Source organism: Gorilla gorilla, chromosome 3, assembly GCF_029281585.2.
Source record: "Gorilla gorilla gorilla isolate KB3781 chromosome 3, NHGRI_mGorGor1-v2.1_pri, whole genome shotgun sequence".
Lineage (NCBI taxonomy): Eukaryota > Metazoa > Chordata > Mammalia > Primates > Hominidae > Gorilla > Gorilla gorilla.
The window spans coordinates 189,005,680-189,128,586 of record NC_073227.2 but is presented as its reverse complement, the minus strand read 5'-3'; the positions used below and the strand labels follow the sequence as shown (position 1 = coordinate 189,128,586).

Below are 122,907 nucleotides of genomic sequence, written 5' to 3'. Positions count from 1 at the left end.
CACCCATCCTGCCTCTGGTTTCAGTCCTGGCTTCAGTTTAGGTTATTCCCCAAATCTGATCTCAGTGAGTATTTTTTCTTTGTCACTCCTAACTTTCTGAACCTTGAGAGACAGAAGAGACCATGCTCTACTGATGGCACAAAAAAAGCATATCATAACTTCCAAAAGTCGTTGAGGCTGCTGTTAAAAGGTGAAGATAAAAACAGAGAGAAATGGCTTTTCTCACATAGCTTGGGCAAGTAGTTGGTTAAGTGCTGTCACAAAAAAAGAATAGCTGGAAGTCAAACACACACACGTGCACACACACACACACACACTATATATATAGATATATATATATATATATCTATATATATATTTTTTTTTTTTTTTTTTTTTTTTGAGACGGAGTCTTGCTCTGTCTCCCAGGCTGGAGTGCAGTGGCGTGATCTAGGCTCCGCCTCTCCAGTTCACACCATTCTCCTGCCTCAGCCTCCCAAGTAGCTGGGACTATAGGCGCCCACCACCGTGCCCGGCTAATTTTTTGTATTTTTAGTAGAGACAGGGTTTCACCGTGGTCTCAATCTCCTGACCTTGTGATCCACCCGCCTCAGCCTCCCAAAGTGTTGGGATTACAGGCGTGAGCCACCACACCTGGCCACACACAGTATTTTTACACCCAAATCTCTTATACGTCTAATCCAGGCAAGCATATATCTGGCTGCATTTTACTGGTTTATATCTTTTTTTTTTTTTTGAGACAGAGTCTTGCTGTGTCGCCCAGGCTGGAGTGCAGTGGTGCGATCTCGGCTCACCACAACCTCTATCTCCTGTGTTCAAGCGATTCTTCTGCCTCAGCCACCTGAGTAGCTGGGATTACAGGCACCTGCCACTACGCCCAGCTAATTTTAATATTTTTAGTAGAGACAGGGTTTCACCATGTTGGTCAGGCTGGTCTCGAACTCCTGACCTAGTGATCTGCCTGCCTTGGCCTCCCAAAGTGCTGAGATTATAGGCATGAGCCACCATGCCCGGCTGCATTTTGCTGGTTTACATCTTTACTTATTTTTAAAGCCTGCTGTAGATGATCACTCTAGCTTTATTGTAATTGTATAGGAGTCTCAAAAATTCCCCAAACTAGGATGGTCACACTGCATTTTCCTTGATTTCTTTCAAATCATGATAAAGACGGCCTTGAGCAGACTCTCTTGTTGTAGGTTGTTGATGGTTCACATTTAAATAAAATCTATTCAAATGCAATTTTTCTATTATTCCATCATGCACAATTTAATTGCTGATTAGATAGTAGGCAAATTCAGGATAGTAGGCAAATTCAGTATCATATACTTTCATTCATAGTTTTCTTTGGCTTAGAATAATTTCAAAGATAGAAGAGAAAATATGATTGTATAGTTTTGTTAATAGTGCCACGAACAGTACAAATTTGTGAGAAAATCTCTATTTGGAAGTGTCTAGAAAGAGGAGTGCACAGTACTCCAAGTCCTCTTCATTTTAGTAGTCCTCAGCATCACCAGCACAGATGGCAAGCAGTGCTTTCTTATAATGCCCTGAAGCAAAATTCTGAAAAGAAAAATATAATATATTTGAAATAAAATATCATAATAGTTCTAAAAAGGAAGCATAATTCCTCTGGACTGCACTATGAAAGAGCCATGGACCATTAGCCTTTCTAAACTTATTTACTTTTCTCATCTAAAGATTTAACATGCCCTAAGTACTATTCCCACTGAAAGTTGTTGAAGAATAATGCTCTGGTTACAGTCAGTAGTATGTGGTTTATATAAAGTTGGTTGAACCTGAATGTGTATTTATAAGAACAATAACTTGCCTTAGAATTAAATATTCTCCTCAACTTTAGGAAGACGTACCCTAATGTTATTATTATTATTGTTATAAATGAATGTAGAATGTGGAGAACAAATTAATATGTCTCAAAAGATTTAAAAATATTTATAATTATTAATGTAGTAATTCTACCTCAAGAAATATATATTAAGAAAGTTATTATCATTGATAAGCACAAAGTTTTGTGCTAAAAATATATACACCATAATATTATGTATAATAGTGAAAAACTGAGAAGCAATGTATAATAATGTGAGGTAGTTTGTGTACTTTATAGCTTATACAGCAGAATACCATGATTCAATAAAAATACTCTTTTACATAGCAAAACATATTATTATTTATATAGTTTTAGAAAATGACTGAAAGTACCTGTCTTAGTGTGTTCAGGCAGCTGTGACAAAAGTACTATAAACTGGGTGACATATAAACAATAGGAATTTATTTCTAACAGCTCTAGAGGCTGGCAAGGCCAAGATCAAGCAGATGTGGTGCCTGCTGAGTGCCTGTCTCTCGTAGACAGCCTTCTTCTCATTCTAAGCTCACATGGCAGAAGGGACAAAGGTGTTCTCTTTGGCCTATTTTATAAGGACATTAATCCCATTCATGGGCTCCACCTTCATGACCTAATCACCTCACAAAGACCCCACCTCCTAGTATCATCACTTTGGGGTTAGAATTTCAGCAGATACATTTTTAGGAGACACAAACATGCACACCATAGCAGAATAAAAGTTTATTAATGATTTTCTGTAGAAAATTAGGGAGGTTTTAATTTTCTTGTAATGGTCTTCTATAATTTCTATATTTTCCAAAATCAATGATAGTAATAAATAAATATTATAAAATGTTTCTTTGTTAAGTATCAACTTTCATATTAAGGTGCTTTGGCACAAAGTCATGTAATGATAATTCAGTACTTTAAATGTACATAGCAAAGTTGCATTAATTACATTTTCATATTAGCAGACTTTGAGGCGGTTGTGATTAATTATAATAAGTGCCTAAGAACTAATTTATTCATTTAGAAAATGAATTATGCCGTGCATTTCTCATCACTAAAAGAGTTTAGAGTTTTGAAAGTAGCTGTAGGAGAGTTTTATCAAAAATGAAGGAATAAGATTTCTCTTAACTGCTCCATCAACTCTTCCTCTTAGAAACCATTTCAGCTCTCCAGAGGCCTACAAAGTATTCTGTATTATGTGATCTCTTGGGCTTTAGATTGCTTCTAGATTACTCTTTCAATAAACTAAAACAGTGCTTCTTGGAATTACAAATTTCAGATGAAAACAACGTGAACAAGGTAATAGCTCTTAGCTCTGCACAAAATATAAGTTCAGTTCTATTCTTATGTCCCTGTGCTTGGCTTGGTTTAATGCTCTGCTCTCACCATCCTGAAATTCTTGAAACTTTTTTGGACAAGGTGCCAAGCATTTTTATTTTCCACTAGGCTCTCAGTTAGTAAATGGTCCTGTATATTCTGAGGATTCTTTGTTAGGTTTTATCAAAATGCATGAAGTTTAAAAGTATCAGAATGAAAAAACTGGCTTGTTCAGTACTGAATCATTGCTCCTTTGCCCTTCAAGGGCTAAAGGGATAAGGATATGTAGAGTTGTATATAGCTAGGAACATTAAGTCCCTCCGAATTAGCAGTTTATGATATTTGACTGACTGCCCTGCCTTCTATGACAATATGAGAGGACAGCTCAACTGATTTAAGAAACCTCTTCAAAGGTAATGCAGCCTTTTGCAATATATATTTTTCCTGAGCCTGATCATACTTCAGAATTTAGCTCTTTAAGCACAATTATAGAGAATGAATATTTTGCATGACTGCATCAATGCTTCTGGGTAAAACACATCAAAGAGGAATAAGTTCTGTCGCTGAGGTAAAGGGTTCTCTTTTTTTTTTTCTTTTTCTTTTTTTGAGATGGAGTCTCACGCTGTTGTCCAGGCTGGAGTGCAGTGGCGCAATCTCAGCTCACTGCAAGCTCCACCTCCCGGGTTCAAGCGATTCTCCTGCCTCAGCCTCCCGGGTAGCTGGGACTACAGGCGTGTGCCACCACACCCGGCTAATTTTTTGTTTTTTTAGTAGAGACGGGGTTTCACCGTGTTAGCCAGGATGGTCTGGATCTCCTGACCTCGTGATCTGCCTGCCTCAGCCTCCCAAAGTGCTGGGATTACAGGCATTAGCCACCATGCCCAGCTGAGGTAAAGGGTTTTCTAAGTTAGCACCTGCCAATGTTCTAAAGACTGTGTAGAGGAAAAAACTAGGTTATCCCTGTCTGAATAGTTAACTTTTTAGAGTCTGCCATGAAGTTATTTGAATGAGAGCTTTTATCTCAGTTTCAAAAAGGAGAAAATGTGGGTCCAAATAAATCATGTGTCAGAAACTTACTCTGATATCATGAAATAGGGATTTTCCATATCGCTCTTTGTATCGTTTCCTTATGGTCAGCAGGTCCATTTCACTTCTGGCAATGAGAATCCTGATTACAGTTTTATTATGGAAACCAAAGTCCTAAAAGATACAGAAAAGTGGGAGAAATGAGAAGACAGCGTCCTAAAAGTCAGTCTGTCCCAAGTGGACACACCCCTTTTCTGTAGTCATTTTCTCTTCTTCCTGAGTTCTTCCAGCACTGGCATCACTGGCCACACAGGCTGTGGCTCAGATCCTGAGTCATTTCTGTCACTTCTCCCTCTCCCTTACCGCATGCTGACAGTGAATATTCTCTTCTATTTTCTGAATGCCTTGTGCTCTCTATTCCAGTGCCACGACCTTGACTCTGACCCTTATCATTTCACCCTGATTCTGCAATAGTTGCTCCCCCTTTCTAGCCTTGTTAACCTTCACGCTGTCCCACTTACACTGCATTATAAACTGCACATCTGATCCTGTGGTCCTTCCTGGTAAGAATTCTTCCTTGGAGGGGAAGACATTCTCAGCTCTGTCAGAGGGACATTGATTTGTCTAAGACAGCAGTAACATTTTAATTTTATTTTCTTGTTATCATTGAGAAATTATAAAAAATTAGAATTCTAGGTGATTCAAATATTTGCCGATTTAAATTCAAATGCAGAAAAATACAAAATCAATGTCTGTATGCTAGCCCCAGAAATACTGCACCCTAACAAATCAGTTTCAAATTGTCTTTCCAAACGGAGTAGTCGTGACATCTAGTGGCCAGAAAACAGAATCTGACTTTTGAAGACAATGTTTTGAATGTATATTACTAATAAACTTTTCATAATTTGAGGTGGCTAAAATGAATGATCTAACAAATATTCAAATTTAAAATGTAGATCGTTCACTTTAGAGTGCACTGGAGGAGAACACAGAATATATCTTTGGTTCAGGGGCGATTAAAGCAGCTTTTTGACAAACATTTGGCATTTGAGGTCTTCAAGTATCAAAAATTACATTACTTGAATATACAATCCTTCTCTGTACCTACAAACCATTTGTGAATACGCATATTTTCCTTTTGCCTTATAACACATACACAGCAAAAATACAGTTTTCATGTACTATTAGAATAAGTAGCCTTGAATTTGTGCATAATTGGAATCAAGGTAATTGTGGTTATTTTCCCATAGTCATTCACAAGTGAAGCTTCATACTGTTGTTGTAGTGGTTGGTTCTTTGAGAAAGAAACAATTGAAATCATCCTATAGCATTTCCAAATACACTATTTCAAATAAATGTTTAACCAAATCAACTGTTTCTCCTAGAAAACAGACTCCATCTCAAAAAAAAAAAAAAAAATGAATGCTCCAAAGTATGTGTGACTGAATAACACACTGAAGTATGAAAAACATTCCCATTTAATTACAAAAATAGATTTAGAGTTTATGGTTTTCTAGTTATCACTTTAAATACTTTTTGAAAATAGCACAATGTTTAAAAATATCCATTGACATAATTTCGTGTATTGAAACTTCACAAACGTGGCAATTGCTTGCTGAGAGTTTGTAATATTTTGACATTTTCTGCTTAATGCCATGTGTTTTGCACTTGCATAAGTCTGATGTGGGGGTCTTTGGAAACATACAAAAACATTTGAATTTACCAGTTTCTGCAGATATTAAATAATCTCTAAAGTGCACAGGGAGTTACACCCCAAATATGGTTCCCTAAATTTGATACAGAAAGCAGAACATTATTTTTATCTGATATGTCTTATTTTTGGTGTCTAAACCAGTTTTTTTCACTTGGGTGTATTTTCTTTGTACATACAAGTTCAAAAATGGTAATGAACATTTAAATGATGGAAGTAAAATTAATCCTTTGAGAAAAAAGACAGAATTTCTGGAGAAATTTTAAAAATATATGAGTCTTACTTACATGAATTGCACTATATAATCTATAAGCAAAATAGGCTGGTTTGTCTCGAACACAGAGAACTAGGAGAAATCAGAGAGAGAAGGAGAAACATTGAGAGTGAAAACATATATTTTCGTCAGAATTTGAGAAACAATAACACTTTTCCTGTTACAATTCTTACATTGTATTGTAAGGTCAACACTTAGAATAATGGTAACTCTATAAGCCACAGGAAAAAAATATAAAGCAACAACATTATAATGAGTCATGCAGATTTTCACTTGGTCTATTTCTATCTGTTGGAATTCTTGTTAGTTCCTTCATGTAGCCTAATGAAGAAAACTTTATCATCTTCTTTTTTTTTTTTTTTTGAGACGGAGTCTCGCTCTGTCGCCCAGGCTGGAGTTCAGTGGCGCAATCTCGGCTCACTGCAAGCTCCGCCTCCCGGGTTCAAGTCATTCTCCTGCCTCAGCCTCCCGAGTAGCTGGGACTGCAGGCGCCCACCACCACGCCCGGCTAATTTTTTGTATTTTTAGTAGAGGCGGGGTTTCACGGTGTTAGCCAGGATGGTCTCGATCTCCTGACCTCATGATCCGCCCGCCTCTGCCTCCCAAAGTGAAAACTTTATCATCTTTATCTGAAAATTAAATTAATAGAGCTTCAAAGAGACCTAGGTTATTAACACTATTATAGATTATTATTATTGTAGGATTCAATTTGATATAGCTCCCATGTAATCTGTTCATCTATTTGAATGCTACTTTTAGTAACTTACAGATTTGTGAGTAGACCTGAAATCTCTTAAGGGGAAACTATGGACCACAACTGGTCTAGACCAGTTCATGAAGTTATCTAATAAAAACTGCTAAGGTGGTAGGACAGCCTAGAGCCTGGTCAACAGCTACCTTGCTGGAAGTCAGTTGATGATCATAAACATTCAGTAGTGTTTATTTGAAGAGGTTAACAAATTAATACATGAATAGGTAATGTATGAGAGGCTATAATTTCTAGCCAGAATGAAATAATCATAACAGTATTTCCGTGGTAGTTTAAGTAATTATTTTAGATTGTGAGATTATACCCTCATCTTTTCTTTCATTTTTAATACACGAAACCTTCATAATCACTCTTGAGTCACTATTCCTTAAAAGCTCCTTGAAGTCAGCGAACTTTTGCTGTTTTTGTTGTTTCATTGTTCTATCTGCAGTGCCTAAGTCAGTGTCTAGAACAGTAAGTGCTCAATAAATGTCTGCTGAGTGAATAAATCAGTTGAAATGTTTTCTGCCATTTCTAATGTCCACCACTTCCTCTCTTATGCCCACTGCTTTGTGGCAGGGGTCTATAGTGGAAAGAAAGCTATCTTGAGATTCGTATATTATGAATTTTAGTCATAACTTTGTTGCTAATCAGCTGATAGGCTTGGAGGCAGTTACTTAGTTTCCTTAGGCATTGTTTATAAAATGAAGGATTTTGATGTAATATATGGTTATTAAATTTTGTAGAGAATTTTCTGGAATAAATGTAACATTTTCAGGAAAAATACACAGTTATTAATAGTCATCTATTGTATACTATTTTAGGGGTTTCATCAAACTGTTTTCATGGAAGCCTAGCTTGAGACTTCTTTACTAGATAAGCTACAAAAATTCTTTTATCTGTCAGCTCTCACGCCCATGTATGCCTCTGCCATTCAAGGATGGAAAATCACAATATTCATTTATTCAACTAGTATCTAAGTGATTACTTGACTATGCCTTCGATGGAGATATTTCATAATGACCCCCTTTGGTCGTCCCTGAAATGTGTGCTGTCAACTCACCAGCACAGTACAAGACAAAGGTAGTTCTATTGCACAGGTAGTTCTATTGCAGTTTTTCTGGATAACTCGCCCCGTTTTGTCCTCTATGGAGGGATATCATTTCTTACTTAGGAAGGAGCAAGAGGTGTGCCACTATCACAATAGCCTGAGGAAAATCACTACTTGGTAAATCTCTTTTATGGTAGGATTTACTCCTAAACCAAAATTTATTAGTAATGGTCACTAAAATATCCTTTTCCTCCTAAAGAGAAGAAAACCATACTGTTAAGTATTTATCGGCTCTTGGAGAAGGGAATGGAAGTCAGTAAAGATAAAATGGATTGAACAGTGTGAGAAGCCAATTCAAAGAGAAAATATCTGAGAATGATGTGTTTTCTGGTATGAAAGTTGAACTAGCTGTTAGGGAAGGGTATCAGTTCGTTAAAGTTATCAGGTTGCCAGTTTAGTGCATTTTATCAGTAGCTGATGTACTCTTCCCCTATGGAGTTTATGTCCTTTTAAATAATAAAATTCAAGGGAAAATGACTCGATCAAGAGCTTACTCATGCATCTTTAGTTCAGTCAGAGCCACTCAGCATTTATAGAGAAATAAAATGTCTGCTGTGCTTCAAATAATTTATTACTTACCAATTGCAACCAGCAGCTCCTGAAAGTATCCATCATAACATTCATTAATGGCATCTACCATATCTTGCCCAGAAATATTTTGAAATTCCTGGAAAACTTTAACAAATTGATGTAATTCAAAGGAGATTTTGAAAATATTATAAATTTATAATACAAATATTAGATTGTTACACATAGTAAAAATCCATATTTTCCATAAAATAATTAAAAGTACTACTGCTATCAATTCTGTTTGCTATAAGTACCATTGAAACAAATACAAATACTCTTAGTAGAGTCAGCATAAATCTTGAACTTCAAAGACCTGTTATTATTCTCTTCTCCTGGGGAACAAATGCCACCTCCAGTGGGACCCACTAACTCACTGCTGATTTAAATTGAGAGGAAGCACACAACAAGCCATTATTTATGGACCAGTTATTTAGGACATATATAATAGGCTTATGTCAGCAGCAAACTTCCTACTAGAGCTTAAATATGAGAGTTAAGTGTAAAAGTCCTCTCTGTGATGATTAAAATAGCAGTCAAAGTATCTATAAAGAATATTCTGAGAAATATGAAATCAACTTTTTGGGTGTAGACTAGGGTTTACTAATTTAGAATTGTGTTAAATTAAGATTCTTTATTTCATGAACTTAGTTATCTGACTACCCCAGGCAACTTTAGTTCTCATCCATTCTTACTGAAAATTAGAAGCAAGAAGATGTCTTTTCATTATTATTATTATGATTATCATTAAGACAGGTAATGTCTCTTATTGACTTGTAAAGTCTAGATGTGGGATTGGGGTAGGGTAGGCCATCTGTTGAAAATTTTCAGCCATTTGCGTACTTTATATAGAAAAAAACAAATTTTTTTTTTAATAAAAGAAAAAGACACTGTAGTTTAGGGAATGTCAAACAAAGGGCAAACTAACATGAGTGCACGCTCTAAGACCAATAAGATTCCGTCGATATTGCAGAAGTCATGACATCAATACTAATGGCCTTGATGCAGTATTGACTGGTTAAACTATATTTACTATACATTTTGCAAGACAACATATAATATACCTAATAGGAAACAGCTAATATATTTGAATAAGTACTCCATCACATACAGAGATTATTTTTAAAATGCTTCAGTTTTTGAAAGTTATTGGAAAAAATATTAAGGAAATATTTATTCCTTAGTAATGTCATTAAATAAGGCACATCTTATAAACAAAATTCAAAATAAGTACCTTTGATATAACTGACTTTCCGCTATTTCCTTGTAATATTTCATTTTTGTTTCTAGTTAACCACCTTCTTTTTGTTATATAATTGGTCAAGTAGCTGGAACGAAACCCAGTTAATAATTACCCAGCCACAGCTGCTGGTAGCTCTTGTTGCACAGGATCATTTGCAGCATGGTTTTGTGCTCCCCCGTCTTCTGCTGACAGGCTTCCCATAGGACCTGGAACATTAGCCAGCAGAGAAGTAGCATCAGAACTACTCCAGCCCATTTTAACCAAGGTTCTTTGCAGTCAGTCTGAGAACTGGTTCTAGTTACCATTGCATCCTGAGCAGCCATCGCAGGGTCTGTATATCCTTCCTCTCTGGTCCCCTGTAAAGTAAGCACAGGTTTTCCATGTAAATGTTCTTAGTCAGCAACTCATATTGGATTAGTGAGACTGAAATCCTTGAACCACCAAACATTCTGATTGTTCCTAAGGAACTTCTTTTATTATCTGGAGTAAGTGTTCATTTCCTGATTTCATGAATACTTTAGAAGATAGTGTATAAGGTTTTGTCTTAAAATGTGCATTATTTTATTTTACCTTTTCTTTGCAGCACTGGTAATGTTTGAAAGACATTTAGGCATTTTTCAGTTTTCCAAGTCTCTGTGCAGTATCTTCTCCCTTATCAAACTGAGTATCCACTGCCTGACCATGGCAGTAGGTGTTAGAAATGAGTGTTAACATTGTTAGAGCAAAAATGCAGAGAAAGTCCATCTCTGACTTGCACAATAGGATTTATACAACAACAAAATAGTAATGAAGTTCAGACTTTGTGCAGTGAGAATATTTTGTAAATCTGTTTAACTCTCACTCCATTATCATTTAGAGAACAGACATTGTCCAGTTGATCATTTCAAACAGGAGGGAAGGGGTGCTAACCATTGCAGGGTCCATTGATTCCTGAGGGTTATGAGGGCCAGTGGGGAGAAGGAGGTAGGGAGGCATGTTATCAGTCTAATTAACCGTTTCTTTTGGGTCAAGATATAGAGGGGAGGCTTTCTCCTTACTCCAACTATGTTAAGAGAACACTGAAAGTACAGTAGCTTCTGCTTCTACCATTTTTCTTTTTTTGAGACAGGGCCTTGCTCCATTCCACAGGTTAGAATGCAGTGGCATGATCATAGTTCACTGTAACCTTGACCTCCTGACTCAAGCAATCCTCCTGCCTCAGACTCCCGAGTAGCTTGGACTGCAGGCGTGTGCCACTATGCGTGGCTAATTTTTTTTTTTTTTTCTCAGAACGAGGATCTCGCCATGTTGACAAGGCTGGTCTTGAACTCCTGGCCTCAAGTGATTCTTCCATCTCAGCCTCTCAAAATGTTGGGGTTACAGGCATGAGCCACTGTGCCTAGTCCTGTCATCTTTTAGGATACTGGGAATAGCCACAGTGCAGTGAATCCAGTGAGACAGCAAGATTGGGCACAGGGAGGTCTTGAACACAACTTCCTTGAATAAACCTCAGTCCCTAAATAGTATGAATGGGATCCCAAATTTCTTACCGGTTCCTGATGGAGGAACTTGCAATCTAGCTGAGAACCTGTGGGGAAGCTTGCCAGATTGAGTCGTTTATGACCATGGCAGGGACAGTGTTCCAGCAGCCAAGGGCTACAGGATAGACCACATTGATTTGAACTATGTGGGAGACACAGCTAGACCTTTGGGGGAGTCTTCAGCTCCCGTGAGAGTAAAGGTGAGGCTAAATCATCATGAAAGGCTTCTCTGACCAAACTGATCAGTTTGGCTCTGACCTAAGTAAGACAGAGAAAAGATCATAAATTAAATCAGTGGCTTATCTTGGCAGCTAACACTGATAAATGCCCATATGCTGGTCATCGACACCTCATATATTCAATGTCCAGAATTGCCAAGAATTGCTATTCCATAGTCAAGATCAGCCAAAATGCAGGCAATATCTTGATCTAAGGACACAGTGGTGACCTTCCTGTTGCCAAGATAGTTCATTAACCACACACACACATCTCTCTACCAATTGCCTTCTTGGAAAGAAAGGAGGAGGATGGCCAGAAATCTGAGAGTCAAATACTTAACCCAATAAAAGTATGAATGACATTGAACGTGCACCCACATTCACTATTCAAAGTATCACATAGATGAAATTTGCCATTTTAGATTAAATATTAGGGCTGTTTTTCTTGATAACAAAAAGCTAGAGGCATATGAGAAAGTGCAATTTATTCACAAAGAAATAAGTAAGATACCATTTTTGCATAAATCTGTAGCCCTGGAACATTTAATGTTTAATCATAACTCAAAAAGTTGTATGTCCCCTAAAGGTGAACAACTGATGGGAAATAGGCATGAGTTTGTCAGTCACATTTCTTCTTGCTCAATTTCCTTTGCTTAAAATACCAAGAGACTAAGACTGCACATATGCAATTCTTATTTTGAAATCTGTGTATTAAAATAAAGGAGTGAATAATGTTATTGAGTGGTAGGACTATGGGTGTTATTTTCAAATCACGGAAATGTTGAGGTGCAGGTACCTTAGGAGTCCCACCTCGTATTTTGGAGATAAAAATTAGAGATATTAAGTGAATTGCCCAAGGTCTGATTGTTAGAGAAGAATGTGTATGAAATATCAGTGGCATTTCTGACTCTGAGGTCTGGTTACCATACTCTTCCCTTAGCCTAAATAACTTATTTTTACACAATATGTTCTGGCTCCCTTTCAAATTCTCTCTTATGATTTTAATTAATACCAAGCAACAAATAATTGGAAGCAATTAATATGCTATATCTTCTGTGACTATATGCCATTTATTTAATAACATACATCTGTGGTAATTCTTAGTCTTCATCTTATTGAATCCATCAGTAGGATTTGGTATAATTGACACTCTCTTCTTCTTGCTATACTTTCATCACTTGCCTTCCAGGATCCTGCAATCTATTTCATTTTATTGGTTACTCCTCAGTCTTGTGAACTGGTTTCTCTTCTTTTCAATCTCTTAATTTTGGAAGGTCCAAGTAGTCAGTCTTTGATCATCTTTTTGTCTGTATTTACATTTCTTCTCTTGATAATGTTATCTACTCATGTGGCTTTAAATTCCATCTATATTGTAATGATACCCATTTGTCTTACCCATTTATTTATTTACATCTCTAGCAAAGATCTGTCATCTGAACTTCAGATATGTATATTCCAATTGCCAATTCAGCATCTCCATTTGATTTTCTAATATACATATCAGGTTTAGCATGTTGAAAATTCAATGCCTCGACTCCCTCCACCTCAAACTCTTTCTATAGTCTCAGTCTTCCACACTGCGCTTCATCCTTTCTGTTGCTCAGACTAAGAAACTGAGAGTCACATTTGATTCCGTTTTCTTCGGCCTTTTCATAGCCCACATCCAATTCCTCAGGAAATAATATAGATACTGCCTTCAAAATGACACAGGATTTTTTTTCTGTGTGTTTTGCCAGTTGGAGACCTCTGTGGCTGGCAATGCTCCTGCCTGGGCCTTGTTCGCCCCGGGCTTGTGGCAGGAGGTACCCTGCCCATTCAGCCTGTTGGGCTGCATTTGCCTTGCCACCTGGCCTGGATCCTGTGGCCACTGTGACTGTGCACTCAGCCCGCAGAGTGAGGGGATGTGTGAGTGAGAGAGCATGGGGTCCAGCTGGCTGTTCCAATTGCTGGCATAGGTGTGGGCTCCATGTGGGGTTTGTGGCTGGACCAGGCATGTCACAAGTGACTCCAATGTCCAGACGAAGGGGACATGGTGGTGCCTAAAAACTTGGAGACTCCAGGTGAATAGGGGTGTGTTAACAGCTCTTTTAGTTCCACCATCGACAGCCTGACTAAAGGGCGCATGTGGAACCAAGCAGCTACTTTTCCTGTTGCTTGGTGAGTGGGAAGGGAGTGCTACAGGGCTACAGCTCTATTCACACTCACTGTTTGGCAGGTCCCAAGTTTTTGTCCCACATCCAAGGAGAATGAGGTTACACTGACAGTCAGTGGGTGAGCAAGGTGAAGAGTTTTATTGAGTGAAGAAACAGCTCTCAGCAAAGAGGGAGACCCAAGTTGGGCAGCCCCCTTATCCAAAGTCAGGTAGTCCCTCCCCGACCACCCGAAGGTGGGCAATCCCCTGCTCTGACTGAGTCCAGCGTTTTTATGGGCTCAGAATGGGGGCGTATGTGCTGATTGGTTTGTTAGTACACAAAAAGGCACCACTCAAAGATGGGCGCAACAGTGTAAAAAAACACTTAGGGAAGGGTAGGAATATGTAAAATAGGTGAAGGCTGGGGATCAACCAGAGGAAAGCACCTCACATGGGAAGAGGGGTTCCCAATCCGGTCTGTGGATTTATCTGAGACTCGTAGATGGGTTTTCAGCTTTAAACTGTCTTTGTTGTGAAGGTTGGGTTTTACCATCCCTATCTGCCTAAAGATTTGTCTGTCTCCTGCTGCTATCTAAAATACATCCAGAAACTGGGCACTTACCACCACTGCCAATGCTCTCCTATGGGTCCAAGGTAATATTACAGCTAGCTTTACTGCTGAAGCAGCCTCCTTACAGGCTTCTGTTTCTACCTTTGTCTCCCTGTAGTCTTTTCTCAATATAGCAGCTATTGTGAATGTTTTAAAGCATAAAACCACGTTCCTTCACTAAAGACCCAGCAATGACTTACCTCTCATCCATTTCACTCAAAGGAAAAGCCAAAGTCCTTAAAATGGCTTCAGGATTTGACATAATCTTACCACGTGCTACTTCTCTGAATTCATTTACTATTATAGTACATTTCCTTTGCTTGCTCAGAGGCTACCAACTGGCCTTGTGTCTATCCCTCATACCCATTAGCTTTTTTTACCTTACATTTTTCTCTAGCTATACTCTTTACTTGGAACATCCTATCACATTGATTTATTTGTTAACTCATTCTTTTATCCATATTTTTGCTCAAATCTCATCTTCTCAATGAGGCCTACTCTGACCAATCTATATAATATGGCAGGAGGGGCACAGTGGCTCATGCCTGTAATCCCAACACTTTGGGAGGCTGAGGCAGGTGGACCTCCTCAGGTCAGGAGTTCAAGACAAGCCTGGCCGATATGGTGAAGCCCCGTCTCTACTAAAAATACAAAAATTAGCCAGGCGTGGTGGCAGGCACCTGTAATCCTAGCTACTTGGGAGGCTGAGGCAGGAGAATCACTTGAACCCAGGAGGTGGAGGTTGCAGTGAGCCGAGATTGTGCCATTGCACTCCAGCCTGGGTGACAAGAGCAAAACTCTGTCTCAAAAAAAAAAAAAAAAAAATGGCAACATACCCATTATGCTCAGCCCTACAATACTTCTCCCTGTTACTCTGTTCTGCCATATCTTTCATCAACCTTCTAATATTTTATATAATCCACCTATTTATTAAATTTATGTTTAATTGTCCATATTCTCTTGCTAGAATGTAAACATCTTAAGGGCTGGAATCTTTATCTCTTCTGCACACCAATAATTCCCAATTATCTAAAATCATGCTTGGCACATGGTAGGCATTCAAGAAATGTTAATTGGAAAAGTAAAGAAATAACTTTAGATAGCAGACTTCAAAGATGCATCAGTGGATGTGGGAAGATTTTCTGGATTATTGATATTTTCTTAGTCATCTTCAGCCTTTATAGCTAAGTAAGCTCCTGCCTTTGCAAAGTTTGTGAGAGATATTTAAGAATTTTCTGCAACTTTGCATATCTGAAATATTGTTTGGAAAGATAATTGTTTTGGACATTTAACCTGAAATGGTGCCCATCTCTTTATTTTCCTATGCAGCTAATTACCAAGAGCACTTTAAGCACACTGGTGGATTTAAACAATGTGAATAAGTAAGATTGTGATTTGGCTTTGACAAAGGCAGAGTCAAGCTGGCTTTGTCATGTAAAGGGCCTGAGACGGCCACATGGTATGTTTAATTGATGTAAGTACCAGAAAATGGCATAAATGAGTACAGAATTTAGTTTAAGGGCATGATAAACATGGGAAGGAAAGAAATGAAAAGAACTAAGATGTGGGTGAAAATATTTGGAGGCGATGAATTGATTACAGATGATTATTGAAAGCTGTTGGCCATAACACTCCCAGAGGCCTCATTGTACGGGTTCCAGAAACTGTCATAAGAGAATTCTGAAAGCCAAGGTAAGGAGCAAGTATCCATTGGGTAGTTTCCATTCTTTCTCTTCCTGAAAACGTTTATCATCTCCAGTGTGATTTGCACATATTGATTAATTAATCTCTAAGTGACTAATTTTTCATTATTTGACAGATAATTAGATCTTTCATAAATCTGTGTAATAAAAGCATGCAGGAAGCATTGTGAGCCAGTTTAATAATTGGCATTAGTTTTCAAGAAGAATGTGTTCCAGCTCAGTTGTTTCCTTATTAGAAATCATCCTGTCAGGAAACACTTTACAGATAAAGTAAATGATCTTCTCTTCTGGAAAATATGACAATGATTTTTAACACTTGCCATTTCACAAGAACCTAAGGCTCCTATGCTCCAATTACCCCAGTCTCTATTAATTCAAAAAAAATGGGTGTGTCTGAATTTTAGTGATGTTAAAAATATGAAAACCATGGGTCATCTTTCCTTTGATTCTAAAAGTGAAGGTACATAGGGAGGTAGAGGACCTGATTATAACAACCAAAGAATTGGAGAATATTTGTTTTGGAAAGGAACTGACAGAAGGATGAGCTCATATCCTTTAATTTACAGAGTAAAAACCTGAATCTCATAAAGGCTAAATGATAAGTCCAAAGATACAAAACTGATGGGAGAGATTTGATTACACTATGGTGCCCCACAGTTATCCACTAGGAACTCACCAGCTCCAAATTTCACCTCCCTTTAGGAAGAAAACTCCATTTCTTTTTGTAAAATGTCTTGACAGATTCTCTCTGAAATGGTGTACACCACGGACAATGATCAAGAGAAGTGATGGACTTTTACAATCCCATTATTCACTTTATATCTTTTCCAATTTTCTGAATTTACTGATCCAAATCCTAAGTCAGTGGTTCCAAACTGAGAAGCCATTAATGTAGAAGTGAGAAGCCAATAGAAAATCTTTGAACTATTTAACAATCTAAGAGAACTCATACATTTTACTAACAGTATAAATTATCATGGAACTTCTGATTTTCAAAGAGACTATTATTAAAGGAGATTATATTAAGTTTTTAATAGTTTGTTACCTCCATTTTCTATTATGAGTTAAATAATCTTTATGAAATATGTATTATTGTATTTTTGTGTATTTTATATTTTAAGGAAAATGTACTGTGAAACTTTGTAAGTATATAATGTTAAAGTAAACTTTATTAATTTTCCTTGGCTTCTTATAAAATGTAAGCCTTGATTCACCCACACTTTTTGGTATTCTATGTTGAAAGGAAAATTTTACTATACTTAAATGCTGTTCCAAGGTTAAATACTCATACATATATTTAATGTTCCAATTCTAGAAATCAAACTTAAGAAGTAACACTTTTGGTGGAACCACAAACGGAAAACAGTCTTGGGTCCTGAATCAGGGTTTGGAGAAGACCTTTATGCCTATTAGGAGCCAAAAGCCTAAAACTCTAAACTTAAAACACAAGCAATAGAATGTTGATTCTGTCCTGTCTGCAGTATACAGGATTAGCTTTTTCTGTTAAGATAAAACTAGGAAATAAAGTTGTGTGTGGAAGCAATAAAAATCTGAGCTATTCCTACATGTAATTCTAGAAATTTATAGGTGCTACATTTTTTTGAAAATTTTAATGAAATATATAAGAAGGAAAATCAAATTAAAAATTCAAGTTGATGTTATCTTTAAAAAAAAGTAATAGTTCATCCTGTACATTCATAATCTAAATTAGGTAAAAACCAGTGATAAAATATTGTGTGTTATTTTAAAATATATGTATATCTACACAAACGATATTATATATACAAATACTCATACTCATGTACACACCCTATCATTAATAAAGCATCATTGTTTAATTTTAGGAAAAAAAATAACTACAATTGGGAATAAAATTGATTGCCCTATTACATCCAAAAAGTCACCATTCATTGATTATTTTTTCGCTTGTGATTTATTTTCCCTCATGTTTCATTTTCGGAACTTGTGTTTTCCCTTGAAATACAAGAATGCTTACTTTATAAAAATACACTGTGATCCTAATTCTTAGATGTCAGTTATTTTAGGTGGTTTATAGCTCAACCTTTAAAGAGGTGCAGAAATGCTAAGAGGATTTGAGTTTTGATCGTTGACATTTTACCAAATAGAAGTAGAACTGGAGTGGAACCAAATGGGGTTGGCGATAGGAGCAGTACAATTCAACAGCAGAGGTATAGTGCATCTAGGCCTGACTTCATGTCAGCCCTTTCATTAAGTAGACCTGTAATGTCAGGCACACCACTTAACCTCTCTAAGCTTAAGTCTCCTCATCTCTACGCAGAGGGGATATTGCCAGTTGGGTTTCCTGGGAAGATGACTTTGAGACGGAGATCAGCATCCAGCCTGTTAATTATGGAATGTTCTTGGAATCAACACCTATGGGAGGGAGGGAACAGAAGCAGGATTTGGCTGTGATGCAGTCCTAATGGAATTAAATAAAGTCCTTAGGAAAATAATTTTCTTCCTACTAAAGCAATAAAAACTTGTTTGATATTAGGATTTATAATGGCTTATAATGGAACTGTTGGCTTCACTCTGTTAGGGGCAATACCTGTGCCAAGAAGAATCTCTGAGTGGAAACTGTTGCTTTAATTTATATTACTGTAGCAACATTATTGTAAAATTACCTTTTAAATTGAGAAAAAATTTTAATTAAAATTAATCTTATAAAATGTAAAGTTAGAAAATATTCAATTGGCATCTTGTCAATCGAGATTATTTTAAAATAGTAATTATTATTGAAAATGTATTTTTCTGCAAATGACTTCAACTTCTGTTACAAATTAAAATGAGCTTATACCTACATTTTACCAGACGCTTCAGTTTGTACTATGAAAAACCAAATTATCTTTTCTCCACTGACATGGATAATCCTACAGATGAAAATCCTCAGAATAGGATGATTTACTGAGAGTGGTGACATGGGAGTTTTATGAACTATGTAGCCAAACCACAGAAATCCAAATTAAACTAAACCAAACCAAAACCAAACACAACAAAACAAATTCTTTGTTTATATATGCTTCCCTTTTAGAAATTCTATTTGGGCCTAATATAGTCATCATCATAAGTTTTCTATTTATTGACAAACATGTCTTTAGCATCTTCTGTTACCCATTTGTATTTCTTGGTTGCAATGTTCAATTCTTTTTCACAGCTTTGAAATACACTGATTGGCCAGGCGCGGTGGCTCACGCCTGTAATCCCAGCACTTTGGGAGGCCGAGGCGGGCGGATCAAGAGGTCAAGAGATTGAGACCATCCTGGCCAACATGGTGAAACCACGTCTCTACTAAAAATAAAAAATATTAGCTGGGCTTGGTGGCGCATGCCTGTAATCCCAGCTACTCAGGAGGCTGAGGTAGGAGAATCACTTGAACCAGGGAGGCGGAGGTTGCAGTGAGCCAAGATTGCACCATTGCACTCCAGCCTGGGCGACAAGAGTGAAACTCCATTAAAAAAAAAAAAAGAAGAAGAAGAAGAAATACACTAAATACAGATTTAAAACTTGTTTCAACTTCCTTGAAGACAAATAACTTCACTACCTTTGATATTAAGTAGGCCTCCTTGAGTGAGGGTTTAGCCAATGATATCTGAGCAGAAATGGATATGCATTCCAACAAGGCTCATGAACACTTCCATGAAGAAACTTCTATTCTCTTTCTGCTTCCCTGGGTTGAAGACAGACATGATAAACTTAAAAGCCAGTTGTAATGGCGGAAGGAGACTAAGTCTCTGGATCACTTCTTGGAAGGGAAATGCACTCTGATCGGTAGCACCTGTTCTGGTCTTCCTGTGAGCTTGAGAAACGGCATTTACTTTATGCTTTTAGTCATCTATTACAAGAAAGAGATAAGCTCAGTAAATAACTTGCTAGTTTGCAAGCAGACATACAAGGGAGAAGAGAGAAAGTTTAGAAATTTGGTGCCTTGAAGAGTTAGAAAGAGAAACCACTTACTGATTCCAAGCAATGTAAGCTGAGACTTGAAGAGGCTTTGAAAAGTAAGGGTTTTTTATGACTCAGCCCTCTAGTAATACCCGGCCAGTTTTACCTTCTAAGAGATCCTTCAAGGAAATGTTTTTGAGTCGTGAAAATAAAAAAGGCATAAATGAGGGAGCAAGGATGCAAAGAAAGTCATACTGGAGAAATATATCTAGGAAAGAACTTTGCATGCCGTTAAGTGGTAAATGGACCTAACCAAAAGCAAGTAGATCACAACTCTTCTAAGTTTTTAAGAGATCCTCATTTTCAAAGACATTACAAACTCAGATTAAAGAAATATTGATAACGTATGCTATAAGCAAAATATGAGGACTCTAAATTTGCCAAAGTTGAGCTGCTATGAAAGTGGTACAAGGATATAGAGAGGCTTCTCAACTTATGATGGGGTTACGTCCTGATAAATCCATTGTAAATTGAAATATCCCAAGTCAAAAATGCATTTAACACACCGAACCTATTGAACACGTACCTTAAATGTGCTCAGAACACTTGCAGTAGCCTACAGTTGGGCAAAATTATCTAACACAAAGCCTATTTTACAATAAAGTGTGTTACATAACTCACATAATTTATGGAATATCAACTATTATGTGAAAATTGCAGCAGTTTTGCACCATCATAAAGTAGAAAGGTACCATGAAGTAGATAAGTCAGACCATAACAATTCAGGGACTGAGGACTGTCTGTTCTCCATAGCACCTCTTCAGATAAAGCCAAGCAGGATAAAGGACAGGGGAGGACTTCTCAGAGTTTATCCACAGTAGCCACAGAAACGTTTAGATTAAAAACAAATCCAAGAACTCATGGAAGCAATTGGGACTGAAGGGGTTCAGAGAAAAGGATGAAAGAATAGACAATTATCTACCTTGCATTTTTATCTGGTGATTCTAACTCCTCACCTAAGAGTGTGGGGCTCTGGGTTCCTGAGGGCCTTAGGCAGGATTCTCACTCTAGTCCCCTCCACCTGGACTATAGATCCTTCTCTCTCCTAGGTCCTACTCTTCCAGCTTTGTTCCCACTAAAAAGGCTTTCATGTATTCTTTTTTTAAAAGGCATTGAAATCTTTTCTAATGTCATGTTCCCATGTACAAAATTCTATCAACTTCTTGGTTTTAGTGAAATTCTTTGGTGACTACTAATTCTTTGCTAACTACTATGCCTTTGATGTGTAAAGGAAAGGTTTGGGGGTTTAGAAACTCTTGCTACATTTCAAACACACACACACACACACACACACACACACACACACACGAAACACAAAACCAAACCAAACCAAAATTCTGGCTTTTAAGACATGTTTCTCAGCTGTGGCCTTTGAGATTCTCTTTTAGAAATTAAGAGCTGAACGCTGACCCTCTTTCTCTTTGCATTCCTGAGTGCCTTTGCTAAATAGGATAACAGGCACATTGGAGAATATGTATAAAACAGGAGATAATTATATCTTTAGAAATATTATTTGTATTACAATGCTAATATGTGGAATATTTTCAAGAAATATTCATTAAATGGAAATACTTACATATCATTTAGTCAGTACAGAAACATAAATGATAAAATCTATTTTTAACTTGAAGTAGTGTTCCTTTTTGGTAATATATAACACCACAGAATTTTTATAGGCTGCATCAAAGATCATATGCTGGCATTTAGAGTCTCTAGCATTCAATCAAATTCTGGATTTCTACTTATTAGCTCTTTAGACAATCATAGAGCTAGAACTTTATACTTTGTGATTCTCTATTCTTTTCTGAAGTACTTATGAGAATATTTGTATTATAGTGTTTTGTTGTTATTAAATGAGAAAATTGTTTCTCTCCTCACACAGTACTAGGCACATTGTAGGTGCTCAGAAATGTTAGTGTGCACTAAGCCCATGTAGCAGTTTTAAAAATGAAATTATTTCTAAGGCTGGGCATGGTGGCTCACGCCTGTAATTCTAGCACCTTGGGAGGCTGAGGCAGGTGGATCACCTGAAGTCAGGAGTTTGAGACCAGCCTTGCCAACATGGTGAAACCCCATCTCTACTAAAAATACAAAAATTAGCTGGATGTGGTGGCACATGCCTGGAGTCCCAGCTACATGGGAGGCTGAGGCAGGAAAATCACTTGAACCCAGGAGGAGGAGGTTGCAGTGAGCTGAGATCACGCCACTGCACTCCAGCCTGGGTGATAGAGCAAGACTGTCTCAAAAAAAAAAAAGAAAGAAAGAAAGAAATTATTTCTAATTAGAATTATTAATTTTAACTGTAATATTTTTAATCTTTTAATTTTCTCAGAATATAAAATTAATTATACATACATGTATATTTATAATCTCTTTAGAATAGATTTTTAATTTTTTGAAAATAGAGTTGAGGCATTATCCATATTTGTCTTTAACAACTTAAATTTCTAGTTGAGTATTTTGAACATGACTTCGGTAAATGTTACTACCCAGAATTTACTATTGAACTGTAATATACTGGAGTTTTCTGTTCTATTTTTTTTTTTGGCAATGACATATACTTATTTGCTTATATAGTGCAAAGTAATGTAAATTTTGGAATGCCATACCTGGACCAAGTTCATGAGAGTATCTCTGAAGTGTCCCGAGGTCTCTGAATAAATGTCCTCTTGGAGGTTATTGCTGTATTCTGTATAAGAAAACATGTTAAAGGTATGATTTATTATAGAACTATGTATCAGTGTGTTTTGAATAAGTTAATGTTATTTCCCAGTTGTGAGTACAAAGTCCAGGAAATGTAGTCCACCTGTTGACATTTCTTTGTCAATAAACTGTCTGCCAAAGAATTCTGTCACCTAATGGTAACATAAGCACAGGACTATTTTTTAAAAATCTTTAGTCCAAAATTGAAAAACAGGATTGAGAGTCATTTCACATTCTCTGATTCTCAAAATTCAGAATTATGCATTCTATTTCCATAGAATGCTGCCCAGCCCAATACTTTTTCTAAGTGCTTCATCTCATTTTAACATTTTAGTGAAAGTTCTGACTTCATTCCCTTCAGAAAAGTCTTGTTTTTGTTTGAATGCAATAGAGATGACTGTCCGCAACATTTTCTTGACACACAATGTCATATAGTACATAACGCAATAGAACTTAAGGCATTATACCTTTTTGAAAGTGAAAATAGTTACCCTTTCTACTTTTGAAATGTATAAAAATATGATTTTGCGGTAGATTATGGGAATGTGAAATTTATGTAAAGCGAAGCAGATATATTTGTAGAATTTACTGAGCCATTATTGTACCTTATTTTTTCTATATGCTGGGTCTTTCCTGGGTAAGAGGTGAAATGCCCCCTGAATTAAAGTGTGGGATACTTTCCTGTCTTAATGAAAACATTCACCTCATAGAGACTTGTAATTATTTTCCTGGAAAATTTGCTTAACTTGATTGTCTAGCGAATGGTTTCATTTTTAGTGCACTAATAATCAGTTTTACCTAATGAGTTAATTGGTCCTCAGTGACTCCTATGTTAAATGTAAGAATGTCTTAGATAATTCTTCAAAATACATAAACTGGAATATTTAATGTGTTATAAAGTTCTTATATGTGTAAAATATATTCACATATGTATATTTCCTTACGCAAGCAGTAGGCTTCTCGCATCTGGAAAATTTCTCCATTTGTTCTTGAAGCTAGTATTTCAATGAGGCAATTCTCATCAGTGCCTACTCCCTAGAGAAAGGAAAAAAGAGATAAATGTAAGGATATTCTTATTGGAAGTAATAGTGTACCTTTTGTACAAGAAAGGGATACAGCATTTCCAGTGTTTTGAGAGGTGGCAGGGAAAGGAAGTGTGTTTAGGATGAAGGCAGACAGAATCTTAGTTTCAGCTTTGCCATTTACTACCTATTTGACCCTGAAGAATTAATATTATCTGAAGGAAACTCTGTTTCTTCATTTAGAATAAAACAGTATGAGCATTTCTAAACAATGTGGAGAAAGACATGTTCAAGCAATGCTCATGGCATTGAGCATTTCCATTTGCTGTTGGAATGATATTTGATATTCCATTTGCTGCTGGAATATTAATTCTTTAGCAAGCTGACATTAGAATACAGGTTTTCTAATTTGCCGAGAATATTTTAGGGACCTGTGCCTGCCTCTCTAGATGTGGAATTTTGTAAAATTTGCATAAATATTTGGATGGATGCTTTCTGTGGTCTCTTGCAGACACATGGATATATTGGTCTGTGAAAGAGATCTTAAAGACAATACACCTTTTTTAGGAAAGCCTCAGAAATCCTTAGCATTCTATGAATTATTGATAAAATACACTTGTTTAATCAAAACAGGAACATATAAACATATAACTTTATTTTTTAAATAATTTTTAGACATAATTTTGCAAGAGGTAGGAATTGACATGTAACATGTGTTAAAAGCGATTAGTTAAAATTCATATAATTTTTGTACAATGCCTATTTGGATCAGTAAATGTGATGGCCAAAATCCATGTCCTTTAATTTTTTCCTGTTGCCTCTTTTCTGTCACACATTGTTCACAGATTGTGGTAATCTGGTCATTGGCAAGCATCGTACTGGAATGATTTCAACAGTTCTGCAGGTGTTTAATATCTGCATTTGGAAAGAAGTAAAGCCAAGGCCCTCTTTGTTCCCTGTACCTAGCCAACAAAATCTGTAACAAATCCACAGTCAACTTATTTCATGGAAATGACTTTCCTGTAAGAAACACTGATTCTAATTCTTCCAAATTAAGATTTTTATACATTTGAGCCAAAAAAAAAATGTTTCTGTAAAGAATGAACTTCAGGTCATAAAAAGAAAATATAAAGACATCATCTATATATTGTCCCTGATTCAATATCTTCTTTTGACTTAATCAAATTTTTACAAATAATGTAACAAGATTCACATCATTTTTAATACATTATACTCAATATAGGAATACATGCTCAGGGACAAATCTGAATAGCCCTGGAGGCTTGTTCACTTTTCCTTGTTGTAGGTCAGCACTGGGGCTGGCTCAGTAAGTTTGTGACTTTGTACAACAAAAGAACAGGCTGATCCCAGCCACTCAGCCCAGGAGCCTCCACCTTCCTAACAAGGCCACTGCCCTTGACCACAACATTTCCATTGTTACATCATTGTTTAGATATTCCCTCCCCTCTCCTTGATCATATAAGTATGTAGGAGCATCACAGGGCAGTTTCCCCTCTATTGAAATACTGGCCTGTACTTGTTACAGGCATATTTTTGGATCAGATCACTACCTTCATGGCATGCCAGAGCTCGTGAGCATCATACAGTGGTGGTGGGTACATGAGGCCAACCATCACATCTTTGAAGTGATCTGAAAGCTGCTCCCTCAGATCCCCAATCAGGTCCTGTGGAGGAAAAAGTACATATATTTATTATATGTTACCAAATTTGCAAGAGAAATGAGATAATTGCAGAAAGTCTTTTAATATTTTCTTTTCCATGTCATTTAATAATAACAGCATAACAAGTCTGATTCACATGTATATGTATGCATTACATGAGATGATGAACTTGAAAATTGTTGATTTGATCTCACCCCTGCATGACATAGCATATGCACATTGTAGTCATTTGAACATAGAATGATTTTCTTTTTCTGACCCTAAACTCCAACTCCTCTTTTGATCTCATTATGAAAATATGTAAAAGTTAAACTTAAAAACATTTAATTGGGGGTCTTTAGTTTTCTTGTGGAATTACTGAAACATTAATCCTTAAAGAAAATATGCACTTTATTTTATTTTATCATTGCAACAGTCTCTTTTAGCAGAAGTCCCTGGTTATACTATTGCCAAACAGCTTATGTAAATTAATTAAGTAGTCTTAGAACTTTCTTCAGATAACAAGCAATATTATTTTAAATATTGAAAGTCAAACACTTAAAGAGAAATACATGCATACTAAATGTGCTATGAAAACAGACATAAAAATATTTTGCATTTTATTTTACAAATGTAAAGTGGAATTAAAAATATATATATGCTCTTCCTATACAACAACAAACAGGCAAGCCAAGAGCCAAATCATGAATGACCTCCAATTCACAATCGCTATAAAAGGAATAAAATACCTAGGGATACAGCTAACAAGGGAATTGAAGGACCTCTTCAAGGAGAGCTACAAACCACTGCTCAAAGAAATCAGAGATGACACAAATACATGGAAGAACATTCCATGTTCATGGATAGGGAGAATCAATATCATGAAAATGGCCATATTGTTCAAAGTAATTTATAGATTCAATGCTATCCCCATTAAACTCCCATTAATATTCTTCACAGAATTAGAAAAAAAACTATTTTAAAATTCATATGGAACCAAAAAAAGAGCCTGAATAGCCAAGTCAATCCTAAGCAAAAAGAACAAAGCTGGACACATCACACTACCCAACTGCAAACTATAATACAAGGCTACAGTAATCAAAACAGCATGGTACTGGTACAAGAACAGACACACAGACCAATGGAACAGAATAGAAAACTCAGAAATAAGACCACATAGCTACAACCATCTGATCTTTGACAAACCTGACAAAAATAAGCAATGGGGAAAAGATTCTCTATTTAATAAATGGTGCTGGGAGAAGTGTCTAGTTATATGCAGAAAACTGAAACTGTATACCTTCCTTATGCCATATACAAAAATTAACTCAAGATGAATTAAAGACTTAAATGTAAAACCCAAAACTATAAAAAACCTAGAAGAAAATCTAGGCAATACCATTGAGGACATAGGCACAGGCAAATATTTCATGATGAAAACTCCAAAAGCAATTGCAACAAAAGCAAAAATTGACAAATGGAATCTAATTAAACTAAAGAGCCTCTGCACAGCAAAAGAAACTATCATCAGAGTGAACAGACAGCCTATAGAATGGGAGAAAGTTTTTGCAATCTATCCATGGGACAAAGGTCTAATAACTAGAGTGAGTCTATGAAGAACTTAAGCAAATTTACAGGAAACAAACAACCCCATTAAAAAGTGGGAAAAAGATATGAACAGACACTTCTCAAAAGAAGACAGACATGCAGCCAACAAACACATGGAAAGAAGCTTAACATCACTGATTATTAGAGAAATACAAATCAAAACCACAGTGAGATATCGTTTCACCCCAGTCAGAAGGGTGATTACTAAAAAGTCAAGAAACAACAGATGTTGGTGAGGTTGTGGACAAAAAGGAACATTTTTACACTCTGGGAGTGTAAATCAGTTCAACCGTTGTGGAAGACAGTGTGGTGATTCCTCAAAGACCTAGAGGCAGAAATACTATTTGACCCAGCAATCTCATTACTGGCTATATGCCCAAAGGAATAAAAACCATTATATTAATATTATAAAGATACATGCATGTGTATGTTCATCGCAGCACTATTCACAATAGCAAAGATATATAATCAGCCTAAATGCCCAATGATAGACTGGATAAAGAAAATGTGGTACATATATGCCATGGAATACTATGCAGCTATTAAAAAGGGATGAGATTATGTCCTTTTCAGGGACATGGATAGTTGGAAGCCATTATCCTCTGCAAAGTAACACAAGAACAGAAAATCAAACACTGTATGTTTCACTTACAAGTAGGAGCTGAATGATGAGAACACATGGACACATGGAGGAGAACAACACACACTGGGGCCTGTTGGGGGCGGGGGTAAGCAGGGAGGGAGAACATCAGGAAGAATAGCTAATGGATAATGGGCTTAATATCTAGGTTATAGGTTGATAGGTGCAACAAACCACCATGGCACATGTTTACCTATGAAATAAACCTGCATATCCTGCACACGTATCCCTGAACTTAAAATAACATTTGAGGGAAAAAATATATATATGCTCAATTTATTTTCTGTAGGGTTACCAAGAAATCTGTACGGTGTTTAAAATAATCTCTCACTAAACTGTAAAGCATATTCAGTTTTACTTAAAAACGTGCAATACTTTGGTTCTGAGGTGGTTCAATACTGGAATTCAAGTAAAAGATTCCACATTGAAATAACTACAAAATAGTCCTAATTTTCATTTTATTTGGCATAATCCAACACCACATTTCATACACTGTGGATTTTCTTTTTTAGTAGATAAAAGCATTATAACAAGAGAGAAAATACAAAATACCAATATTGGAAGTGTAAGAGTTATGTGTATGTATACTATAGACACTAAGGGGTAAAAAGAGACTATTATAAACAAATTTCTGCCACTATATTTTAAAACTTAGTTGAAATGGACAAATTCCATGACAAATACAAATTACCAAAATAGGCTCAAGCATAAATAGAAAATTTAGATTGCCCAATGTTAATTAAAGAAATTGAATTTGTAGTTAATGCTCCCGCCTATCTCTAGACCCAGGTGGAATCACTAATGTAATCTATCAAGCCCTTATGGAAGGGGTAAAGTAAATCCTATACAAAATATTGAAGAAATTAGTGGATGATAGAAGATTTCTCAATTTACCTTATCTGGCCAGTATTGCTGTAATACAAAAATTAAAATAAAAACTTCATAAGAAAATTGCACACTGATATCCCTTATAAACCTAGACACAAACATGTGTATTCAAATATTTATAAAGCACATCTAGTAACACATAAAAAGAATGACACCTAACGAGCAAGTAGGGTTTATCCCAGGAATGCAAGGTTGGTTTGCATTTGAAAATTAATCAATGTAAATTTCCATTTTAGCAGTATAAGGAGAAAAGCTATATGATGATATCAATAGAAGTAGCGTGTTAGTCCACTTTGTGTTGCCATAAAGAAAAACCTGTGGCTGGGTAATTTACAAAGAGGTTTAATTGTCTCATGGTTCTGCAAGCTGTACAAGAAGCATGGCACCAGTATCTGCTTCTCATGAGGCTTCAAGAAGCTTACAATCATGGCAGAAGGCAAAGGGGGAGCAAGAGCTGGAGGGAGGAGCTGCCAGGCTCTTTAAGGGGAACTTATTACTCATGGAAAGAGCTCTTCCTGAGGAATCCGCTCCCATGACCCAAACACCTATCTTCAGGCCCACCTCCAGCACTGGAGATCACATTTCAACATGACATTTGGAGAGGACACATATCTAAACCAAATAATGTAGCAAAAGCATTTGAGAATATTTAGCACATAAGCATAATAAAAAAATTCTTAGCAAAGAAAGAAGGAATCTTTCTCAAACTGATAGAGGGCATTTACAAAATTTCTACAGGGAAGAGGATACCAGTGAAAAACTAAATGCTTATCCTCTAAGATTGAGAACAAGGCAAGGATGTCTGCTCTTACTGATATATTCTATTTCAATTTGTACTAGAGCTATATACTTAAAAAGAAAAGCCAAAACTAAATCTTCTAGAAGAAAGTACGGGAACAAATCTTTGCCACTTGGTGCAGACAAAAAATTCTTACATGATACATCAAAGAATAAACAATATATGAAAAAATGATGAATTTAACTTCTTTGAAATAAAAACCTTAAATTTTTGAAAGGAACTTTTAAGAAAGTAAAAGAGAACCACAGTTGTCACTTCACATATTTGACAAAAGAATTGTGCCCAGAAGATACAAGAATCTCTTAAAACCCAGTAAGACATTCTGATGAAAACATGGACAAGAACTTTCAACTAGAACTTCACCAAATAAAACTTACAAACTGGGAATAAGCCTGTGGAATGTTTAAATGTTTTCATGCTTAAAACATTAGTGATTACACTAATGGAAATTAAAACCATCATGAGATACCACCACATATTCTCTAGAGCAGCTAAAATTAAAAGACTGATAATACCAGGTGTTGGTGAGGATGTGGATCATTTGGAAATGTCATCACTGATCAGAATGTAATATATTGCAACCACGTTAGCAAACTCTTTTGTAGTTTCTCATGAGTTTAAACATATATTTAAAAACAATCCATCAAATGCATTCTTATTAACCAACAAAAATGAACATTTATAAACCCAAAGAACAGGAATATTTATAGCACATTTATTCATAATAATCCCAAATTGAAAATGAATGTCCATCAACAGGTGAATGAATAAACAAATATTGGTATATATATATGTGTTAGAAAAATAGCAATAAAAGAATACACATAGCTTCACAAGTGAACCTTAAAAACATTATTCTGAGAAAATGAATCTAGACATAAAAGAGCACATATGACATGATTACATTTATATTAAATTCTAGAAATAGCAAAAATTCATCTATAACGACAAGTAGAAAGCAGATCAGTGGTTTCTTTCAGCAGAAGGATGTCAGGAGATGGGCTGCAAAGGAGCAGACACAAAGTCTGGAGGTATTAGAAATGCTCTATACTGGCCGGGTGTGGTGGCTTACGCCTGTAATCCCAAGACTTTGGGAGGCTGAGACAGGTAGAGTCAGGTCGGGAGTTCAACACCAGCCTGGCCAAGATGCTGAAACCCTGTCTCTACTAAAAATATAAAAATTAGCCAGGGGTGGTGGCAGGCGCCTGTAATCCCAGCTACTCGGGAGGCTGAGTCAGGAGGATCACTTGAACCTGGGTGGCAGAGGTTGCAGTGAGCCGAGATCATCCCACTGCACTCCAGCCTGGGAGACAGAGCAAGACTCTGTCTCAAAAAAGAAAAAAATATATATAAAGAAATGATCTATACCTTGATTGTGTTGTGTTCAAACTGTATTAACAAAAATAAAGTTTATTTTATAGAAATTGTACTCAATATTGTGAATTTTTAATTTTAAAATGTTATTTTGGCATCTATAATGTATTTTCAAAATCTTCAATTTATTCACTTCTTTCAAATTTATATGCCATACCACTAGATCACTGGTTTCAAGTTATTTATCAGGTAATTTAGTAGTTTTAGCATTTTTTCCACACTAGTGTACCTTAGAAAAAATATGAACTTCATCATTAATATTGGTGCCCTAGAGGAATGATTTTTTAATAAGCCTGAGGATAGAGGTGACATGAGAATCCTAGGTAAGAGGGAGAGTTTGTAAAATTATTCAAAACTAATAGAGTCTCCTATTTGGAGGCCAGGTGTTTGTCCCTTTACTCCAGCCAAACATCACCAAGATGGATAAAAACAAGAAATAGGGGCTGAGCACGGTTGCTCGTGCCTGTAACCCCAGCACTTTGGGAGGCCGAGGCAGGAGGATCAGGAGGTCAGGAGATCGAGACCATACTGGCTAACACAGTGAAACCCCGTCTCTACTAAAAATACAAAAAATTAGCCGGGCATGGTGGCGGGTGCCTGTAGTCCCAGCTACTTGGGAGGCTGAAGCAGGAGAATGGCGTGAACCTGGGAGGCAGAGCTTGCAGTGAGCTGAGATCCCGCCATTGCATTCCAGCCTGGATGACAGAGTGGAGACTCTGTCTCAAAAAAACAAAACAAAACAAAAAACGAGAAATATGCACTTAAAAAGCAATGTGGTCACCTACTATATATATAAAATTATATATTATATATATCATATATATTATATAGAATATATATTATATATTCTATATAATATATATGATATAATATATATACAATATATAATATATAATATAATATAATGTATACTATATTATACTATATACTATATTAGTATATAGTATACCATACTATATACTATATTAGTATATAGTATACCATACTATATACTATACTATATACTATATTAGTATATAGTATACCATACTATATACTATACTATATACTATATTAGTATATAGTATACTATACTATATACTATATTAGTATATAGTATACCATACTATATACTATACTATATACTATATTAGTATATAGTATACCATACTATATACTATACTATATACTAATATAGGTATATAGTATACTATACACTAATATTAGTATATAGTATACTCTATATTAGTATATAGTATATAGTATACTATATACTATGTATACTATATAGAGTATACTATATACTATGTATACTATATATAGTATATAGTATACATAGTATATAGTATACTATATACTATGTAGTATACTATACTGTATATAGTATAGTATACTATATACTATCTCAAATACTATATATAGTATATAGTATTATATAGTATAGTATACTATATACTATATACTATATATAGTATCGTATATAGTATACTATATATAGTATCGTATATAGTATACTATACTATATAATACTATATACTATATATAGTATTTGAGATATACTATACTATATATAATATTATATATTATATAATTATATATAATTATATATAATATAATATATAATATAATAGTATATTATACTATATATAGTATCGTATATAGTATATAGTATACTATAGTATACCATATTAGTATATAGTATACTATAGTATACTACATACTATATACTATATTATATAATATAATATAATAAAATATATATAATATAATATATAATACAATATATAATATATAATATAATATATTATATTATATTATGTGATATAATATATTATATGATATATTATATATCATATAATATATAATATGATATAGTATATAGTATATATACTATATGATATAGTATATAGTATATATAATTTCCACAAGAAATACTATATATAGTATATATACTATATAATATATTATATAGTATGTTATATATAATTATATATATTTTACAATTATGATTTATAATTATATATTTTACAATTATGATTTATAATTATATATTTTACAATTATGATTTATAATTATATATTTTACAATTATGATTTATAATTATACATTTTACAATTATGATTTATAATTATACATTTTACAATTATGATTTATAATTATACATTTTACAATTATGATTTATAATTATATATTTTACAATTATGATTTATAATTATATATTTTACAATTATGATTTATAATTATATATTTATAATTATGATTTATAATTATATATTTATAATTATGATTTATAATTATATATTTATAATTATGATTTATAATTATATATTTATAATTATGATTTATAATTATATATTTATAATTATGATTTATAATTATGATTTATAATTATATATTTATAATTATGATTTATAATTATATATTTATAATTATGATTTATAATTATAATTTATTACATATAATTATATATTTTATTATATATTATATACAGAATATATATTATATATTACATATATATTTATAATATATTATATATATATTTATAATATATAATTGTGTATAATATAACATATAATTATATAATTATATATAATTATATATAATATAACGTATAATTATATAATTATATATAATATAACATATAATTATATAATTATATATAATTATATATAATATAACATATAATTATATAATTATATATAATTATATATAATTATATATAATATAACATATAATTATATAATTATATATAATTATATATAGTATTATATGTAATGATATTATATGTATAATATATAATATACTATATAATACATATAATATAATATATAATACATAATATAATATACAATATATAATACATTATATAATATATAATACATTATATAATATATAATATATATAATGTAATATATATAATATAATATATATATATTACTAAGGGCCAACATGAGAGGCAATATAAGGGCAAGGCTTTGAAACTTACAGAATTGTACGAATGTATAAATTAGAGATATTCATAAAATGAAGGTTCGTGGAAAGCATAGTTGTGAGGTGAGCTTTGAAAGATGAAGTGGGATTTGATCAGGCAAAGGCTTAGGAGATACCAAGAATAAATAATGTTTCAGGACAGAGAAGGTACTGTTCTGGGTAGAGTAAAACGTGCCTGTGAAGTATACAGCTAGCCTTCAATAAATGTTGGGTTGATTTGAAATCTGAATATTTCAAAAGAGACTTTGGATGTCCTTGTAGTGCAAAGGGTATACCAAGAGGCCCTAATAATGGAAAGTTGAGTAGGCCAGGCAGAAGAATGTGATGATTATCATAACAACTAGCATTTACTGAATACTTAATATTTGTCAGATGGTATTCTGAATATTAGAATAACTGTAATAATTTATTACAACGACCCTGTGAGTTAGGAACTGTGTTCATTCCACTATGTAGGTAAGAAAATCAGGCACGCAAAGGTGACATAGCTAGCACCATAGGAAGCCACTAATTATATGCAACCAAAGTGATGAACATAGCAAATAGGTGGTACCTGTGGCACATTTTAGTCATTTTAAAATAAATCTTGTGGCAATGCGTTGAAGGTTTGAATGCAAATGGATCAATTCAATATACTTTTATCTCTACAGGAAAGTGGCACTTGACAGTTGATAGAAAGGTAGAAAAATTAAAATGATCATCTCTTCCATGAGCCTTCCTCTATCCCTAAGTGAAATTGATTACTTCCTGGCCACCACTGCTTTGTCTTTGCATTTATTATATTTCAGTGACCACATTATATGATAAATATATGTGCATATTTCCCCCAAAAGTCTATCAGGCCATGGACTTTCTCACAAATTCTTCAAAATTCAGCATCTAGCTCTAGCAAAGTACTGAGTGCACAAAATATGTGGAGTACAGCTTATAAATAATACATACATGAATGTATAAGCAAATGAAAGAATAATGGATGAGTGTGGATAAAGAAAAACTTGGTAAAGGGTAAAAAAGGCAATGTTCAAGCTGAAGACTATGCAAACATTGCAAAAGTTTGTTATTTAACCTTTAGTCACATTTATTTGATCACTACTCCCACCCTACACATGTATCACAACATATTTCTTTCCTTTACATATTATATTTTTATGCTAATGCTGAATTGTAGACTGAGATTAGTAGTGCCAGTAGATGGCGCTTGTATCTTTGTTTTTAACTCAGAGGCACGCGCGCGCGTGTGTGCGTGTGTGTGTGTATACATAGCTATAGTTACAGTGAACTAATTTTGTAAAAAAAAAAAGAAATAATATAATTTTAAGAAAATAAACAATATCAGATATCATCTAATGTTCGAATGTACAGGTTCTGGAGGTAGGGTTTTTAGGCTTGAATCCTCACAGTGCAAAATACCAGCTATGAGATTCCAGATATGTTCCTTAACTTCTTTGTGTCTGTTTCGCAATCCATAAAGTGAAAATAATCACAGCATCTGCCTCGCAGAGTTGATATAAATGTTAAAAGATTTAACTCAGGTAAAATTCTGAAAATATTTTATGGCATATTATAGGCATTCAATATATGTCTTTCCAACCCCACAAAACCTTAAGTAACTTATTGCAAATAAAACATGATTAGTTAGGTTGTTTCCTTCTCTACCGTCCCCCATCTTTGTCTCTCTTCACCTCACAGTTTTCCCGTATTTTTTGCAACCTTTACTATATCCCAAGCTTGTCCAACCTGTCTTATTTTGTTGTTGTTATTTTTTTTTTTTTTTTTTTTTTTTTTGCTTTAGGCTTTTAGCAGCTTGAAGCCATGGTTTTTAGTTTCTCTCTCTAGTGATAAGCAGAAAAGAGGGATGGGGAAGGCCCTTTCTTGGCCCAACCAGAAACAGAAACTAAGAACCCATGACTGTATTTTCTCCTTGGTTACCCCTGCTATATCCGATTGTCAATGGATTCTATTGTCTCCAACTTACAAATCTATCTAGAAACTGATGAACTGTTACTACTTTTACTGCTACGATCTTTACCCAGGCCACCATCATCACTCTCCTTTGTTAATATAATAGCCTCTGGCTGGGCACAGTGGTGCATGCCTGTGTTTTGGGAGGCTGAGGCCGCCAGATTGCTTGAGTCCCGGAGTTCAAGACCAGACAGGGCAGGATGGCGAAGCCCCGTCTCCACAAAAAAATGCCAAAAACTCGCTGAGTGTGGTGGCATGCACCTGTAGTCCTAGCTACTTGGAGGCTGAGGTGGGAGGATTACCTGAGCCCGCGAGGGTGAGGCTGCAGTGAGCTGTGATTGTCCCGTGGCACTCTAGCCTAGTGACTAACTGTGAGACCTTGTCTCAAAAACAATAGATATATTGCTTATATATATAATATAGATATTATTTATATATTAAATATTAAATAAGCCCTATGAGTTATATTTTATTTACATAAAATATATTTTATATAAATAGAATTGCTGGGAGGCGATACATATATATATATATATGTAATTTACTTATTTATTATGTATATATAATAGCCTCCAAGCGAGTTTCCCTTCTGTCCTTGTACTTTGCAATCTCCTTCAACAAACTTGAGAGTGTGATCCTGGGAAAATAAAAATCAAATTAGTTACTCCTCTGCTCAAAATGTTTTCTCTCAAGCCACACTCCAAAATAAACTATACCATTATTTTATACAATTGATCTTAGAAGAAAATGAACACTCAGTGTTTTATTCCCATGTAAATGACAAAGTCCTTACATGGTCAACAAGATACATAATATCTTCTTGGTAACTTCTCTGACTTCATCACCTACAATTCTCCTTGCTCCTGCTTTCTCTTGCTCTGGCTACAGTGGGCTTCTTCCCAAACCTGGAATAGCAGATCTGCGGGAGTCAGGGCCTTTACTTTTGCCCTTCACTGTGCCCTTAATGTTCTTCCCCTAGGTATTCACAGGGCCCACCCCCTCTGCCTTCTTAGTGAAGCCTGCCCTGTTTATCCTGTTTAAAATTACACCCCATCTCCCAACACTTCCTGTATTTCTTACCTGGCTTCTGCTTTTTTTCCAAAGCATTTATTGCCTTCTATGCATGATCTCTCCCACCCAGGTGGAATAGGTAGAATGTAAGCTCCATCATGCAGAGCTGTTGGTCTGTTTTCTTCACAGCTATTTCACCAGCCCATAGAACTGTGCCTGTTACATAGTCGTCACTTACAATATAGGTACAAAATGAATGAGTGAATGAAAGAGTGAATGAGGACTACTTGTAGTTCAACAATTATTTGTTTGGAGTCATTCTTGGCAATTTGAACATAAATAAGTGAAGGTCCTTATCATCAAGCAGTTTTCTTCAGTGGAGAGAAATACAGGAATTACAATTAAATTACAATACAAAATTTGGTAAGTGCTATAGTAATGGGAATAGCATGCTATTATCAGGACACTGGAAGGAGGTGTTACTTTCAGTTGGGAAGATAAATATTGAATAATATGTTTAAATAACTAAACATTACAAGTTCAAAGTGGAGCCTTCAAATAGGTTCTCTAATTAGAGTATTAAATTCTCACTAGGACTTATATATATATACACCACTTTTCAAATGCAACCTTTGCAGTGTGACTTTCCCCAGCTGGACTGCCTCTGCTTTCCTGTATTCCGAAGACTTGCCCTAAAGCAGACTCTGCTGGAATCACAGCTTGGCCTTACATTAAGCTAATGAGTACTTGCTTTGCAAATTGAGCTGTTCTGTGTTGCCAATGAAACTGCAGACTACCCCTGCTGCAGCTATTCTAACCACTCCATTTAAATTAAAAATAAAATGGCATTTTCTTATTTCTTATTCGTCTTACCTTTATCTTATTATGGATAAACAGGGGCAAGAAATAGAAGTAAGACTAACATCTTTCTTGTCTGAATATGCTCAGGGGAATAGTTTCATATGCTTTTCACTTACATGGCTTTTTCTATTATTATTTAAAATGTTATTTGCTGTTTAAATATCAATGATGCATACTGTATAAAGTGAAATTTAGAATTTGTCTTAATTCTATCTCCCTCCCCCAGTGGTCACTATGTAAATACTTGCATCATTTTTATATTATATTGAAAAATTAAAATGAAATCCTAAGTCCCTCAACTGACTGGATGAACCCCTTCCTGGCCAAGGGGGCCCCAGAGCAATCTTGAAAACTGAGTTCCTAGCCATGATGGTATGGAATTTAGAATACACCTTATGGTACCCCCTCCCTAGCTCACTGCCTTTCCTTCCTAAGAGTTAACCAGAAACCAGCACTTTGGAAAGACTTACTCCACCCCTGATATCAACCAACCCTCTTACACTGCCTCTCCTTTTTGTGGTTTAGACAAAACAACCAGCCAGCATTCTTTCCTGGCTAGAGACCACTGACCACTGAGTGGTTCTGGCCAGTCTACGGAGGATGTGCAGTGAGGGTTTTCTGTCACCTTTCAGTGTCAGAGGGCTGAAAATTCCACCCTCGCAACATGCTAACACCACCATGTTTTGAACATGCGTCCTGTGGAGAGGTATGAAGCTTAACTGCGCATGTGCGTGTTTCTCCTTTCATAAATATTCATGACTCCTATGGCTTATTGAATATGTATATTCAGCCACCCTGCTCTGCATAAATTTCTGTCTTATTCTTCTGGCTATCAAAGTGTCTGTTTCCAGTTTTCGGCAGGAGACCATGCTTCCCAGCCTGTCAGAATGGCCACCCTGCAGGCTGCAACCTTTTATAAAACATAAAGCTTTCTTTTCCAAATTTATGAACCTTGTCATTCTTCAGTTGACAGTATTATAAAAATGTTTGTGCAAGTTGCTTCGACACTTTGCAGTGGTAAGAGAATATTCTTTCGAATAGCTTCATTTTACAGATATTTTCGCAGTTTACATAATTATTTAATTTTCAATGAAATTTGGGGGTTTTTTGTTTGATAATAATGATAGTACTTTGGTCTTCTAGACACACATAGTATATTAAAGCTAAACTCTCCCCTTTCAAATACCTGATAAGAAGTAACAGAAATACTTTTAACAGTATACATGATTTCAGAAGAAAAACTGCTTGATGTAAAAATCAGGAAAAAATGAAAACCAGAAGATAAGCAAGTGAGCTGACCTTGGAGACGAACCTGCAGGTGACTGGGGAAAGTAGAGGCTGGTTTTGAGAGCTATTTGGTTTAGGCTTTAGCGCCTAATTTAGGGCACTGTGTGAGGAGAAGAGAACATTTACTGGGCAATGTAACACAGGGAATCAAGTCTGAAACCTCACATATGAGGTTGCTATCCGCAAAGGGTTGTATCCTCAGTAGCAGCGTGAACTAGAAGAAAAATATTATTCAGCATTGAAAGATTGGCAGAAAGCTCACGCTCACCACTCATTGCCTAGGCTTTGAGTAGGAGAACATTTTCCCTGATAATCTGAAACAATAGACCTGTGCTTTCCTGGGGCTTGAAGTTCAAATTTATTTAACTCATATGAACTGAGACCTCCATGAAGAGAAATCATCATGAAAGCTGATCTCAAACGAGTGATTCTCATGGAACAGAAGAAGCAAATGCAAAACCAATCTTCAGAAATTCTCTGACACTCCAGAACAGAAAAAGATTCTCCCTAAAGAAACAAAAAACAAGACCCATCTCCTAGGTGATATAGTGGACTCTGCAACAATCAGAATTGAAACCCCATGAATTTGAGATCATTAATAACAATCTGAGGGAATACTATGAAAAAAGTTAACAGACTTTTTAAAGAAAGCAAATAAAATTCTAGAAATTAAAAACTAAAAAGAGTAGCTAATAAAAAACTGAAAATGAAATCAGCACATTGGGAAAATACATTTTAAAGTGACAAAAATATTCTACATATGTAGACAAGAAATATATGGTATTTATATGGTGACATAAAGTTAACAGACTTGAAAGAGTAAATGAGAAGGACAGACTTTGGTCTAAAAGGATTTACAGTAGGAGAGAATGTGGACAATGCTGGAGAGACACTATTTCCAGTCTTCCAGAATACGTGAATCCTCAGCTATTTAGACAAAAATATACAAGCCTGCTGACTACCACAGTGAAACTATAGAATACCAAAAATAAAGAAAACTATCTTAAAAGCATCCAGAGAATAACAGAGAATCTATAGAAAAAAGGATCAAAACAAACAAAATAATACCTCTTGATGTCAGAAGAGTTTTCTCAGAAGTGTCGATAAGGGCCAGAAAAAACAAAAAACAAAAAACAAAACTGAAGTTATATTTGCAAAGATGTAGGGGAAAATAACTAGAATTCCACCCAGAATTCTATAGCTATCTAAACTAATATCTAACAATGAGGAAATAATAAAAATATTCTCAGGGAAAGACTGAAATAATTAACATTTATTTGTTATTTCCAGAAAAAAAGGAACTGCTAATGAATGTCCTTTTGAAAAAAAATCACATTGAAATCAGAAACATAGAATTGGGTATTAGAAGAAAAATGTACAAATAAATTAAGAATCACAAATAAAACTAAAGAAACACTAACTTATACAATGGCATAATAATGACTAATTTGGGGGAGTATAAAACAAGGTGGAATAAAAATATTGGTCAATAATAATATGTGCCTAGAAAATTTCCCCAGCTTTTATGTCAATTACAGGAAAAAACTTGAGGTAAGAGATGTTATTGTGAACATAGGTTAGCAAGTAAGATAGAGTCCATTTCAAAGACTGACTCATTATAAAAAATTGTCGTGGCCAGGCACGGTGGCTCATGCCTGTAATCCCAGCACTTTGGGAGGCCAAGGCAGGTGGATCACAATGTCAGGAATTCAAGACCAGCCTGGCCAAGATGGTGAAACCCTGTCTCTACTAAAAATACAAAAATTAGCTGGGCGTGGTGGTGGGCACCTGTAATCCCAGCTACTCAGGAGGCTGAGGCAGAGAATTGCTTGAACCCAGGAGACAGAGGATGCAGTGAGCTGAGATCATGCCACTGCACTCCACGCAACCCAGCAAGATTCCGTCTCAAAAAAAAAAAAAATTGTCACATATGGGTCAAACCCAATTCACTCAAAGGACTCAAACCCCTTGGCTGTGACAGAAATAACTGTGGTTCTGACCTCTGACTCAAGGGCCCAGAAAGCTGAAACACATGGGGTCAGTAATGATGAAGTTGCACCTGATGGAGGACTTTGTGTAGGCCAAAACCATTGGAAATTCATTTGATTGAGGTGTGCACAGCCACTGTACAGGATATCAACGTGTCATGCTGACTAATGCAGAGCCTCTGTCTCCCTCATGTCCCCTGAACTTTTCCTTCCCTCTACCCCAACTTCTACTGCTTTCAGGAAAAAAGTGAGTGAGGGTGGGACACAGATCTTCCTATTCCCATTGTGGACTAGGGCCATGCACATTTGCCTTTGTGGAGCAGGAGGACTCAAGGATATGTGAATCTGTTGGATGCAGGTGTCCATGTCACCATCAGTGAAAGTAAACCCGAATTCAAAGGATGGGTTTGAACAAGGTTTGAAATGAAGAAGGAAAGTCAAAAAACCTTATGATTGGTGACCTTTAGACTAGTATAACTTCCACTGTTGAATGTAGTTGGTATTCATGTTTATTTGTTTCTTCTGTGAATGCTCCTATATACTGGAGGGGATGCTTTCCACAGGAAAACAGCATATGTAAGAAGTGCTACTACCTATGAAGCCCCATAAGCCTAATGATCACTTTCAGGCATAAGTTTCTATGATAGATGGTTTGCTGATTGGAGCCTCTGGCAAGGGAAAGCAGCTTCTCAAAGGTGCCTCTTGATGTTTTAAACTTGCTGCCTTCCTGATACAATTCCAGGTATATCCCCTTTGAAAAGCAGCTACTGGCCTGCTATTGGACTCTTGTATAAACTGAATGCCTGATCCATGGAGGCCTTGTGACCCTGATGCCTGATATTCCCGTATTAGGGTAGATCAACTGGGACTCAATGAATGGCAAGGTGGAAGAAACCAGCCAGTCTCACCTGTCAAATAGAAGTGGTACATCGAAGAATCCAGTAGGCCTGGACCCTGCAGTGTCTTGCATTTACATGAAAAAAGTGGTAGCTATTCCATTGGGGGAAACTTTTGGGGAAATCAGCAAGCTGCTGATTCAATGGGGACCTCAATCTGTTGCCCTAAATGCCATGGCCTGGTTCACTGGTGATTCAGATAAGCTGAAACCAGATAGTGTCCACTGGGATGCTGTGGCTACTCAACTCAGAAACACCTGTGCAGAACAAAAAAAGAATGATTATTGCCCCATGGGCAGAAATCAAGGCTATTATAGTTCTGAACAGTGTTCCCTTTGATAAACTCAATGTTTTTATTCACTCTTGGGCTGTTAGCCTTCTCTTTGGGTTAACTCTTGGAAAAACACAAACTGCATATTAAACAGAAGTTTCCTTCTGTAGTCTGTGGGGGAAAAAATGCAGGTGCTGATAACTTTTGTGTCCTTCTTGCAGCTGTCCACAGTAAGGGCTGATTCTCTGATGAGACCAACTGGAATCCAGTTGCTGATCCAGCCTGCGTTGCTCAGATCACACAATTGCTACCTGTATTCATCATCAGACTGGACATCACAACACATATATCCTCAAAAGCTGGGCATATAGTAAAGCATTCTATGTTTCTGATGCCAAGATTACCACCGCTTGCCAATCTTGTCACTTTTGTCAAAGGTTGACTTGTGTTTTTCCTGGCAAAGGAAATCACAATTCATAGTATATTGCCCCTATAGTTCTGGCAGATGGATTGCATCAGACTTTGATTACCTCATAGACTTCTGTAGGTCCTCACAAATGATAACACTTTTTCAAGTTACAATATTGCTGTTTCAGGTCAATCAGCTGACTTCCGCCACATCACTGTGGCCCATGAAAATAATCTGTGCCATGTTTTTGGCTTTCTAGACTACTTGAAATCTGACCATCATGCAGTTTTATTTAAAATGCCACTCAAGGCCGGGCATGGTGGCTCATGCCTGCAATCCCAGCACTTTGAGAGGCCAAGGCAGGTGGATCATCTGAGGTCAGGAGTTCACGACCAGCCTGGCCAACATGGTGAAACCCTGTCCCTACTAAGAATACAAAAATTAGCTGGGCGTGGTGGCATGCACCTGTAATCCCAGCTACTCAGGAGGCTGCTTGAACCTGGGAGGTAGAGTTTGCAGTAAGCCAAGATCATGCCACTGCACTCCAGCCTGGGTGACACAGCAAGACTCTGTCTCAAAGAAAAAAAAAGCCACTCAACAATAGACTAAGAGTCAAGGTATTTGATGATCTCCACCATCCCTAGGCTTCTGGTATTGCTGCAAATTGATCAGCTCAGTAAGACTTCTGACTCTATCTTCTTGACCTTCATCTGGCCTACTTATCTTAGTAGGGAAGTTTGGTCCCTGAATTCAGCGGTTCCTGGAAAATATTAACCTCCTTTCAATTTCTTGGAAAATGACCATGATGGAGGAAGAGGGTCATATAAACCTATTTGTAAAATTTGGGATTTCACTCTGACCTTTTCTAAGCATGATGCTTCTTTCTTTCTCTTAATACTGAAAGGATAATTTAGTGGGTAGGGTGTTAGCAAAACTTTGCAAAACTTACAACCGAGGCAATTCCAGTGAAAGAGAGCTGGCTAACTGACTCCATCTTGCTTCTAACCTCCAAGATGTACTTGTTCATTCCTGGTCATAGGCCGAACTAACTTTGGGAGGAACTTAGGTTATAATTTAACTTTGAAACAAAGATGGTAACAGCCCTTTTCTAAAACAAATCTCCTTGGCTGCCTTTGCAAGACCAACAAATTAGCTACAAGATTAGAAATTATGGGTTAGCAGTCTTGCAGCTGGAGGCTGTGACATTCTGAACCTCCCTAAATTGTTCCTCAGGAAAACATCAGTGTTATACACTTGATCTTATCCAAAAGGCCGGGAAGCAATACTACATCAGTATTATAAAACCTAGGGTCAGTGCCTGAGATATTTTGCAGACCCTGTGCTCAGTGGATTAGCTGGCAACACCCAGGTTGATAAGCTGGCTCATCTGGTCTTGCGGCCCCCACCCAGCAACTGACTCAGTGGAGGAGGACAGCTTTGACTCCCTATGATTTCATTTCTGTACCAGCCAATCAGCACTCCACACTTTCTGACCCCCTACCCACTAAATTATCCTTAAAAATCCCAATCCCCAAGTTTTTAGAGAGACTGATTTGAGTGATAATAGAACTCCTGTCTCCTGTACAGCTGGCTCTGTGTGAATTAAACTCTATATTCCCCTGTCTTGATAAACCAGCTCTGTCTTGTCACTGGGCAAGGAGAAACCACTGGGCGATTACAATACCAACCTCAGGGTGTCCTAGTTGGTCTATTCTCTGGGTAGCAGCCTAATCAAAAGTGGACATAGGAATTCAAACTCAATTCTGGTTCAGTCACTTGGATTCTCTCTGGAATCTCATCATCCCAGATCATAAGGTTAAGGATCATTGTTGTGGGTACACTATGTGTGGTACACTATGTGTGGGACATAATAGCTTTCTGGAAATTGTACACGAATGGCTTTGTCCCTTTTGCACCTGACCATTCCATATTAAAGTTCTAGGTATCAGTTGGAAATGATAGAAAAAAACTGAAGTTATACCTACTGGAATGGAACAGGTCAATTTTCTAGTGGTAAGTAAGAACAACTGGGCGCAGTGGCTCATGCCTGTAATCCCAGCACTTTGGGAGGCCAAGGTAGGTGGATCACCTGAGGTCAGGAGTGTGAGACCAGCCTGGCCAACATGGCAAATCCCTATCTCTACTAAAAATACAAAAATTAGCTGGGCGTGGTTGCACGGTCCTGTAATCTCAGCTACTTGGGAGGCTGATGCAGGAGAATTGCTTGAACCTGGGAGGTGGAGGTTTTAGTGAGCTGAGATCACGGCAGTGCACTCCAGCCTGGGTGACAGAGCGAGACTTTGTCTCAAAGAAAGAAAAGGAAAAAAAAAAAAAAGAACAACAATCTTGGCACCTGGAGAGAGAACACTTAATTACACCATTTTGGCCTTAGAAGGCATTCAGGATTGCCTTAACTCACTGGCCAAGACTGTTAGATGATAGGCTTGCCCTGGACTTCCTCCTGTGGGTCAGGTGAGGGGTATCTGGAGCTCTAGCACAGGGCTTGGGGTGAGTGACAGCTTTAGATTAGGCCCTCTTGAGTATTTGACACTTAAGCAAAACCTTGAAAGATGTGAGGGATTTGGCAGTATAGATGTCTGCCCTTGTAAGCCTGAGTGTTTGCTCCATTGAGAACAGTGGGCATTACTGAGAAGCTGTGGAAGAGATAATTTAATAGTCAGATGACCTTGGTTGAAGTTTTACTTTTGGGCAAGTCAGCCCCGGCACTAAATTGCTTAACCAACAATGTGGGTTAAATGAATGACAGAAACCAGCATATTTTAGACCAGATAGTCCCTGTGTTAGATGAAAAATGAGAAAATGAATTGCATCAATGCTGAATTTGAACTTCTTCAAGAATCATTTTCTGTTTATTCTCCCCGTTCACAAGGGCATTTCATTATTCCCTTCGTGTCACTGCATTGTTTTTAACTAGCACTTGCTTTGGTGGGAAAGATCAGAAGTGGCCTCATGAATTACTTTGATAAATATGTCAATCAGCGGAATTCCAAGTGGATTTTCAGTTGAGTCTAGGGATTAGTTTCTGCAATAGGTAAGGCAAAGCTGATGAAATTCAGCCACTCTGCACGAATGTAAAATGTCAAGTAAGAAGTGTTCATGGAGCCTGCTGAGAATTGTACTTCACTCAGCAGCTAAGAAAATGATTCTGTCAACTCTTGATTATTCTTGTTAATGAAAATTTAAAATATCATTGATTAACATAGGGGCTAATGTATACATTCTTACCACAGAAAGGGAAAAGTAGCAGGAGATACACCTTGGCCAGGTGGAAGAAGTAGTCCTAAATGTGAGCGGTGGTAGATGTCAAGAAGACCTTACTGATGGTCAGAGAAATTAACCTGGTAGCAGCCAGGGCAAGGAATGAGAGAAAAGAAATCTAGGCAATTGGTGTAGATTCATTTTAACTACAGAGTGGATAATGAAAGGATGCTTTTCCTTTTCTTTAAAAAAAAGTAAATAGGCAGAATATAATGCCTTAGATTCACTGATTCGGTAAATGAAATGCCTCTTCTATGCCAGACCTGGGCTGGGCTCTGGAGGGATAGCAGCAAATATTACAATCCCTGCTTTTCCAGGAGATTACAGTGTTGTTGGCAAGATGTAAAAGTGAACCAGCACAACCCAGTAGCATTATGCACAAGGATCTCTTGGAACCAAGCAGGAAACACAGAGTAGAGGGTGAGCATGACAGGCTGGGAAGGTTTACAGGAGCAGTCAAAGCCTGCCTGTGTCTTATTGGAGGAGTTGTAGTTAGATGCACCTTTACAATGTCATTCAATAAACATTAATTAAGCAATCTTGGTATGCTAGACAGACATTTATGGTAAGCTCTAGGATGAACAAGAATCATCCCAGCTTTCAAAGCTTTAGACTGTGGTAGAGTGAAACAGATACAAACAAGCTCTCAGATGTGTCATTAGTTACTGTGAGGAAGTTACAAAAAGGATGTATTAGCAGCCCAAGTCTGCTCCACTCGATCTGGTGGGGGGCTGTGAGGTCTTGTGTCCAGTACCTGGAAGGATGATAGGTGTCCAGCCTGTGGTACTGAAATCAGGTTATTGAAGATAGATAAAACAACATGACTGGAGGTGAGGGGCAGGCATGGTTAATTTGAAGAACTGTAAGTATATAGCAGTTCTATTTGGCTGCAGGTGAAAAGTGTGTTAGGGAAGGGGAGAGGGATGAAGACGGGGAGCAGGAACAAAGCAAGCAAGGCTTTGTGTGCCCTGGGAAGGCATTAGGTTTATTCCATGTGTAGGAATATGTGTAGGCAGATGGCTAGACATGAGCAGGTTACTCAAGGGCAGCCCTTGAGAAAGGAAAAGCTTGGGAAGTCTTAGGCCCAAGGGACCACCCACCATTTACATATTAATAGAATCCCTAATGCTGTAGCCAGTGGACAATTGGTCAACTGTGAGCAGAAAGAAAGGAAAAGGGCAAAGGAGAAATTCCTGAGAGATATATAGGCACAAGTACCAATTTGACTGCTGTACAACCTTACTGGGGTGGTAATGAGCAGTGCAGCCATTAGATAGAATTCGTAGCCAACCCCTGGCCCACGCATGCGCACTGACTAATAGTAAGGGAGGGCCCCACAAACCTGGGGTGGAAACTAGGCAGGGAAAAGGCAAGGGCTTACGGCAGAAGCAGAAAAACTAGATAATGAAAAAAGGCAGAGACTTGACACAGAGCAGGGAACGTGAAGAAAAATCCAATGTTATAAAAACCCAACACAGGACTCTCTGTTGGCCCATTCTCTTTCAGCAGCCTGCTCTGCCTCATCTTTCAGAATGTCCTGTCCCTTTAAATAAACTCTCTGCTCCCTCTTTCCCTTCAAGTAAAGATTTCTGCTGTCTTTGAATTGTCACTTGGCCATTATCCTACTCCCAAGATGATCAAGGACCGAGGATTCCCCATACTTTTTAGTAGCCCATGGAAACACGGATGTTTGTAGGGAGAAACAAGATAAACACTCAAGGATTAAAGTGGCAAAGTGATGTGTGAAAATTTAGATTTTGAGTCATTCTGGCTACAGTTTGGGGATAGACTGGAGTGGGAAGGGACTAGGGGTAGACAGGACCATTTAGGAGTTTCAGCATTAGTCTGGGCACAAAATGATGACGATCTAAATCAAGACTGTGTAAGTGAGTTTAAAGAGAGAAATGTGTGAAGAGAAATAATTGACAGAACTTGCTAACTGATTATAAATGACAAGGGTATTTCAGAGGAAAGAGGCAAACATGACTTCCAGTTTTCCAGGCAGTGCAATTTAGTGTATCAGCCAAGGTTTTCCAGGAGGTATGAATTATTCAGCAAAACTGAGGGTTTCACAAACTCTGAGACTTTATATGTACAGTGAAAAGTTCTTCAGTGGAGTATAAATTCTTTAGTAGATTTTAAATTCCTTGAGTGTATCTACTTCATTTTAAAATTGTTTTAATCTGCTTTAGCATAGTTTTGTAGAGCTTGATAAAGTAATGTTTTCAGTCTAAATTTAACCTGATTTGTAAAAAGCAAAAATGTATGTAAACCTTTGGGTTAAAAAAAAGTTACTTAAAAATGGCATTTCTTGTCTGGGCACAGTGGCTCACGCCTGTAATCCCAACACTTTGGGAGGCCGAGGTGGGCAGATCACCTGAGGTCAGGAGGTCGAGACCAGCCTGGCTAACATGGTGAAACCCCATTTCTACTAAAACTACAAAAAATTAGTTGGGCGTGTGATGCAGGCCTGTAATCCCAACATTTTGGGAGGCCGAGGTGGGCAGATCACCTGAGGTCAGGAGGTCGAGACCAGCCTGGCTAACATGGTGAAACCCCATTTCTACTAAAAATACAAAAAATTAGCTGGGCGTGTGATGCACGCCTGTAATCACAGCTACTCAGGAGGCTGAGGCAGGGGCATCGCTTGAACCCAGGAGGCAGAGGTTGCAGTGAGCTGAGATCACGCCATTGCACTCCAGCTTGGACAACAGGAGCGAAACTCCATCTCAAAAAAAAAAAAAAAAGGCATTTCTTATATCACTATGCATATTAAAACAATGTTAGATTACCAATGATACAACTTTTATAGTTTTTATATTCTCTTTCAAAAGAAAACTAGTACTGGTGTAGGTGGAACATAGGCTGAGGTAACAGTTTATGTGGAAAAGAAGATATCACTGGTCTTCTACTTTGGCTTACTTCAACTAAGGTCACTACTGATAGTAGCTTTTGGATTATTAATTCAATCTAAAGCTGAGGGATATCTTTTATTTCATCTACTATAGTTATTCAAAGACTGGGGTTTAGAGATGGAGTAAATTTACATGGATTAACTCTACAGAGAAAGTTTTATGATAATGTTTCATCGATAAAGCTCAGCTGATGAAGTAATTGTTGTTTCAGGCACTTTTGGCCTGAAGAGTTTTTGTTCTGAATTTGTGGTTTAAATGCATAGCAAAAGCAAGGAATCTTTAATGGTACTTGCTTTGAAATTACAGTGTGATTACTTTAAAACACTATGGATAGTTTTATTGCCTTAAACTATTTTTAAACTGCCATTCTTTTTTAATGGTCTCTATAGCTGCATGCTGGTGAAAGGAAAAGCTAGTAGAGAATTCACTTTGGTTGAGAGCTGGGTGAGGACCTGCAAGGAACTGTAGGAAAAGCTGTTATGTTTTGACCTGGTGATCATTAATTTTTTATATGCCTTCCCTAAAGCTCTCCACAGGGGTGTTTCCAGCACAACACTTTAAGCCTAATTGGACCCACTGGCAATGTAAGTTCATCAAAACTTTTCATTTGGGGACACTGAATGATTTTGGGGAAAGAACTTGTGGTCACTCGTCACTGTGAGTGTGAACATTATCTCACATGTATATTTGTTTCATAATATAGATTTTATTCCTTGAAACATGTAAGAGGAATATGAACTGTTTCTGACATATAATGATGTCTGAGATATTTGCAATCTGTGAGATTGAAAAAAAAAATACCTATTATCCGTGAGTATGGTTAGTTCTCAAGAGATTGCCCTAGAAATAGGTCAAGATAAAGTGGCCTTACCCGGCCATACATGCTCTGGTATGCCTCTGCAATCATCATCCTTTGTGCATTGCAGCGCTGAGTCAGAATGTTGATCAGCATGTCTTTGTCACAGTCTGGAAAAGAATAATATTTGAAGATTAGTAAAGTTGCTACTTTGTAGTTGGGAAGAATCCTTTATCTAACGATCATAACCAGTATGCACGCATTATCCCTGATGGTATTTTACAGCAGGGAACAATTTTAACTAAAATTGGAAATCATGTAATGATGCTTGATGAAGCCTGGATCCTTCCTATCTCCTAATTTAGTGCCATTACTATAAACTAGGCATTGAAGGAACATTCCTCAAAATAATAAAAGCCATATATGACAAACTCACAACCAACATCATACTGAACAGGGAAAACTTTCCCCCTGAGAACAGAAACAATACAAAGATATTTCCTTTCTCCACTCCTATTCAACATAGTACTAGGAGCCCTAGCTAGAGCAATCAGGCAAGAGAAAAAAATAAAAAGCACCCAAATTGGAAAAGAGGAAGCCAAACTATCTCAGTTTGCTGATGATATGATCTTACCATCTTATAGAAAACTACAAAGACTCCTCTAAAAGACTCCTAGATTTGATAAATGACTTCAGTAAAGTTTCAGGATACAAAATCAATGTATGAAAATCAGCAGCATTTCTATACACCAACAACAATCAAGCTGAGAACCAAATCAAGAACTCAATTCCATTTATAATAGTTACAAAAAATAAATAAAATATCTAGGAATACATTTAACCAACGAAGTGAAAGATCTCTATAAGGGTAACTACAAAACACTTGAAAGAAATCATAGATAGCACAAACAAATGGAAAATTATTTCATGCTCATGAATTGGAAGAATAAATATCACTAAAATTATCATACTATCCAAAGCAATTTACAGGTTCAATGCAATCACTATCAGCTTATCAGTGTCATTTTTCCCAGAATTATGACAAACAATCCTAAAGTTCATATGGAGCCAAAAAAGGGCTATTGTGTAATAGCCAACACAATCTTACACAAAGAGAACAAAGCCACAGTCATCACATTACCTATTTCACACTATACTACAAGGCTATAGTAATCAAAACAGCATGGTACTGCAATAAGAACAAGAGAAAACAAATAACTCCATTAAAAAGTGGGCAAAGGATATGAACAGACTTTTTTTTTTCCAAAAGAAGACATACAAGCAGCCACCAAACATATGAAAAATGCTTAACATCATGAATCAGCAGATAAATGCAAGTTAAAACCACAATGAGATACCATCTTACGTCAGTCAGAATGACTATTATTAAAAAGTTAATGGCCAGGCACGATGGCTCATGCCTGTAATCCGAGCACTTTGGGGGGTCGAGGTGGGTGGATCATGAGGTCAGGAGATCGAGACCATCCTGGCTAACATGGTGAAACCCCATCTCTACTAAAAGTACAAAAAATTAGCTGGGTGTGGTGGCGGGCACCTGTAGTCCCAGCTACTCAGTAGGCTGAGGCAGGAGAATTGCTTGAACCTGGGAGGTGGAAGTTGCAGTGTGCCGAGATCACGCCACTGCACTCCAGCCTGGGCAACAGAGTAAGACTCCATCTCAAGAAAAAAAAAAAAAAAGTTAAAATAACAGATGTTGGAGAGGATGTGCAAAACAAGGAATGCTTAAAGACTGTTGGTGGAAATGTAAATTAGTATGATCTTTGTGGGAAACAGTATGAAGACTTCTCAAAGAACTAAAAATAGAACTACCATTTGACTCAGAAATTTCACTACTGTGTGTACATACTCTAAGGGAAAGTAATCATTATATAAAAAAGATATTTGCATCTATATGTTTATTGCATTACCATTTATAATAGCCAAGATATGTAATCAACCTAAGTGTCTATCAACAGATGATTGGATAAAGAAAATGTGGCATATAAACACCGTGGAACCATGGAATACTACTCAGCTATAAAAAAGAATGAAATCTTGTCTTTTGCAGCAACATAGATGGAATCAGAGGCCATTATCCTAAGTGAAATAACTCAGAAAATGTCAAGTACCATATGTTCTCACTGATGGGTGGGAGCTACACGAAGGGTACACATGGACATATTGAGTAGGATAATAGATATTAGAGACTCCAAACAGTGAGAGGGTGGAAGAGGGGCAAGGGTTAAAAAATTACCTATTGGGTATGATGTTCACTATTCAGGTGATGGGTATACTAAAAGCACAGACTCCACCAGTATGCAGTATATGCATGCAACAAATCTGCACTCGTACCCCTTAAATTTGTAAAAAAATATTGAAAGGAAAATAAAAATCCAATCAAAAGTACAGGGGAGTGAAGAAAATATAATGTCTCTTCAATCAGCTCTTACTCCACTAAAAAATGGCTCCTTGACCTTTAAGCTGATTAGTGTTTAAATGGGAGCAACATCTGATATTTGGATTTAGGTCACTGCCTGGCTACCCTGCACAACTTTGGGACACTGCTCTCTGCATCCCAGCTGCTCTAGCTCCAGCCTTGGCTAAAAGGACCCCAGATATATCCCAGGCTGCTGCTCCAGAGGGTGAAAGCTGAAAATTGCCAAGGCTTCCACATGGTGTTGTCTGTGAGTGCATGGACAGCAAGAGTTGAGGTTTTGGAGCCTATGCCTAGATTTTAAAGGATGTATGGAAACACATGGATGTCCAAGCAGACGTCAGCTGCAGAAGCAGAGCCTTCATGGGGAACCTCTACTAAGGCAGTGTGGAGGAAAAATGTGGGGTTGGAGCCCCCACACTGGGACACAGCCTAGTGGAGCTTTGAGAAGGGGGCCACCATCCTTCAGATCCTAGAATGGTAGATGCACTGACATCTTGCACCATGCACCTGGAAAAGCACAGGGAGTCAACACCAGCCCTTGAGAGTAGCCGTGGGGACTGAGCTCTGCAGAGCCATGGGGGCGGAGCTTCCTGAGGCCTTGGGAGCCCACCTCTTGCATCAGTGTGGCCTGGATATGAGACATGGAGTCGAAGGATATTATTTGGGAACTTTAAGATTCAATGACTGCCCTGTTAAGTTTTAGGCTTGCACAGGGCCTCTAGTCCCTTTGTTTTGGCTGATTTTTCCCCTTTGGAAAGAGAGTATTTAGCCAATACCTGTGCCCCAATTGTACATTGGAAGTAACTAACTTGTTTTTGATTTTACAGGCTCATAGGCAGAAAGGACTTGCCTTGTCTCACATGAGACTTTGGACTGTGGACTCTTGAGTTAATGCTGAAATGAGTTAAGGCTTAGGAGACTGTTGAGAATGAGTAATTATATTTTGCAATGTGAGAAGAACATGAGATTTGTGGGGGGACAGGGACAGAATCATATGGTTTGGATTTGTGTCTCTTTGCAAAGCTCATGTAGAATTCTAGTCCCCAGTGTTGGAGGAGGGGCCTGGTGGGAGGTGCCTGGATCATGGGGGCAGATTTCCCCCTTGCTGGTCTTCTGATAGTGAGTGAGTTCTCATGAGATCTGGTTGTTTAAAAGTGTGTTGCAACTCCTTTTCCTCTCTTCCTTCTTGTAGGAAGGCCATGTCGGATGTGCCTGCTTCCCCTTTGCCTTCTGCCATGATTGTAAGTTTCCTGAGGTCTCCCCAGCCATGCTTCCTGTACAGCCTGCAAAGCCATGAGCCAATTAAATGTCTTTTCTTTATAAATTATGTAGTCTCAGGTAGTTCTTTATAGTAGTGTGAGAATTGACTAATATTGTGTCTTTTTTGTTGAATAGAGAGATACGGCTTATAATGAACATATATTAAGGAGGGAGGAGTAATAGAGAAGGAAATCATGAAAGTACAAGGCATCCGTGTGCTTCTGAGGGATAGCGTGAACCTGTCATGCTTTTCATGGAACACCTACCACCCTGTCTATCTCCTCCCTAATATAGACTGTTTCTGATCTGTGTATCCTTCACTTCCTCATGTACCAACACACCAAGCTAATAGATCGGTTTAGTGCACAACTAGTTTAGATGAATTTTGTAGTCATAGTAGAGTCAGCAATATGACATTAACCTTTCCCTTAGCTTGACTAAAATTTAGATAAGTTTCTTCCCAACTACAGGCTCCTAACCTCCCTTTTATTAGAGCATGTATTTTAGAAAACATGCAATTTTAAATTATTTCTCTGCCTCTTAGAGATGTAAGTCTCCTCCCAGCCTCTTGCAGTTTGACAACCCAAAATTGTCTTTCTCAGGGATGTGGGAGCCACCCTTTTGAAATGTCATCATTGGGAAGATAGAAACTGTATTTCCTATTTCCCATGGTCTGTGTGAGGACAGGAACCTGACTTTGTTAAGTGCCAATTAGCAATCACAGATAGCCTAATCACATTGACCAATGCCCTCCCTGCCCAACATCCTTTAGTTCTTTCCTACTATCTCACCATACTGCTTAAAAACTCTCTTGCCTTTGTTTCATAGGATTTGAGTTCACTCTCTCTCCCTTCTTGCAATAGTCTTGATCCCTACTGCAGAATCTTCCTTGCTGTTTAATTCTATCTGGTATAATTTTTCTTCAACAAGGGAAGATATATAATGGAGATAACGAGAAAAATGAATTGAAAAGCTAGAATGTTAAGCAAATCATCTTTTTTGAAATTAAGTCCCTCCTGGATGGGCTTAGGATCACAGGAAGGCTATGAATAAGGTGCTGAAATATCCAGCGAATGAGAACAAGTGTTAAGAATTAACATAGATGACTGTATCACTGAAAAGCAGGGGGAGCATCAGGGTATTTTATGCACAAATGGTCTGAAAGCTGTAACAGGGAGGGAGGAAGGCCTAGAATTGGCTTCAAAGATAGAAATTAACAGCTACTGAGAGAAAAGGCAGACTCCACTGAAAAGGCATAGAGAAAGGTGATGTCTGGCTCAAGCCTAGTTAAGACCCTGAACTAAAAGGCAAAAACAAAAAACAAAACAAAACAAAACCTGTAGAGGAATCTGTTAATGGCATGATGGACATTCTAAAGTGAACATATATTTAATAATAAATAGAAGATTTTAAAATTACTTTCTTTGTCTTATTCTTACTATTATCACATTTATGAAATTATTATAGTCTTACTTTCTGTTCTTGTTCTGTTGAGATTATCCACAATCTAGCGCTCTGAATTGCTCTATTAAGTTTTCATAGCAATTCTTGTTTATTTATTCTTCCAGAGATATTTTATATGAATCTCAATAATTGTATTACAATTTTTAAATTAAAATAACTGTAAATTTAGGAATCAATTTTGTAAGTGTTGTCTTTCTGTCACTTACATGATATTTCTGCCAACCTATTATTTAAGGTTTTTTCTTCTCTAAAAGACTTAGTAAAGATTTGTGGAGCTTTTTGCTAATGACAAGAAGGTTTATTTTGCTAAAATATATTTGCACTTCTATTGATATTCCCAGTTATGTTATTTTTGTTTTATTTCCTAACACATAATTGCTTAATTGAAGAAGTGATATTGATTTTTGTGTTTACTTTGTATACTGAAAAGTTACTGAACTCTCTTATAATATTAAGTAACTTTTTATTAAACTTGAATTTCTAGATATATAACCTCTTCTTCATATAATCACAACTTTGATTTCTTCTTTGTAATCATTATATGTTTTTTTCTTTCTTCTCCTAGTGCTTTAGGTCAGGGATTTCTAAATAACATATCTTTTTCTGATTTTAATGGAAAATTTGGGCATAATGAACCATCATAATTTTATCAAATTTTATTTTGTACAAATGACTCTTGTTGTATGTGGTATTTATATTCTACAAATTTGCCATGAACACGCCATGAACACTGAATTAGTAAATACTGAACTATTGTTCCAGGGAAAATGCAGGGTTAGGTTTCTGTAACCCTGTGGTTACAATATTTTTTGTCAACTGAAATGTCATTTGCATTATGTTTGTTTGCCAATGTCCTTATGAAACAAGCCAGTCTTGTTAGCATTGAAAACTATGCTTCCACATAGCCTTCTCCCGTATAAACATTTAAAAGATATTTTTAAAGCTCTTCTATAGCCTCCTGATCTACAGAACTTTTCTAACCTGCCACCCAACACTGCTTTCAAAAGAAAACTGACCACTTTGATTATTTTTTAAAATTATTAATTTTGTTATCAGTTATCGTCTCATGAACCCACAAATTTAGCCATTTTTCATCTTTTCCATACTTCATAACATAGAATAGATGTTACTTCAGCATTTTCCAAACAGCATCGTGCAGAGATCGATACATTTTCTATTCTTTTTTATGGATGTATTATTTTATTAATTCATTAACATTAAACTCATGGCCAACAGTACTATAATTCTTGAATTTAGTTTATGTAACACACATATTTTTTTCTTGAATACTTCTTTTTGTGCATAGGAACACACTAGGCGGTACTTCAGCACTATGCTTGGGGCCATTTTAAACAGCACAATCACCAAGCAAAGCATAAAAATGCAAAATTGTGTCACTACACAGATTGCATAAAGGACTTATTTACAGCATGAAAGCTAAAAGAAGACGGCAGAGGTCACCTTGTTTGATTTCAACCAGCAATATGCATTCTAGTGACTAAAATTTTTCACCTCTCTGCACGTCTGCAAATGACCACGAAATATCTGTGCATATTGATTTGGGGGTTATAAAACAATTTTAGTGAGTAGATAAATTTGTAAATATAGCATTTGTGAATAATGAGAATTGACCGTATGGTCAAATAGGTAAAAGTGGCCTCCTAGGCAAGAAAATAATTATTACTAAAATTTAAAATTATTCCTTAATTTTTTATTTTTAATTTTTGTGGTTACATAATAGGTATATATATTTCTGGGGTACACAACATGTTTTGATATAGGCATGCAATATGAAATAAGCACATCATGAAGAATAGGTTATCCATCCCCTTAAGCATTTATCCTTTGAGTTGCAAACAATCCAATTACACAGTTTTAGATATTTTAAAATACACAGTTATTATTGCCTATAGTCACCCTGTTGTGCTATCAAATAGTATGTTTTATTCATCCTTTCCAACTATTTTTTGTACCCATGAACCATCCTTGAGTCCCCAGCAGCCCTCCACTACCCTTTACAACCTCTGGTAATCATCCTTCTACTTTTTTATGTCCATGTGTTAAATTGTTTTGATTTTTAGATCTCATAAATAAGTGAGAACATGCAATGTTTGTCTTTCTGTGCCTGGCTTATTTCACTTAACATATGATCTCCACTTTCATCCATGTTGTTGCAAATGACAGGATCTCATTCTTTTTTATGGTTGAATTGTACTCTGTTGAGTATTTGTATTATATTTTCCTTATCCATTCATCTGTTGATGCACAGGTTGCTTCCAAATCTTAGCTATTGTAAATAGTGCTGGAACAAACACAGGAATGCAGAGCTGTCTTCGATATATTGATTTCCTTTCTTTTAGGTATATACCCAGCAGTGGATTTTCTGGATCACATGGTATAACTCACTTTTTAATTTTTTTGAGGAACCTTTAAACTGTTCCACATAGTGGTGGTACTAGTGTACATTCCCAGAAACAATGTACAAGGGTACTCTTTTCTCCACATTCTTGCCAACATTTGTTATTGCCTGTCTTTTGGATAAAACTCATTTTAACTGAGGTGAGTAAAATTATTTCTTAATAGCACTAAGTGGTCTACAAGAAATGAACATTAAAGACACAGAGAGATTAAAAGTAAAGAATGAAGAATTATATACCATGCAAATGCAATCAAAAGAAAGTTGGAGTAGCTATGTTAATTTTAGACAAAGAATACTCCAAAGCAAAGAAAATTAACAGGAATAAAAGGGTTATTACAAAATGTTAAAGGGGTTAGTTCTCCAAGAAGATAATAACAAACCTTAATATGTATGTGCCAAACAACAGAGTGCCAAAAGAGATGAGGAAAAAAATAATAGAATTGCAAAGAGAAATAGAAGAATCCACTGTTACAACTGGGCAATTTAACATCTCTAGAGTAATTTGTCAATTACTCTCTAAGTAATTTAAAAATCCAGCAGACAGAAAACCAGTGAGGGTATCATTGAAATGAACAGCACCATCAGTCAACGGGATTTAATTAACATCTATAGAACGCTTATTGCCACAGAAGCAGAATACACATTCTTCTCAAGCTACATGGAGCATTAACCAAAATAGACCACACTCTGGACCACAAAACACATCTTAACAATTTTAAATAATAAAAAAACCATACAAAATATGCTCTGAGGCCACAGTGAAATTAAACTAGAAATCAGTAACAGAAAGATGGCTGGAAAAATCCCCAAATACACACAGATTAAACAGCACACTTCTAAATACACATGGGACTAAGAAGAAGTGACAAGAGAATTTTAAAAAATTTCAAACAAATTGAAAGTAAAAATACGACTCAAAATTTATGAGACGCAGCAAAAGCAATGCTTAGAGAAAAGTGTATAACATTGCATATAGAGAAACAAAAAGAAATCTGAAATCAAGAATCTAAGCTTGAATCTTAGGAAACTGGAAAAAGAAGAGCAAGTTAAACCTAACATAAATAGAAGAAAAGAAAGATTAGAGCAATAATGAATGAATTTGAAATTGGAAAATCAAGAGAAAACATCCATGGCACCAGAAGCTGGGTTTTTTTGGGGGGAAGCATCAATAAAATTTATAGGTCTTACCTAGGTTAAGGAAAGAGAGAGAAAGCAAGAGAGGGAGAGAGAGACAGAGACAGAGAGAGAGAGAGAAAAAAAAAACTTACGAATATCAGAAACGAAACAGGAGCCATTACTACCAATCTCAATGGACATTGAAATCATAATAAAATATTATTAATAACTCTAAGACCACAAATTTGATAGTCTAGATGAAATGGATCAATTTCTTCAAAGACACAACCTACCCAAACTCATAGACAATCTGCATGGGCCCATATCTGTCAAAAACTTAAGTCGGTGGTAATTAATAACCCACAAAATAGAAAGCACTAGGTCCATATGGCTTCACTTATGAATTCTACCAAACTTTTAAGAAAGAAATATCGATTTTCTACAATCTCCTTCAGAAATTAGAAGCATAGAGAATGCTTCATAACTCTTTCTACTAGGTCGGCCTTACCCTAATACCAAAACCAGAGAAAAGCACAACGAGAAAAGAAAATTACTGACCAGCATTTCTCATGAGCATAGATAGATGCAAAAATCCTCAAAAAGTTTGAAAGTCAGATATAATAATGCATACAAAGCATTATATTTCATGATTAAGTGGGATTTATTCCAGATATGCAAGGCAGTTTCACCATTTAAAAATCAGTTAATGTCATCCATTGCATCAACAGGAAAGAGGAGAAAAATCATGTGATTATATCAACAGATGAAGAAAAATCACTTGACAAAATCCAATACCTATTCAAGATAAAAACTGTTAGCAAACTAAGAATAGAGGGGAACTTCCTTAACTTCATAATGAACATTTTCAAAAATCCTATAGCTAGCATCATACTTAATGATCAGAAAGATCAGGAACAAGCTGAGATTGTCCACTCTGAATAGCACTGAGCATTTCAAAAAAGATTAATTTTGACTTGTGTTCTCCTTTGTCAAGATTTAGGAATGTAGGTTAAAAATGACTTTGGTTGTTCAGGATCTCACAGGGCTGACCTAGCAATTACACATGTTAATATATACAAAATAAAAATGGTTATAAGAATGCATGGGCAGGAAAGTATCTTCAAGTGGTGATAAATTGGCAAGTAGACTGCACTGTTAGGGAATGTTAACTAATAAGTGTTTCTTTTTATAGATGATGAGTAAATTTTTATACAACTTAAAGCAATTTCTATCAAAGCTACTCACTTTCATTTATTTCAGAATATGTTTTTGCTTTCAGATTTTTCTAAATAAAACACAGTAGCTAAGAAAAACATTAGTTATTGTCTTTTTCAAAAACACTTCGCCAGAGTCATGGGGATGGATAGAACTTTAAAGCAATTTGAGCTGTGTTCATGCTCTGGCATGCTACAGTGGACACGGTGCAATCAAAGCCCAAAACCTCCTGATGCACTTCAGCCTAATACACTGACAAGCAAAAAATTATGATGGTCAAAATGAATCCTTATTCTGACCCTAAAATTGCAATGACAGGAACATTGAAACTGGAGCAAAGAAAAACTTTTTGGTGAACAGATTGCTGTGACCCATAGTTTTAAAGCAAAAATTGCACTCCTCAATAAAAAGTTAATTCATAACTTTGTGTTAACTTGTCTTTTTATTGTTCTAGTGATGACTGATATTTTAAAAGGCATGAAAGCATTGCAAACTCCTAAAGTCAGCTTTAGTGAGCATATTTTAAGTCCTCTATTGTTTTCCTATGGGATACTGCTAGTGAATAAAACACACAGATGTACATTCATGCATACACACACACAGTCAAGCTCCTGTAAAGGCGACCTTGTCTTTAAAGTTAAGAGCTTGCTTTCTTATGAAAGGTTTTGCACGCCTTATGCAAAGATTTCTTTTATGTTGTCTATGTTTGTCTTTGTGCTCATCAAGAGTCTTCTTAAAACAGGTTTTATTGTAGGAAACTATATGAAAGTTTAATACCTCCATATGATATCTTAAAAATTATATATATATATATTTTTTTTTTGTAAAAGAATCCCAAAATTTTCCTCCCTTCTTCTCTCTCTATATACTTTTTCTAAACTTTAGTCTCATTCATTACGAATCACCTCTATGTCAAACTCCAAGCTCTGCGAGTTCACAGTCCAGTCAGTAGGTGAGACAAACATAAGCACGGTGCAAATGAGATTAGGGGAGTGAGAAGTAGGAAGTAAGGTGCCTGGGGGGTTGGCATAGCTGATTGAGCTTGCAGTGCCCAAAGAAGGATTCAAAGAGGAAGGCTCATCTGAACAGATTCTTGAAGAAGAGAATTTAGATGAAAAGTAGACAAGAGAAGAAAATAACATTCCAGGCAGAGAAGTGATTGGGCCAATTTACAGAGATGTGAAAAGCAGAGTCATTTGGGGGAATAGCAAAAAGTTTGATTTGACTGGAAGTGGAAATAGCAAATAGCAAATGAAACAAGCTAGAAAACAGAAGCAAAGGTTAAAAAGAATGCTCTATCCTGGATTAAGGTGTTTTAGTGGAGATTTCATTTAGTAGTTAGTGATGAGGCACTTACGGATTTAAGGCAAACATTTTAAGATTAGGCTAGCAATTTCTAAAGGCAAATTTGTTCATCATTTTTGTCTTTTTATATTATTTTTCTTCTCATTCTACTTCTTCGCTCAGTTTTTTTTTGTCTAATCTGTATCTGTGTTTTGTAAGACATCAACTATTTTATACCCACAGTATAGTCTTAAAACAAGGTAAAGCAAAAAATAATCACAACAAAAGATGGTAGAAATAATCAGACTTACCAAATCCTTGGAGTGCTCCTCCTAGCATTTGGGCATCCATTATGGGATTGAAATTGGGAGCTGGGAAGATGGTTCCTTGCACCTGGTGGGAAAATCAATGAGAAAGTGATTGTAATAATTCATGTTAATGTTTCAACATTGTGGCCGGGCACAGTGGCTCATGCCTGTAATCCCTGCACTTTGGGAGGCAGAGGTGGGTGGATCACCTGAGGTCAGGAGTTCAAGACCAACCTGGCCAACATGATGAAACCCCGTCTCTACTAAAAATACAAAAAATTAACTGGGTGTTGTGGCGCCTGTAATCCCAGCTACTCAGGAGGCAAAAAAAAAAAAAAAGTTTCAACATTGTTTTCCAGACAAATGAAAATGAAAGTATATTCTGTGTGTTTAAATTACTACAAAACATACACACAAGGCCTGTTAAACAAATGCCTTACTTGTGTGTCAGTTGCAGAGAGAAAATTTGGTTGATTTCATTTTATCTGTTGGTCTCTACTTGTTTGCATCTATTATTCAAATAAGAGACTATGATACCAAAACCAATAGTAAAAAAATGGGAGAATCAAATTAATAATATATATCTTCTTGACAAACAGTAAGTTTTTTTTTAAGGAATGGAGATTATTTTATAGAAACTGAAAAAGGGTACCATATTGGTGGGATTCGTTTCATTCGTATGAATTAGAAATGGTACCTGCTACTACAGCTTTTTTCTGTATAAGGGACCCTAAAATCATATTAGAAAAACATAAAAATAATTGAATTTGGATTATGAGCTTCATAAAAATCCAGGTGATATAGATAACGCAGAGATTATCTAACCAAAGCTCATGGCTGCAGAGGTAAACATAAAAACTTGACTGACATTCTATCTAAATTCTCTCTCTTGACAATTATAAAATGGTAGAACATTTAAAGCAGGCTTGTGATCCACATGGTGCATTATTTTAGACTGAACCCGTCAGGACTAGGCACCATATAATCACACTCAGCACAATAGAGCTGTCAATCAAACTTTATTAAGAAGGGCAGCTCTCCCTGTTTGTTGTCAGTATGCCCAGACACATTGGGGAATTCATGCCTTCCCACAGCAGATGAGTCTTCTAGGCCCTGACATGAACTCAGACATTCCTATTAATTAAGTTAATTAATTAATGAGAACAGGACTGGACCATAATTTCTAGCTAAATGAATACACATATACTGATATCAAAATATTTGTAAAAGGAATTTGAAGGACTAAGAACTCAAAACTAAGAATTGAATTCAGTTTGGATTCTACCTCACTGATTAATAAATATGAAGTTGTCTATTTGAAGTAGACCAAAAAACATGATGATTGTGATATGTCTATATTTTTATTCTTAGAAGTACAACTAAATTAGTGGAATTCTTATTCTGTGAATTATGCAGATTCTTTCAATCATTATACTTATTGTATTTAATGTTTTGCATCAGGAAAACAAAACAGAAATAAATATATCAGACAGACTCACAAGAATTACCTTGGAGAAGAAGGTGTGGGGGAAAGAGCTGGTCCTAGATAAGAGGGTGTAAATTTCCCCCAACCACATCTATGAATGAATAAGCGATCTGGGAAGTGGGACTGCAGTGTTTCCACAGCTGATTGTATATGAGATGCAAAAGATAGAGTTGGAGGTGGTAGCCACAAGGTTACTAAGTAAGAGAGTGATACAATTTGATTTGAGTTCCAGTGGTAACACTTTATAACAATGTAAAGAATGAAACAAAAAGAAGCAATACAAGTTGCAAGAGTGGGTAATTTAGAATGCCAGTTGAGCTATAATGTAAACCTGAACTGAGGCAAACAGCATGTTTTCAATAAATACAGATTTCTTGGTTAACTAAATGTAATTTAATCTACTAATTTTTTTTGAGACACATTTTAACTTAACCTAATAATGGCAGTTTACCCTGAAAAGTTACCTTGAACAGTCAGAGACTGTTTTAGGAGTTTTCCAGAATTTATACCTTTCGAACAACGCCCTTTTCATATGCATGATTTTTTTTTATTCTGGCCTTACAGTAAATTGGAAATTTTGAAAAAATGTACATTTTTCAATGTGAAAGTGAGAAATAATGTGTATCTGTATGTATTAAGATTTTTTCATTTCTTTGAAAGTGGCCAGATTTAGAAATAGTATAACTTGTCTAAGCCAAAATAAATTGTAATACCTGTCATTTCTATTTAAATTCTTACCACAAGGTAATCAAAATATAATCTTTGCTTCTAGTTACATAAGAATTTAGGTTTTGAAAAAGGAATAAAGAATACGCTCCTTTTATAAGACAGAATAAACAGCCACATAAACTTACTATACTGAAGAGCATGAGTAATTGTATGTTTAAAATTTAGTTCTAGAAACTATCTCCCCACCTCTGCGAATAGATATCCTTAAATGACAGAAAAATTTCAAATTTATTAATGCCTGAGACTGAGTACAGACTGAAAGAAAACACTTGTTTTGCACGTGAAGTTGAAAAAATTATTTTTACTATCTCATATCAATAGGTACATCAATATATGGATCATATTTCACTTATTCATAGCCAATTAGGTGGCCAGGATTCATAAAACCACATCCCTCCAGATCCAACATCCCTAGGCTTCCCACATTTGAGTACTTTTTCTCATGTGGCTTTTGAGTCACATGCACCTTGACAATCTGAGTGCCTCAAGACTTTTTGAGTTTGAAATGTCAGCTAGGCAGGGTGACAGTTTGACTAAGAAGACACCTGCTGGAGTGTGGGTTTCAGTGGATAATTCAGTATGTTTGAAGTAGCTTAGTTTTAGTGCAGTTGATACTACATCTCTAGTTAATTAAAGACTTTAAGAGTCCTAAGAGGAAATTGTACAGAAATCTTAGGATTTCCGTTCATGAGGCATTTACCCAGAACATGGCATTGACTTAACTTTGGAGCATTGCTCCTTGGATTTTACTTTGGACAGAACTAAATGCTCTAAATTCTCCTAAAGGTCTTCAGGCATTTCTCACCCTCTGCCTCATGTCTCCCAAGAGTTCTTCCAAAGTGGTTTCAATGGCTTTAAACACAGCCAACATTAAAGGGTGGATTATTGAGCACATTGTCTTCCTTACCCTTCCGCAGCTAACGAGCCCTTCAGTCCCATTCCCTCGTTCCTAGCCTCACAATAGTTTTCATGTAATTTGCCTTCTTTTAATTTCTGTTGTTACTACTTAATACAGACCTTTGCCAATTTTTCTTTGAGTTATATCTGATAAGCTGCCAAGTAGATCCTATTTGTCTACCAAAATGATCCTTCTAAAAGATCAAATATTATTTGCCCTTCCATGCTTAAAATCCTTAATGCCCAAAACAATGCTTCTCAATATTTGTTTTGTACACATGATACATGCTTTTCAGAAGAAAGAAACATCCTTGGGAGCATCTAGGCTTATGAACATGGCCCAGTATGCTAGCTTTAATTACATCCCATTCTTGCCCACTCAAGAAAGTATATTGCAATCCAACTGAGTGAGAGTATCATATAGGCAATGCAGGAATCACATAAGATAGAAAAAGTCAAACTTTGGTTCTTCAATATTAAACATTTTCAATGCATGCTGTAACGTATTCCTGTGACTCAGAATAGATGACTCAAGGGATTCAACTCAAATATTTTAACAGAGTATACAATATTCTTCATGACCTGATTCCTTACTCCCTGGATAGTTTCATATTTTATTTTCTCTCTCCTGAGCCTCTCTATTCCTACACCGTGACTCACAGTCACACACTCCAGCTAAAAGGAACTTCTGTGTCATTGTTCATTTTGTTCCATCTGTTTGAATATTTCCTCCTCAACTCCCATCTCTTGACTTCACCTTATGATCACGGCGACCATCTATACAAGATGTTATCTTTCAAGCTTTAGCTCCAGAGTCATCTTTTACATGGAGCCATTCATGATGCCTCTAGTAGGACTGTCCACTCCCAACATGGTGCCCTCTATTTTATCCTGGGCACGGAACTGTAGCACATGCTACTACAGCATCAATTGCACATCAGCAGAAAATTTCCATTTCTAATTCTACTGGCTTTCTGAGAATAATGGGTCCTATTAACAGGGCTTCCTCAGTTTTCTTGAGAGTAAACCTGAATGGGAGTGGCTGTGCAAATATGGAAATAGAACTGTTCTTGCAAGTAAAGGAAGAAGGATTTGGATCTCCAGGAAATAATTTGGGAAGATACCTAACAAGGAACAAGAATGGAAAATGAGGCAAAATTCCTCTCTGTGACCTCCCCTTACTAGTCACAATTTTTCATTAACATATGTTAAAAGGTTGTTATAAGTGATTTTTTTTTATAGAAGTTGGGGAAAAGAATGAGTTATTTGGGTTTGTCTGGGTGGAAAAAAAATAACATGCTGACAATGGCTCTCTTCAGTTTAAGTTTTAGTTAGTCAAACTTTAGTTCGGCACCTGTGAATCCTGTTCCCAACTAGACATCTACATTTGGGGGTCTCTGTTAGTCTTGGCATCACTCAATTGTAATGAGAATCTTGCTAAGTCAGTTTAAAGAAAATGTCCTAAATGTGATATCTGATGAACCTCAATGTCTGATCAAATTCCTCATCCCCCAAGTGATGGGTGGTCACTCCAGCCTGCCTTCAGCAAGATTCCTGTTAGGTATATTAAACCAGAATCAACCCTCTACTCTTGATGCTTAATCTCAGTAATTTTTCATTCCAGACTGCCTCCCTTGAATATAAATCCCCACTTATCCATGATATATTTGGAACTGAGCTCAGTTCTATTCAATACTGAAATCTCTTTTCCCCTATTGCAATAGTTTTTAAATAAAGTCTGGTTTTTTTTTTTTTTTTCCATTTTAACTGCTACTCAGCTCTGATTTCTTCAACAACGCACAGCTATAGAGCTCACACGGGGAAAGAATCAAGGCAGCATAACATGCTAGGAGTTTGAAGAAATCTGGGAAGGCTTTGGACTCCACATTGCATGCTCAGGGTATCTGAGGCAATCTTATGTGTAGACCCCAACAAAAACCTACGTGGTTTCCTGCTTCTTCTAGGCTATAAGCTCTCAAAACCATAGATTTTGTGCAGTGTAATTTTATTAATAGTACTGTATTCGATTTGAAATAATTTCTGACTTCGACTTTTCAAAGTTTTCAATAGACTGGCAGAATTTTGATTACACAAATTCCTTCACAAAATTAACTTGAAATGACGCTAAATATGTGATACGATTTGAATATGTGTCCCCTCCAAATCTGTTGAAATGTGGTCTCCAGTGTTGGAGATGGGGCCTAATGGGAGGCGTTGGGGTCATAGGGGTGGATACCTCATGGCTTGATGCTGTCCTCATAATAATGAGTGAGTTCTCACGAGATTTAGTCGTTTAAAAGTGTGTGACACACTGCCCGCCAGTCATCTCTCTTGCTCCTGTTTTCGCCATGTGACAGGCAACCTCCTGCTTCACCTTCTGCTGTGAATAAATGCTTCCTGAGGCTTCCCCAAAAGCCAAGAGATGCCAGCACCATGCTTGTACAGCCTGCAGAACTGTGAGCCAATTAAACCTCTTTTGCTTATAAATTACTCAGTCTCAGGTATTTCTTTAAAGCAATGTAAGAACGGCCTAATACAATATGATATATTGAATTCAGTTCTAGGTATTCTCTCTCAGTAGTTGTAATTCACGCAAGTGGAATTTAGTTCTATAGTACAGAGTATTATATTGGGTTTAAAATGTATGTGCAAGTTTCAACGTAAATTACTTTGTAGACAATCCACGAAGAGGTAACTATTTTCTAACCACCTGATCTCAGTCGGAAACTTCCTCTCCATCCTCTTATTACCCTTATATTTCTAATGAGATTAGGAGGTTTAGAAACAATGTCAAGACACCACTGATCTGAAGAGACTTCAACGGATATGCATTTGAGAGAGTGAGTCTCATTCACGGAAGGTCAAAATGGAGGAGTAAAAAGCTGAAAAACTGGCCGGGGGCGGTGGCTCACGCCAGTAATCCCAGCACTTTGGGAGGCGAGGTGGGTGGATCACAAGGTCAGGAGTTCACGAAATGCCTGGCCAAGATGGTGAAACCCCATCCCTACGAAAAATACCAAAAGTAGCCGGGCGTGGTGGCGGGCGCCTGTAATCCCAGCTACTCGGGAGGCTGAGGCAGAGAATTGCTTGAACCCAGGAGGTGGAGGTTGCCGTGAGTGGAGATTGCACCACTGCACTCCCGCCTGGGCGACAGAGTGAGACTCCGTCTCAAAAAGACAAAAACAAAACAAAAAACAAAACAAACAACAAAACAAAACAAACAAAAAAGCTGAAAAACTAAAGGGAATGTTTCCCTGTGAAAAGAACATGTTCAATGAAAAAAATTGAGAGTATGTGGGAAATAAATATTTTTGGCGTATACTATAACATATGAAAACACGATTTTTAATATTCTAAAACAATGAAACTTGGAACTTTGTTGAATAAGCACCAAATGTTCTCAATTTTTAGGTCTAAGCATTTAATTATTTGATAATGTGTTTTTAATCAAATTTTTGAGATTAACTTTGATATTATTAAACGATAATTAAACTATTCACTTTAAAAGTTATGTGCATTTTGATTAAAATTGTAGCCTACACTTCTTGTAATTTTATAGAATTTAACTTTCCTAGATTCAAATAACTAAATGTCATGTTACTTTTTGAAGGAAGTTAAAATAAACGGCTAACATGTGTAATATAATTTTACTATTGTAAATTAAATGCATATACACAATGGATTCAAGGAAGAAGATGATACATTGTATCATAAAAGTCTAACAAAATTCCATGGAATTTGAAGGAAAATGACTAATCTTCAAGTGAAAAATAGAAAACAGTTAATGCCTTGTTAGAATGTGTGTGTGTGTTTTTTTTGGTGTGTGTAAAAGATATATGTTTACTCAAAGAATGTAAACAATGAAGAAAACTACAGATAATTTTTAGAAACCCTCAGTCTCACTACTCAGAATTAAAAATTATAAACATCAAATGAAAACATGATTAGGAGAATAAATATTTTTAAAAGATAGAATTTCTTTTTAAAAACTTTTATATTAAAGAAACAGAAATACATTGAATGAAGTGCCAAAAACTTAAGCAGACGGCTAAATGAATTTTTCCTTATGGGCCAAAGTAGCTGTGTCCTAGATCTGGATATAGAGCAAGAAATACCTTTTACTAAATGCAATTTGGGATAAATACTACTACTTAGATTAAATGAAAAAAAAATTAATGAAGTGATATTGAAAAAATGTACTGATTTTTAACAAATCGACTTTAAGCACTGTAAGTATTGACATTTTAAAGTGTCACTTTCAGGTTAAGAGAAGAAATAAAAACATGAATATTAAGTCATTATATCTTATAAACAATTTTTCAATTTTAGATGGATTCAAATACAAACATTATGTAAAAGATGAGGATATTGAACCTCATTGAACCCACATTGCTTCCTAATTTCCCTCTTCTCCCTGTCAACATCGTTAGGTATTTTATTAACATTACGATGTCATCAAAATTTATTACATGTACATTCTGTACCATTACCATAATGACCACAATTGTCCAACAATATTCCAATAAATGTATAGAAATATATTAATAAAGTTAAGTCTTATAACCAGTTATTTACCCAGGCTTTTTTGTTCCTGAAGTGTTAATATTTTCTTAAATGAATTTTGCCAACAAGTATTTTTCCCCCAAGATGTGCTTATGAGTGATGTTTTACTTGAGGTGAAAATTTTACACTGGACTAGATTGCAACAGGTGGAAAAACATTGCTTGGAAATTTTATATTTCTTGGAAACCAGCTTTAAATAAAAATTATTTAACAAGTTTTCACATCTGGTACTATTTCTAGGTTCGAGGCTTCCTATTTGACTTTTTTCCTATGAGTTTCACATTTATGAAATTCATAATGTATTTCAATGTTCCAGTAACCCATCTCCATTGTCACCAAACTTATAAATAATCTTTCATGAGTTGCTGTAAATAGCTGCCATTTACAGAGTGCCAAGTATTGCAAAACTGTATTTCTCGGTATTGTATTCCATCCTTAAAGCTACCCTATGCTATTACAGCTATATTATTCCCCATTTAGTAAATGAAAAAAGCGAGACACAGCAAAGGTAAGGAACTTACTGTGGCAATACAGCTACTTAGTGGCAAAGAAGAAGCTTGAATCCAAATTTATCTGGTACTGAGCCAAAAAACTTAAATTCTTTCCCTAATTTCTTGTACCAGTTAATTTGGTATGTATATACTTATTTTCCAGCACTATCTTACCACTGAAATAATTTGTTTGGGGGACACAACCAAATTTCATGCACCCCATAATTAGAAATCATGCTTTGTGTAGTACTTTCTATTTCTCAAAGTTCAAGGCCTAGCACTTTGGCTGGGCTTGTAACTAATCAATTGTTTGCAGTGTATAACAATATTTCAAAATATTTCATATACTAACCAAAGACATACATATTAATATGGTTCTAAACTTTTTGAAACATATACAGCTGAACTGCAAAGCTCAGTCTAAGCTATTAAATCCAGGTACCTATAAACCATGTAGCATAAACATGGTCCCATTGTACGGTGGCTGCTTTGGAAGAACTCAGAACTCAATTGAAAATTAAAAATTCTGTGATTCTATGACAATTGATTGCTTTGCTCCACCTGTATATGAGAAGGTGTGCTAAATGAAAATCAGCCTTATGAGTCAAGGACATCTGCAATCATTTTGGTAATTCCTAGTTTGCTATCACAGCCTATTTCCAATTATGTGGATGTGCAATGTACATTTTTCTGACTCCTCTTAACGAGGTTATCTCTATGAGGTTCCACCTCATTTCCTGAGATAGTTTTATGGGCTGACACTATTAGTTCCTTTTTCACTATGTCATATTATTTTCAGCCTTATTTCCTCATCACAAATCTAAATAGTAGTAAATGCTTAGAACTAAGAAGAGAACAAGACTTATGAGATAGAATCTTACATACTGTGGAAGAAAAATATATATCAAGGCACACTAAATAAAAGTTATGTAGATAATGAGTAAATATAAAAACAAGCATAGATATGAAATATTTTCAGCTAGTTGAGTTTTTGTCATCTTTGATTATTTGCACAAATATTGTTCTCTGTTAGCCAGATACTTTAGAATTAGTTACAAAATTTATTAATAAAAATGCAGAAAAACATGAATAATCACTTTTGCTTCTTGATATTATTTCTTTCTCCAAGTAAAAAATAGGATATACCATGAAGGTGTCTTTACACATTTCAGCAATATTTGCAGAATTGTTCTCTTCTTGGTTAAAAAATATATATACACACATATTTTTAAAAAGCAAATCTCTAAAAGTCTGCTTCCCCATCGTGAAATGGCTCTGAAGGAGAAATCCTCTAGAGTACAGAGTATATTTTCTAAGGAGAGTACACCCTTTTTGAGCAAAATACCAGCCAGGTACTCAATAGTTTGGGTACCAGCTCCCCATTCGTTACTAGAACTCATTAGAAAAAAACAGAACACTACTAGTGCCATCGTAGAATCCCTACTGCTCCGAGAGAGCAATCAGATTACAGTCACTTCTCAGGTTGTTCTAAAGAATTTTTCAGGAGCTGAGAGCACAGCATAAATCAAAGTGAGTGAGACCCTGCAGAGTTAAAATACCTTCCTCCCTGAAATAGAAAATACATGGCTGGGACATGGCTGGGACTGCTGGGACACTGATCATCACACAATGTTCACCATACTCATTTCAGCTGAAAGAGGAAATGCTTATGTTTATATTTAATCTTTTGAAAGCTCATTTCTTTGCTATCCCATGCTAATTAGGCCAAGGGCCCATTTCCCCCCTCTTGTTTCTTTAGAGTTTTACAATAGTCCTCAATCCTTATACACAGAAGGTCCTCTAGTTACATCATTTTGATCAACATTGTTTGGTTATAAATTGATGAGGAAAAAAAAAAAAAAAGAATCCCCGGTAGTGACACTGTGTGGAGTTTGCATGTTCTCTTTATGTCTGTGTGGGTTTTCTCCAAGTACTCCTGTATTCTCCCACATTCCATTGATGTGCACATTAGGTTCATCCGCTTGTCCCCATGGTCCCAGTGTGAGTGAGTGAGTGAGTGAGTGAGTATTGTATGAGTGCACCCTGTGGTGGACAGGCATCCTGGCCAAGGTCAGTTGCCACCTTGTGCCTGAGCTGCTGGGATAGGCTCTGGGACCACCTGTAACCCTGAAGTGGAATAAGTTGGTAAACACTTATCTTGTTTTTACTAATCTTTCTTCAATGTATGTATAGCTCACATTTATTTCAATTTTAATATTGGAAGTCTTTGGTCTATTTAGAACTTTGGTGATGTTTTTGTGATGAGAGATGTAGGAACGTAACTCTTACGTATATCAACTAGCCTATGGGTAAAATTGATTTTGTTATACATTATTTTCCTTAAAGGTGCAGATTCCAAGAACCTATCCATGACATTAGGTGAGGACTTACCGTGCAATGGCAGAGCTACACATGGAAGATTCAGTCCCTATTCACAAAGAGTTGGTATATGCAGCTGGTAATGCAGAGTGTTATAAGAAACCATGAAGTGATGTGATGTGTTCCTGCCAAAAATTAGACAAATACAGCATATATTTATGTATTTAATCTTAAGGTTGTATTTTTAAAAGAAGTTATTTTGGAGAACACACACTTTTTCCAATTGTTCAAATATCACTTTGGGGTAAGTATTTCAGAATTGCTTTCAGAGATATTTGAATACCTCTTCTTCTTCTTAGTATTTTTGAGACAGGATTTTTTTCTGTTGCCCAGGCTGGAGTGCAGTGGTGCAATCATGGCTCACTGCATCCTCAACCAACCAGGCTTAAGTGATCTTCCCACCTCAGCCTCCTAAGTAGCTGGGACCACATGTGCCCGGCTGAGTACTTATTATTTTATGATGGATTTGATGTTTACAATTAGCCAAGGCTAAGACTAACGAGATACAGATTAATAAAGCTGTTAATAACACCACATTGTGTGTGTGTGTGTGTGTGTGTGTGTGTGAAAAATTTGCTGATGATATTAGTGAAACTGGAGGAAATTCATAAAATTAAATGGAGAAATAATTGCTAGTAAATTTCATAGTGTTTCATCACTTAGTGGCTTCAATGAATCAGACTTCACTGTTAGGTCACAAAGAACATGGATTTAAAAAATGAGAGTGGATTTGGCTCAAACACATCCCTATTTCTGGAAAAATATTTGCCTTACTGAGCTCTGGTTGGTAGTCATCCTGTATGAAAAATGACACCAGTTTATAATACTACCTTTATTCCATAATGGGATGTTTTTCTTAGTTATTAAAACAAATTGCATATTAATTGGATTTCTTCTACAATAATAAATAAAATATGAAAAATTAAAATAGTGCTTTTTTGCCTCTCTGATTCAGTAGCTTACTGAAACTTCTAGTTACTTTTTGGGGGGTGGGGGAGACCTCTGGAGATACTCATTCTTTTATTTATTTATTTTATTTTGTTATTCTGGCTACAGAGGATGCTATAATAAACACCATACTTCTGTTTTTCTTGAAATAAATGTTCACCGGCCCATTACTGGCTCATGCAAAACAAAATTGGCTCAGAGGAATACTGCACATAAAATTTACACAAAGAGGCATAGATTCAGAAGAAGACAAATGGAATATAGTGATTTTGTCTAAAATCTCCAAGCTGGTCATATCTGTAGGCTCAGTCTTTGGGTTTTACTCATGCTTGCCAATACACCGTTTAATAGTGATTTCTTAGATTCAAAAAGTAAGATTTTTTTTTCTGCACGTGTTTTGTCTATATGGATTGTATCCCACTCAAAATTTGAGACCTAGTTCACGCTCCAACTATATTATGTGAAGTCTTTACAGATTTTACCAAGTATTATTATTATTATTCACTTTGCATCTCTATTACACATGGCATTCTGGTTTTTTTGCATTTGTCTTTATCTCTAAATTTTAAACTTCCGGAGGGCAGGTACCTTTCTTTTCTTGCTTTTCAAAGCATCTAGGGCAGTGCCTTAGACGTAATGTGAGCTCAGAGAATGTTTATAAAGTATAAAAAAATCCATGTACCACAGTGACATCTTTTGTTTACCCAGTGGTTTTAAAAATTCATTATTCACATAAGCAGGCTATGCTCTAGGCATCTTCACCTGCGTTTCCTTGGTAATCACCTCAGCAGTCTTGTGAGACTGATAATATTAATCTTATTTCACACACGAGAAGACTATGAGGCTGAGTAAGTTGTTTAAAGCCACACAGGTATTGACTCATGAAGCCAACATTCAAATCCAAATTTAACTTCACGGTTAGTGCCCTTTCCATTATAGCTGTAATTTGTGTAAAATAAAATAACATATACTATTAAGACTTTTTTTTCACTTATGTGAACAAAAACATTTCCATTTTCAAAGGACCCTACAAGTAAAAACAAAATTCTAAAAGGATGAGCTCTTATTTTTATGTCAGTTCAAAAAGAAAGAAGAGGGGAGTGTGTGTGTGTGTGTGTGTGTGCGCGCGTGTGTATTGTAGGGAGGGATGGAAAGGCAGTAAGAAAGACACTCAAAAAGAAATTCCCATTGTCTGGGTTGCTGAAATTTGTTAAGAACAGAATGTCTAATATTTGATTTCAAGTTATTTTCACAACCCCTGTGTAAACCCATCTGTTGTCACGAACTTTCAATAGAGGTGAGCTGGAATAGATTTTAGTTGGTGGTATTTTGGGGGAGTGAAGTTATCAGGGTTTTCCCCATGATAGGGTTATTCAGCATCAAGATGGAATCAGCCTAAATGCCCACCAGTGATAGACTAGATAAATAAAACAAGGTACAGAGGCTGGGCACAGTGACTCATGTCTGAAATCCCAGCACTCTGGGAATCTGAGGCAGGTAGATTGCTTCAGCCCAGGAGTTCCAGACTGGCCTGAGCAGGCAACATGGCAAAACCCTATCTCCATACAAAATTAGCTGGGCATGGTGGTATATGCTTGTGGTCCCAGCTACTTGGGAGGCTGAGATGGGAGGATTTCTTGAGCCCTGGAGGTGGAGGTTGTGGTGAGCTGAGATTGTATCACTGCACTCCAGCCTAGTCTACAAAGTAAGACCCTGTCTCAAAAAAATAAAAGAAAATAACAAAAAATAGAAAATGTGGTACATACACACTGTGGAATACTATGCAGCCATAAAAATAAATGAGATCATGTCCTCTGCAGGCACATGGTTGGAGCTTGAAGCCATTATCCTTAGCAAATTAACACAGGAACAGAAAACCAAATATTGCATGTTCTCACTTACAAGTGGAAGCTAAATGATGAGAACACATGGACACATAGAGGGAGAACAGCACACATTGGATCCTTTCAGAGGGTGGATTTTGGGAGGAGGGATATGATCAGGAAAAACAACTATTAGGTACAACAGACTTCCATGACACAAGTTTACCTTTGTAACAAACCCTGCAGTTATGTCATTGAACTTAAAATAAAAGTTTTAAAAATTGCTAAAAAAACAAGAGGGGACACTATGCATGTGCTGGCTGCATGTTCCTTAAACTAATTAGTCAAATGACATGAAAACATAGAGTTTCAAATGAGTAAGATAATTGTTAATCTTTATTTCCTGTGTTCTTCTAGCCTCAGAAAAAAATATTTAGGGAGACAGTCACTGGAATAGAAATTCTGTGAACCTGATTTAAATCTTAAAGCTTACTTCAGCTTCTAGCTGTGTTATGCTTATAAAGAAAATATGAATGTATTACCTAATCAATATAAAATTGAATGAACTGACGGACAGTTCATTAGTATTAGTACAGTCAGTGATATTAAAATAGGCTTAGTAATATTTTTTCAAATTTTATGCCAAAGTATTATGGCCAGAAAACTTATTTCCCTAGTTTCTTGTACCATGAATTTGGTGTGTGTATACCTTATTGGTGTGTATATACCTTCTTATCATTGAAATAATTTGTTTGGGGGACAAACCAAATTTTATGCCCCCATAATTAGGAATTATGCTTTGTGCAGTACTTTCTATTTCTCAAAGTTCAAGGCTTAGCACTTTGGCTGGGCTTATAACTAATCAATTGTTTGCAGTGTATAACAATATTTCAAAATATTTATTAACCAAAGATATACATATTAATATGGTTCTAAACTTTTTGAAACATATACAGTTGAATTGCAAAGCTCAGTGCAAGCGATTAAATCCAGGTACCTATAAACCATGTAGCATAAACATGGTCCCTTTGTATGGTGGCTGCTTTAGAAACTCAGAACTCAATTGAAAATTAAAAATTCTGTGATTCTATGACTATTGATTGCTTCACTCCACCTGTATATGAGAAGGTGTGCTAAATGAAAATCAGCCTTATGAGTCAAGGACATCTGCAATCATTTTGATAATTCCTAGTGTGCTATCACAGACAATTTCCAAGCAATTTGCTACATGACCAAATTTATGATGTTAGTTGCCATAAAATCTTTAAAATTAAGTGGGTAGATGTCTGGAGTTAAAAAAGAGATAGAGGGGAACTGATTTCACTCACCCAGCCTCCTACAATTAAGATCTAAGAGTATCTTCAACTAATGTGCTTTTACTATTTTTAAAAACAATTTTCTAGGAAGATGTCATTGAAAACTACTTCAATAGAAGACTACTAAACTTAAAAGAGATAGTATGGCATGACTTGTTACTATTCAAGTCTCAAGATATCCTATCTCCAATCCCTGAACCCTGTCAGTGTGGCCTTGTATGGAAAAAGGGAATTTGCACATGTGTTTAATTAAGATTCTTGAGATTATCCTGGATTATCTGGGTGGGCCATAAATACCTTTCCAAATGTCTTGTCATAAGAGGGAGGCAGAGGAAGATTTGACTACAGAAGAAGGCAGCATGATAATGAAAGCAAGATGTTGTGTTACCAGATTTGAAGATGAAGGAAGGAAACATGACCCAAAGAATGTAGGTGACCTCTAGAAGCTAGAAAAGGCAAGAAGCTGTTTCTTCCCTAGAGTCTCCAGAAGGAATCATCTCGGCTGCTATCTTCACTTTAGCTCAGTGAAATTGATTTCAAAATTTATGACCTTTAGAACTGTAAGAGAATAAATCTGTGTTATTTCAAGCCACAAAGTTTGTGCTAATTTGTTACAGTAGCAACAGGAAACTAATACATTTACTTTGAAATCCATGTATCTTATGTGTCCACCAGTCCTAAACTCACATGCCACAAATTTGCCCAATCCTCATTGAGCCCTCTATTCTCATCAAAAGATTTTTAGGATGGGCGTGGTGGCTCATGGCTGTAACCCCCGCACGCATGTTGGGAGGCCGAGGCAGGTGGATCACGAGGTCAGGAGTTCGAGACCAGCCTGACCAACATGGTGAAACCCCGTCTCTACTAAAAATACAAAAAATTAGCCGGGTGTGGTGGCAGGCGCCTATAATCCCAGCTACTCAGGAGGCTGAGTCAGGAGAATTGCTTGAACCTGGGAGGCGGAGGTGGCAGTGAGCCAAGACTGCACCACTGCACTCCAGCCTGGGCAACAGAGCAAGATTCTGTCTAAAAAATAAATAAATAAAATATATGTATAGACACACATCTGGAAGATAGCAGAGCAATGAAAGAAAAAACAAGAATAAATAAAACATAAACAAATGTAGGTAATGAAAGAATCAAGTCCTTAAATGAAAAGAGATTACCTAATGTTGGATAATATTAATGGAAAAAACAAGATTAACATTTAAAACATAATATTTAGACCTATTTAGGTTATTTACAAAAGAAATAACCAAATTGCCCTTAGCATTCTCTTCTGCAAAATTAAATACGAGAAGCCAATTGATCAGCCCTTCCAGAATCCAGAGAGAAAGGTTATAAACTGAAAAGCTTTAAAACCAGCAAAACTATAATTTAAAGGAAAGGCAAAAGGTAAAATGCCACCTACATAACTTTTCCAAGCATAATATTAAAGAGAAATTCCAACCAAATGAAAGCTGAATAAATGTAAAAAAGTAAAGGGAAGAAAAGAAGTAATTCAACACCATGAATAAGTGTTCAAAAGTCATAGTCAACACACTGAGTTTTCAATTATATATCAAGAATAGTGCTAAATAATTTATATTACCCTGTGCTATGGTTTGAATGTGGTGTCTTTTCCAATATCTATAATAAAACCTAATTATCAAGTTGATGGGATCAGAAGGTGGAGCCTCTGGGAGGTGATGAGGCCATGACAGCTCTGTCCTAATAAATGGGATTATGTACTTTTATACAAGGGCTTGATGAAAGGAGTTCCTCCACCTTCCGTTACTTGAGAACACAGCACTTTTCCTTTAGAGAGGACACAAAGTTCAAGGTACCATTGTGGAAGCAGAGACTGGACTCTCACCAGACCAAGTGAGATGAAAGCAGAGACTGGGCTCTCACCAGACCAAGTGAGATGAAAGCAGAGACTGGGCTCTCACCAGACCAAGTGAGATGAAAGCAGAGACTGGGCTCTCACCAGACCAAGTGAGATGAAAGCAGAGACTGGGCTCTCACCAGACCAAGTGAGATGAAAGCAGAGACTGGGCTCTCACCAGACCAAGTGAGATGAAAGCAGAGACTGGGCTCTCACCAGACCAAGCGAGAGCACCTTGATCTTGGACTTTCCAGCCTCCAGAACTGTGAGAACATAAATTCCTGCTCTTTATAAATTACACAGTTTTAAATATTGTGTTATAGCAGCACACAATGAACTAAGACAGCATATTTAACTCTCAGGCATTAAGCCATCAAATATACAAAGAAATGGGATTGGTCCTATTACTAAAGTTGAAGAAACAGATTCAGAGAGACTGATTTCTTTCTTTTTTACTTTCTTTTTTTTTTTCCGATGGAGTCTCCCTCTGTCACCCAGGCTGGAGTACAGTGGCATGATCTTGGCTCACTGCAACCTTTGCCTCCCAAATTAAAGCGATTCTCCTGCTTCAGACTCCTGACTTGCTGGGACTACAAGCACGTGCCACCACACCTGGCTAATTTTTTTGTATTTTTTAGTAGAGACAGGATTTCATCATGCTGGTCAGGCTGGTCTTGAACTCCTGACTTCAAATGATCCGCCCACCCTGGCCTTGCAAAATGCTGGGATTACAGGCATGAGCCACCGTGCCGGCAGGGAGATTCATTTCTGTTGCTAGGTCATATGGCTAGTGAAGTATGGAGCCTATATTGAAACCCCAATCTGTCTGATTCCAAAGGCTATGCTCTTGATTGCTAGACTAGTCTTCCATGTGAAGGAGAAATACAGATGGGAATATTTTTTAGTCATTAGAAAATTAATATATAATTTATGTATTAAATTTGGTGAATAAAAAAACTGACATAAAAAGTTAAGAAAAATCATTTATGATCTCATTGTCTACAAATTATTGTTAAATATTTTAATAGCTGTCAAAAGAGAAAATAGTCCGCCAAGTGCTCTTCTTGTACTTTTCACATCTTTACATATAGTCATAAGGTGTTTGTTTCTAAATGAAATAATGAAGTCACATTTACATATTTTTTTTTGTAATCTGGTTTTTCTTTTGTTGCCTTCCCCCCCGCCCCCCACCCCAGACAGAGTCTTGCTCTGCTGCAGAGGCTCTGGAGTGCAGTGGTACGATCTCGGCTCACTGCAGCCTCTGCCTCCCAGGTTTAAGGAATTCTCCTGCCTCAGCCTCCTGAGTAGCCGGGACTACAAGTGAATGCCACCACGCCCGGCTAATTTTTGTGTGTTTTTAGTAGAGATGGGGTTTCTCCATGTTGGCCAGGCTGGTCTTGAACTGCTGGCCTCAAGTGATCCGCCTGCCTCGGCCTCCCAAAGTGTGCTAGGAGTACAGATGTGAGCCACTGCCCCCAGCCTGGCTTTTCTTTTTCATAATATACCACTAATAGGATATTTCTTAAAGTCTATTGTGCTTATCTTGAAGATAAATGTCAAGGAGCAGATCTGAAAATACTACTCAGCCCTCCTTGTAAATAGTTTAATTAATAATAAGATGTCATTACATGCTTTTTATTGATCAGTACTATATTATTTAAAAAGAACTGAAATAATATTTAAATTCAATGAACATATCTGTGCCCCAAATAAAATAGTGATAAGTATATTTTGCAAATCATGACATTCTAGAGATGAAGGAGGCATTATACTATTTGTATAGCTACTGTGCAGTTTAAACAGCACGTCCATATTCTTTATCTTATTTGATATTAACACGAGTGTATCAGGCAAGGTAAGTGTTCCTATTGTATACTATATATGAAAAAATGACAGTATGCTTACTGGCCAGTGGCTTACTAATTGGCAGCCTGGAATAGGTGCCTTGAATGTTGTGTCCTCTGTAAAGTGTTCTGGATTTAAACTACTGCTTTTATAGTGTTATCTTCCCCGTCAATTTTATGCTTTTCTACTCTTTTTTTGATTTGATTTGATTTGATTATTCTCATATTTTGAAAAATTAAGGCTTATTTTATGTTTTTCATGTCACATAAAGTGGTTAAAAGGCCTAGTACACATAAATTAATCTAGAAAGGATAAAACATATAGTAATTTAAGATTTTTGAAGGGTTAAACATAAAGCAGATTTAACATAGGATCTAAGTGTTTGCTCACCCTCAAGGAACGCATGCACTCCTGAATCTCACACTTAAAACAGAGATTATGCTGACATTTAATGTGTGAAGGACTGAATTCTGTAGATTTATTAGAACAATTTCTACAAAATGGTATTACAAACCTTAGATGAATGGTGATTCTAAAATTTCAGCAACTTTAATCTCATTTGATGTTTTTAGATAGGTTAGTAATCAGCACTCACAAAGCACGGTCATCTATTTCACAAACAGAAACAGATTCCTGGAGATTAAAAGTTCTTTAGCTTTCAGTAGCAGAGACCAGTGATATTATTATCTAGAGAACTGTATGTTCTTGAGATGTTAATGAGAAAAAAAATGGTCCTATAGATTACCTTTTACTATCCTCCTTTTTGTACACTGATAGACTATCATTGAAAGTATCATGAAATTCTATTCCCAGCAGATTTTTACCTTTAAAATAATGCATGGCTCTGGTTGGTTTTGTTGTTTTTTCTTTCTTCCTTTCCTTGAGTTAATACTTACTTAAGCAAGAGTATGTGACTTTAAAGTAAAGCCAGTTTGCAGCTGAAGAAAACCTGGCCTGGGCAATCCATAAATAAGTTGTTTAACTATATACTAAAGAATTTCTAGACTTCTATATGAAAGAATTTCAATGGAAACAAAGGTTTTAGAATTTTGAAATTAACCTTGATAGACAAATAATATATATTACAGGGTTAGAAATAACAGCCAGTTTGTTTAGGGTAATTTTTACCTTAAACTATTTTAAATGAATGCCCTACACAGCATTTCTATTCTAGTCAATGAAATAAGATGTACCAATCTCAAAAAGAAAAAAAAAAGAATTAACACAAATAAAAATGTTGTAGCATCGTTAATATGGGTGGAAGGCATTTCATTACTAGTTTTCTTTATGAACATTAACTATACATCTAGCTATAACTAAACCAGGGGATGAAGGAGACAAAAGGAGCACATTTTATCTTGATTGGTTTTCTATCAGTTGGTTAACAGGTTTCTGCTTCTAACATGGAGTTTATTTATTTTTATTTTTTAAAATTATTATTATTTTTTGAGAAGGAGTCTCGCTCCGTCACCCAGGCTGGAATGCAGTGGCTAACTATCCCGGCTCACTGCAAGCTCCAACTCCCGGGTTCATGCCATTCTCCTGCCTCAGCCTCTTGAGTAGCTGAGATTACAGGCACCCGCCACCACGTCTGGCTAATTCTTTTGTATTTTTAGTAGAGACGGGGTTTCACCGTCTTCGCCAGGATGGTCTCGATCTCCTGACCTCGTGATCTGCCCGTCTCGGCCTCCCAAAGTGCTGGGATTACTGGCGTGAGCCACCGCACCTGGCCTAACATGGAGTTTATTGATGCATTGTAGTAAGGAGTGTAAACTAAGTGAGATAACTTAGATAACTTAGCTGACTATAGCTAAAATGCTTTTAAAATATATTTAAAGGTAATTTTTAATTTCTCAGGAGTACCTAGTTTTATAAAGACATTGAATGTACATTTTGTTATGATTTTATATAGGTAAGAAAAAGATGATTCAGCAAATATTATCATGAAATTATATGGTAAGGAGTCTACAGTTATTTTTAAAAAAGATCTTCAGATTCATCTGTCAGCTCTTTGCCAAACCACTCAATGACAGATTCAGGAAATGATAAAGTCACTTGCCTAAAGGGGGAATGAAATTTTATCATTTTATTTTAAAAAATAATACTAACTTGGTGATTTATTTTATACTTTGAATTATTGGTAATGTACCTAATATTTTCCTAACATGTACTTAAGTCCAAATCAATTTTCTGAAATAAATTTCATTTGGAGTATTTGATATCGATTTTCTTCATTTAAAACATGTAATAGCTACAAAGATAGAAGGAGTAAGAGAATTTTGATAATTTAAAAAAACTTGAGCACATATGCCTAGGAGACTAAAATCCATTAAAATTCATACTGTGTTTTATATTAAAATGAAAATTTTTGCTGAATAAATATGGTATGTTGAACAGAAATCAGTTATGGGTTGCTCTGCACCAAACATACATTGATCTTCTTTCTGGAAAGTGAGGGTTGGTAGAAATTCTCATTTGATGGGTACATAGCAGAAAAAAAATGTGGGAAACATCAAAGAGTTCATGTAGCACCATAACAAGATTTTAAAATTGGTCCCTTTATAATTCAGTTTTCACTGAGGCTGTAACCTGATGGCAAAATAATAGCTGCCAAGAGCATTCACATTCCAAAGTGAAAAACAGATTCCCTAGGCCAGGTTTGCAAAGAAAATTCTAAAAATCAGTGTTGTTATTCATAGCCACTTACCAACCTAGATGAGGTTATAAAGGGGATTTATTTGGGTAGAGGTGATAGTGTTCTCTGAGACCTCCTTGTCCCACCATGGGGAATGAGGTGAAGGGTGGTGATGTCAGCATAAAGGAGACCACCCAGAGAACTTGAAATGTGTACCATATTTGGGGAACACCTTAGGTGCACATTGAGAAATGTCTAAAGCTCAGATTGCGTGGCTACGTAGCTGTTTTAAGTGAGAGGGTGGCTTCACAACGGATATCTGAATTCCAATAATTTGTTGCGCTCCCAGAGTTTATTGGGACATAAGATGTGAGACTTTGCCACAGACTACATAAGTACTACAAAGTAGGAGGAGTTGGCATAAACCATTTTAAAGGGATCTGGCTCCAAATTCTCCTTTAGAAGGAATGACAGGAACTCTAAGAGGGAGCAGATTGATAAGAAGATGGCAAGAGAAGATTGTTTGCCATGAGAAATATCCTAAAAACCTATAATGTTCCCAAAGAAACATCTTTGAAGGCCATAGTGTATCAGTGCTAAATGACTATAATACCAGCTAAATGACACCAAATGTCAGAAGTGTTTCAAAAAGAGCAACTCCATCTTGAGTAGGGGTTGGGTAAAATAAGGCTGAGACCTACTGGCCTGCATTCCCAGAGAGTTAGGCATTCTAAGTCACAGGATGAGATAGGAGGTCAGCACAAGATATAGGTCATAAAGACCTTGCTAATACAAGGGGCTGCAGTAAAGAAGCCGGCTAAAACCCACCAAAATTAAGATGGCAATGAGAGTGACCCCTGGTCGTCCTCACTGCTCATTATACTCTAGTTATAATACATTAACATGTTAAAAGACACTCTCACCAGTGCCATCACAGTTTACAAACGCCATGGCAACGTCAAGAAGTTACCCTATATGATCTAAAAAGGGGAATGATTTTTACCTTGACACAAGATTAGACATTTTAAATTTTTATAAATTTTTGTGAGTGCAAGTAACTTATGAATATTTAATTGCCTAAGAGTAACAGAAAAGTAATGGTACTTAAATGGACTGGATGTTCATGTCCCCCAAAATTAATATGTTCAAGCCCTAACCCCCAATATAATGGTATTTGGAGATGAGGCCTTTGGGAAGTTAAATGTAGATGAGGTCATGAGAATCAGGATCCTATGATGGGATTAGTATCTTTATGAGAAAAAGCTGAGTCTCTGTCCCCTGTTTAAAGACACAGCAAGAAAGTGGCCATCTGCAAGCCAGGAAGAGGGCCCTCCGCAGACACCGAATTTGCTGACACCTTGATCTTGGACTTTCCAGCCTCCAGAACTGTGATAAATACATTTCTGTTATTTCAGCCACCCAGTCTATGGTATTTTGTTATAGTAGCCTAAACTTACTAATATAGGACCTATGGAAAACTAGTCCTAGAGAGTTTAAATGAACAATTTAAGAATGAAATAAAGGCACATGGTTTTTGCCTCTAGTAATTATCCTTAGTTTAATTAATTAAACTATCTGATAAAAACATTTCAGAGTTGTTCAAAAATATATTTTAGGTAAAGGATAAATACAACAATTTCTCATCACTTTATATAATTGGAAAGTGAAATTAACAATGTCAGAGAGATATTCGCTAAAAAATCTCTAAACACTTAAATTGCTCCTGTTCTCCGCTGAAACTCTTTGTTTCCTTTACTCTGTTGCCCCCTTTTATTGACATTCTTGGTCTAAATCTATTTTATCCTCAAAGAATTATTTAACAGTTTTGTAATCAAGTAAATCCATATTTTTTTCTTTTTTATTGGTCTGCTTATATTACTGCCAATGGAATCCATATCAAAGGAATTCTAATGTGATAATTTTACAGTATACGTTGGTCTTTTGAAGAGGCTCTCAACTAACCTGCAATGTGGGGGATAGTATTCCTAAGAACTCCATGAGGCTCTCCATACTTTTTGCCACTAATTTAAATGCTTCCATCTTTGAGGCATCTCATGGGAAACACATCTAAAAATATCAGGAACTTTTATATGTAATGCATTTTATCCTATATGATTTAACTTTTTTTTTCTGACTGGGAAGAGAAGGGCATAAAAAGAAGCATACATCTATCAAGTAAGTGACAAACTGGAGCAAAAATCATGTATCATGTAACCAGAAAACATCTGATAATTACTTTCTCTGGACATTGTAAAAAATAAAGCACAGTCAGAAAATGTTACAACCTCCTTTCCATTTCTCTTGTGATAACAGACATAGATATCTCACTAAAGTAAGGCAATAAAGCAGACTTGATTTTAAATCATCTTTCTTCCTTGCTGTACAAAGTAGTAAATTATTTTGACTCCCCTACTTCACACCTTGTAAAGTAAAAGTTGTAGACGTTTTGTAAGTTTCAGTTACTATGAAGATTAATGAGATATGTATTTCAATTAATAGTAATTATCATTCATTCTATTTCTCTTCTTTCTTCTTCTTATAATTAGCACCTGTCTGGAATATCACACAGGTTTTGGTTTTTCTTCCAAGAGTTCCATGGAACACTATATTGTTTTCAAGAATCACACTGATATAAAATTAGAAATGCCTAGCTTAATTGAGTTGTAAAATTAAAACTTTAAGATTTTTACAGGTCCACAATCTACATTTTATCCATTTCCCACACATTATACTATAGAAATTCATAATAAATGTTTTTAAAAGATCATTGACCCAAAATTGTTTATGCTTTATTGTTGACCTAAAATTGTTTGCATTGAAAAGTACCCAAGTAATAGGAATGGACAAAGATTTCATGACAAAGATACCAACAACAATTGCAACAAAGGCAAAAATTGACAAATGGGATCTAATAAATTACAACAAAAGAAGCTGTCAACATAGTAAACAACCTACAGAGTGGGAGAAACTTTTGCAAACTATGCAGCTGACAAAGGTCAAACATCCAGCATTTATAAGCAACTTAAACATATCTACAAAGAAAAAACAAACAACTCCATGTTTGGAGTATGTGTGAAACACTCCAAAAAGTGGGCAAAGGACATGAACAGATACTTTTAAAAAGAAGACATATATGTGGCTAAGAAGCATATGAAAAAAAAGCTCATCACTGATTATTAGACAAATGCAAATGAAAACCACAATGAGATATCATCTCACACCAATCGGAATGGCTATTAATAAAAAGTCAAAAAATAACAAATGCTGTTGAGCTTATAGAGAAAAAGGAATGCTTATATACTGTTGGTGGGAGTGTAAATTAGTTCAACCATTGTGGAAAACAATGTGGTGATTCCTGAAGGAGCTGAAAACAGAACTATTATTTGACCCAGCAATCTCACTACTGGGTATATACCCAAAGGAATATAAACCATTTTATCATAAAGACAAATGCATGTGTATGTTCATTATAGCACTATTCACAATAGCAAAGACATGGAATCAACCTAAATGCTTATCAATGGTAGACTGGATAAAGAAAATGTGGCACATATACAACATGGAACACTACACAGCGATAAAGAAGAATGAGATTGTGTGCTTTGCAGAAACATGGATGGAGCTGGAGGCCATTATCTGTGGAGGCCTCCTGTGGAGGCAAACTACCACAGGAAGAGAAAAACAAATATCACATGTTCTCATTTATAAGTGGGAGCTAAATAATGAGAACACATGGACACATAGAAGGGAACAACAGAAACTGGGGCATACTGGAGGGAGGTGGGTGGGAGAATGGAGAGAGTCAGGAAAAATAATTCAGGGGTAATAGGCTTAATACCTGAGTCACAAAGTAATCTGTACAATGAACTCCCATGACACGAGTTTACCTGTATAACAAACCTGCACATGTACTCCTGAACTCAAAATAAAAGTTAAAAAAAAAAGTACCCAAATCTACAGATCCCAAAAGCTTTCAAGACCACATGGACCTTTGCTGATCAAAACAAAAGAAGAAACAAATTCACTCATCTACATTTATCACACAAGTCTGCCACTTTTAATACTCATATGTTTCAGTGCCTAAAGGTAAATTTATAACATTAAATATAAATATATTAGAATGAAATAAAATTTTAGTTTTCACCACAAGAAATTAGAGAAATAAGAGAAATTTACATGCAACGCAAGAAGGAGGTAGGAGGTAATAAAGACAAGAGTAAAATCAATAAAATTAAAAAGAGAAAAATAAAGAAATAAAATGAAGTAAAGTTATTATTTGGACAACAATAAAATTGATAGAACTGTAGCCAATTTACAAAGAAAAACTAAGATACAAACTATAAACATAAAAATAGATGACAACATTCCTACCAAAAGGAATGCTATGAATGATTCAATGCCCATATATATTCAATTTAAATTTCTTGACAGACTAAAATTACCCAAACTCATTCAAGAAAAGCAGTTAACTTAAATTGCCTCATATCTATTGATAAAATTGAATTTGTATTTAGAAATCTTTCAGCAACAAAATCTCCAGCTTACATGGTTTTACTGGATATTTCTGCCAACCATTTAAGGAAGAAATAATGTCAATTCTACCAAATTTTTTTCTAGAAAATATAAGAGAACACTTTCTGACTCATTTTATGAATCTAGATTATACTAATACCAAAACCAAATCAACATTACAAGAAAAGAAAATTGTAGGATAGTAACCCTTATGAACATAAATGCAAATATGCCCAACATAATACAAGAAAACTCAATGTAGTAATATATAAAAAGGAGGATGTAGTACAACTTAGTTGTGTTTATCCCAATAATGCTGGACTGGCACAACATTCAAAAATCAATCCGTTTAATTCACCTTATTAACAATTTAAGAAATAAAACTTATATGGTCATCAAAACATGATGCAGAAAAAACACTTGACAAGTATAGCATCTATTCATGTTAAAAACTCAGCAAACTTAAAAGACAAAGCAACTTCATTAATTTGGTAAAAGACATCTACAAAAACCCTACATCTAAAATTAAAGGTGAAATGTTGAATGCTTCACCTCCCTTTCCACCACCCCAGTCTGCTCTAGACTAGGAAGAAAGCAAGAATGTTATTTTCCATTACTTCAATACCATACCGAAAAATCTTAGGCAATGCAATAAGAAAATTAAAAGAAATAAGTATTATACATATTGGAATAGAAGAAACAGAATACTTCTGACAGCTATTTAAAAAGACAAATAAATAAAGATATGTACCATTTTCATGGCTAGAAAACTTAATATTGTTAAGATGCCAATTCTCCTTAAATTGGCCTACATTTTCAACAAAATCCCAGTCGAAATCCTGGCAGAATTTTGTGTCGATGTTGACAATTTTATTCAAAAATTTTTGTGGAAATGCAAAATACCTAGAATAGCTGAAACAATTTTGAAAAGAAATTCCAAAATTGTAGGAGTAATGCTAATTGATTTTAAGAATTATTATTATTAAGTCATAGTACTAATGAAACTCTGCTATTAGGTAACAATATTGAAGTATAGCTCGATTGGACAGAATAAAGAATCTAGACTCACATAAATGCAGACAAGTAACTTTTGACAAAGTAGTGAAAAGAATTCGATAGAGAAAAAACAGTTTTCCCAAGAAATGGTACTATAAAAATTGCAGATTCATATAAAAAAATAAGCTTGACCTATACTTCATGCCTTATACAAAAATTGATTCAAAATTTGTCATAGACCTAAATAGAAATGTAAGTCTATAAAACTTCTAGAAGAAAAATATAGGAAAAAATCTACACGACTTGGGTTAGTGAAAGAATTTTTAGAAATGACAACAAAAATATGATCCATAATGAAAAAATAAATCAGACTTTGTCAAAACTGAAAACTTTTGCTTGGTGAAAAGCACTGTTAAAGGACTGAAAAGACAATCCACAGAAAGAAAGGAAAGGTGTGTAAGTTACATTTTCATAAAACGTTTAATCCAGAATATGTATAGGACAATATAAATAAACAAAGAAAATGATATAAAAATAGGGAAGTATTTTAAACAAACACATTCACAACGAAGGTATAGTAAATGAGCACATGAAGATATGATCAATATCATTACCCATAAAGAAATGCAAAGTAAAACTACAATGATATTCTACTGTAATATATTGCTGGTGAGAATGCAAAATTGTATAGTCACTTTGGGAAAACAGTTTGCCAGTTTTTTCTAAAGCTAAACGTACTGTTACCATATGACCTAGCAATCTCGCTTCTAAGTGTTTACCCAAAAGAAATGGAAACATAACTGCACTCAAAAACTTTAACTTGATATGTTTAGAGAAGCTTTATTTATAATCACTAAATCCTGAAACAACCCACAGTTTATCCATTCACAGTTTATCCATTCAAACTGTGAATAGATAAACAAATTGTGGTACATCCGTACAAGAGACAGTGACTCAGCAATAAAATGGCAGAACTAATGATTAATACAATATGAATAAGGGTTAAATGTTTCTACTAAGCGGAGGAAGCCATGTCCACAAGGTTCAATAGTTTATGACTCTGTTCCCATGACATTCTGGAGAAGGTGAAACTATAGCAGCAGCAAACAGTGCAATATTTGCCAGAGTTTGGAGTTTCGGGTCAGTAGCTGACTACAGGCAGGCAGTGTGGTGGAATTTTTGGATAATGGAAGTCTTCTATAAGGAAATGTGGCATTGGATACATGACTTAAATCATAAAATTGTATACCACAAAAAGCACATTTTGTTAAATGTAAGTTTAACAAAATCAACAAAGATGTATGGGAAACCCAACAGAAAATGCAGTTTGTAGCAAATTTATCTATTTACATAACAAATAAATCTCATAACCACAATAAGCTCAGTGGAGAGAGGGGATGTGCCCTAAGTAACTTTAGAAAATAGTGTTTTGACTGAACTGTAAAGCTAAAAATAAAAATAATCCAAACAATGTACTCCTCTTGGTAAAGTTGTTTCTCACAGAGTAATGGCTTAGCAAGTTTTAATCTACATGTATGGTAGGGTTAAACAAATAAGCAAACAGGTTTCAGATATTGATAGTCTTAGTTTTCACTGTCTGAGAAAGAAGTAACAAATAATGGTGAAGGTTAGAACGGTGTTGTTGATTAGATTGGAGGTATTAGTATGAAGATAGATGGTAGATAGATGTATAGATAGAGAAGAGAAATCGATAAGTAGGAAGGTAGAGGGAGACATGCATACATGCAAACATATATGCATACACATGTACAAAAGTAAATATAGATGTGTGCAGATAAATGGGTTAGTATACACACATATTTTTTGCTCTGTACTCTTAAGAGGGCATATAAACAGTGACACCCCAGTAGCAATGAGTATAACTAGTATCCAGATCTTGGTTTTAAATATCGGTCTTCAATGAAAGGAATCAGGGCGTTTTGGAGAAGTGGTTAATTCTAGGGCTGGAATAAGAAAAAATACAAGATTAGATTAATGCATCTTGTAGCTGTAAGTAAGGAAAAGCTTCCCCGCGTCCCCTCCCCCCCCCCCAAAAAAAAAACAAAGAAAAGAGAAAAGAAAGAAATGTCAAAAGTAGGATTAAGCCTAAAAGTGTTCCCAATGGCCATTAGCTCCTGGGAGCAGTGTATTAGTTCATTCTCACATTGCTGTAAAGAAATATCTGAGGCTGGGTAATTTATAAAGAAAAGAGGTCTGATTGACCCACAGTTCCACAAGAACAGGAAGCATAATGCTGGCATGGGCTCAGCTTCTTGGGAGGCCTCAGGAAACTTACAATCATGGAGGAAGGCGAAGGGGCAGCCAGCACATCACACAGCCAGCGAAGGAAAATGAGAGAGCCAAGTGGGAGGTGCTACACACTTTTAAGCAACCAGATCTTGCAAGAACTCACTCTCATGAGAACAGCACCAAGGGAATAGTACTAAACCATTCATAAGAAACAGCCCCCACTATCCAATCACTTCCCACCAGGCCCCACCTTCAATACCGGGAATTACAGTTCTACATGAGATTTGGTGGGGACACAGATCCAAACCATATCAAGCAGGAAACCAAAGGATTAGCAGAAAAACTGGTATAATCTAAACAATATCTGTGGTTTAGTTAGTTGCACTGTGCTTATTTTAATATCCTGTTTTGATAACTTCAATATGGTTATATAAAATGTAAACATTAGGGAAAGCTGGGGGAAGGGTAATTCAAATTATGAATTATTTTGACAACATTTTTCTTGTAAATCTGAAATGTTCCCAAAACAAAAAGTTCAAACATAGTATTTTTAGGTGCATATCTAGTCTCATAAAACCAAATATGGCAAACTTTTAAATCAGAAATTGCCACATTGGTTTGAATTTAGCTTCAAACCGTATAGTTTGACAAAATAATTTCACAAGAATTACAACTGCAGAATTAAGATAGAGGTTCAAACATGAGAATAATAATGAGTTGTAGCAGGAAACAGATCTCAGTTGTTTTTGTCTTCACTTTGAAGAGCACCCCATACAAGAGAGAGAAGCAGAGAACTTAGAGCTGAAGATGAAGGAACGTGCATGAGAGGCTTAAGGAGGGAAAAAGTTTGTGAATAGAAAGATGGGTGACAATCATCTTAACCATACGGAAATGTCCTGCCTCACACATTGTCATAGTGAGGTGACAGAAAGCCTTACAGGGAAGTACAATTTCATGATGAATCTGTTTTATCTCCCACTCTAAGGAAAGAATGTTCTTGTAAGTCAAAATCAGATGAGAGAAGAATAAGCTACATTGCCAATAAAGCTAAGTATTTTTGAAAATTCAACCTGTCTACATGTCTCTGTAAATCAGACTTAAAAAATCTAGATTAAAAACATGACTAAATGTAAGAAAAGTTAATCTGATGCGTTTAATTACAATACACCATTTGACTAGTTTTCTGAGTTTAGTGCACCTATCTTAAAAATTTCTACAACTGATTCTAGATTACATGAATTTTTGTTTGAAAACTTTCTCAATATGCAAAAAGCATTGAGAAAGAACAAAAAGGAAATGAACCTAGATTATAAAGCTGAACTCTTGCATGTTGTAGGAGAGAGAAAGAAGCCTAATATTTGAAAGGGACTAACTCACTTGTTTCTCTGTTATTGGCAGACAGCTTATATGTAACTCCGTGATTCTGAGAGGAGGTATTATTTGATACTGATTTCCCTCTGCCAAATGACTAAAATAACATTTTATAGAAACCATTTCTGTCTCTGAAGCATTCAGAGACATATGGATCATATATTTAAAAAAAAGACCAAGTCCACTAAGTCATGAAATTAGAAGTCATTGAATATCTTGAAGGAAAACCAAGCATAGCCGCCCACAGCATTCTAGTATTCACAATATCTGGAATGAAACAAAATAAGAACCAGAAGGGAGTGAGATCTCGAAGAGTTTCTTCTGGTCGTTAAGTTGTATTAGGTTCAGTTGTAACCATTGTTACATGAAAAAGTCTTATTTCAAAACCACTAATTAATTACCTTTCACTGAGGGTTCATGAATCTAACCCTTTTCTACTGTGAAGGGACTACTGTATTCACTGTGAATATTTACTTTTCTATATGTGAGTTGCCCTCTTGATTAAACACACAGCAGTCAGCCCACAGGTGAGGAAAGGTACACAGAAGGTGCATGTGTCCCCAGGTACTGACGCCTCTCTCTTTCGGCACCTTTGACCGTTTTCTTACTTACCTTTTCAAACAATATTTTCAGACTGGCAACTAAATGAATGCCTAGAAGAATATGTACATTTATTCAATATCTCCAAAGGGTTGAACAATAATTCAAGAAGTTTACTACTGTACTAAGGGCAACAACAAAAGAATAACCCACCAATAAAATACAATATGATTTACATATTTTAAAACGATTACTAATTCACAGTACTAAGAATGCTATATCTGCTGTGGTTAAAGTGCTTTCTTTTTACATAACTGAAAAAGTATTACTACAATGCCTTCCATTCTGGTTTATTTAAAAATAAAATAGCAGAAATGTTTCAATTAAGAGATAGAATGATAAAATACATGAAGACATTCTGTTGTTTTATTATTACAAATTGCCACCAAATAAAGATGAAAAGCCAATCCAAAGTTGCTGTGAGTGAAGTTGATTCCCACTGTATCTATAACAGGGTATATAAAACACATTATCTTGTGTGGTTTTACTTTTATGTTTTGTACACGATACTTGTAATAGTTTTTTTTTTTTTCTGGTTCCTTCTAGCATAATTACCCAGAATGTCTAGAGGACATAAATAAAAGTGTAACTGAGGAAGAATATATTCATAACTGTGTGGTATAAGACTGTGATGCTGGCAAGGAAAAATAGGCCCCAGGAAGCAAGTTTTACTCTGCCTTTGATAACAAATGCATGTCCAAAAGCTATGAGTAAAGTCTTACAAATAGCTGGAGACTATTTAGAAGAAGCTGATGCTGGGAGATTGACAGCATAAACTCTGAAATCTCTTTTTAAAAATTATTGCAATCCCTTCCTTTTTGATGAATCAGGCTGAGCTACTTCTGATTACAAATAATTTCTACTGATAGAAGAACTCTAAGGTAGATAAAGGTCGGATGTGGGTGTGAGGCTATACTGAAAAATGAAAAGTTGGTAAGTAATGACCTTTAAATGACTCCTTTCTTTCTGCTTTTCCTCTCCACCTAATTGCAGAAATAAATGACTCATTAAACTAACTATGATTCATATTGCTTAAACATAATTTATGAAGACTTCACCTTAAGGGTTAAGGAAAGAAGTACGTTCTTAATGCTTGCCATTTGTGATAATCTAATGACTTTCTTCCTTTACTGTTTGTTAAATAAGTTGATTAATTAGGAAAAATAAAAAAAAGAACATATAGTTAAACATCTTTTTTTTTTTAAATTTCAAGAGTGCCTTAGATTTAAAGTAATACTTATTTAAATGGGCACAGTGTATTAATGTTAATGGTATAAGGATAATGTCAAAATAACAGATAATTTTATAATAATCTCAAAAACTAGTCCATTCAAGAGAAACCAACATATCTAGAGAGGTGTTCTAACTTCTCACTTGGAAAAATGCAAGTGATTCTACAAATTGAAGTCTTCTTATTTTTCTAGCTATTATAAATTAAGAACTTTCAAACCGAGATGGCTTTCTCAAAATATCCTCTTTGCTGACTTTTACCTCCTATTCCATTACTTTGTCTAATTGCAGAGTGAGTATGAATCTTATATGTCAATGAAATACATGTTTCAAGAGGTCAGGGTTTATGACAATGATATTTATTACTCTCTGACCAGTACCTGGAGGTGGGACCAGGGACACCAGGTAGGAAGCCACTGCAGAAGTTGGCAGGCAATGATAACGTAAGGTATGAGAGAACCTGAGCCAAGGATAATAGCAAGGCTTAATTTTTTTTTTAACTTTCCTTTTTCTGTACTAATAAGAGGATGAGTTTCTACTCAATGAGTAGACACTTGGTTACAGGAATCTGGGGTTCATGCATAGGTTCTGGGTTGAGACATAAATTCAGAAAAGAGTCTGTATATAGAATGTAATTAAAACCATTATGTTGGATCTTATGACCAAAGGAGAGGCTATAAGGAGGGAGGAGAAGAGCTTCAAGAATTTGGCCCTGGAATACTTCTGGCAAAGGCGATTGTGTCTAATAACATCCATATATCTAGCAAGATGAGAGGAGAGAATTAGGCATGGGATTTAACCATATGAAGGTCATTGTTTACTTTAATAAGAGCAGTTCAGGCAGGGCATTTGAGAAAGAAACCTAATGAATGGATACGGAGAGAATTGAAGGAGAAGAAATGTATATAATGGGTGTAATACAAGTTTGAGGAGTTTTACTATAATAAAGAAGAGAAGTTACCAGAAATTGAAGTAAGTGGGTTTATGAAATTTTTTTGCATGATACAATCTACTTACAAATAAACATTATGCTAAGTACAACAGAAAATATATTTCCCCTTGTGAAACTTTTCCTGTTTCTCAAATTTCTTTATAAAATTTGGACTGTTGTATATATACACATATATATATGCTTATGTATGTATTGTACATACATATATATATATATATATGCATTTGTATTAGTAATGGATACAAACTTAACCTCTCCTCTAGAAGCAGTGCATTGGGCAGCTGAAGGCCAGGGCTTTTGAATTAGACAGAGTCGGATTCAAGCTTTGGCACTGGTACTAAATAAAACTGTGAATAATAGCTCATCTTTTTGGGATGCTTCTATGCTCCAGATACTCTTCTTGGTGCTTTATATGCCAAACAATTCTCAAGAGACCCTTATAAGATAGGTGCTGTTATCACACTCACTTAACAGGTTAAAAAAAATGGAGGTGCAGAAAGATTCAGCAAGTAGTGCTCAGTCACATGGATCCTATGCAGAAAGGCGAGATTTAAGTGTATCTTTAGCCACTACGCTACAGTGATGTTTGCCCAGCCCCTAGATTAAAACCAATCTATGGTTGTTATAATGGTATATTTTTAAAAATTAACAACGAGCATGCATGCCAGTTCAAGGAAAAAGTTAAATTTAATTTTTCCAGTCCAACTCTTATTAGTTCTACAGAAGTTTCAGTAGAAGTTGAAGCCATAACAGCATGATTCAAAACTTTTGTTGAATCAAAGTGTGTAAAGTTCAGACAATGTAGTCTTGTGATAGTGAAAAGCAATCTGAAGTATGAATAACCTTTTAATAATATTTGCTCAGTAAGTCATATTGCAGATAAACAATCAAAGTCAGATTTCTTGGATGGAAGTTTTTGTCCTGGGAATTACTTTCTATAGGAAAAGACAGTCTTGAAAATAATCTTGCCTTATCAACAGCCTCTCCTCCCATGAGATGACTTGTCAGTCTGCAATCACTCCTAGGTAATATGCCCTGAATTCATTTCTGATTTGTGGAGTGCTTTTCCTTCGCTACATGTAATCCACTGCTAAAAACCAATGCATTTATTTTTATTCTAGTTAGGCTAAAATGCTATATGTCTCATTGCCCATAGTAGACACTGCCTAACATGCTGTTGCCTGACTTTGGTGCTCTTGAGCTGTTCTGAGGCAAACTCATGAGTCAAAGCATCTTTGTAAAAATACTGCTGCTAAGTTTTTCTCATTTAATTGGGGTCACAAAAAATAATCATACCTAGGCATTTTTTTCTCTCAGTGTGGTAGAAATGATTTTGGAGTTACACAGAATCCTATGTATCTGTCACCTCCTGGCTTTTAACTCCTGGGAAAAGTATTTCATTTTTCTGAACCTTAGTATTTTCATCCGGAAAAAGGGGATGATAATACTGTCCTAGAAGTTTGCAAACACAAAAATAATATGTATAAAACATTTGGGTAGAATATCTAGTACCTCCAAAAGAACTTCAAACCTTTGCATGTTAAATGGTATTCTTATAGGACAATTTGCTGTGAAGATTAAATTAAACAAGGTATGGATGATGTATATAGACACTCAGTAAATTATTATAATAATTTCTATATGTTTGTATAATACATAATGCTATTTTAGGTAAGAAATATGATATCAACATGTATCCTACTTTTCATACTGCTATGATTAACATTTTCTGTCAGTCAATAAATATGATAGAAGTAGGAAAAGGTGTCAAAAGGGTAGAAAAGGGAATAGGATTAAAGTTAACTCTAATCCTATTAGAGGTCAAAAGGAAGGGTATCATCTAAGAAATGAATCTATAGTAAATAAGATGCTACTGTATGAACAAGGGGGATCAGCTGATGACAAAACAGGACAAAATCAGCGAACAATTTTTACAAGAAAATTGTATTCTAAAGAGGCAGGTGTATTCTAAAGAGACATTATATATTAATAAAAAGAATTTGAGCTCTAGGGACGTAGAGATACCTGGGTTTAGATCCTGACTTGGGCAAGTACACTGTACAGTAAAATTTCCTCCATTCTAAGAGAGCTATTATAATATTATAATAATATCTTCCTACGATGTGATTTATATCTGACTAATATATCAAAACTCAGGCTTGCAATAATATCTTAATTAAATCTTGCTTTTGAAAGATGGTCTTACAGTCAAGCACATAAGTAAAATACACTATTGCACCAAAGATAAATTTCCTTCTTAATGTAACAAGCACACTTAAACTACCTTAATCACTGGGGCCCGCCTAACTCCAGAAATATAGAAAATAATTTTAACATATTATGTATGTTTATCTCCTACAGAAATGTAACCATTTTTCCATGATTCTTGTCTCTTGCTTGAAGTATATTTAAATTTTCTATACTTTGTAACTGAGAGTAATGAACTACCTATCTCTGTGGCTCTCAAAAATGGTAACCCTTTTATATCAAGTGTATAAGTTCAGATGTTATATATACTGCATCAGGACTGCTAAATAAGGAGGATCTAGGGACGTATCTTTAACAAACAACTCAGTCAATTACTACCCACATTATAAAATAAGAAATTACTTGTCAACAGAAGAGCCTGTCTCTTGCTTGAGAACATCCAATTAAAGAGATAAGCTTGGCCTCAAATATTGGCCTTTTTAACGCTAAATTCTGACCACTGGGGTCATATACCTTAAGACAGAAAATTACTTTAAACTATACTGATATTGATTATGTAAAACCATTTTACCATCCACGCTTGCTGAGATTATACATAAAACATAACATTCATCTCTAAAATAGCTAATCAAAAGTACTTAAAATGGATTCTTAGGTATGCTCAAATCCAAATCTTTAATCTTCAGTTTTCTTCATTTGCTTCAGAAGCATAGCAAATAATTGCATTTAAAAAAAATCTTGTTAGCATGGTAATGTTTAATAATCCCAGAAATATAATTTAAATATTCTATAAAATATGTTTCTTTTGAAAAATGGGCATATAAATAGTAACATTAGACCACACAGTGCATAGAATATAATAGTAATTACTCCCAAATAATTATACTCAAATGAACAGAAAGAGAAAACAATAGGCATTTGCAAATTTAATCATTTACCATGCTGGCCTAATTACTTGATACCTTTTTTTCTCTGTAGTGAAATATAACCACCTTACAATTAATAAAACAATAATGGTAACTTTCAACTGCAAAATGAGATCTTGAAATCTTAAGATGAAATTAAGATTGTTAAACTAACAATGATGGAAAATAGCTGCCTTTTAAGTCCTAATTCAGTATTTATCTTAAGAAACACAATATATAAGTAAAATTTTCCTGCATTGATTACTTTGTATGAGTAAACAATATGTTTTGTGTGCCAAAGTTTAACAAAATAATTATGTTATAATTTTTTTGCATAAAAGTTCCCAGAAAGTTGTGTTTTGTTTTTTGAGTTGGAGTCTCGCTCTGTCGCCCGGGCTGGAGTGCAGTGGCGCGATCTCGGCTCACTGCAAGCTCCGCCTCTCGGGTTCACGCCATTCTCTTGCCTCAGTCTCCTGAAAGTTTTTTTATAGTATAGATTTGTAAAGAATCATCATTAACACACATATACTTGTATATAATTTCCAAGACCACAAGGCATAAATTCACATTTGTATATAATTTTCAAGACCATGTGAAATGGAGACCTTTTCATATAAAGCATATTCAGACAACTTAATGTTCATGTTGGCTTTTTTAAAAGTGAATAACTATTAGAGCAGTTGGACTAAAATGATTCAGACAAGGCCAAAGAAAAGACTAAATCTTGTTATACATTGCTTCTATTCAACAGAAAATTATTCAAAAATAAGCTATCTTCTAAAGAAAGCATGGATTTAAAATAAAATTAATAGTCAAAATTATTTTAATTTTTTATAGATAGAAGTAAATATCGAGATAAAAAATCTTATGATAACTTCAGTTAGAATTCTGAATCAAATTACGTATGAAAGTAACTTGCCTCTGGGATAATACGTTGTTTCAAAATTAGCATGGATTTAAGATTTCATAATATTAACACTGTTTAATAGTTATATTGAAGACCCACTAATTAAATGGATTCTTAGGTATGCTCAAATCCAAATCTTTAATCTTCAGTTTTCTTTATTTGCTTCAGAAGCATAGCAAATAATTGCATTAAAAAAATCTTGTTATCATAGTAATGTTTAATAATCCCTGAAATAAAATTTAAATATTCTATAAATGTTTCTTTCGAAAAACGGGCATAAAATAGTAAGAAAATAGTAAGAATAAAAACAAATTAAAACAACATTTTCTGTTAAAAACGTCAAAAAACACAAATGAAATTTTATAAATCAAGTTTCAAAAGAGTGAAAAGCTTTACAGAAATAAGCATTATACTCACATAGTCTCCACAAAACATTTTGATGGTAATCGTTAACTTCAGGGATGAAAATATTTGATCGATTGCATAAACTTGTTTCACTGTGAAGCCAGAAAGAATTAAGGTTCACTGTTAAATCAAATGTAAATATGTTCACTGTTCACCTCAGACTCAGGCAAGAAAATGTAAAAGCAAATCTGGATACAGCATGACTTGAGATACTGTATTTATAGTTAGTTATCAGTCGTAAGTGAGTAGGCAGAATTATTGCACAAAATAAATAGAACCATTAACCTAATCCCCAGTTGTATGTTGATTTAAGACACATAAAGTAGCCAACTAATGAAAGAAATGTAATCTTTTGAAAAAGCTGATGACTTATGGAAAGCTAAGTTGATTACCCATAAAGTTAATCATTTATTTTCTGCTTAATTGTTGTTAACATGGAAACTCTTTCAGGTGCTCCAGCCCTAGTTTCCTATCTTAAATTGCTAGCTTCTATGTGTATCCATACAATTTTAAAAGAAATATTTCAACTACTGTTTATCTGCTCTTATATTAAAAAATAATGTATTTAGGGGCTGGGCCTGGTGGCTCATGCCTCTAATCCCAGCACTTTGGGAGGCTAAGGCAGGCAGATCACTTGAGGTCAGGTATTCGAGACCAGGCTGCCCAACATGGCTAAACCCCGTCTCTACTAAAAATACACAAATTAAAAAAAAATTATTTTAAATATATTTAGAAAAGAATTCATTATCCACCAATAAAAGTCTTTGGAGAAATATATTCACCATCATTTTTGCACTTAATTTTCCTATATTTATATATATGTAATTTTAATATTTAACTATTGCATTTTAAGGAAACAAATTTTAGAAAAACCTGTAAAGTTCCATATAGTGTTGGAAACTATCTAGATACATTCATATATGATTCCAAAAATAACAAAATGAATCTGTATTATATTATTTACTGCTACTTGCTATTTATTGAACAATATAATGTTCATTTATAAAAATTTTAAAATACTTTGAATAAGAATTAGGAGCAAATAATCCTTTATTGAAAGAACCAAATACTACAAGACAAGTGTCAACTGATCAGCATCCGTAGGTCTAGAACTACCCAAAATAATTCTGATGTTAAAATATGAGTAAAAGCCATGAAGCAGTATGTATTTATGTAATACACACACACACACACACACACACAAACACAAATATATATATATATAAAATGAGCAACTATATATATATATATATTCTTCAGCATTCAATTTATAATATTATCTGATTACCTTACCAATATAACTGGTACTATGAGAGATATATGGAACCATGCTGCTTGGCTCAAAAACATTAAAATCTAGTAGGTCCTACTGTGTATGTGTATGTGTCTGTGTATGAATCAGGGTCTTGTGTTTTTGCTATGTAGACAGCATATAGCAATTATAAAATTGTATAATTTATATTGTATAATTGCTATAATTGTATAATTTATATTGTATAATTGCTATATGTAGACAGCATATAGCAATTATAAAATAATAGATATACTTATTAAAACTATAGGATTCAGAATTAGAAACAAAAGAAGAATTTTCAACTAAAATTATTTTTTAATTAGAAACGATAGAAGAGTTTTCAACTACAATGATTTTTTATGATTATTTTAGTAAGTTGCAGGTCTTATGGCTTTTATTAGAGACTAAATATGTGAATATGAACAAAAATTGTCAAAATATTTGAGACCAAAATCCTTTCCCTAAGATTATTAGATAATTCAGAGAAAAGAGATTTGATAATATTCCCTAATTTTCTCCCAGATAATAGTTACACAATGTATAATTTTATTCATCATTATTTTGTGATTTAGCTTTTAAAAAACATGTCCTTAAGGGAAATTATGATATCTGGTATTTGGTTTATAATATTCCATAGAAAAGAGGGTCATGAGACACCTTTTGATACCAGTGTGGCAAAATCTTGAAAACTATTGGAAAGATGGTAGTTAATTAGTTAATGTAATTCTATTTTATGTTTATGAAAATTTCCCTGATGAAAATTTTAAAATGTTTGGTTGTAACTTATTTACTCATACTTAAATATGATTTGATTATCTACAACCTGTACAGTAATAAATGTTATCAATAATAAAGGTTTTCCTCTATTCTAAACATTGTTTCAAGTCAATATACTTGTATAAATTAATTCTTACAACAACTCTATGAGCTTGGTACTGTTATTGCCCATATTTTATCCACAGCATAGATAGATAGTAGAGAGGAAATGGAATTACTCTGTAGTCAGGAATGTTGCCTAAAATCTCACTCTTGAAGTAGGAGAGTGAAATTTGAACCTAGGCAGTCCAATGACAGAACCTGTAACCTCAATCTCAATGTTACATAGATACTCTATTAAGGAATGAAACAAAGCAACTTAAGAAGAAAATGAAAAGGCATGTTTCTTGATTCAAAGGGATTTACAGTTTAGTAGGTTTTAAAAATTAACAGAATACAAGATGATAAATGGTAAGAGCCATAAGCAAGTTGCAAAAAATATTTTGAACAATTCCTCAAGGGGCAAGTTACTTAGGCAGAAAGTAAATGAAGAATGCTTCACAGATGAATTAGCGTTTGAAATGTGACTTACCACAATGTCCTCTAGTTTCATCCATATTGTTGCACATGGCAGAATTTCCTTCTTTTTAAAGCATGTATATTATTCTATTGTATGTATACTACATTTTCTGTATCCATTTATCCATTGATGGATACTTAGGTTGTTTCCATATCTTTGCTTTTATAGACAATGCCAGAATGAACATGGGAGTGCAGACATCTCCTTGATATACTGATCTCAATCTTTACGGATATATATCCAGAAGTGAGATTGTGGATCATACGGTAATTCCATGTTTTGTTTTTTGAGGAATCTCCATACTGTTTTTAAAAATGGCTATACTAATTTACATTCCCATGAACAGAATACCAGTTGTCCTTTTTCTGCACAACTTCACCAACACTTATCTTTTGTCTTCTTGATAATTGCCATTCTAACAGGTGGGAGGTGATATCTCATTGCAGCTTTAATTTTCATATCCCTCATGATTAAAGATGCTGAACAATTTTAAACATATCCTTTGTCTAATTGCATGTTTTATTTTGAGAACTCTCTCTTTGGGTCCTTAGCCCATTTTTAAATCAGGTTACTTGTTTTCTTGTTATTGAGTTGTTTGAGTCTCTTAGATATTTTTGATATTAGCACCTTATCAGATGTGTGGTTTGCAAATGTTTTCTCCCAGTACACGGATTGTTTTGTAACTGTTGATTGTTTTCTTTGCTGTGCAGAAGCATTTTTGTTTGATGCCATCCTATTTGTCTAATTTTGATTTTCTTTTCCATGCTTTTGGGGTCCTAGCCAAGAAATAATTGCTGAAATCAATGACATGGACTTCCCCCTATGTTTTCTTCTAGGAGTTTTAAACAGTTTCAGGTCTTACATTAAGTCTTTAATCCATTTTCAGTTAATTTTTCTGTAGGGTATAAGTTAATAGTCCAATTTTATTCTTCTGCATGTGGATATCCTATTTTTCCAACAACATTTATTGAATAGACTGTCTTTTTATCATTGTGTGTTCTTGACACCTTTGCCAAAAAATCAATTGATCATAAATACTTGGGCTTACTTCTGGGCTTTCTAATTGGTTCCATTGGTCAGTGTGTCTGTTTTAATCCCAGTTCCATGCTGTTTTGATTACGATTGATTCATAATACATTTTGATATAAGATAGTGTGATGCCTCCAGCTTTGCTCTTTTTTTGCTCAAGATTTCTTTGGCTATCTGGGGTCTCTTCTGATTCCACGCAAATTTTAAAATTGTTTTGCCTGTTTCTGTGAAAAATCACATCAGAATTTTGATAAGAATTGTATTAAGTTTGTAGATTGCCTTGAGTGGTATGGCTACTTTAACAGTATTAATCCTTCAGTCCATGAATATAAAATATATTTTCACTTATTTGTGTTGTCTTCAGTCTTTCATCAATGTTTTGTAGTTTTTAATGTACAGATATTTTACATGCTTGGTTAAATTTACTCCTAAGTATTTTATTTTTTTGTGATACTATTTTAAATAAGATTGTTTTCTTAGTCTGTTTTATGGATAGTTTGTTGTTAGTATATAGAAACACCATTGATTTTGCATAATGACTTTGTAACCTGCACTCCTAGTGAATTTTTAAAATCAGTTCTAACAGTTATTCAGTGGAGTTGATAGGATTTTCTATGTGTAAGATTATGTCATTGGCATACAGATAAAATTTCATTTCTTCCTTTCATGTGTAAATGTCTTTTACTTCTTTCTGTGTACACTTTTACCAGTGAGTTTTTAAAAATATTTTTATATATTTTCCTATTGCTATTTAGTGACCTTTTCCTTTATCTTGAAGGAATCCTTTCAGCATTTGTTGTAAGGCAGAGCTAGCAGTGATAAAGTGTCTCAACTTCTGTTTGTTTAAGAAAGGTTTTATCTCTTTTTCACTTTTGAAAAATAGTATTGCTGGGTATAATATTCTTGGTTGACAGTTGTTTTTTCTTCTACCTTTTTGACTATATTATCTCAGTCCCCTCTGACCTACAAGATTATTGCTGAAAAACCCATTGATAGTCTTATGAAATCTCCCTCATATGTAATGATTTGCTTTCCCCTTGTCCTTTCAGTATCCTCTCTTTGTCCATAATTTTTGACAGTCTGATTATGATGCATTGATGTGGATCTCCTTGGATTTATTCAATAGGTATCCATTGAGCTTCCAGTTCAGCACAGCAAGGTAGTCCGTCCTCCTTCCAGTGAAAGATTGCAGGGATTTATCACTAGAGAAACGTAAGGACAAAGGCACAGAAATTGCTGCCTCTCTTATTTAGAGTTGAGGAGGTTTATCCTTGAGGCCAGGATCACAGGGAGCTTCTGGAAATCTGTGTATCCAAACTCTTTCTAGAAGTTGAAAGCTGGATTGATCCGAGGTACTACAGATACTGGGAATAGTTGTGTGGATTAAAACTCCTCTTTGTTCTTTTTGCTTGAAGGAAATCCTCTGATATCCTTTTCCTGCTGCTCCTCAAGCAAGGTAATTTAATAGACAAGCTGTCTGGTAGAGATTATAAACATTGGGCACTATATGTGTGGTACAAATCCTTCATCCCTCTAGATGCAGCTAGGAGTTGGGGATTTCTTCCTGATTGTAAGGCACAGTGCTCAGGGTGGGCTTGGTGGTTTATATCTGCCTTTCCTACCCATTTTGATGTGTGTATTTTCTCAATTCTCCAGTGTGTAGGAGTCTTTCAACTAAATTCTGTCATTCTCTTGGAAAGAATTGTTTCATGTGTAGATGTTAATTTGGTGTGTCTGTGGGAGGAGGGATAGTTAGAATCCTCCTATTCTATGTTGCTGGTGTCAGCATCTAGAAAAATTTGAATTACTGTCTACTGTGCCATATTAAATAAGCATTTAATCCTTCTTGGAGTCACATTTTATCATTCATTCAATTTATTAGCAAATATTTATTAGGCAACTAAAAGGTTTCTGACAGTGTAATAGGTATTTGGGATACTTCATGAAACAAGATAGGCAAAAATCTCTGCTTTATGGTGCTTACGTACATTAACTAATGATTTGAAATTTTTATTTTATACATGATGAAAAACATATAATTAACAAAAGTTGTTTAATATGTTTATATATATTTATGTATGGTTGACATTGACACTGCCTTTTTTGAGTACTGCAAATTGCCTAAAACAACAATCATAAGAAGAAGGCTAGACATAGAACATTTTTTTTCCAATTAGACAATGATCTCCAAATTGTTTTGTCTCAACATTCCCCAAAGAATTTGGAAAAACTATGTACCTCTTCTACTTTTTTACAAATGTCATATAAAATAATTTCATTCAAGTTTAAATAGTCACAGTTATTTTTTACTGTTCTCAAAGCATCCAATGTGATCTCAATACCATAGCAATTCAATGTCCACTTAATTCATCTAAATATGTAAAATAAGTTCTTATTTAGCAATTGAATATTTTGCGTCATTTCTCTCTTTCTCTTAATTCATATTTCCATTCTATTTCCTGCACAGTCATTTATTATGAGGTAATTTATGCCTGAATATCTTCTAGGGGATCACCTTATCATATATTTATAAATTATATTTATAACTTAAAGAAAATTGCTCGTAATGATTTCCATCTTTATTCAAACTGGAAGCCATGGGCTCTTCCCACTAATCTTTGTTATTTTCATAAATCACCCAATGAAGTAGATATACCACATATTATTTATCCATTTACATGTTGATAATCATTTGACTGTTACTAATAAAGATGATTTGGGGCTAATACTTGACATTTTCACCCTTTTAAGTTTTAGCCATTAAATTGTTGTGTGCTTGTATCACATCGTGCTTCTAATTTGCAATTCTCTTATTACTAAGAATGTAATCTTTTTATATGTTAAAAGGCCATCCTTACATGTTCTTACACAAATTGTTCAAATATCTTCTCCATTTTCAACAAAGTTGGTATATTTAGTGTTGATTTGCAAGAGATCTTTATAAATTCTGGACACATAACCTTTATCAGCTTTGATTTGTAAACATTTGCTTTCAGTTTGTGGCTTGTCTTTTTATTTTTGAAATGTTGTCTCATGAATAGAGTAGTTTTTGTTTGCTTTTAATTTATAATTGAATAAACTCCAATTAATTATTCATTTTCAAGCTTTTTATATTTAAAAAATTTTTGCCTACCCCAAGATCACAATGTTTCTTCTAGAAATTTATAGTTACAGCTTTTATGAAATTTAATAATTACTCAGTTATATTTTGTATCATATAGTCAAGTTTCATTTTTTTCTCTTCATAGGGATACTCAGTTGTTAAAGTACCATTTATTTAAAATATTTTTTTCTCATTGATTTGTTTTCACACATTAGTCAAAAATTACTTTACCATATATGTATGGGTCTATTTGTGGACTCTACCTTATGCCTCATTGATCTAGATGTCCTTCCTTTCACCACAACCACATCATCTTAATTCATAACTGTAGATTTATAATTGTGAAAATCAAGTAATGTGATTTCTGCAAATTTGTCACTATTTTTCTCCTCCTCCTCCTTTTTAAATTGCTTTGGCTCCTGTAGGTTATGTTTTTTATTTTATAAATGATTAATATCCTTGTCAATTTCTTAAAAAGCATGCTGGGAACTTAATTACAATTACATTAAATCTATAGGCTTATCTGGAAGAAGAAATAATACATTAATGTCTAGTCTTCTGATCCATGAACATAGTGTATCTCTCAATTTATTGAAGTCTCCACTTTCATTAATATTTTGTTGTTTTCAGTGCATTTATTTTTTACCTTAAAATACCTCATATTTTCTGATTTCATTGAAAATCATATATGTTATTTTGTTTTTGAATTATTTGTGTCAATAAATAAATATACTATTGCATTATATAGGTTCACATTGTATTCTGTGACTTTGCTAAGTTAAATTGTTAGTTATTACAGGTGTTTTGTAGAATTTTTAGAGTTTTGTACTTATACAATCAAGTTATTGTTTAAATGTCTGCAACCCACTCAAAATTCATGGTGAAACTTAATCTCCAATACAATTGTTTGAAGAGGTGGAGCCTTGAAGATGATTAAGTCATAAGGAATCCTTCCTTGCCAATGGGCTTAAGGCACCTTATTAAAGAGGCTTCACACAGAGCTCAACCTTTTCTTAAATTTTTCTTTCTTTTTTTTTTTTTTTTTTTTTTTGCTTTCCTGCCCTTCCACCATGTGAGGACACACTATTCATTCTCTCCAGAGAACGCAACAACAAAGCACCATCTTGGAAGCAGAGAGATTAGTCCCTTCTCAGACACCAAACCTGTCAGTGCCTTGATCATGGTTTTCCCACCCTCCTGAGCTGTGAAAAATACATTTCTATTGTTTGTAAATTACCCATTCTGTTGTATTTTGTTATAGCAACACAAACAGACAAAGACCAGGTCAATTTTTTTAAAAGATAGTTTTACTTCTTTCTCTCCAATCTGAACCTTTTAAAAAATTCATTTTTCTTATTTTATTAAATATGAATTCCAGTATAATATTGAATATATGGTAGAGGCAATATAGCCTTTTATGTCTCTTAGGAGGAAGCATTTCATTTTTTATCACTATGTATGTTATTAATTATGGCTTTGTAATAGATGTCCTTTTTTAGGACATGTGAGAAGTTTCCTTTTATTCATAGTTTAGTGGATTTAAAAATTCCTTTTTCTGAAACTGAGATGATCAATTTTTGTTAATTCTATTAATGTGGTGAGTTATAGTAATCTATTTTGAATGTTAAATTAACCTATATTTCAGGGAAAAACTTCACTTGGTCATTCTGCATTACATTTTTTATATATTGTTAACTTTGATTTGCTAAATTATTTTTTAAAAATTTGCATATAATACAAGGGATATTCATTGATAACACTTTTTAAAATTTCATAATGACTTTGTCTAGCTTTTTTATCAGAGCAACGCTGGCCTCTGAAAACAAGTTGAAAAGTATTTAATTTTCCTCCGTTTTTAAAAATATTTGTGTAATATTGATATTTTTCTTTTTAAAATATTTGGTAGATTTTACCAGTGAAGCCAATCTTATCCAGATTTCTATGTGAAAAGGTTTATTTTATAAATTATGGATTCGATTTCTATAGTTGTCCAAATTTCTCTTTGATTTTTTGTTCATATGTTTTTAATATGGACTTTGAAGACTTTTCTTGTAAATTTAAAGGGGGACCCACTTAGAACCGGTTTCAATGAACTATCTTTTTTCCTGGATATGTGCCACACTTTGCTGTTTCTTGGAATGTCTAGTAATTTTTGTTTTAAAGCCAACCACAGGTAATGAACTCTGGATACTCTTGCATTCTTCTGAGGATTGCTTGATTTTGTTCTAATAGGTAGTCAAGTTGCCTAGACTCAGAGAGAAAATGTGTCTTCCCTATGTTATGCAACAGCTGAATTTTCTGCTCTGGTCTTAACAACTTCCAGCTACTGCTTTTCTTATGTTGTTTCTTGTAGGGGGTGTTTCCATTTGCCTGGATTCATTGTTAGCCAAATTTTGGGCCAGAGATTATGTTTAGATATGTGGTCCTTCCATGCTTGTGGCCTACTTGTTTCTAGAAATTCACATGTAATTTTCTACTACTATTCTGGCCTTAAGCTCTCTTCTCACACTTTAAGCTAATAAGACTTCTTCTTTTGCCACTCAAACTGTGCATGGTCAGACAGAATGCACTCAGTGACCCATAAAAGTCACTTTTTTTTTTTTTTTTTGCCTGGGTGCAGTGGCTCATGCCTGTAATCCAAGCACTTTGGGAGGCCGAGGTAGGAGGGGTACTTGAGGTCAGGAGTTCTAGGCCAGCCAGGCCAACATGGGGAAACCCAATCTCTACTGAAAATACCAAAAATTAGCTGGGTGTAGTGGTGGGTGTCTGTAATCCCAGCTACTCAGGAGACTAAGGCAGGAGAATTGCTTGAACCTGGGAGGAGGAGGTTGCAGTGAGCCGAGATTGCACTCGGCTCCTGGGGAACAGAGCGAGACTCTACCAAAAATATAACAAAATTAGCCGAGTGTGGTGGCACACACCTGTAATCTCAGCTACTCAGAAGGTTGAGACAGGAGAATCACTTGAACCTGGGAGGTGGAGGTTGCCGTGAGCCGAGGTCGTGCCACCGCACTCCAGCCTGGGTGACAGAGCGAGACTCTCTCTCAAAAACAAACAAACAAAAAGTCACAAAATTTTCAAGAATAGATTTCTCTCTGATTTCTACCTGCCTTTTTATTATTTGCTACCCCTACATTTCAGGACTTCTTTGTACAAATGTACTTTGTATCAGTCGATGGGGTTAGAAACTTCCTCAGATGAAACAGAGCATCTGTTAATGACCAATAGCTAATAGTATACATAGTGATGAGAAACTGAATGCTTCCCCCTAAGATTCGTAAAAGGCTAGGATGCTGTTCTCCTTTCTTTTTCAGTCCTCTTGCTGCCAGTATTTTACCTCTAAGTTTCTAACTGGTCTTTCAACCTTAAACTCTCATTGCTGGTACTCTTACCATGTAAGGCAGTGGTTTTCTACTGCTCGTTTACATCACTTTGGCTGTGGGTTGAGAGGGTCTTTAATTCAAAAGTCACGCAGTCAGGTCTCAAAGCATCAAACTCATGTTCCGTACTCTTTCGGGAGTTGGCTTTTTTTTTTTCCTGGGGGGAGGGCAGGGAATAACATTTGCTACTGCTTCTGTCTGATTTTGGACAATTTCTAAGTGCTTTTATGTAGTTGAGTTTTAAGTTTTATCTAGTTTCTGTCTGTGGGAGGGCTTACATGACAACTTTACTTAAATACCATTACTGAAAGTCTTTCCTTAATACGTTGTGATTTAATTTTTAAAAAATCTGTAAACATAAGCCTCTTAGTGTTATTTTTTTTCTTGATGGAGATTCCCTTAGATTAATTGTGCATAATTTGCCAAAAAAACCCCATAATATTTCCAGATATATTATAATACAATGAGATGGCTAAAGTATTTTTTCAATGAGTACATGTGTCCATGGATGGCTAAAGTTAGAGAAAACTACAGCATACATTCTGGTTTTACTTCTTTAATAGGTACATGTTCTTGAGAAGCATATTAAAATAAGTATTTCAATGGGAAGAGAAGAAATTTCATTACAGAAATCTGACTCCGTTCTTTGAAGTCCTGAGTGATACTAACATTATAATTTATCACCAACATAAATTTGGTGCAGAAGGATATGTTATTCATTTATCATCTCAATTTTTAATAAATACATCAAAAGAGAAGACTTCTCAATTACTATTGTGTTGTTATCCTTTTCCTAGATACACCTTGTCATCAGAATTAAAAATTGACAGAAACAGAGAAAAACAACCCTATAAATGGGAAACCTATTGGTCAAACTGTTTCTGTCACCTGGTAACAAAACCTATATAATAATGTATTAATGTTTAATTTTCTTAATTACCTTGAAGTCCTTTGAAAAGGACAAGTGGAAAGAAGCGCAGACGTTTTAGAAATATTTATATAGATATACTAGTAATTTCATATCATGTTTGAAAATAGAGTTGGCCCTTAAACTGTGCAGGTGTTAGGGGTGCTGACCCTATGAATAGTACGAAATTTACATACAATTTTTGACTCCCCCAAAACTTAATAGTCTACTGTTAATTGGAAACCTTAGCAATAACATAAATAACCAATTAACACATATTTTGCATTTTATATGTATTATATACACTGTATTCTTATAGTAGTAACATGAGTTAGAAAAAAAGTTATCAAGAAAATCATAAGGAAGAGAAAATATAGTCACCATTCATTAAGTGGAAGTGGATCATCATAAAGTTCTTCATCCTCACGGTCTTCATGTTCAGTAGGGAGTGGCTGGTGTTGCTGTCTCAGGAGTGTCAGAGGCTGAAGAAAATCTGCATATAAGCAGGCCCATGTAGTTCAAACCAACACTGTTCAAGGGTCAACTACAATTAAGTTTATGATTTTGACGACAGAATTAGAGCAGCACATCAACATCTGTGAGACAGAATAATTCATCCTAATTCAATGAATCTGGTACTCCAAAATATTAGGCATTATGTTTCAGAATGCTGTAAAGGACATTTTGTCCTACACCTATACATAAATTGAGGTGTTCTTCTTAGAATGCAGGCTTGTTTGCTCTGTGAGTATTAACAACAATCAAAGTGAGTAACTATTAGGCCAGTAAAAGTGCAGGTCTTACAAATTACATTAGTAATTCCTGTTAAGTGAATAGTTTATTATAAAATTCACATTTCTGTTATGTTTATATAAATCTAAAATATATACTTAAAACTTATATGTGAGGAGGGAAAGGTATATGGTCAAGTCACAATAAATATAAGAAACACACAGTAAAAACATTATATTGATTGGCTACAATTTTAATATGTGACAGCAAATATCGAGTATGTGATAACCAGTTCTTTCTGAAAATCCTTGTTGGCTGTGTCACTCTCTTGAAGATCTATTTCACATTTTTATTTTTATCAACCTTCCAACCCCTATACTCTTTCACCCTACTAATTTTCAGCTGATCCCTCCCTTGTTGTTTTATTGAGGATACATCCATTAATGCAAATAGGAGATTTTTCATTCTTCTACTATGTGTATTTGTACTTTTGTGTTTTCTCCCATCTTCCCCTTTCACAGTGCACATTGCTTCTAACTTAGTCTCCTTTTCCTACCAGCTGACTATATGAATTCTTCTCACTTATCCAAGAATTTCATTCCTGAAATTATCTCATTTTTATACATCATCATTTTATTCTTTTATTATTTCCAACAACCCAAAATTATGTTACAGCAACTGTAATTTTAAAAAGCAAGCAGGCAACCAAATGGAAAAATTCCCTTGGCTTTTATTCTCCACCTGCTGCAACTTCATTTTTGTTTTTCTGTTCTTTTCACAGGGAAAGCTTCTTCAGACAGTTTTCTATACCATCTCTCTCCACTTGTCTATTCTTTCTTTATCCCACGTCAATCGAGTATTCCCATGCAACACTGAAACTGCTGTTGTCATAAATAATGGTCATCTTTGCAAGTCTAGTGGATTATTCTCTGTTCTCATCTTGACATAATTGTCTCTCCTTCATGATACACATTCTTCTGGAACTTACATTCCCTTGGTTTTACTTTGACTAGATCGATTGTATCTTCTTAGTCACCTTTATTGTAAATTCCACTTACGTTACTATCTTTATATTATTCTGTTTTTTGGTTCATATTTTCACTAATGAAAATTATATATATAGGTTATATTTTTTAAAATATGTTATTTAAAAATGCCTCTCTAACATTAGAACAAACTCTATGGAGATAGAAAATGTCTTGGTCTTCTTCACTACCATAATGACAATACATAAAATAGTGTATAAAACATCTAAAACAGCATCCAACAAGTATTTTTTGAATGAATGAATTTTATTTTTAAGAATCTGGAGCTGAGGGCAAGGCTATCATCTATGTTGCTGGGGCCATTATACTTTCCCTGGTGACCATCCTCTGTGGCAGGTCTCTTAACCTCTGATGTGTATACAGAACATCTATTAGCTTAAGAACCAATGTTATTTGTCACCAGATTCTCTTTTCTTTGAATTTGTTTTTCTATAACTTTAAAAATGTTATCATTGATCATTCTAGCTAGCAATATCTGTAACCTCCTTCTCTGTATACTTCATGAATCTTTGTAAAGCAAAATAGCAAAAACTGTCTTTCTTGAATTATATTGCATATCATTTAGAACAATAAATTTTTAGTGTAGATACCATGTAACCCTCTCAAAATGTCACCACTTTTTATGGCTTGTCAAAGAGAATTGATGTTGAAATGTAAAGCAATTTTTCAGGATTGAATATCTACATACAATGTACTCTAGAGATCCATGTTTTAGGTAAATGAACAAAATATGATTTTAAAAATTATCTTCATTTCTGTACTTTGGACATATTCTGATGTTCTAAAGTCCATTTAAGATTCATTCTAGTTGGAAATTTGCACTGACCCTTTCCAATTTGTAGCAATAGAAGTCATGAATAAAAATAATTCAATTTTAATTATTTTTAAAATTATATGTCCTAATCCTTGTAGAAGAAATTTAATTAAAAGTCAAAGAAAAAGTAACTTACTATAAACGTTTTCATCACTTTGAAAATTAAATTCTAGCATATTAGTCATGTGCATTAATTTGAAACAAAGTTCACATCCTTGGAATAATAATTTTCATATATCCACACAGAGATTAGTAGTCAGAGGATCATTATCACTAAAGAAAAAATAAGGTGCTGCTAAATTGGTCTTATCTGAATATTTTAATAGGTAATATTACAATTAAAAGCAAAGTATATTAAAATAATAACAAGTGTTTCTGAATCATATTTACCTTTTGACTTATAAATACTTTTGTTTTGAAATAAACTACATATTGTACATCTTATGTATCTTCAACATGATTAACCTGTAGTAGGGAAAACTCAATTCTTACGGAACAAATGTGGCAATAAGTAGAGATTTAAACCTGATTGTTCTTTTGTTGGAATCACTAAATAAAGTTTGTATTATAATATGAGAATATTTTGTTTTCAATGTATACATATAATAGTCTTATCCATTGAAATAAAAAATAGGTTTTTATGGAAATACAGGATTTCATGAGTAATTTAAATGTATTATAATTTATATATACAGTGTGTATTGTCATTTACCATGAAAGATTAAACATAAATTACTGTGATGAAGCTATTGTTCCATTGATATAAAATAAGATTTTAAAGCAATGAATGTGCCAGTTCTGTTCTAAGCACTTTAAATGGTTTAATTCATTCCTTGAAATAACCCTACAAAGTAGGCATTGTTATTATTTCATAATACAGATGGAGATTCCATAGATTGAAAATCAGACTTCGATAATTGAAAGGACTCACAAGACTTCACAGAGCATCCTTGTATAAGGCTTTCAGTAAAGGTGAAGAACACAGTTGAGTAGGAGAAAGGGTTGAGGCAAATATTAGGGACCTGCTTATCAAAGTCCTTCTTATATGCACAGAACGTGCTTCATCTCCAGTTCGGGCTTCCGTTTGTGCAGTGAGCCTTGTTTTGGGAAAACTTCTTAAAAGTATTCTGGTGGAATCTTTTATGTCCTGTAGTTATGTAGCTAAGCCAAGGTGAGTAATCAGTAATAGGAGTTACCTGTGTTATTCTGGGAGGTATTTGGGGTTTACTTTGTGAGTGATGCACTTTGATGCCCATCCCCAATTCCATATCAAATTTCAGATTACGGGGTTCCATTATCTCAGGCCATATGCCAACTCTATTGGTTTTTACCAAAGAATTGGCAAGAGTCATTTTTGTTATTATCCAGTTCCTCTGGTGTCAGAAGAAACATGACTCATTTCTGCCTATTAAGCAGATTTATCTTTTTACCTCTTCACCTAAAGTAAGGTCACTAACACTTCAACAGTGGGGTTGCTTTCTAGACTGAATTTTTATTGTGTTGGTCTTCCACCCTTGGGAACCATCTAAACTTGTTACTTGTTTGACACCCTTTGGCACCCTTGGAAACTTGTCATAGGGACAAGTTATGTCCTTACACAATTCCACAGGGAGACTTAATGTACATGTTCATTTGATGAGGAAATTATTTCCTTCATTTGCTTCCATGTAGGAATGATGGTATGACATAACCCACAACCATAGGTATCTCATATCTCAAAATAAATTTATATCCTATTGTAATAAAAACGATTTCAATTAAAGCCCCTATTACAATAACAAGCCAATGATAGTTTTCAAGTGATGCTTACCTTGAAGTCGAAATAGGCTACTTTCTAGTCCCAAATACCAGCAATGACCACTGGGTGTCAGTCAAGGGCTTTTGCCAAATGCTTCAGTCAGCATGGCTGCTTTGACTGGACATTTCCAAAATCAATGGAACATGGAGGTAATGAAGTTACCATGTGCTTAGTAAGGTCACAAAGACCTGATTGTGCTAAGGTTCTTTGAAACTGTAAAAAAAAAAATAAAAGAAGTGCTGTTGCTCAATTTCAGGTTATTTTTTTCTTGGTAATTTTGTATGATATCAACAACAACATTTCTCAGATGTTGTATGTGAATTCTCTAGAAACCAAAGAACCTAATCAAACTTTATATTGCTTGCTTTGATTTTGGAGTTCACAGAGAAAATCATTTATTTTTTGTTTTATGAGGGATGCCCTAGTCTCCTCTGTTCAAGGGATATCAAGGAATTTCACCATTTTTCTGAGATATGTATTGTATGATAGTTAATCAGCCATCTTCTGGAATCATATGATTAACAAGCGTTTATAATGATATTTTAGCTTATCGTTGAGATTGATACATAAACAATATATCATTACTATCACAAATAGCAGCACTCTCCAATTGATTCAAATCTGTTTCATCTCATCAGGTACAGCAATAAGCAGGAGAATTTAAATATCTTTGCGAGAGCATGGTAAATGTGTATTTTTCCATCCATCTCACACGAATACAAATTGGCTTTAAATTTCTTCATAAGTATAAATGGAAAACAAAGCATTAGTCAATTTGGTCACAGAATAATAGTGTCTCTTAGTTTGTTGTTCAGCTTGAATAGTTAATATGATACTGTGCACTACTCGTGGCATGAGGGTTATTATTTATTATTATTTCTGTACTCTATAGTGAATCTCTGGTTTTCATCATTTCTTCCACAGGCTGTTAAACAAGGAAATTGTGGATATTAATATACCTACATCTAAAACATTTTTAATTGAAAACAAAATTTCTTTATGTGCCTCAGGTATCCAAACCTAGTCTATTCTAATTGCTTTAAATTGGCCACTTGAGTGGGCTTAGATAATTTTGAAATTTCCCATCTACTATGCTCCAGTAAAAAAGGATCAAAAACAGATTTGCAAGACAACCTTTTTCCTAATAACCTGGGTAAGATAAGAGTCCTGCATTCAGACATTAGATCCATTCTAACCACGCATTCTGGCAGAGTGAGGCAACAACCTTACATAACTTTTGTTAATAAATGCCTATATTTTAGTCATACTTTTGTCTGCTGTTCCTTGGAGTTGCTCACCGTATCTCCCTAACTCAATTCTATTGCCTGTTAACTTTTCCTTAACGGGCTTTGTATGATGTTATATTGGACACCGGTGTCCAGAAAGCCAACTAAACTTCCTTCACCACCCTCGGGCCATTTTACTCACACCCATGGAAACAGCCTTGGATCCCTGGCTGGGGTGTTGAGTCAGGGGACTCTGGCCCTCCTGTCATCCAGAGTCAGAATCTTCTCTTTTTCCCCATACAATTTTCATGGGCATTGACACTCAGGGGATTATGAATTTCTTTTGTACAATAATCAGATTCTTAAAAATTTATTGAGACTAAAATAAATTGAGCAAAACTGTCACAATTCCTTTACAGGTTGAAAAACTGATGGAGCAGCCAGACCACCTAATCTTTTCATAGCAATTCATGACAATTTTAGTGTTTATAACATCTGTCTTTTCCTTATTAATGTTGTTTTTAATCAACCTTCTGAACACTAGTATTCAGTTTAAATTTTCTCAGGACTTTTTTTTACCCCTTTTATCCATATTTCCTTTTCTTTTTATTAATCCTAATCATTTTTCCATCATTAACCCTTATTTGCAGTACTTGGACAAGGAGTCCTTCCATAGTTTCACTCATCCCATCTTATCTCCACAATAATGAAGTCAAATAAGGAGTCCAAGCAGTTGTAGCTCCTTATAGCATCTACCATATCTTGACCAAACCTGTAGAGTTAGGAAATTTTTTAGAATTACTGCAACTAATAAAAGTTACTTATGTTCTCAACAATTCAGCAGCCTCAGAAATATTCCATTTAAAACCTAAGGGTGAATTTGGGGAATTTTCCTTTTCAAGATTTATGTTATTTACCTTTGATTTTATACAGCTTAATGGATTTGGAGTTTACTCCTTCTATCCATGTTTCCGCAAAAGCTACAATAAGTGAGGGTGCTGAGTAAGCACTAACATGCCTGTTCATTTGACAGTATCCAGTAGAGCTCTTTGACTTCTCATGCACAACACTGATTTCAGTAGAGGTTCAGAAGTGAGTTGGCGATCAACTCCCAAGTGGCTTAACCATTTAACTAACTACCCTTGCATTTCTGCGGTCTTTTAATTCCCACCCCCATGTGACCTGTGTAAATGTGTTGTGATGCTCGTCTCTGCTGAGGGGATATTTTGGTTGAAACAGCTATCTTCCCCACTGCCTTTGGGCATTACAGTCAGGATCACATGCTTTACATCTGTGGTCATGGAAGCCATCGACTGCTTTCCTATTATTATCATTTTCTCTAGAAAAAAGCAGGGTATTCTTGGTTGACTTCTCCTTTTGAAATTTCTTTTTTGTAATCCATTTAGCTCCCTAATTTCCAAGCCAGGAATTTTCCTCTCCAGCATCCACTGACAGGAATTTCTTCTCAGCAACGGTTGCAATATTTGTGATACTCCACATCAGAGATGGGCAGAAAGTCATCCTGCAAGAGTAGTTCCTGGCTTCCCCACCCTTTCTCATTCTTTTATTTCCACTTTTATTTTTTGATACCTCGTCTTTCTCTGTCACCCAGGCTAAAGTACAGTAGTGTGATCTTGGCCCACTGCCATCCCTGCCTCCTGGGCTCAAGCAATCCTCCCTTTTGGGCCTCCTGAATAGCTGAGACTACAGGCACATGCCACTATACCTAGCTAATTTTTGTGCTTTTATTAGAGATGGGTTTTCTCCATGCAGCCCACACTGGTCTTGAACTCCTGGGCTCAAGCAATTTGCCCACCTCGGCCTCCCAGAATGCTGGTATTATAAGCATGAGCCACCATGCCCAGCCCCTTTCTCATTCTTAATTCTCCCAAACAGAAACTTCATCATTACTTAAAATTATAGAGTAGATGGTGCCAACTGCACAGATTACAACAGTTGACAAGTCTAACAGTTGACAAGATTCACAGCACTGCCCAGAACATACACATAGAAGGTTGTAAGAATGGCAAGAACAGAGTGGTGGAAGAATGTGGAAAAGTGTGAAGGTCCTGGCGATATTTATAGGCCCAGCTTCTCAAGGTCTCTGTCACTTCCACAGGACACACATCACCTCCAAATTGCAACACCAATATCTGTGGAATAAATTTGGTTTTGGTAGATGTCCCTAGAAGTTTCCAGGGGGATCTTTTATGTTCCTAATCACTTATTCAATTAAGACCGCTTCACTGCTAATATGAGGTATAAGCCAATTTTACCAGTTTCTGCTATTGGGGAAATTTTGAACTTTAAATAGCACATTATAAATTATTAATTGTAACATCCCCTTTTCTTATCTTGACTGAAAGTCAGTTCCAGACTTTCAGCCGTCCCTGGTGATAAATATAGAGGTGTCTTATTCCAGTTGCAAAATATAGGCATACCTTGTTTTATTGTATTTCATTATATTGTACTTTTGCAGATATTGCTTTTTTTTTTTTTTTTTTTTTTCTCACAAGTTGAAGGTTTGTGGCCACCCTGCATCCTGCAAGTCTATGGGCATCATCTTTCCAACAGCATGTGCTCACTTCATGTCTTCATGTCTCTGTCACATTTTGCTAATTTTCACAATGTTCCAAACGTCTACATTATTATTTTACCTGTTGTGGTCATTTGTGATTAGTGTTCTTTGATGTTACTATTGAATTGTTTTGGGTGTCACTCTGTTGATACATGTTGTATGTGTTCTGACTGCTCCATCAATTGACCATTTTCCTGTCTCTCTCCCTCCCCTCAGGCCTCCCTATTCACTGAGACACAACAATATTGGAATTAGGCCAGTTAATAACCATATAATTAATGGTGTCTGTATGTTTAATGAAAGGACAAGTAATACATCTTTTGCTTTAAAATGAAAGCTAGAAATGTTAAATCTTAGTGAGGAAGGCATGTTAGAAGCTGAGATAGGCCAAAAGCTAGGGCTCTTGTGCAGAACAGTTAGCCAAGTTGGAAATGCAAAGGAAAAGTTCTTAAAGAAAATTAGAAGTGCTACTCTCAGTGAACACACAAATGATAAAGTTAAACAGCCTTCTTGCTGAGTTGGAGAGTTAAAGTGGTCTGGATACAAAATCAAACTGGTCATGGCATTCTCTAATCCAGAGCAAGTCCCTAACTTTCTTCAGTTCTATGAAGGCTGAGAGAGGTGGGAAAGCTGCAGAAGAAAAGTTGGAAGGTAGCAGAGATTAGTTCATGAAGTTTAAGGGAAGAAGCTGTCTCTAGAGCATTGAAGTGCAAGGTGAAGTATCAACTGCTGATGTAGAAGCTGCAGCAACTGATCTAGAAGGTCTGGCTAAAGTAATTGATGAAGGTGACTATAATACACACATATTTCCAATGTAGATGAAACAGTCTTGTATTGGAAGAAGATGTCATCTAAGACTTTCATAGATAGAGAGGAAAAGTCAATGCCGACCTTAAAAGTTTCAAAGACATGCTGACTCTCTTGTTAGGAGATAATGCAGCTGGTGACTTTAAATTGAAGCCAAGGCTAATTTACTATTCTGAAAATCCTAAGGCCCTTAAGATTATGCTAAATCTACTCTTCCTGTACTCTATGAATGGAACAACAAAGCCTGGGTGATAGCACATCTGTTTGTAGAGTGGTTTACTAAATATTTTAAGCCCACTTCTCAGAGAAAGATTTATTTCAAACTATTACAGCCCATTGACCAGGTAGGTTCCTAGTCACCAAATAGCTCTGATGAAAATGTACAAGGAGATTAATGTTGCTTTTATGCCTGCTAACACAACATCAATTCTTCAGTCCATGGAATGAGGAGTAATTTTTACTTTTAAGTCTTATTATTTAATAAATACACTTTGCAGGGCTATAGCTGTGATAGATAGATTCCTTTGATGGATCTGGGCAAAGTCAATTAAAAACCTTCTGGAAAAAAGTCATTATTCTAAATGTAATTAAGAACATTTGTGAATTATGGGAGGAGATCAAAATGCCAACAAAAATGGGAATTTAAAACATTACAACATTATTACAAAATCCAACATTAATGGTGTTTGATTTCAACACTTGTATATGACTTTGAGGGGTTTAAGAGTTAGTGGACTTAATAATTGCAGATGTCATGGAAATAGCAGGGGAACTAGAATTGGAAGCGGACCCTGAAGATGTGACTGAATTGCTGCAATCTCATGATAAAACACGAATGGATGAGAGTTGCTTTTACGGCTGAACAAAAAAAGTGGTTTGTTGAAATAGAATCTACCTCTGGTGAAGATGTGAAAATTGTTTAAATGAAAACAAAGACTTAGAATATTTTATCAACTTAGTTAATAAAGCAGTAGTGGGATTTGAGAGGATGGTCTCTGGTTTTTAAAGAAGTTCTGCTGTGAATAAGATGCTGTCAAACGTCACATGCTAAGAGAAACCTTTCATGAGAGAAAGACTCAATCAATGTGGCAAAAATTATCATTGTCTTATTTTAAGAAATTGTCCCAGTCATCTCAGCCTTCAGCAACCACCACCCTGATTAGTCAGCAGTCATTAAAATAGAGGCAAGACCATCCACCAGCCAAAAGATTATGACTCACTGAAGGCTCAGGTAATCATTAGTATTTTTAGCGACAATTTTAATTAAAGTATATACCTTGTTTTTCTTTTTTTTTTTTTTTGTTGAGACGGAGTCTCGCACTGTCTCCCAGGCTAGAGTGCAGTGGCGTGATCTCTGCTCACTGCAAGCTCTGCCTCCTGGGTTCACGCCATTCTCCTGCCTCAGCCTCCCGAGTAGCTGGGACCACAGGCACCCACCACCATGCCCGGCTAATTTTTTGTATTTTTAGTAGAGACGGGGTTTCACTGTGTTAGCCATGATGGTCTCGATCTCCTGACCTCATGATCCGCCCGCCTCGGCCTCCCAAAGTGCTGGGATTACAGGCGTGAGCCACCGCGCCCGGCCTATACCTTGTTTTTCTTTAGGCATATGCTATTGCACACAAACAACAGTATAGTGTCAACATTATTTTTACACGTACTGGGAAACCAAAAAATGTGTGTGACTCATTTTATTGCAATATTTAGTTTTCTGTGGTGATCTGGTACCAAATCCTCAATATCTCCAAGGCATGCTTCTAACTATTTTACACAGGCATATTAAGGCATAGAAGCCATGGCCATAATTTACACAATTAATAGGTAATAGAGTAGTGTTGTGAATCCAAACATTCCAGCTCTGAATGCCTCCACTGAACTCCAAGTCCTTGCTAATATTGCTGTAGCAGTTTGTAATTGCAGTTAGAGTCATCTAGCATTTCACAAGGCAAAGTCATGAAACTAACAGGTACCGGGGAGCAAGAACCACAACTTAATCTTCCTCACATGCTAAACTTAGCACAGTGTCTGATCTACTCCAGGTAACTAATGTTTATTATAATTAATTGAAATAAAGCTAAATTCACTTTTTTATAATCCTACTTTGTATCATGTATATTCAAAACAAGAGCTCCAGTCTGGCTTAACTAATCATGCATAAAAAAGGAGGTATACAACTAATTTAGACTCTGGGGCCAATTCTTTTCCCAACATTCATTTGAGTCATGAAATAATTTAAAAAATTCAACTGGCAGAATCCTTTTGAGAAAATAAAGCTGTGTGTGCAGAATCCTGAAGGCTGTCTTTACCGCATAGGCAGCCTACAAGGCACAAGGAATATTTCTACTTTTGAGGTGTAGAATCCATTATGCCAGTATTTTGCATACGAAAAATACAGATGTGGATTGCAAATATGTGTTGGATTAGTCTGTAATCTTTACTTGATTTAAGAATTTGATAGGAAATATACTTCAGATGTAAACAAAACATTAATTTTGAGAGATCCCCTCCCTGTGTCCAAGTGTTCTCATTGTTCAGCTCCCACTTATGAGTGAGAACATGTGGTGTTTGGTTTTCTGATTTTTTTTTTTTAATTATACTGTAAGTTCTAGGGTACATGTGCACAAGGTGCAGGTTTGTTACATATGTATACATGTGCCGTGTTGGTTTGCTACACCCATTAACTCGTCATTTACATTGGGAATTTCTCCTAATGCTATCCCTCCCCCAACCCCCCAACCCACGACAGGCCCTGGTGTGTGATGTTTCCCGCCCTGTGTCCAAGTGTTCTCATTGTTCAATTCCCACCTATGATTGAGAACATGGCGGTGTTTGGTTTTCTGTCTTTGCGATAGTTTGCTCACAATGATGCTTTCCATTTTCATCCATGTTGCTCCAAAGACGTGAACTCATCCTTTTTGATGGCTACATAGTATTCCATGGTGTATATGTGCCACATTTTCTTAATCCAGTCTATTATTGATGGACATTTGGGTTGGTTCCAAGTCTTTGCTATTGTGAATAGTGCCACAATAAAAATACATGTGCATGTGTCTTTATAGTAGCATGATTTATAATTTTTTGGGTATATACCCAGTAATGGGATCGCTGGGTCAAATGGTATTTCTAGTTCTAGACCCTTGAGGAATTGCCGCACTATCTTCCACAATGGTTGAATTAATTTACAGTCCCACCAACAGTGTAAAAGCGTTCCTATTTCTCCACATCCTCTCCAGCACCTGTTGTTTCCTGACTTTTCAATGATCACCATTCTAACTGGTGTGAGATGGTATCTCATTGTGGTTTTGATTTGCCTTTCTCTGATGGCCAGTGATGAGACTTTTTTTCATGTGTCTGTTGGCTGCATAAATGTCTACTTTTGAGAACTGTCTGTTCATATCTTTTGCCCACTTTTTGATGGGGTTGTTTGATTTTCTTCTTGTAAATTTTTTTGAGTTCTTTGTAGATTCTGGATATTAGCCCTTTGTCAGATGGGTAGATTGCAAAATTTTTCTCCCATTCTGTGCATTGCCTGTCCACTCTGATGGTAGTTTCTTTTGCTGTGCAGACGCTCTTTAGTTTAATTAGATCCCATTCGTCTATTTTGGCTTTTGTTGCCATTGCTTTTGGTGTTTTAGTCATGAAGTCCTTGCCCACGCCTATGGCCTGAATGGTATTGCCTAGGTTGTCTTCTAGGGTTTTTGTGGTTTTACATCTAACATTTAAGTCTTTAATGCATCTTGAATTAACTTTTGTATACGTTGTAAGGAAGGGATCCAGTTTCAGCTTTCTACGTATGGCCAGCCAGTTTTCCCAGCACCATTTATTAAATAGGGAATCCTTTCCCCATTTCTTGTTTTTGTCAATCCTTTCCCCATTTCTTGTTTTTGTCAGGTTTGTCAAAGATCAGATGGTTGTAGATGCGTGGTGTTATTTCTGAGGCTTCTGTTCTGTTCCATTGGTCTATATCTCTATTTTGGTACCAGAACCATGCTGTTTTGATTACTGTAGCCTTGTAGTATAGTTTGAAGTCAGGTAGTGTGATGCCTCCAGCTTTGTTCTTTTTGTTTAGGATTGTCTTGGCAATGCAGGCTCTTTTTTGGTTCCATATGAACTTCAAAGTGGTTTTTTTCCAAATCTGTGAAGAAAGTCACTGGTAGCTTAATGGGAATGGCATTGAATCTATTAATTACCTTGGGCAGTATGGCCATTTTCATGATGTTGATTCTTCCTATGCATGAGCATGGAATGTTCTTCCATTTGTTTGTGTCCTCTTTTATTTTGTTGAGCAGTGGTGTGTAGTTCTCCTTGAAGAGGTCCTTCACATCCTTTGTAAGTTGGATTCCTAGGTATTTTATTCTCTTTGTAGAAATTGTGATTGGGAGTTCACTCATGATTTGGCTGTTAGTCTGTTATTGGGGTACAAGAATGCTTGTGATTTTTGCACATTGATTTTGTATCCTGAGACTTTGCTGAAGTTGCTTATTAGCTTAAGGAGATTTTGGGCTGAGATGATGGGGTTTCTAAATATACAACCATGTCATTTGCAAACAGGGACTATTTGACTTCCTCTTTTCCTAATTCAATACCCCTTATTTCTTTCTCTTGCCTGATTGCCCTGGCCAGAACTTCCAACACTATGTTGAATAGGAGTGGTGAGAGAGGGCATCCCTGTCTTGTACCAGTTTTCAAAGGGAATGCTTCCAGTTTT

At 35.5% G+C, this 122,907-nt stretch overlaps 1 protein-coding gene across 1 annotated transcript; it reads right to left on the bottom strand.

Annotated features, from left to right (window-relative positions):
- Window positions 1–1,251: 1,251 nt before the first annotated feature.
- Window positions 1,252–63,920, bottom strand: ANXA10 (annexin A10). Its single transcript, XM_055384141.2, has 12 exons — window positions 63,855–63,920; window positions 60,838–60,919; window positions 49,407–49,501; window positions 25,288–25,401; window positions 23,639–23,729; window positions 22,601–22,680; window positions 10,149–10,202; window positions 9,959–10,052; window positions 8,616–8,711; window positions 6,191–6,249; window positions 4,244–4,366; window positions 1,252–1,560 (listed from the first exon to the last, which is right to left on the bottom strand). Exons 1-12 carry the CDS (start codon window positions 63,918–63,920, stop codon window positions 1,492–1,494), a joined length of 1,023 nt encoding a protein of 340 aa, XP_055240116.2. The 3' UTR covers window positions 1,252–1,491.
- Between the last annotated feature and the right edge of the window lie 58,987 nt (window positions 63,921–122,907).

Bases quoted from the DNA above. Each gene is read 5' to 3' on its own strand.
- ANXA10 (XM_055384141.2), bottom strand. From the start codon at position 63,920: ATGTTGGCTGTGTTTAAAGCCATTGAAACCACTTTGGAAGAACTCTTG. The intron at 10,203-22,600 runs GTATGGCATTCC...CTTACTTTACAG, and splicing joins CTCTCATGAACTTGGTCCAG to GGGACCAGAGAGGAAGGATA. The intron at 8,712-9,958 runs GTAATTATTAAC...AATTTGTTAAAG, and splicing joins CTACCAGCAGCTGTGGCTGG to TTTTCCAGGAATTTCAAAAT.